Source organism: Rutilus rutilus (assembly GCF_951802725.1).
Source record: "Rutilus rutilus genome assembly, chromosome: 15".
In the NCBI taxonomy this organism is placed as follows: domain Eukaryota; kingdom Metazoa; phylum Chordata; class Actinopteri; order Cypriniformes; family Leuciscidae; genus Rutilus; species Rutilus rutilus.
In genome coordinates this window covers 19,073,414-19,199,749 of record NC_140220.1, presented here as the reverse complement: position 1 = coordinate 19,199,749, position 126,336 = coordinate 19,073,414, and the positions used below count along the sequence as shown (strand labels likewise).

The 126,336-nt window shown below is 37.6% G+C and overlaps 7 protein-coding genes and 1 long non-coding RNA gene across 11 annotated transcripts; 5 read left to right on the top strand and 3 right to left on the bottom strand.

Annotated features, from left to right (window-relative positions):
• Positions 1-3,892: 3,892 nt before the first annotated feature.
• On the top strand, positions 3,893-8,494 carry fam89a (family with sequence similarity 89 member A). Its single transcript, XM_084433104.1, has 2 exons — positions 3,893-4,285; positions 7,068-8,494. Exons 1-2 carry the CDS (start codon positions 4,034-4,036, stop codon positions 7,341-7,343), a joined length of 528 nt encoding a protein of 175 aa, XP_084289230.1. The 5' UTR covers positions 3,893-4,033; the 3' UTR covers positions 7,344-8,494.
• A 4,432-nt stretch (positions 8,495-12,926) lies between these two features.
• Positions 12,927-20,143, bottom strand: arv1 (ARV1 homolog, fatty acid homeostasis modulator). Of its 2 annotated transcripts, XM_084433103.1 has the most exons (7): positions 19,944-20,045; positions 19,715-19,739; positions 19,611-19,656; positions 19,326-19,445; positions 18,728-18,881; positions 15,937-16,158; positions 12,927-13,829 (listed from the first exon to the last, which is right to left on the bottom strand). In XM_084433103.1, exons 1-7 carry the CDS (start codon positions 19,945-19,947, stop codon positions 13,702-13,704), a joined length of 699 nt encoding a protein of 232 aa, XP_084289229.1. In that variant the 5' UTR covers positions 19,948-20,045; the 3' UTR covers positions 12,927-13,701. The 2 variants fall into 2 exon arrangements, with proteins under 2 accessions (XP_084289229.1, XP_084289228.1); XM_084433102.1 differs by lacking the exons at positions 19,611-19,656; positions 19,715-19,739 and having other exon boundaries at positions 19,944-20,143.
• A 92-nt stretch (positions 20,144-20,235) lies between these two features.
• Positions 20,236-48,873, top strand: ttc13 (tetratricopeptide repeat domain 13; the record flags this gene model as incomplete). Of its 2 annotated transcripts, none has more annotated exons than XM_084433065.1 (23): positions 20,236-20,404; positions 21,297-21,391; positions 23,913-23,988; positions 24,091-24,161; positions 24,636-24,701; positions 26,030-26,122; positions 26,222-26,338; positions 29,881-29,991; positions 30,184-30,266; positions 30,350-30,491; positions 32,489-32,663; positions 34,318-34,474; positions 34,623-34,753; positions 35,522-35,654; positions 35,766-35,858; positions 36,357-36,440; positions 37,305-37,389; positions 37,926-38,035; positions 39,055-39,190; positions 42,565-42,644; positions 46,460-46,538; positions 46,624-46,703; positions 47,841-48,873. In XM_084433065.1, 23 exons carry the CDS (start codon positions 20,236-20,238, stop codon positions 47,953-47,955), a joined length of 2,481 nt encoding a protein of 826 aa, XP_084289191.1. In that variant the 3' UTR covers positions 47,956-48,873. The 2 variants fall into 2 exon arrangements, with proteins under 2 accessions (XP_084289191.1, XP_084289192.1); XM_084433066.1 differs by having other exon boundaries at positions 37,929-38,035; positions 47,841-48,868.
• Positions 48,874-49,258: 385 nt separating this feature from the next.
• selenol (selenoprotein L) lies at positions 49,259-64,716 on the top strand. The gene is made up of 10 exons (XM_084433095.1): positions 49,259-49,412; positions 49,654-49,735; positions 49,839-49,892; positions 50,716-50,761; positions 55,341-55,468; positions 60,710-60,824; positions 61,050-61,172; positions 61,760-61,897; positions 62,730-62,882; positions 64,086-64,716. Exons 1-9 carry the CDS (start codon positions 49,268-49,270, stop codon positions 62,847-62,849), a joined length of 951 nt encoding a protein of 316 aa, XP_084289221.1. The 5' UTR covers positions 49,259-49,267; the 3' UTR covers positions 62,850-62,882; positions 64,086-64,716.
• Positions 64,717-66,994: 2,278 nt separating this feature from the next.
• Positions 66,995-73,412, bottom strand: clec11a (C-type lectin domain containing 11A). Its single transcript, XM_084433100.1, has 4 exons — positions 72,837-73,412; positions 71,997-72,108; positions 71,371-71,562; positions 66,995-68,854 (listed from the first exon to the last, which is right to left on the bottom strand). The coding sequence occupies exons 1-4, from the start codon at positions 72,945-72,947 to the stop codon at positions 68,457-68,459; spliced, it is 813 nt and encodes a 270-aa protein (XP_084289226.1). The 5' UTR covers positions 72,948-73,412; the 3' UTR covers positions 66,995-68,456.
• Positions 73,413-74,244: 832 nt separating this feature from the next.
• cUnh1orf198 (chromosome Un C1orf198 homolog) lies at positions 74,245-80,854 on the bottom strand. The gene is made up of 4 exons (XM_084433094.1): positions 80,515-80,854; positions 79,063-79,113; positions 78,418-78,975; positions 74,245-75,827 (listed from the first exon to the last, which is right to left on the bottom strand). The coding sequence occupies exons 1-4, from the start codon at positions 80,827-80,829 to the stop codon at positions 75,771-75,773; spliced, it is 981 nt and encodes a 326-aa protein (XP_084289220.1). The 5' UTR covers positions 80,830-80,854; the 3' UTR covers positions 74,245-75,770.
• A 619-nt stretch (positions 80,855-81,473) lies between these two features.
• On the top strand, positions 81,474-82,967 carry LOC311305413. Its single transcript, XR_014630009.1, has 3 exons — positions 81,474-81,584; positions 82,726-82,755; positions 82,861-82,967. It is a non-coding gene; the product is annotated as an uncharacterized lncRNA (long non-coding RNA).
• Positions 82,968-85,692: 2,725 nt separating this feature from the next.
• Positions 85,693-122,092, top strand: cnksr3 (cnksr family member 3). Of its 2 annotated transcripts, XM_084433083.1 has the most exons (13): positions 85,693-86,013; positions 99,009-99,172; positions 106,798-107,000; positions 107,487-107,574; positions 108,970-109,011; positions 110,662-110,781; positions 110,870-110,929; positions 111,122-111,190; positions 112,833-112,979; positions 115,751-115,878; positions 116,381-116,568; positions 118,914-119,000; positions 120,609-122,092. In XM_084433083.1, exons 1-13 carry the CDS (start codon positions 85,962-85,964, stop codon positions 120,899-120,901), a joined length of 1,641 nt encoding a protein of 546 aa, XP_084289209.1. In that variant the 5' UTR covers positions 85,693-85,961; the 3' UTR covers positions 120,902-122,092. The 2 variants fall into 2 exon arrangements, with proteins under 2 accessions (XP_084289209.1, XP_084289210.1); XM_084433084.1 differs by lacking the exons at positions 118,914-119,000; positions 120,609-122,092 and adding an exon at positions 118,327-118,508 and having other exon boundaries at positions 85,829-86,013; positions 116,381-116,694.
• The last annotated feature ends 4,244 nt before the right edge of the window (positions 122,093-126,336 follow it).

Genomic DNA, 126,336 nt, shown 5'->3' with positions numbered 1-126,336 from the left:
GTTGGCTGTCCGCTGTGGGATTTAGATGTGATTAGCTTTTCTGCCGGATCAGGCTTTGCAAGGTCGTTTTCATCTCGGTGTCATCAATAACAGCTCTGTTAGGTTGTCCCATGAGTGGGGGGCGGAGCTTGTGCTGCCTTCTGCATAATAATTTTGCATATGCTTTGTGCCTCAGAGGAATGCACACATTTAAAAAATGAACCCCACCCAGATGTGAATTTATTAAGGTATGCAGGATAACACCATGTGATTAGAGTCATGATGTATTGTTGTGTTTCAAATCCAGCGACACGCCTCGGTAAACAATGGCTGATGACGAGGTCACGCTGCTCATGTTACACCTAGAACACGCAGATGTTCATTTTGGCGTGGTTCACTTATAGGCCCAAGCACATCATTTTGATTTACCTGCTTGACGCAGTGATTTGTTTAGTGTTTGTCATGCTCCAGGCAGTGGCGTAACTAATAATCTGTGCATGTGGTTTTAACATGCACTACAGGTTCTGATAAAGGCAAAACTGTGATGGTGATGCATCATTCTCTGTTGGGACTGAAAACTTTGCACAATTTACTGTTGGCCAATTTAGGACCAGACGTTTTGTTTTAAAAATGGTTTTATATTGATTCATACTCTGTTTTAATAAAAAAATGTAGATGTTTATTAAAGGGATAGTTCCACCCAAAAATGAAAATTCTGTCATCATTTACTCACCCTCATGTTGTTCCAAACCTCTACGAGTTTCTTTCTTCTTTCCATTTTTGAAGAATGTTGGTAATCAAACAGTTGACGGTAGCCATCGACTTCTATAGTAGGAAAAAAATATACATAAGGGAAGTCAATGGCTTCTGTCAACTGTCTGGTTACTAACATTCTTCAAAATATCTTATTTTGTGTTCAACAGAAGAAAGAAACTTATACGAGTTTGGAACAACATGAGGGTGAATAAATGATGACAAAATTTTCATTTTTGGGTGGAACTATCCCTTCAGGTGGTTTCAAATGTTTGTGTGTTTTAAATGTTAATGTTTCATTATTAAAATGTTAAGTGGATTTTATATCGTGTTTAAAACCTCAAAATCGTGCCTGATTTATGTTTGACTGTTGCCTTTCACTTTGTTGTTGAAATAAATGTTCAATTAATTAATTTGGTATCCCTTTGTCTTCTTGAAACAGTCTAGGTGGTATTTATTTTCATTCATACCTAATTTTACATATGGACAATTCTGGTACCTTTTGACCTATAACATTTAAAAAAAGAATAGACTTGTTTGTAACTTAAGGAAGCGAGCCATTCACAAAGGTTTTTTTTTTTTATTCCACTGCTTGCATCTCGCGTTTTTCTACACAAAAAAAATTAAACGGGTAGCTGCAGGTCAAAGAAATGGGCGTGCCGAAAGGTGAATTGCTACAACAGAAACTAAGCCCTGACCCACACCCTAAAGCCCAAAGCATACTTAAGTCGTCTGCGTTTAGTGATGGTCCGCGCATTGTCCGTGACGTTAATTTCGTCATCAGGAGGGTCTTGTGCATAATTGAGCACTTGAAAACAAAGTCCACTAGACACTAAAAAATTTAAAAACATAAAAGATTGCATATATATATATAATTTGACAGTTCTAATTTTAACTTTAGTGTTGCAATTAAGAACAGCATGTTGTGTGTGAGACGCAAAAGACGCAAACACTGCGGTCAAAGACGTCCATCTAACAGATGTTTACATAGAAAAACAATGTGCAGTGGAATGCAAAGACACGGTCAAACACTCCCATTTAGTGCGCTTGTATAGAAAAACAATGGAAAAACGGCACAGTGAAATACCAAAACGTATTCTGTGTGAACGGCCCCTTACAAAATAAGCTCTGGTCAATCTCTGACATTTTAATAGTTGTTAATTACTTTATTATTTATTAAAATTACATGTCATTGTGTAAATAATTAACAGGATAGAAATAAGTGCAGAGCTGAATGGGTGGGGCTTGATCTTGTCCAGCTCCGCCTCTGTGGATCAAAGGGGTGGAGCTTACCTCAGGTTTGGGGATAGAGTTGGCAGCCTCTGGAAGTAATAGCTAAAGTTTTTTAAAGGGATAGTTCACCCAAAAATGAAAATTCTGTCATCATTTACTCACCCTCAAGTTGTTCCAAACCTGTATGAGTTTCTTTGTTCTGCTGAACACAAAGGAAGATATTTGGAAGAATGTTTGTAATCAACAGATCTCGGTCCCCATTGACTACCATAGTAGGAAAAAATATATACTATGGTAGTCAATGGGGACCGAGATCTGTTTGGTTACAAACATTCTTCCAATATCTTCCTTTGTGTTCAGCAGAACAAAGAAACTCATACAGGTTTGGAACAACTTGAGGGTGAGTAAACAATGATAGAATTTTCATTTTTGGGTGAACTATCCCTTTAAGGTTAACCACTAAATATAGGTGTTAATTTATTCTTTGTATTTTTGTCCAACAGGATGGACTGTTTTAGTTTGACACATCAGCTAATACCACAAGTAATCACATGTCTGTGCTGTTTTTCCTCATATTAGTGTCACTTCCTGGAGGATGATTGAATTACGTTAGGACATATGATAAGGGCAAAATGTATAATGTACATGTATAATGAATGAATCAAAGTGATAGCATTCACTGTAAGGCACTTCGTGTGGACAACATGTGTTGATGTGGAACAGAACAGAGAAATGATCGGTAAAGAAATGATACTTTGGAATTGTTTGGCTAATTGTTAATTTTTAGCTAATTGTTTTACTTTGTTGTTTTTTAACATGACAAAACGACCTTGTGGTCACTGGTCGGATCTTTATCCCAACTCACTGAGTCACACAGATAACAAGTTTCAGGTTGTAGATATTCAGTTCATTGGTAAAGAAGGCAGGGAAGTTTAGCAGCATCTGAGCTGTCTTTGTGTGTCTGTGTGCACATGCTGTCATTGTAATGGCCTCATGTCAATGCTTTGTGTCCAGCTGCAGCAGGGTGTGTGTGTTTGTGTGTGTCAGAGGGGCGGATCCGTGGCCGATCGCGGCCACCATCTGCCCGCCACTGACACCTTTGTTCCGTGTTGGGATCCCGGCCCTGACCTCACCCTCAGTCAATTCATCTGGCCATTTCCTGCCCATGTGTTCTTCAAGCCAAGGTCTGAGCTGCCATTAGAGGATTTCACCCTGTAATCACAATTACAATGCTAAATTAGAATATAACACGCATACATGCATGCAACACATTTATATTAGATCAACATGCACCAATGCTGCATTTTTCTAAATTTCATAGTCGTTTGTTAAGTATTCATTACTTCAATGAGCTCATTGTTTCTGCCTTAAATTATTACATTGTTTAAATTAATAAATTTTTAGCCAACTGATTTTGTATAAGTACATTTCTGAAATACATAACTTAGACAGTTACCTCTGATAATAGATCACTCTAAAGTGTAATGTGGACTGCATTTTCTGTAAAGCTGCTTTGAAACGATGTGTATTGTTAAAAGCGCTATACAAATGTGAATTGAATGTGAATATTTATAAAAGTATGTTTATTTTTAACACTTCTTAAAGTGAATATAATATATAAGTATCTCTTTTTTAGAACAGAATATATATATATATATGTATATGTATATATATATATATGTGTGTGTGTGTGTGTGTGTGTTATTATTATTATTATTATTTTAAAACACGTCAGTAACAAACCAAAACAATATACGTGATGAAAATGTAGGTTACCACACAATAGCTCCGGCTGCGCTTTGATCAGAAGAAAAGATTAAATCAGAACTTAATGCTCATGAATATTCAGTGACCTCCTCTCCGTCATTGGCCACGCCCAGTCTGCGCTGGGTCTCTTTAAAGCGAACGGAAGTGCGAGTTCCAGCCCGACAGATTATAGGTGTTGTTCGGAGCGGTGGCTGTTACATGGGTTTTTCGACGTCAAGGTGTAAAGGTCTTTAAGAAAACCATCATATGCCGTTACTGTACCCTCGACTGTAAGCAGAGCTTGTTATTGGTGAATGTTAGTATGAATGGTAAGGTTGGGAATGGAGCAGCGGGCGGTGTGCTGGCCTGTATTGAGGGTCTGCCGCCTCTGCCCAAGAGCCTGAGCGGACTCCTCAACTCCAGCGGCGGCTCGTGGAGGGACATGGAGAGGATGTATGTGAAGAAGACCATGATTCAGGACGACCTGAGTCGAGGAAGGAATAACACGGACAGTCTGCTGGCGAGTAAACCAGCTAACCTGGATGCCGCCCTGGCTTTGCTTAGGAAAGAGATGGTAAGTGTGTACGGAATAGTAAGCAACAGCTGTTCTCCTCTGACTGCAGGCGTTCATTTAACTTGTCAGTGCTTGTGAGCTTACGAGACTCGAGACAGCTTGTTTTGGACATCAAAGGAGAGAATCGAACATTTTATGGAACGCCATTGGTGTCAAAAGTTCGTTAACGAACTTGATGTTCATTTTGAAATATTTGAACGCGCCTGTGATTTTTCGTTTCGAATGTTCGGAACTAGTCTGTGACTGATGGCAAAAAAAAAAAAAAACCGTTTTCTTCTAATGTTTTGAATTTGACCGTGATCCTCAAAAAATGTTTGACTTCCAAGATTCGAACACTCCGTTATTTCACACCATGTTCGATTCGAATCATGGCTGGATCGTACATTCAGAACTTGCTTGTGATGCCCAAAATTGATCGATATAAATGTTTTTTAATAAATGCCCCCAAAAATGTTAGTGTGTATATATATATATATATATATATATCGTTAGCCTCATAGCATAATTGCCTAAGTCATATTTCAATGTTTTTGGTAAACAAGAAAAAACACATTTTTTAGAAATCACATTGTTATTTTTTATTGATATTATAACAGTACATTCAACCAGATGTGTGAACAAGTATGCAAAAAGAAAAAGATCCATCATCAATTTCCTAACCAATAAAAGTGACTTAGGCAGAATATGCCATGACTTAGGCATTTTTTCTCTTACATAAAAATTGCAAACATAACATAACAAAAGTTGTTTTACTCTCCTAAATATAACCAAGATGTGTAACTTGTGAACCCTAACCAAGTTGTTTCTTATTAATGTCTAACCTTAACCACTGTTTTCCTTTTCCACCCTTAATCGAAGTTCCACTTAGGTGCTGTGCAAACATAACATAACCAAAGTTTTTTTATTCTCCTAAATAAAACCAAAATGTGTAACTTGTCAACCCTAACCAAGTTGTTTCTTAATGTTTAACCTTAACCACTGTTTTCCTTTCCCACCAAGTTCCACTCAGGTGTTGTGCACACGCATTTTCACACTGTCTATTGATGAGGGAGGTTGTCATAGTACTGGTGGGCCACTCTTGGTAGTACTGGTTTCATTGTTTTTTTTCAAATGCACGTTATAAGTGACTCAAACTCACAGTGCTTTCAGACGGAGCAGCGTTTACAGAGCCGTACATCAATGACAAACTGCGCATAAAAAAATAATCGCAGCCTTTGCGATTTTAAAATTTAAGTGCGATTACATGGAAATTGCGATTAATCGTGCAGCCCTACAGTAAATCATGTTAAATTCATAGGTTCACTGCAAAAAAAATCTAAATCTTACCAAATACTTCTTATGTCCAGTCAAAATGTCTAATTTATATTAAAAAAACTATTTTACTTTTTTATTTTTACTTTTATTTGCACTTAAAAGAAAAAGAAAATGCTTGAAAAATTACTTCACTTGCCTAAAATTGCTTAAATGTCTTTTTATGGTGATGTTTCTTAACTGTAAAGATTTGTTCTGACCAGAAATGAGGTAATATTTTGCTAGTGTTGGCTAGCTACTTCATCATATCTTGTAGCAAAAAAAATTCAAGTTTAAATACACAGTTTAATAATCCCTTTATAATCCCTTTGATTGACTGTAATTACATTTAGTGTCTAGAAAATTGAAGAAATATGAACTCTTACCAGATGAAAACGAATCAAACAGAAGATCTAATACATCACTTCTGGACATCTGTCTTCCCATGTTTTCTGCCATTTTGTTTGTATCAAAACTGCCTAAGTCAAAGAGATGACTTAGGCAGATAGTGTTTTTGGATTCTAATAAGTGTTGTGATTGGCTAAGGATATAGGCAGAAAGACAGGATGATGCAGCATTGGTAGGACAGTAAAGTTAGGCAGATATCACAATTTGGCCAAAAAATGACTTAGGCAATTATGCTATGAGGCTAACGATATATATATATATATATATATATAATTAGTTGAACGGAACATTTGTGTTTGACACAGAAACATAGGCTGTGAATCGCAGGATGTTCAAAACATTCAAATCATTATATATACATACACATACACACATATTGAATGTTTTGAACATCCTGTGAATCCCAGCTATGTTTTTAAATGTTTCTGTGTTGAACACAAATGTTCGGTTCTTAACTTGCATATGCCCAAAAAGCTTTGCTTCAAATGTTTTGACCATCTCCCTGATATTTTTAATTTATTTGAATGTTTCGAACTCGATCCGTATGTTCCGATTGCGCCTGTGATGAACAAATAACTTTGGTTCGTATGTTTTTAACTTCCCTCTAATGCCCAAAATGTCAGATTCGAATGTTCGGAACTAGTCTGCATGCCCCAAAAATGTTTGCATGCCCCAAAAAAATACAGTAATGTTAAAAACGTTTGATTTGAATGTTTTGAACACTTTTGTGATATCCAACAATGTTCGATAATAACATATCAATATCAATATGTTCGATAATAACATGTTTATTAATGTACATTAATAACTTTCCTTGATGCCTAAAAATGTTCAGTTGGAATTAAAATGCGCCTTTGATGAACAAAAATGTTCGGTTCCCATGTTCTGAACTTCTCTGTGCTGACTAGAACCATTACAATGTCAGAACAAAGGTAACATAAGATTTGGAATGCAAGCTCAAAATATACATTATATGACTCTGCTAAATACCACAGGTAGATTTCAAAGTAAATGTTTGTTCTAGTATGCAATTTGTTGTCCCTTTGATCTCTGCAAGTACTCATTCCAGTGTGTGTTTGCGCAGGTGGGTTTGCGGCAGCAGGACATGTCCCTGCTCTGTCAGCTCTGGTCCCTTCACGAGTCCATCCAGGAGTACAAAGGCAGCTGCCAGGACCTCTCCGCTGTGTCCAGTGCCGATGGCCCGTACGGGATGGAGAACGGCTATTTCGATGAAGATGAGGAATATTACACTGAATCCGGTCTGACGCCAACCGAAACGCCAGATGGAAATGACACATCTCCTAAAAACGGGACATCCAAGGACAGCTGGATACATGACTCGTTCCATATCACAATATAAAACGCTTGACTTTTTTTCTTTTTTTTTTTGATGAAAACAAGCTGTGCCATAATTTAGTTTGCTGGCATTTAGTTTCACAGCAGACTCTTTCTATAGGAAATATAAATTAGGATTATTATTTATTGTATAATATACAACATAGTATTTGTTTTTGTTTTCTCCTGATTTAATTAACTTTGGAAATTTTATACGATAATTTTTATAAGGGGAGAAGCATATCATTTCATAATGATGTTTACAGTAAATCATGTTTGAGCTTCTGTTGGTGGTTTTATAGCTGTCGGTTTGGCGCTTCACCCCTCCGGATTTATAAAAGTCTTATTTCTCGCTGAGCAGTCGCTCGCTGGGTGCTTACAGGAAACAGGGGTTTGTTTTTATTTAAAATATGAATTCTGAATAATATACTGGAAGTGCTACCTATTCTTCGCTGAAATGTAATCCAGGATATAACCAGCACTAAGAGCTTGTGACAGCATCACCAAAACAAAACTCAAATCTTCCAGGTTACTATTGTATTGCGTTACAAACATATTAACTCATTATGAACATATTTATATACTGTATAAGTAAATCGATAACCAGCTCCATAACATTTCCATAGCGTTTCCTTCCCAATTTATGTAAACCTATGCTAGATCATGTATTGTAGCTGTTTTATTTATTTCCTTATGATTGCTGCTTGGATTCAGTCTTCCATTGCACTTTCAGTGCATATCATTGGAGAATTATCGTGTCTCCTTTTGCATAAATGTCATGTGACGTACATGAGGTCACCTGTATTCAAAATGTGTAATAAACTGTTTTAGCAAGTGCATATGGCCATCAATCCACCAAACGTTATGCATATTGTGAATGGTCTCACAGCATGCCATAATGTAAGCATTTTCTTGATGTGTGGGTGAATCGAATGCCTGGAATTCAAAAAGTGCATCATTATGGATCATCTAATTCTGACTGAAAATCTTCAGAGATGTTTCATCTACAAGAATATTAATATCAGCAGAGAGAGAATCTGTTCTACCTCTTGTGTGTTTGAGCTCTGAAATGTTTTGTTTTTTTTCTCGCACCAGCAGACACAATCAAGCCGCTTTATAATTCCCAGCATTTCTGATTAAACTTTAACACTCTTCCATTTTATAATCTGCTTATTTGGCTCAAGTCTGAGAGGGAGAAAAACAAAACAAGGATCTTGTTATGCAACCACAAGGCTTTAGGTGCTTTGACCAAAAGCAGCACTGAACTTCACACGTCGTGCCTTGACGCACCTCGGCTTTGAATCCAGGTGTTTTTTTTTGCCATTGCTGGCCCTTCTGTTATCGTATAATTTCATATCTGCATCCAGCATCTTCATTTCAGTCCCTCTCATTAACAGCGGAGCGTTCCACCCTAAAAACGTCTCCCCATTATCTTCTACCCCGCGGTGATTTATTACTGTGATCTTGCTCGGAAATTCCCGCTCGGTTTTTGTATTTGCATAGAAGTCGGTAAAAGTAATTGTTGGCCCCTTTGATCTCTGTGGTTGGCATTGAAATGATTTCTGCAGTTGTTTTGTATACAAAGATGCTACATTATTCTGTTAGATGGCTTTTGTGTGTTTGGCTTTGATGTTTTTGGTCAGTCCATGTTCTCGAATGTGTTTTTCAAAGTTGTCAGATGTGTTTGAATTAATAATTGATACAGGAATTATACATTTTGTATGTTTTATTGTGTGTGTTAGCTATATAAAATACATATAATGTATTGTCCTTCTGTTTTTGTTGCTACTTTTCTGTCACTTTAGAATTTTATATATATATATATATATATATATATATACCTCAATAAACGTTTCAGACTGCTTAATTCAGTTGTCTGGTTATCTTATTTAATTTGCATCTTAATGCAATTTTGTATACAAATATCGTAACTTCTGGGAGCCTGTTTAATAATGGATCAGGATGTTAAAAACTGTGGCTGATTTGCTCTAGTTTCATCCATCACACTGGAAATGGATAGTCAGATTCAGTGCATTGCATTGTTGGATAGAGTATTTTACTACTTTGAAAAAAGTAATACTTTGAGTCATTCATCTCGATTTATTTATCATATGGAGAAAATGTGCATATTGTGCTTATACTTTAGTATATTATGTTTACTGTGCAGCACAGTATGCAAATGTTCTGTATGCATATAATATCAGGTTGACCTACATATGCATAAATGAACATTAGCTTACTGTGTGGATTATCATCTCCTATAATGCAATGCACTCCATACAACCTTCTATATTCTTTTTTTTATTTGATTTACCTGCCAAATGTTAAGGCATTTATACACAGATCTGGATAAAAATGCAAAATTACCATTTTATTTCCAAGATTATAACTTGATTCCACTTTCTGAATTAAACATGCAGCATAATGAAGTCATACATGTAGAATATTACTGTTTGAAATACTGTGGAATAATGCAGGTTTCCCATGGTAACACTTTATACTAGGTGTCTTTAACTACTATATACTTAAAAAAAATGATTATTAGGTACAATGTACTTATTGTGTTGATGACTTTGGCTTCTATTGTGGTGTGATACGGGTAAGGTATAGGTAGGTTTAAGGAGTAAGGGAATTTATAATATAAATATTCCTCATTTAAATAATTCCTGGCCAAGATTTTATTTTAATTTATTTTTTATAAAGCTGGCTGAAAGAAGAAAGTTATACCTAGGCGTGAGGCTGAGTAAATTATGAGCTAATTTGAATTTTTGGGTGAAATAACCCTTTAAGGGGCATTATTTCCGACACATGCTATGTGCGGTTGACCAGTCACAACAGACCGGGGCCGGCTGACCAATCAGAGCTGCTTGTGCTTTTTGGAAGGCAGGTTTTAAAGCGTTCAGACAGAGGACAAAAGCAGGTGCTGCAACAATGTAAATTATAAGGAAATTGAGATTTTTGAACATTAAATGATGTAAACCTATTCTAGTAGACCCCAAAAACTAAATTATGAACCTGTAAATGAGCATAATAGGACCTCTTTAAAATGAAGATGCTATGCTACATAAACATATAGGCTATTTGTTGTAGCTATAGTAAGTTATTATAGTTATATTATATTGGCATATTACTAACATTACTAACTGAGTTATTGCCATGATCTGGCAGAAACAAACTGACAACGATATTAAAAGTCACAAAATCATGCCATATATTGAGGAGATGAATAAATTGTGTGTCTGAGTGATTATATTATGATATTCCACTGCTCACAGGTCTAACTGTACTTTCTTGAACTTGATATCTCAGTACATTTAATAGATATTGTGTCAAAACTTATACAATTACAGTTCTTTAGCAATAGGGAGGCTAGATGTTGGTCTTTATTGTTTCCATGTGAGGGTGTTTTATTGCTGTGCGCTAAATCTCTAAATGGAAATCCACACCTGAGTTTGGGCCTAAGCACCTGTTCAGGAGATTGAGTCGGATTACTGTAATCTTTATTGAATGCGTCCGCGTCACGTTGACCAGGGATTTTCCTGCTCAAAAAGCAACAAGGGAAAGATATGCAGCAGAGAATGTGGTAAAGAAGCCATACGTCTGTTATTAGCTTGAAAAAAATTATGTAGACCTTTTGGAACTATTGGAAATTTATCTAAAGAAATCAAGGATTTAAAGTGATAGTTCACTCAAAAATGAAAATTCTGTCATTAATTACTAACCCTCATGTCGTTCCAAACACATAAGACTTTCACATATCTTTGAAACACAAATGAAGACATTTTTTAATGAAACCTGAGAGATTGTTGTCCTTCCGTTGAAAGTCCATTCCACAAAAACTTTCAAGCATCATAAAGTTCATAAAGACATTGTAAAAGTAATCCATATGAATTAAGCAGTTTAATCAGTCTTCTAGATAATCGGTTTATATGATAAACAGATTTAATTTAGGCTTTTATTCATATGTAAATATTGATCTACGCACACACATAGAGCTCATTAAATATGGTAAACAGAAGCTCAATGTGCTTTCAAGAATGAACCTCATTGGTTTGTAATGACTGACTGTTAATTTTTGGGTGAACTATCCCTAATATTTTGACGTCCAACATGGGCTCAACCAATGGTGTGAGTTTGAGGCGGGGTCTATCCGCTTGGTTGACCAATGGAATATAAGGGGAGTGTTTGAAAAACAGTTTGAAAACAATGATTATTACTGTTGCAGTTTAGTGACATTAATGGTGCAGTATTACATACTTTATGTGAAATAAGTGTACACTTATAATCCATGTTGTTTGGTTTGGTTTTTGTTGTCAAATATTTCTGACATTTGAATTCTATAAGTTCAATAACTGTCTGACAAGCATGTACAAACTCATAACTATGTGGTAACCATAGTGAAGATGGAAAATTTGCTCTCGATGACCTCATTTAGTTTCACAATAAATTCCTTTATACAAAACATCTTAAACATGACATCATTTGAACATCTTAAACAAAACATCATTTCAATTCTAAAGGCCCGCTCACAATGTGAGCCTCTCGCATTGTTCAATAACTGTCTGACAAGCATTTCCATACTCTTTGTCATTGTTCATAGCAAGTTTAAATTTTGTTTTAAGTGAATCATATCCTTGTGCACAGAAGGTTATCACATTACAGGAACCACAATCAACTGAGTTATTTAAATGATTTACAACTCGTATCAAAATCTCTGCTATTTTGTACCTCTTATTTTTTATTGCTAGAAAATACCGGCCCAGTACTGTTTAGTAGTTGTCCTCTTAATATACAGTATAATATAAATACATTACATTATAATAAATGTAAAATTTCTTGAAAACTATTCAAATAAATAAAATAATTTAATAATTTAATAGTGAGGCTGACTCTTTTACATCATTTCATGTGTATTCTAGCATGACTGGAACGCTGTATTGACCAATCATCATCCAGTAAAGGAACTATGCATTAAAAAATGCAGCCATATTTTAAGTTTTCTTGTACTCACTACTGAAAATGATGTTGAATTTTTAAATGTACCCAGATAGCATCTGAAAAACACAACACAAGTATTCAAAGAATGACTGAAAGTAATTGACTTGAATTTAGAGTGGAGCCCAACCTTGCATTCTCTTCTTATTGGATAACTTCATTTCAGGATTAATTTAGCATGCCATCTGACTCCTAAACAATACTGACCCGTGAAGCGGACACACAGAGATCCTTCAGACCTGCACACTGTGACTGTACAGTAGTACAACAAGATACCAGAGTATGATCGTTCAGCAAAGATATAAAAAAAACCCTGTTCTGACTTGTGGACATTCAACACTGACCTGTGTTTAGTCATAACAATCTACAGGTGTAAAAATATGCAGTTTGATCTGTCTGTCTGTCTATCTATCTGTCTATATGTCTGTTTGCCTGTCTGTCTGTCTATCTATCAAATTCATTGTAATTATATTTTTAAATTCCACTGCATCATGTGTAATAAATATTATAATATATATTCAGTTTATATATTATTTTTTAACGTACCCTATAATACCCACAATCCCCCTCAGCACTGCCTCAGAAACACTAAACCGTTACAAAACATTAAGCACCGGTTTCAAAGAAGTGCAAGATTTATTCCCTGAGTTTGTTCAGATCAAGTTGCACAAGTTCATACTGAAAGTCCACACTTCACATTTATGTAACATAGATAAATTACACAAGTCCATACATAAACCTGGCAATATAAAACAGACATTCAGATCATTACAGTATTTAAACACATCATGTAAACAGCCATCTGCAGTATATCTGAGTCAACGTCTTCTGTCAGCACAGCTAATGGAGGAATTTGACAAATGACCTCAGGAATGTGAAGCTGTGCCTTCAAAAGTCTTCATAAACATACAGGATTTCGTGGAAACTGCAGGCCTGCTCTTTTTCTGCCTATATAGACTAGTTTCTGTGTATAAGGAGAACTCTCAAGTGAAAACAAGTCACCGGTCTTCAAAGGGGCTAGCTTAGTACATACCAGACATATATGCATGTACAAACTCATAACTATGTGGTAACCATAGTAAAGATGAAAAATTTGCTCTCGATGACCTCATTTAGTTTCACAATAAATTCCTTTATACAAAACATCTTGATCAAACAACATCTCTGAAGTAATGACAAGAATGTCTCTACATCCACATCTGAGATTTAACAAGGTAAACAGTTTCATGAATCAAAACTTCTGTCTCACTGACTCTTGAATCTTTCACGAAAAATGTTTGGGATCAATTCAGAGCACCCATTTATATTTAGACAGGACTTTTAGATACATCCGGTCAAATGTTTGAGACGTTTTCATCCTGATGGTGAAGTCCTCATGTTCTTCTAATCTAGAGCATCGACAGATAGTCCTGTGAACAGACTTGCAGTGTTTTTAAAGCCTGGGCGACCCACATCTCCAACAGCAAGCCTCCACACACCGCCAGGAGAGACAGACGCCGACTGCAGTTCAGAATCACTGGAACATGGAGAATGTATCTTAAAAAAAATCTAGATTAAAACGTGCCAGTAAATATGTATTGTTAGCAGTGTTGGGGGTAACTCATTGCAAGTAACTTGAGTTACGTAATCAGATTACTTTTTCAAGTAACTAGTAAAGTGACGCATTACTTTTTCAATTTACAACAAAATATCTAATTTACTTTTTCAAATAAGTAATGCTAGTTACTTTTTGACATTTATTGACTGACAGCTCTTGTCCTCATGTGGAGAGAAATAAAGTGAGGAGGTGTTGTGTGCGCTGTGTAAACAACATGATGGTTATTTAAGCTCTAGATTAAATGTGCACATGCATTTACTCATGTCACTTGCACAAAAACATTCAGGGCCCTATTTTAAGGATCTAAGCGCATGGTTTAAAGTGCACGGCGCAAGTTCACTTAAGGCGTGTCCGAATCCACTTTTGCTAGTTTAATGACAGGAAAAATGGTCGGCGCTCCCGGCGCATGGTCTAAGAGGGTTGTCCCTATTCTCTTGATGAGTAATGGATGTGTTTTGGGATTTACGTGCGTTAAACCAATCAGAGTCTCATCTCCCATTCCCTTTAAATGCCAGTTGCGCTCGCGCCATGGCAGATTCGCTATGTACATGACGGAATTTGATAGTGGAAAGACCGAACGCGTCTCCAGAGCGCAAACGGATCAGCTCGTGCGCGAGGTAAAAGTGCGCAAGCAGACCATCTACGGGACAAGCCGGATTCCACCATATCTTAATGTACACAATAATAATATTTGACATTGTAATCCTTTTATTTTAAATATTTGGCATGTTTGTGTGCTGCTGCGCGTCCCTGTGTGTTTAATAAGCAGAGTGTACGCGCATTGTGGACCCACCTATAGGCGCACATTACTAACGTGCTCATTAAATAACAAAAAAAATTGCGCCATTGACTTTAGACCAGGTTTCAGTTGGTCAATGGCGCAGTCTATTTCTGTTGCCTCAAAATAGCAACGCGCCAACAATGCGCCTGAACACACCTCGTTTTCAGACCAGCCCATGGGCGCACAAATGGGCGCAAATGCATCTGCTATTTAAACAACAGGACGTGGTGCAGGACGTGAAAATCATAACTACGTCGGACTGACACTAGCAAAAAACAATTGCGTCGCGCTTGGCGCTGCATTGCGCCGGGTGTAAGATAGGGCCCCCAGTATTCCTCAAAATAAATAAAAACAGAAAATGCAATCTCTGAATTTTACTATAATTAACTATATTAAATTACACAAATATACTTTATGTATTTAATCTCACTTTATTAACCAATGTCTTTGCTGCTGACCTTCAATGATCTAATTCAACCATTCTAATAAGAAAAAATGACTTTAGATTAAATAAGAGTGTTGAACTTCCTTCTCCTGTATCCTATTGTTCTTTAATCCAGAACAGCAGCACAGCTGAAAGGTTTGTTTGAGCGGCGCCCTCTACTGTACAGACGTAAATATGCATTTCCTTCAGCCTGAGGCTTATTTATTTCACTTTTGGTGTGAAAGGGCCTTTACATATGCCAAAAATAGATTTTTTTTTTGTTGTTATTAAAAAACAAACAAGCAAGCCCAGCCCAGGTGAGAAAACGTAACCAAAAGTAATGTAACGCATTGTTTTTCATAAAAAGTAACTAAGTAACTAATTAGTTACTTTTTTGGGGAGTAACGCACACATTACTTTTAAAAGTAACTTTCCCCAACACTGACTGTTAGTATTCATGTTGGTTTGATATGATACAAAAGCTTGTTTCAATTTAGAACCAATACACTGATACATTTGATATCCCTATAACAGTTTTGGTGAAACATCTGTTTAGACCACAGGAACTTCTGGGAGTGACCTGTACTTCCAGGACCTTATGCAAACAATCTAACCCTCCGTGTGAACGCATGTGTGTGGGAAACCGAGCCCGTGGGAGGGAGAGAAAGTATTTACTTTGGTTCTGTGAGTGTTATGCGCACATTTCGCTTTGCCTCTGGGTGTTTACGTGAATGAAAGAGAGTGTATGCTTATCTTGTGCTGCCAGTGAGTGCGTTTAACTTGTATGTGTTCCATGAATATAGGTGTTTGTTGATCTTTACCTCTTATGGCTTGTGAATTGGAGGTCAGAACGAACAGTCGTATGAGGCCGAAGCAGAGCGGGGAGAAATCGTGCTCCCAGATGACAGCCGGGATCAACAGCACTTTGCCGTAGCCGGACAGCAGAAGAGCCTTTAACAGTGGAGTGAATTCAAAAGAAGCACCAGAGAAGAGCTTCACCGTCCAGAGAATGACCAACACACCTGTGCAGAACACGGCCAATTCTAGAAACCAAACAAAGCACAGGCTGTTAGGGTGAATCGCTGCATTAGCACATTATTTTCATGATAATTAAGCACATTTTCCACTCAAACAATATTCTAATTACTGTAATGCAATCTTTTACATTACAGTAATAAGAATACGAATAGTAGGTAACACTTTACTTCTCCCTGTGGTGAAAATCAAGCTTTTAAATGTTGTTTATACATCTATGTGGTGTTTTTAATATGCTTTAAGACAAACCATGTGTAAATTCATAAGTCAATCTAAGGGTATAATAAGGGTTATCTCTGTAAAGCTGATTTGAAACAATCTACATTGTTAAAAGCGCTATATAAATGAAGATGACTTGACTTGACAACACAGTATTTTCTCCTTAAAACTGCAGTGAACCAAAGACAGTCTCAAAAACGCGGTTTGAAATCGCTGGTGTTTCTGACGTCACAAACTACCTTGTAACCAATCAGATCAACGTGTGATCGTCAACGAGTGGATTTCTGAGCTGGTGTGAGTGAGTGGAGGCGGGGCTAATTTGCATATTCATAGAATCGTGTATACTAAATGAGGCAAGGGTGTAGAGCAGTGTAATTCAAGCTATTTTAAGGCATGACGTTTTTTTTTTTAATGTATTATAATGAAATGCATTATAAAAGTATTTTTATGCATTAACTATGCCTTGTAATGCACCTTACAATGCATTGTATGTCCTTATGAATAATTGTAACCACAGTTATAATACATTACAATACTTATCTATTTCTTGTTACACCTTTAGAAAGTATAATGCATTAAAACACATGACACAACCAATTTCAGATGTAACAAGAAATCTGCAAATATTAAAATGCATTTTAACTTTGGCTCTGATTATGTATATAGATATAATGAATTATAATGTACATTATAAATAACTTTATAATGTATATTATTAGGGGCCAAGCCCCGAAAGGACCGTAGCCCCTTTAGGAATTGTTTATTTTATTAATATTTTTCTCAAATGGGAGTCTATGGCATCCCTATGAACTGTCAGTGGGAGAATTATGAAAATGGGCACACTTGTAGTGATGGTAATGAATAGTAATCTGAACAATTTTGAAGTCTCTAGGACCAACTCTATTGCGCCATTACCTGTTCAAAAATTCACATTTGAAACGGTTATAACTTTTGAACCCTTTGTTCTAGAAAAATAAAACTTGGTACACCGGATTCATCTTAACATCTAACATGCTGATGACACTTAACATCTTATTTTATTCTTTGATTCTAATCGATCTTTGATCCGTGCCGCACAACTGTTTTCTGGAGTAATGATACTGAAAATTCAGCTTTGCATCACAGGGATAAATTACATTTGAAAATATATTACAATAGCAAACAGTTATTTTAAATTGAAATAATATTTCACAATATTACTGTTTTTGATTTGCATTTTTGTTTAAATAAATGCAGCCTTGGTAAGCATTGACTATAAACCCTTAAATACTGTATTTCATAATACCTTTAAAATATGCATAACTTGTACACTACTTCGTGTTACCCTGTAAGAATTGATAAATTAGAAAATTCCAGACAGTCTGTTTTGAGGGTGACCAGGCCCTGAGAGGACAAAAGGACCTCTCTGGAGATTAGCATTTGAACTGGCTCTCATTCACCATCGAGACGAAAGTCTCACCTCCGAGTCATCTAATCTACATCTCTTTCCCTCTCCCCTCACCCCCTCTCTCTCATGCTTAGATGATCATCTGAATTCACCCAAGAAAATGTATAGTTTAATGTGAATGATTATCACAGAGTATTTTCATGTTTAGTATCATTTAAAATGTCACAGTGCGACTGGTACAGATATCTCATATCCAGATAGATAAAATAAAAGGTAATAAGGTTTTTAAAAGTTTATGGATAACTAGCAAACAAGGAGGGGTTGGTCTCTCAAGCAAATGGTCACACACCCCCAAGAGGTGCTACAGTGTACCTCTGAATGCAAATTTCTATTGTTAGCACATGCTTCCAGGTGAAAGGTTTGTCTATTTAAGGATGTGCAGCAGGGAGATCGGGGCCTTTTCTGTACTTCAGATCGGTTCGTTAGGCTGGGAGATATAGATCTCTCAGCCTAACGTATTTCTTAATGTTGGGTTTGCATCTTCTCTCTATTCCAGAGCATTTGATGTTTTGTATCGATTATCTTTGAATTGATTATGAAATTGGCATGATACATTTACCTGACATAATAAATTGTTACATTTGACTATTCTCACTGACTTTGATATTATTTTCATTGAAGAGTAAAACGGAATAGTCAAACACTCACTCACTTTTAGTGAGGCACAGATATTATTAAAACCTTTCATTTATGGAGTCAGATGAATTAACGAGTAAATACATATGATTAATATATTACAAATTTAACCAAACAAATACTTCGCATGAGGAAAGGACAGAGCACGTGAGACCTTCCCTGTGGTATTGGCGAACCGGCAATTGGGCCAATATAGCGGGCCTTACACCCAACAACTCAATTAGTGCTTCTCAATAATTCCATCCAATTAGTCAGAGCCAAACACAATGATTTACCCAGTGCAGCCAGTGCAAACATGCAATAAAACTCCCATTCTTTGGTGTAACGAATGATGTCAGCGGGGTCATTGCTGGGCTGGGACCCCTGCTGGAGGGACCAGCGCAGATATGCCTCACACAGCAGACAGAACACACACAGTTTCCAGTGGATCTAGAGAGAGAGTAACAGAGGCTGTGTTTACAATGGAATACTATGCTTACTATTTATGCAATATGCAGTCTGTATTCTGTGCACAGTGTGACGATTGGTAGAAAGCACAGGTACGTCTGTAAGATGTCTGCTAAAGATCTGTTCATCTCGAAAGCATCTCCTGTGTAAAAACATCTGAAACATCTCAAATAACGTCTTAGAAAGCAGTTTTACACTCATTCTAAATCTTAAACATCTTAAAGACATATTCTAAATGTCTATATGACATCTAACAGGAAACGTCCTAGAGACGTATTTCAGATGAGCAAACACTAAAAAAATACATCTTGCAGATGTAAATGCAGACATCAAATAGTTGTCTCAGAGATTTACTTGTGCTATCAGGGTAACTTTCTGTACACATATTTTTTTTCCAAAACAAAAGTAAAAATACATTTTACTCACATTGATCTCAGTGTTGAAGAGTATATGTCTAAAGGCCTGGATTTTGCATAGAGTGGCATCTATCAGAATAATAACTGGATCATATTCTATGTATTTGTCAACCGGCTTCTTGCATGAACTCTGCAAAGGGGAATACAAAATTTTATTTACAAAAAACATATCTACAGATATTAGTGACAATATTAGACAAAACATAAATTTCATAATTGTATTATGTCCTTTTAAAGGCATTCAATAGCCTATAATGTATTTCAAATGCAGAGATGTGAAAGATGATGTACTTACAGCATCAGATAATATTGCATTTTTAATTAATTTAAATTCTTTAAAGGTACTCTTCTTTAAGCATTGTCAGTAAACAGCAGTTTCACCATAATTATATTCGTTGTATTTTTTTTCTTCTTTTTTGCCAGGCTTTAACGTTGGACGTGCTCAACAACAGATGGGGGTTTCAGCCAAGAAAAATATAAATACAGCAATAAATATAAATGGAGTTAAATAGCGACAGATATCAGCGGGCTTCCCTATGCATTACAATAGGCCGCCCTAAACTGTGAGTATGCTAACCTCAACAGATCAGATAAAACCAGACTAAACTAGAAAATATGATGTACTCACACATCTGGTGAGCTTCAGTATGCCATGGCTGTAGTCTCGATACAGTTCGGTTGCATCTTCGTTACACTCGACACATTTGAACAGTCCCGATGCCATTCTCCGTATGACAGCACGAAAACACGCCTACTGCTTCCTGATCCTCCATTAGAGGCGGGGCTTATAGCGCCACTGACGGAAAATGTAGTTTTTTCACCACAATCGCCAAATGCCGGAAGTGGGGATTTAGTTCCTCGCAACTACATTACCCAGACTACACCGTTTCTCACCTGCTCATAACATTATTACTCGCAACATGGCACCTGCTGGCGGGGGTGTTGTGTTGGCGGCTCTGTCGCTGCTGTACTTATGCGGAGCTATTTTATCCAGCGAGTATTTCTCCACCTTGACTTTCTTCAACAGCGACCTTCACAAGCACGGCTGTAGCTCTCCAGCCGAGTGGGAGGAGTATGCGGCGGACTGCGGTGAGCTTCTGCCACGTCCTGATCTTTCTGAGGCATATCTCAATGTGATTCACTCTCTTCCGCTTACAGTGACACGAGCCTAACGGGATCATATACATGCAGAAACTCACATCATACATGTAGAAACTCACATCATACATGCAGAAACTCAGCAATAACTCTATAAATGCCTGTAGAAACTCAAATAATGCATCTCAAACTCTTGTGCCTCATGCATATCCTTCTTAATGCTATATAAACATGCTGCAGGAAAACTTTAATTGGGTGTCAATGAGTATGATCGCTTAGTTTCTGCAGATGCAGCCTGGCATTACCGTGGTGATTTGGAAATTATACTATGGTAATATGGTATTCTAACATGTAACTGACATGTAGGAATATGTCAATCCTGTGGTCTTTGAATATGTTAATCATTTAGTACCATGGTTTAAAATTGGGACACAAATAGCACAAGTCCACTATTTTCAGTAGTAACAATAACTGTAGGAAGTAACTGCTATTGTGTCAAACTATTGTTACCTTGGGACTTGGGATTGTTTCAGGTTTTGTTTCGATCCAAAGGAATCCTAAGTAATCCATCATGAAAGAACCTAATGTACTCATTTCAGTTTGCCTAGACTAACAGTAGGCCTGATCCTTATAGAATAAGACATTAGCCTATGTTATTTTGTGTCTGAAATCATAATACGCCTAAAATACTTTTGTTGGTGGATTGTTTAAGAATGCATAAGTTACTTCCTGCACTATTCTATGCTAATTTGTAGTATGAATAGTGCACGTAGTAGCCTATGTTCACACTGAAAAGTTGTGAGTACATTGTGCATAGTATATAGTGCGTCATTTGAGACATATCCAGTAACCTTTTTTTTATTTTTATGTTTTGGTCCCTCAGAGTCATCTATTCTACAGTTGGAGGATCCAGACTGTGAAGAGGGGAGCAACCCGCCCTGCGAGTCCATCTTTTCACTCAATGCAGAGAAAATCCTTGTGAGTTGTATTTGCTTTATATTGCACCGTGTTAAAGTATTAGAGCCCTGCATTTCAGCCCGAGCCCGACGGGCCCCGACTTTTTTACGCCCCTAGGGCCGGGCTTCGGGCCAATTTTCACGTCATAGTTCACATGCGGGCCGGGCCTCGGGCCTTTTTTGGGTTATCCTTCTTTTTATATTTTTAGACATTAATTAAAAAAATATGAGAAGTTGACGTCGACGATAGAAGAACAAACATAGAAAGACATAATAACCTCATAACTTTCATAATCTTATAATTACACTGACATATGATTGACATGACAGTCTCACGCACGCAAGCACGCGCACACACAGAAGGTTTCCCGTCAGCGCAACCAACGATTCACCTCACTTGCAAATAATGCAGAATATTAAGAGAAAAATCGCAGAGTGATAGAAGAGAGGACTGGGTTAAAATCTCCCACTGTGGATGCTATTCTTTTTCTCCACGATGCTCTGTAAGAGACTGTTCTAACTTTTCGTTTGATTGGACTTTATTTTCGTTTAACTGTTGGAAACTAGGCTACTGATGTTTTTCGTTTTTCGTTTGATTGGACTTTATTTTCGTTTAACTGTTGGAAACTACTGGAAAAAAAGAATGGCCATGTTCTGTGGTGCATTTTTGAGGTAAGATAACCTGCAAGTTTGTTTTTGATTTTTTTAATTTAATTTGCTCTATTGCTCGTTTCGTTTGCGAGCGCTGTTGCGAGCAGCCTGAGCCTGCCTCAGTATTTAAAAAAAAATTACTCACTGTGGTTTAATAAATAAACATTAAACTAACTGTCTGTGTGATATGCTTGAAGTGTTTTATATCTATGGATTTTATTGTTGCCAAGTAAAGTATTAGCGTTGATTTGAGAGGCTAAATTGATCAAACATGTTTTACTCGCTGTTGGCTTGGCTGCTTAGGTCGTAATTTTTAGCGCAATTTTCCACCGGACAAAATTGCGATTGTTAACTCATGATTTCTGTTCTGTCTGTGCGCACCAATCTTGCACTTCTATCTACTCCTCAACCAGACCACCTAGAGACTTCGGGTTTTCGGCATTATGTTAAGGAAGGTCTAATCTCGGGAACGCACAAAAAAAATCCAGGAAAAGATTTACTATCTCTTTGTGTTGTGATCCCATGACGTCAGAAAATTGCGCTAAAACACTCACTGAGTTTTTATTACTTTTTTTTTTTTTTTTAAATGCTCCAAACATTTGTCTAAATTAACTTAATAAAGAAATGAAACGAAAAGAAACATAACTAACAAAACGGACATATTTTAATGGCTGCAAATAGGGCAGGCTGCCGCTGATAAAAAAAAAAAAAAAAAAAAAACCCGGGCTCGGGTCGGACTCGGGCTTATAATTCTGATGAGCTGTCGGACACGGGTCGGGCTAGGGCCTGAGCGTCTCGGGCCAGGGCCGGGCTCGGGCCTAGATTTGAGGCCCGTGCAGGGCTCTATAAAGTATTAGTTCAGTAACTTCGGTCCAAAATGAAAATTCTGTCATTATTTATTTATTTACTTGTGTCGTTTCAAACTTTAGCTGCAGAACCGCTGCACGGTTCTGGATAAATTAAGGAATTTATAGGATTTTCATGATGCTCCCATGATTCTGAACAGACAACTAAACAAAATAACGTAATTAATTAGAGGTTCTTTTGACAAATGTTAATTGCTGGAGTCTATTTAAAATGGTTAATGATTCTGAATGAATTATTATTTTTTTTTAAATGGTTTGAATGAATGATTCATTGAATCACCCATAAATACTTTACTGTTTCATTACTGGATGAATCTGCGTTTTTTGAACAAATCTCTTGAGTGAATGATTCAATGACAAACACAATTTTTTAAACAGTCACTCTGTGATCGCTTCAGTGGACATCAGTGTTTATATCTGAACTATACACTTTCATCCCAGTTCTTCTATGATAATATGAATATTTGTAACACAGAAATTACGATACTGTGTGGTTGAAAAGACCATTTCATATCTAGATAGCCTAACTGCTTTCTCTGGATCAGCAGCAGCACAAACACAGATTTGTACATATATATAAAATATGACAACAACAACAAAAAAAACGATAAAATATGCGTTTATGTTTTTTTATTTTTATATATTTTCCAGTCCCCATTCAGTGTAAATGTGTGAAAAAGAGCCACTGGTATATTAATAAAATGTTTCCTTTTGTCTCGTTATGGAAAATAAGAAAGTCATATATGTTTGAAACTATGTGAGAGTGAGTAAATGATGACAGAACTCTCATTTTAAGTTGAACTATTCTTTCAACATCTGCTCTTTAAAAACGTAGACACGTGAATGAAGAGTGTCGAGCCAAAACCAAAACACTTCCTCTTCGGCTCAAACACATCCTCTGAGTCTGTAACTATAGATTATGGATCTCTGTATTGTTTTTAACCACTGGTGGGTTTGGATTGATTGCAAGAGGTTGACAGACTTCCTGACGTGTTTTTCTTTCTTTCTCTCTTTCTGTCACCACAGAATCAGGCAAAGTTGTTTGTCGAACAGCGTCGGTTTCCTTTCGCTGTGGAAAACCAAAATACCAATGAAGAACTTGGTGTGTGTCAAATATTGTTCTGATTTCGGACACTGTGTCATCTGCATATGTTTGTTTTTTTACGTGATGTGAACTTCTAACGCTCTTTTGTTTTTATTTCAGCTATAGGTTACGTTCTCATTGGAAATGGCCTCTATGATGAAGCTATCAAACACTTCTCCTTACTGCTGCAGGTCTGTTTTTTTTTTTTTTTTTTATTAAGTTGTACGAATTGCTTTTCTTGTTGAATATCCTGAATTCATACTCTAGAAGTGAAAGTTGTAAAGGACAATTAATGTTGAAATATCAATGTATCAGTAATGCATACAGTTGAATGCGAGTATACCAACAGAAACATTCTCCCCTGGTTTCACAGACGAGGTTTAAGTCTAGTCCCAGATTAAAATGCATGTTGAGCTGTTTTAACTGAAAGAAACTTGCACTGACATAAATATAGACCATTGTTTTGTTTTCTAAAGCCTGTCATAAAAGCTGCTTAAATGTCCTAATTGAACTAAGGCCCAATCCTGGATTAATCTAAGCCTTGTCTGTGAAACCAGGCCTCTAACTAAGGTTGAGTGGTAGTAGTTAATGGCGAATATTGTGTGCAGTGATAATGGACATATTGTAAGTATTTTTTACAAAAGGACTGTCCTCTGTAACCTCAGGGAGATCCTGAACTGGTCAGTGCCATCTATGGAAGGGGAATAGCATACGGCAAAAAGAGTCTGCAGGCAAGTCAGTTGTTTTAAACTACAGGTCAAAAGTTTGATCTTTTAATGTTTCTGAAAGAAGTCTCTTAAGGCTGCATGTATTTGATCAAAAATACAGTAAAATCAGTAATATTGTGAAATATTATTGCTATTTAGAATATCTGGTTTGTATTGTAATATACTTTCAAATGTAATTTATTCCTGTGATCAAAGCTGTATTTTCAGCATCATTACTCCAGTCTTCAGTGTCACATGATCCTTCAGAAATCATTTGTTGCACAATAAATATTTCTTATTTTCAATGTTCAAAACAGTTGTGCTACTAATACTTATTGTATTTTTTTTTTTTGGAAACCATAATGCACTATCATTCAAATGTTTGGGGTAAGACTTAACAACAACAACAAAATTATGAAAGACTTCTATTTGAGAGAAATGCTGTTCATTAAACATTGTATTTGTATGTCAAAATATGTCAAAGAATCATGAAAAACAAAATAATGATTTCCACAAAAACATTAAGCAGCGAAAACTGTTTTCAACATTGATAATAACCATTATTACTAATTTATGCACCAATAATTATTTACAATAATTAAGCAGCAAATCATCATATTAGAATGATTTCTGAATAATCATTTCTGAATAATCATGTGACACATCTGGAGTAATTAATGTATTCAAATAAAAAGTGCTATTTTATTGTAATATTATTTCATTATTTTTTTGTTTGTTTTTTAAACTGTTTTTGATCAAATAAATGCAGCCTTGGTGAACATAAGAGACTTCTTTTAAAAACATAAAAAACATTTTTTTTTTTTTTAATCCCAAACCTTTTGACCAGTTGTGTATGCATGTTGCCTTATCAAAAACTACTAAATATATCCGTGCTCCTATTGATGGCTGTACATATAAATTAAAAGAATAGTTCAGCCTACTTTACTCACCGTGGTGTTGTTCTATTGCTGTATGCCCTTCTTTCTTTTTCATACCACAAACGAAAAAAGATCTCCCCTTGTATTCATTCAGATCATGGCAGTGAATAACGACCAGCATCTAGCTTCTAAAAAAAGATGCCATGCGGCACGTTTCTGAGTGTTCTGGGCGTATACGATAGGGTTTGGTGAAAAACAAACTGAAATTAATGTATTGTTTCATGAAAATCCATTGCTCGATGTGCGCTGCCATTATATGGACGAGCGGGAGTTTTCTTTTCTTTTTCATTTCTCCTTTTGTGGTCCGAAAAAGAAAGACGGGCATACGGCAATAGAACAAAGCCAAAGGTGAGTAAATTAACTTTCCTTTTAAAGTGAACTGACATTTTAAGGTATCTCTCACTCTCTCTAAAGGACATAAAGAACGCAGACTTGGCTCTGTATGAGTTAAGCAGAGTGATCGCACTGGAGCCCAACAGACCAGAAGTGTACGAGCAGAGGGCCGAGGTAAGGAACCAGGGGTTGACATTCTTCATAATAAAATCGTTTTATTCAGATAGAAAACGACCATGGTTTTAGTGTTAATGATGAAGCATGTGATTTCAGATCCTGTCTCCTCTGGGCCGCATCAGTGAAGCTCTGTCAGACCTGACTAAAGCCATACAGCTGCAGCCTTCAGCCCGACTCTACAGGCACAGAGGAACACTGCTCTTCATATCAGAGGTACACATCTGTCATGATGCTCTTTGGTTTTGGCTTTAATGGATCTAAGGCTTACTGTAACATATAGATCACTTCATATAGTGTCAATCCCATGGATAGCGCTGTATCTACAGTGAGGAAAATAAGTATTTAAACACCCTGCTATTTTGCAAGTTCTCCCACTTGGAAATCATGGAGGGGTCTGAAATTGTCATCGTAGGTGCATGTCCACTGTGAGAGACATAATCTAAAAAAAATAATCCAGAAATCACAATGTATGATTTTTTAACTATTTATTTATATGATACAGCTGCAAATAAGTATTTGAACACCTGAGAAAATCAATGTTAATATTTGGTACAGTAGCCTTTGTTTGCAATTACAGAGGTCAAACGTTTCCTGTAGTTTTTCACCAGGTTTGCACACACTGCAGGAGGGATTTTGGCCCACTCCTCCACACAGATCTTCTCTAGATCAGTCAGGTTTCTGGGCTGTCGCTAAGAAACACGGAGTTTGAGCTCCCTCCAAAGATTCTCTATTGGGTTTAGGTCTGGAGACTGGCTAGGCCACGCCAGAACCTTGATATGCTTCTTACAGAGCCACTCCTTGGTTATCCTGGCTGTGTGCTTCGGGTCATTGTCATGTTGGAAGACCCAGCCTCGACCCATCTTCAATGCTCTAACTGAGGGAAGGAGGTTGTTCCCCAAAATCTCGCAATACATGGCCCCGGTCATCCTCTCCTTAATACAGTGCAGTCGCCCTGTCCCATGTGCAGAAAAACACCCCCAAAGCATGATGCTACCACCCCCATGCTTCACAGTAGGGATGGTGTTCTTGGGATGGTACTCATCATTCTTCTTCCTCCAAACACGTTTAGTGGAATTATGACCAAAAAGTTATATTTTGGTCTCATCTGACCACATGACTTTCTCCCATGACTCCTCTGGATCATCCAAATGGTCATTGGCAAACTTAAGACGGGTCTTGACATGTGCTGGTTTAAGCAGGGGAACCTTCCGTGCCATGCATGATTTCAAACCATGACGTCTTAGTGTATTACCAACAGTAACCTTGGAAACGGTGGTCCCAGCTCTTTTCAGGTCATTGACCAGCTCCTCCCGTGTAGTTCTGGGCTGATTTCTCACCTTTCTTAGGATCATTGAGACCCCACGAGGTGAGATCTTGCATGGAGCCCCAGTCCGAGGGAGATTGACAGTCATGTTTAGCTTCATCCATTTTCTAATGATTGCTCCAACAGTGGACCTTTTTTCACCAAGCTGCTTGGCAATTTCCCCGTAGCCCTTTCCAGCCTTGTGGAGGTGTACAATTTTGTCTCTAGTGTCTTTGGACAGCTCTTTGGTCTTGGCCATGTTAGTAGTTGAATTCTTACTGATTGTATGGGGTGGACAGGTGTCTTTATGCAGCTAACGACCTCAAACAGGTGCATCTAATTTAGGATAATAAATGGAGTGGAGGTGGACATTTTAAAGGCAGACTTAGGCTACGTTCACACTGCAGGGCTTAATGCTCAATTCCGATTTTTTGAAAAAATTCGATTTTTTTGTAAGGCCGTTCACATTTCCAATTAAATGCGACCTTTTGTGATCTCCTGTGTGAACGTGAAATGACCCAGAAGTGACCCGCATGCGCAGAAGAGTACTCAACGGTCAACGACATCACTTGTTGTTTGCGGAAGTACTGTAACTAAACTTTAACTAACTGTGATTCTCTCTCACACACACACACACACACACACACACATGAGCGCGCACAGCGACCGTTACACAAGAGCCAGACAGCAGCCGCTGACGCTGACCTATCTAATATCAGATTCAGCACAAATAAGTTAACATAACGTATATATAATGGCCGTGGGCTTTTTTTCTTTTTTTTTAATTAACGGGCTCGTCGAGGTCGACCCGTTCGGCAGATTTACCTCAGCTCGACGAATATGCAGTCCGTTTTCAAACCGACGACTACTTCAATGCAGAATTATGAAGTTTTTCGCGTACTGTATCAATGACGTGCGGGTCGGATATATGCGACCTGGCCGTTCAGACTGAAGTCGCATTTCAAAAGATCGGATATGTATCGGATTTGGGACCACATACCCAAGTGGCCTGGGTCGCATTTGAAAAGATCGGATCTGTGTCGTTCAGACTGTCATGAAAAGATCAGATACAGGTCGCATAGGGGCAAAAAAATCGGAATTGGGTCGTTTCAGCCTGCAGTGTGAACGTAGCCTAACAGGTCTTTGAGGGTCAGAATTCTTGCTGATAGACAGGTGTTCAAATACTTATTTGCAGCTGTATCATACAAATAAATAGTTAAAAAATCATATATTGTGATTTCTGGATTTTTTTTTTTAGATTATGTCTCTCACAGTGGACATGCACCTACGATGACAATTTCAGACCCCTCCATGATTTCCAAGTGGGAGAACTTGCAAAATACAGGGTGTTCAAATACTTATTTTCCTCACTGTATGTGGCGTGGGTACGGAGTCCAGGAACATCACTTGTTTGTCAGCTTCAGCGATTGAAGATATTTTTTTACTATAGGGGTGTTATTATAATAAGGAATCAAATGTATCTTTTGAGATAAGTTCACTGTATTATGAAAACATGAAACTTTTAGAACTTTCTCTCAACATGCTAGAATGACTTCTTAACTTATGTGATGTTGTGACATCACAGAAATGAATACACCACACTACTGACAATAGACAATGGACCTTTTTTGCACGTAACATTTTTCAAGATTCTTTAAAGAATAGAAAGTTAAAAAGAATGATTTTGTAACATTTTAAGAGTCTTTAATGTCAGTTTTGATCAGGTTAATGCATCCTTGTAGAATAAAAGTAGTTGTTGCTAAATACAAATAATTCATTTAAAAAAGTCTTACTGACCCCAAACTTTTTAATGGTAGTATAATTTGAGTAGCTCATTAATGAATAACAGGGTTCATACAAGGTGCTTAAAGACTTTTTGAAATTTAACCCTTGAAAACAGCCATATTTATGAAGAGGTACTTGAAAAGTGCTTGAATTATTGAAAGACAATATATATGAAATACATTTTTTCTATGAAACCATACTTTCATGCAAAATGAACGCTGCAGCCCATCTGATTAAGATATAAAGATATTTTGCATGACTACGAATGCTACGATATTGCTCATAAATATCCAAGTATATGATACAGCTTTCATTCATCAGCTCAATCATATAGTCATCGGGAAAAAATCAGTTTGAATAAAGGAAAGTGATATCTTTGTCATAGCATGGTTAACCATTAAATGGTTAATGTTGCCACAGTCATTGCATACTTTGCATGTGCTCCAATTTGTTTTATTGGTATATGTTTATTTATCTGTTTACCTTGTTTAGAATTTGAAAGATAATAAAGATATTGTTTTGAGTGATATCTATGATTGAAGTCCTTGAAAACCAAAAAAGTAGAGCCTGAAAAGTCCTTGAAAGTCCTGGAATTTCATTTTACAGTGTCTGTACGAACCCTGGAATAAGATTTACAGGTGTCTTCCTTTCTCTCATTGTTTTTCAGGATTATATGGCAGCCATGGATGATTTCCAGCAGTCTCTAGAGCTGAAGAAGAACCAGCCTATCGCTATGCTCTATAAAGGGCTGACCTTCTTCCACAGGGGCCTCCTTAAAGTAAAAAAAACCTTATTTCACAAAAAAAAGAAATTGCACTACACAATGCCCTGAATCATAAAACTTAGATGTGAGATCTAGACTAAAGTTTAAAGAGATTTGCCATTTTATACTGTGCAGTAGACTATATTTACAGTAATTGATGACATTTACAGTCTATGCTACTACTGAAATGTTGTTTTCTGCATGCAGGAGGCTATAGAGGTGTTTAAAGAAGCTCTCAAATTGAAGCCGGACTTCATAGATGCATACAAAAGCTTAGGCCAGGCTTACAGGTGTGGTTCTACTGACACATGATGGTTTTAACAGTCAGACTTTGCAAATGTTCAGCTGGAGCCAATTACGTGTGTTTGTTTAGGGAATTGGGTGATTTTGAGAATGCTATGGAGAGCTTCCAGAAAGCTCTGTTACTGGATCAGAACCACATCCAGTCGCTCCAGCTCAGAGGAATGATGCTGTACCACCACGGCAGCCTGCAAGAGGCCATCGGCAACTTTAAGGTAAATCAATCGTGTGTGTCCCAAATGTGCTGTATGTAAGGGATAACCCACGGCTAGTTGTGCATTAAACCCCCTTTAGTCAATCATTTTATTCCTTAAAACTCATCTTTGATCACCAAAATTACATATTTAAAAGTTTTTTAATTGAAAAAAATGTAACTATTTATGCCTTAAAATAGCTTGAGTGTAACTCTACACCCTTGCCTCATTTAGTATACGCGGTTCTATGAATATGCAAATTAGCCCCGCCTCCACTCACTCACACCAGCTCAGAGATCCACTCGTTGACGATCACAGGTTGACCTGATTGGTTACAAGGTAGTTTGTGACGTCAGGGGGACTTAAAGAACTGCCCGACACGATGGATTTAAATAGTTTAATGCACAGCTAGCCGTGGATTATCCCGGTTATACCATGGTCATTTGCCAGCATTGACATATAAAAGCTGTTATTGATGTTTGCAGCACAATATTTGACAGAATTTTGACGGAAGGGTTAAATTGATGGTTAGCGTCTCTCTCTCTACTAACATTGAAGCTGTGAGTTTAATTACTTCAAAAACAGCGATTTTACCCACTCGTTGCTGATATTTTATTAATAAGTTTCTGTGCTCATGAATCTTCTGTGTGTGCGAAGCGTGATCTATCTCTGTGTGCACGCTTCAATGAAAGCAGTGCATTAATACAGAACGGTGATTAAACTGACTATCTGTGCATTAAACCGTTTTATTGCACACCTTCAAGCCAATCAGAGTCGAGTATTCAGACAGACCATGGTGGAATTACCTTTACATTGGCAATATTAGTCTTTAAAAACAACATGAACTATAAATTGATTTGAAGTAGACTATTTAATTTGGTAGAATTTGTATGCCTCTGAAACACTCTTTTCTTCACTGCTGATGTAACCATGGCCACATATCCCATGATGGATGAAAGTACATTATTTCCCAGTAAATATTTACTTTTAGTTGGAAATGTTATATTACAGTAGAATTAATATACAGAAGAATATAATTTCATATAATCTTACAAGCTTCACATTTCAAATCAAAACTCAAAGCTTCACATTTCTTAGTTGTTATAATCTAAGGGACGAGTCAAAAATGATCTTCTGTGGTAAAAGACAACACGTCATAGATGCTGTCTGTACAGTTTAAAGGGATAGTTCTGCCAAAAATGAAAATTCTGCCATCCTTTACTCACTCTCATGTCATTTACTCACCCACAAGGCTATCATTCATCTTTAAAACACAAATGAAGATATTTTTAGTTATATCTGAGAGATAGTTTTCACTCCATTGAAAGTCCATTCCACTAAAACTTGCGCAATTCAAAAAGTTCTTAAAGAGATCTTAAAAGTAATCCATATGAATCAAGAGGTTGTAATCCAAGAGACATGACCATATTATAAGCAGATTTAATTTAGGCTTTAATTCACACACAAACATTGATCAACGCGCATACATAGAGCTCATCAAATGTTAAATTGAAGCTCAAACGTTGTTTGTTTGACGCATAAGAACCAGTTCGTTTTGTTCTCGCAGAAAGTTAAAAATATCTTATTTTTTGTTCTGAAGATGAACGGGTTAGTAAATGATGATGAGCTGTCAGTTGTTTTACAGACTCTCGTTGTTTATTTAAATGGACATTCACTTACGTCACTTGCGTCTATTTATTGAAGATCAGCTAGACTATCTTTAGTCAGGATGACCTGTGTAGAGTTGTGCAATTCCAAAGTCCCTCATTGCAACATCAATAACATTGATTTTAAAATTGTCATTATGTCACTTATACGTGGTTGTTTATTTCAACACAGTATTTCTCATTCTTATATTTCTTGTATTGTTTTATTAATTTCTTGTTTTGAATCACAAAACAAACATGTTTTTCAATTATTCCGGTGAGATGTTGACCGTTCACGGGTGGATGTGTGTCGTCACGAGTCTTGTGGTTGTTTGTTAGTTTCAGAAGTGTCTTTATCATGTTGTCTTTCAGAGATGTCTGCAACTGGAGCCCTATAATGAGGTATGTCAGTACATGAAGGGTCTCAGTCATGTGGCCATGGGTCAGTTCTACGAGGGCATTAAAGCTCAGACTAAAGTCATGCTCAACGATCCTCTCTTGGGACAGAAAGCCAGTTCTGAGTATCTCAAAGTCAAATATCTCAGAGGTGAGAAATTAGAGCTCTTAAATAACTTTCATTAACATATCATTAATAAACACTACACAGTGCTTAACAGATCAGTTAGTTCTCAGGAGCTTCAGTATCTGTGTTAGCCAGCAAGATAATGTTACCTTGGTGACATAAATCTGCAGAATTTGCAACCACAATTTTTCATACAGTCTTTTCATCTCAGAAAAGTTCATGTTTATCATCCTTGAACGTTAATGAACTGGCCTGAAACGATCTGGAAATCACACTGACTCCTGTCAATATTTATTGTTGAGTCCTCTAGTAGGGGAGTAAATATTTAAAGGGATAGTTCACCCAAAAATGAAAAACTTGTCATCACTCTCATGTCGTTCCAAACCCGTAAGACTTTTGTTCATCTTCAGAACACAAATGAAGATATTTTTAACCCTTTGCATACGATCACATCACGTGCATCACGTGATCAACTGCTAAATTCAAATGTGCTTTCATGTTTTGGCTAGCGCTGAGCCAGAGATTGTCAGCGCTTGTCACATATCACAACTATTCAGTGTTTTCAACCACATGTTTATTTTAGGTTTCAGAAATTTAAAGCTGCAGTCCGTAATTATTTTTTTTTGTGTGTTGTGCAAAATTTATATAAGAGAGTAAATCATGAATTAATTTTCCAAACCGTGTTTTTGTCTTATTCTGAATCACTACTCAGACATAAACAGAGAGAAGTAGCTTGCAGGACGCATACAGCTCTGTTTATTAAGAGCGGCAAAAGTTACGGACTGCAGCTTTAAATACACATAAGTACTAGCAAAAAATAAATACATTTAAAGTTTGTTAAATGCACACTGATGTCTATGGAAACAGCAATAATAATATTTTCAATTATAATTTGACAACGTTTTTTATTCAAATCAGATACACATTGTATAAGTAACTATATAGTTTACTCTATTCTTCTCCCAGTTCTCCAGTCACTTACTTTCCTGTATTTTGGGAGAAATTAAGTTCTTGCTGAAGCTCAAACGTGCTGCGTAACACGAGAATGAACCTCATTGGTTCTTGAAGCTCAAACGTGCTGCGTAACACGAGAATGAACCTCATTGGTTCTTGAAGCTCAAACGTGCTGCGTAACACGAGAATGAACCTCATTGGTTCTTGAAGCTCAAACGTGCTGCGTAACACGAGAATGAACCTCATTGGTTCTTGAAGCTCAAACGTGCTGCGTAACACGAGAATGAACCTCATTGGTTCTTGAAGCTCAAACGTGCTGCGTAACACGAGAATGAACCTCATTGGTTCTCATACGTCAAGCGAACATGCTTGAGCTTCCGTTTACCACATCTGATGTCGGTGTCAATAAATGTTAATATGTGAATAAAAGCCTAAATTCAGTCTGTTCATCATAAAGCGGTTGTGTCTCTTCAGAACTAATCCGCTCAATTAATTCATATGGAACTTTTCGAAGCGTTAAAGGCAACATTTGCGTAGCTGTCAATGGAGGGACAGAAATCTTTCATCTATTCATTTGTGTTCTAAAGAGGAACAAAAGTCTTACGGGTTTGGAATGACATGAGGGTGAGTAATTGATGACAGAATTTAAATTTGGTAAAAATTTTGTCCAGATTCAATATAATTTTGGAGTTGAAATATGCCTCGTTTCTCTGTCATGTGATAGAATACTCCCGTTATTTACACTCTCATCTGGATGTACCTGTTGCGGAGTATAATGTTGATCAGGATTTGCCTGGAAACTTTAAGAACCACTGGGCCAAAAATCTTCCCTTCCTCATCGAAGACTATGAAGAACAGCCTGGACTTCAGCCTCATATTAAGTGAGTTTAGAAACAAAAAACGTCTTTTGTGTTTTTGGGAATCAGGCACATTTGAATCTAATTTATATGCATGATTAACTGGATATCAGTATATTTTTGCACATTGTAACTTTCTCTTATTCTCTTGTTGTCTCTCTTTGTCTTGTAGAGATGTTTTACCTCAGAACTTTGACAGTTACTCTGCTGAAGTTCAGAAGCTCATCTGTACAGCCGATCACCTCGGCGCACTAATGCAGTACGACACAATAGGGTTCCTGCCAAACCTCAGAATACACAGAGGTCAGCGCTCTTCAACATCACTAAATAATAAACTTATAAAGACATTTTCAAGAAAAGTTTAAATGACTAAATAATAAGAAATGTCATCAAATACCTTGTGGTGCAACCATAAAAAAATATATATATATATATATATATATTGTTGCACCTTGAATGCAAATTATTTTCTTTTTTTTTTTTCTTTTTTTTTTTAGTTAGTTAGTTTTAATTTACTTTTACATATTCTTTTAAATATGAAAAAAAATATAAATTTTTTATATAATTTTCAGGGTTTTCAAATATCATGAAATATTAATTTATAAATCTCATTAAATCTTAGTCCAAAACATAATTTTTTATAACCTGAACTAATCTGCGCTTGTCATAAAATAGTCAAATTATCTAATTTAAAAACAATTATTAACTTTCTGTGCACTGGTTGGACTACACATTTTTTTGTTGATCACACTTACATGATTTTGGCAGAGAAATGTTTTTAAATAATAAAAAATAAGCAGTGAAGCATTTTTATTTAATTTTTCTTTGAAATAATAATAAAATATTATGTCAGACTACTTAACATTTTTTCATTCGTACATTAAATTAATTTAATTTCTCTATTATAATATCAAGACAGTTATAGCACCTTCTTTTTTTTCTTTCTTTTCTTTACTTTATGCCTCCAAAAAATATCAAAATGAGTTCAGAAATGAAAAACATGCCTGTCATAGAAGAGATGGATACAGGTCATTGTAATTCTGAAGATTATTTTGAATGTGTTTGGTGTAGCGATGGGCTTGGCCACCATAGAGGTGATGCAGGCCATGCAGCGCACCTGGAGTAACTCAAAGGTTCGAGTCAACGGAAAGACCAGACAGCTGCAGTGGAGAGACATGTTTGACATCGCAGTGAAATGGAGAAGGTCAGATTCCAGCCAACGTGCCTGAGCTCTTCTCACGGCTCTGGTGAGGGTGTAACCAAGAGTTAGACTTGATGATTGTGTGTGTGTGTGTGTGTGTGTGTGTGTGAGCAGGATTGCAGATCCAGACCAGCCTGTTCTGTGGTTGGATCAGATGCCAGCCAGGAGTCTTAGCAGAGGATTTAACAACCACATTAACCTCATCAGGTGTTGTATCTGCCCTCAACGTGTCACTTCCTCTGCAAAGCTGCCAGTCTTAATTGCTTAACAACTTTGTTTGGCTTTTAAGGGCCGTTCACACCAAGGCCAATCGAGTTTTAATAATCGTTGTAATTCTTCATGCCACAAGTATAACGATAACGACACACAGGAACAATATCTTTGGAATCACTTTCAGAAAGATAAAAACATTGGCAGCCAATCAGAATTCACCCAATTTTAAAGAGCACAAGCATTTGTATTATGTTCAGAGATCATGGGTTTGATCATTTTTGTCTTAATTCTGGCTTTGTCATAATTTCGACTCGTCAAATCAAGTTCAGTCATAATTTTGAATTAAGTCATAATTTATATTTAGTATGTCATAATTCTGATTTCCAGAGAATGATTTTTTTTTTCTTATGTGTCGGAAATGGGCTCCCATAGACCTAAAACGATTGCTCTGATTGTTTTATATTGTTTTTTTTTTCTTGTTTTTTTTCACAGAGGGCAGATCATAAATATCAGATATCTGGAGTATTTTAATAGTATTCTCATCTTCGTAAAGGACAGAATACTGGTTTATCACGGGTGAGTTATGTTTGGGTTTTTGTTTTTTGACAAAAGTTTTTAAAATATTCATTCAGTCATTCATTCATTCATTCATTCATTCATACAACTTGCATATTCATTAATGTATTAATTAATTCAAACATCTCATTCATTTACATACACTACCGTTTATTATTATTATTATTATAATTTCAAAATAATTTTATTCAGCAAGGACACATGAAATTGATCAAAATTGACGGTAAAGACATTTATAATGTTACAAAAGATTTATTTCAAATATATGATCATTAAAAAATCTAATGTATCATGATTTCCACAAAATTAAGCAGTTAATGTGTTTTCAACAATGATAATAATTAGAAAGTTTCTTGACCATCAAATCATCATATCAGAATGATTTCTGAAGGATCATGTGACACTGAAGACTGGAGTAATGATGCTGAAAATTCAGCTTTGATCACAGGAATAAATTACATTTTAACATGTATTCAAATAGAAAACATTTTTATTTTTGATTAAATAAATACTGCCCTGATGAGCATAATGCATTTCTTTCAAAAACATTAAAAAAAAACTTACTGTTTCCAAACATTGCTAGTGTAAATCACTCAGTCATTTACATACTCTGCTCATTTCGTCACACACTTCACTTATTCAGTTATACGCTTAGTTTATTCTTTCTTTCATTCATTCACATCCTTCATTTATTTGCACTCCTTGTTCGTTTAAACATATTCATTCATTCATTCACTCACACACACACCAGTCAAACAGGTAAATAATTTATTAACCTTGTGAAATTATTCATTTATCTTTTATTCTTTGTCCCTTTATTCATGCACCATATTAATGTTGATAAATGTGTCCTCTCTCCATCAGGGCGTTTAACCCGCGGGGGCTTCAGGAAGTAAAGCAGGCTCTGGAAAATGTAAATAAAGTTGAGGATCTGCTGCCCATCATGAAGGTAGTAACATTATAAATATGCTGCTTATCTGTACCTAATAATCATCTTAATCATTAAATGGATAATTTGTGTGCTAAATGAATACAATCTTGCTGGTTAGACAAGGTTTCAAGACAAGCATCTTTCTCACCCTAATAGATTACCAGTAATTAATGTCTGAGATATGTTTATTTTTTCAGGGGTATATAAAACCCTTTTTCTTATATTGCCATTATAAAGGAACATTTTTAGTTGATTTTACTTTCCTTTCACCATTCATATTTTTCATATGATAATATAAAATAAGACGTGTAACAGCCTTAACACATGACAATTATGAGTATGTTTGTTCTAGGATTAGGCCAAATGTGTGAGTAATGATATGAACAGTTGATAAGCACATGGGGAATGATTGCCTGTTCATAATTACGACTGGCATTTCACACTTGTTTGTGTTTTAGAATTGCCACATTTATTTATAGATCTATGCAAGCTTTCATGAACTGCAAGAAGATAGTTCCTCTAATATGTTTCTGTGTGTGTTTGCATATCTGAAGCAGTTCAACAGTAAAACCAGAGACGGCTTCACAGTCAATTCGAAAGTGCCCAGTATGAAGGATCCTGGGAAAGAGTACGACGGTTTCACCATCACGATCACTGGAGATCGGTGAGAACTGTTCTAAAATATTATGCCTTCAAAGTTCTTGTTCTTTAGTGTATTTTGGCTAAGGCAGCAAATTGAGACCAAAAATGACCAAATGTCTAAAATTAAAGTGGCCTAGACTAGAGTTATGATCCCCAATCTCAACACAGACCTTCAGGCTGTTCTGATTTTGTGTGCCGTATCTTTTCTAACTGATCCTACTTACGAACAGAACTAAATTCCCAAAGACTTCCTTTGAGGGGGTAAAAACTTTCACATATCTCAAATAGAGTTTTTAAGCTTATTTTATCACAAGTCTATGAAAGCCTAGGAAAACATGTTAAATGTTATAAACATGCTAGCAACATGCTAAATCATATTAGCAATGTGGTAAAACATGCTAACAACGTGTTAAAACGGGTTAGAAATGTTAACTCATGCTAGCAATGTGCTAACACATGCTAGCAACATGTAAAACATGCTAACAACATGTTAAAACAGGTTAGAAATGTTAAATCATGCTAGCAATGTGCTAGAAACAGGCTAGCAATATGTTAAAAACATTCTGAACGCTTTTTAAAATCATGGTAAACTTTTAGACAAGGGTTTATCAAGCCAACATCAAAGTTTATCTTCACACCCTGCTGAAGAAACAGCTAAAACTAGCCAGAGCTGGTTGGCTGGTCTTAGCTGGACTAAGATGGATCTAGATGATTTAAGATGGTCTCTCAGACATCTAAAGAAGTGTACAAAACCCCTCTAAATCCAGCCAGCTAAACCAGCTATGGCCAGGCTAGAAGACCAGCCAAACAGCTTAGGCTGACTTTTTTTCTTTTTTTCTCAGATGGGTACTTTAGTTTATGTAGATTAAAGATTAATAACTATATAGATAATCAACTTCAGTAATAAAATAGTCCGTTTTATCATTCTAGTTCTCACATGGTTCATAACGCAACAATTTGTAAAGGCTGGAAGAAGTGTTTTTACATGCTTGTTTCAGGCCTTATTGTGTCTATGCTTATGATTTTGTTTGTGTGTGTTAGAGTGGGAAACATGCTATTTTCAGTAGAGACTCAGACCACAGATGAGAGGACGCAGCAGTATCAGTCAGAAATTGAAGCGCTTTATAAAGATCTCACTGCCAAAGGAAAAACCCTGATGCTCTCCACTGAACTAGGGGTAAGAACATCTGTTTGTGTGTCTGCCAGTCTCTGTTCTTCTCACCGCTGAACATCGATTTCACAAGGTCCTCTGTCTCCTGCTAAACCTGTCGTGTGACTGCTGGCTTGTGCGTGCTCACTCAGAGGAATTACACCTGTCTGACCTGCTACACAGAGAATCATGGGAGTCCTGTGACCTGTGTGCCTTGTGTCTCTCGCCCACACACACACACTAATTGACCCACTTACATTTCTCTCTGTCTGGATCCCTAGATCATATCACACATTCATTTTTCTGTTTTTTTTTATAAGGAACATAAGAGCATATACATGCAGTTTAGATCATCTTGATTCATTATTAAACAGACTGCCAAAAGTTAAGTTTTTTTTTTTTTTTTTTATACAAAAGTGCATTAAAATGCAAATTAAACTACACTCACCTAAAGGATTATTAGGAACACCATACTAATACTGTGTTTGACCCCCTTTCGCCTTCAGAACTGCCTTAATTCTACGTGGCATTGATTCAACAAGGTGCTGAAAGCTTTCTTTAGAAATGTTGGCCCATATTGATAGGATAGCATCTTGCAGTTGATGGAGATTTGTGGGATGCACATCCAGGGCACGAAGCTCCGGTTCCACCACATCCCAAAGATGCTCTATTGGGTTGAGATCTGGTGACTGTGGGGGCCATTTTAGTACAGTGAACTCATTGTCATGTTCAAGAAACCAATTTGAAATGATTCGAGCTTTGTGACATGGTGCATTATCCTGCTGGAAGTAGCCATCAGAGGATGGGTACATGGTGGTCATAAAGGGATGGACATGGTCAGAAACAATGCTTAGGTAGGCCGTGGCATTTAAACGATGCCCAATTGGCACTAAGGGGCCTAAAGTGTGCCAAGAAAACATCCCCCACACCATTACACCACCACCACCAGTCTGCACAGTGGTAACAAGGCATGATGGATCCATGTTCTCATTCTGTTTACGCCAAATTCTGACTCTACCATCTGAATGTCTCAACAGAAATCGAGACTCATCAGACCAGGCAACATTTTTCCAGTCTTCACCTGTCCAATTTTGGTGAGCTCGTGCAAATTGTAGCCTCTTTTTCCTATTTGTAGTGGAGATGAGTGGTACCCGGTGGGGTCTTCTGCTGTTGTAGCCCATCCGCCTCAAGGTTGTGCGTGTTGTGGCTTCACAAATGCTTTGCTGCATACCTCGGTTGTAACGAGTGGTTATTTCAGTCAAAGTTGCTCTTCTATCAGCTTGAATCAGTCGGCCCATTCTCCTCTGACCAACAAGGCATTTTCGCCCACAGGACTGCCGCATACTGGATGTTTTTCCCTTTTCACACCATTCTTTGTAAACCCTAGAAATGGTTGTTCGTGAAAATCCCAGTAACTGAGCAGATTGTGAAATACTCAGACCGGCCCGTCTGGCACCAACAACCATTCCACGCTCAAAATTGCTTAAATCACCTTTCTTTCCCATTCTGACATTCAGTTTGGAGTTCAGGAGATTGTCTTGACCAGGACCACACCCCTAAATGCATTGAAGCAACTGCCATGTGATTGGTTGATTAGATAATTGCATTAATGAGAAACTGAACAGGTGTTCCTAATAATCCTTTAGGTGAGTGTATGATAACTGAGCAACTGAATTAAGCAATTCAGCAAAGTGATGCAATGCATTCTTTCCCACTTACTATAAGACAAGACTTTCTCCCTTTCTCTCTCTCTTACTTTTCAATTCACATTTATTTGTATAGCGTTTTTTTTTTTTTTTTCACAATAAATATTGTTTCAAAGCAGCTTTACAGAAAAGTGCATATTTCTACATTACAATTTAGAGTAATCTGTTATTAGAGGTGACTGTGTATTATCCAGTTGTAATCGATAGTGAACTTGATAGGTAACCAGTGTAGAGATGATAAAATTGGTGTTATATGATCATATTTTCTTGACCTGGTAGGAAATCGAGCAGCTGCATTTTGGACTAACTGTGTTTACAATAATCTAGTCTATAGTTTATGAATGCATGAACTAGCTTTTCTGCTTCAGAAACAGATAGCATGTTCCGGAGCTTAGCAATGTTTCTGAGGTGGAAGAAGGCTGTTTTTGTAACATGAAATGACAAGTTGCTGTCAAATATAAAACCCTGATATTTTACTGTAGAGGATGAAGTTGCAGTACATCCTTCTAGATGCAAATTGTTTTCTAAGAGATTCTGTGTACAGGTTTTTGGTCCATTAATACCTCAGTCTTGTCCAAATTTAATAGAAGAAAATTACTGGTCATCCAATATTTTATCTTTAACATACTTGTGTCAACTTGGATCATTTTGAGATTTCATCTGGTCATAATGAAATATATAACTGAGTAATTATAATCGGCATATCAGTGGAAAATCATTCCATGTCGTCTTATGTTATTACCAAGTGAGAGCATTTATATTGAAAATAGCAGAGGGCCTAACACAGATCCTTGCGGCACTCCATAATTTACTGTTAACTTGGATAATTCCCTATTTAATATAAACAAAATGGTAAAGGTAAGATAGGTACGATCTAAACCACCTTAATGCCTGAATACCAGTTTAATTTTGTAGTTGATTTAAGAGTTTGTTATGATCTATAGTGTCGAATGCTGCACTAATATCAAATAAAACTAGTATTGAGATGCAGCCTTGGTCAGAAGCTAACCCTAGCTTCTGACCAAGGCTGCATCTCAATACTAGTGTAGTGTGTAGTTTTAACGAGTGCAGTTTCTGAGCTTTAATGGGGCCTGAATCCAGATTGACATTTTTCATAGATTATATTTTTTGCCGGAAGGAGCACAATTGAGCGGGCATGACATTTTGTAGTATTTTAGACATAAATGGAAGATTTAAAATGGGTCTGTAATTTGCCAATTCATTTGGATTTAGTTGTGGTTTCTTTCAGTAATTTAGTGGATCTAATAAACAAGTTGTTGGTTTAGATGCAAAGATAAGTTTATCTATCTGTAAGTGATGCCTGTTTATTTGTTCATCTAGCCACTGTATTAAATAAAAACCTTGGATTGTTTTGATATTTTCTATGAGTTTTTGGATATGCTCGGCCCTGGCAGCTTTTAGAGCCTTTTTATAGATGGAGATGCTTTCTTTCTACTGATTAGAGTTTGTTTCCATTTGCACTCTAGGTTACGAGTTTTTGTACAAACAAATTGTACAACAACAAAGGCTGTGATTTTGAGATTTGACTTACTAGTCAGATGGTGTGTAGCGTTTATTTCTTGTACTTAATAGAACACACTTCAAAAGAGAACACATTCAGAATATAAACACATTTGCAACCGTAATGTTTACTGTTATTATAGTAGTACTTATTGCCTTTCTTTCTCTCTCTAGGACGCAGATGCCGTGTGTAATTTAATTATTTCTCTGGTGTATTACTTCTGTAACCTCATGCCACTGTCCAGAGGCTCCAGGTAAGAAAACACTTTAATTTCCCTGTTGAGAGAATATTTATGCGTGAGAATTAGGCATTTCAATTTTAGTCTACGAGGGGAATTAAAAAAACTGTAGAAATCAGTTGGCAGTTTATTCATTTAAAATGAACATCAACATATTTAATTAATGTTTAGGTAAAAATAATGACAATCTTTGATTCTGCCATGACAAGGCATGAAAGTTTAAAGCAGTTTAAATACTTTCAGGGTTTTGTCGAAGCAGAATCAAAGTTTATTATTTAAAATTAGTTTAAAAGTTATTCCTTGGAGTTTGAAGATAAATATAGGTAAAAAGCAAGTCACGAAAAATGATATCAAACCATGAAATAAATAGTTTGGTTCTTGGGATTTAGGTTGAATTAATTAATAATACATAATCAATACAAGTTTTAAATGGCATTTAAAAAAAAAGATAAATGCTTTTATTAATTTAGCATGGTTGTTCATTGAATCCATGCCATCGGCTGTTGACATTGACAATTATACTTTTTTTACTGGATTGAAAAGGAATAAGAAAAGCAATCGCCAAATACATGTTTAAAAACACCATTTAAAAAATGTATTTAAATATATTTTTTAAAGGAGAAGTTCACTTTCAAAAAAACTTTTGCTGATAATTTACTCACCCCCATGTCATCCAAGATGTCCATGTCTTTCTTTCTTCAGTCGCAAAGAAATTAAGGTTTTTGATGAAAACATTCCAGGATTTCCCCCCATGTAATGGATTCTATTGGGACCCAAACGGTAGAAGGTCCAAATGACAGTTTAAGTGCAGCTTCAAAGGGCTTTAAACGATACCAGATGATGAATAAGGGTCTTATCTAGCGAAACGATCGGTCATTTCCAAAATAAATAAAAAAGTTTAAGTTTTATAAGCACAAATGTTCGCCTTGCTCTGTTCTGTGATGCGCGTTCGTGACGTCACGTAATACGCAATTACGTTGAAAAGGTCACGCTTGAAAAATTTCTGTCCTGAAGAAAATGTTCTTTTTGGCTTTTTAATATTAAAACACCCAGGATACGCACACGAAATGGGCATTTTAAACGATAAACTGACACAAATACATTTGAAAATGTGTATATGGTCCTCCTCCTGAACATTTGTAAACACGTCAAGCGTGACCTTTTCAACGTAATTGCGTATTACGTGACGTCACGAACGCGCATCACAGAACAGAGCAAGGCGAGCGTTTGTGCTTATAAAACTTAAACTTTTTTATTTATTTTGGAAATGACCGATCGTTTCGCTAGATAAGACCCTTATTCATCGTCTGGTATCGTTTAAAGCCCTTTGAAGCTGCACTTAAACTGTCATTTGGACCTTCTACCGTTTGGGTCCCAATAGAATCCATTACATGGGGGGAAATCCTGGAATGTTTTCATCAAAAACCTTAATTTCTTTGCGACTGAAGAAAGAAAGACATGGACATCTTGGATGACATGGGGGTGAGTAAATTATCAGCAAAAGTTTTTTTGAAAGTGAACTTCTCCTTTAAAGTGTTTACTGTAAATTTGTCGGTTTTACTTTGTAGATAGATTTTTATTATATTTACTTTAATAAATTGATCATTAATTGCGTATGTTTTTACTCCTACTAAGATTGGACAAGTTTCTTCATCAAATGCAAAACACAGATTAAGCCACATTAAACTAGTGATGTAAGTGAATTTGCATCACATAATTTATACCGTATTGTAACGAATTATCGAAAAGAAGGGCGAGGACTTCTGTTCTGTTCATTGTTTGTTAATTGAATCAATTGAAAGCAGATCTAAATGTGAGCTTGCAGTTGATTGTAAGAACAGAGCTGGGTTAAAAGGGGCTATATGTAAGAAGTTTCATGTATTGATCTCTTTTGTCATTGCCAATGTGTGAACAGCTTGTAACAAAAACAAGACCTTCCGGTTTTTGCCGGGAAAATGAAAAGGATGTGACGTTTAGCTTCTCTTATGTTCAATGACACATGAAATTAATTAGAGATGCACCGATTACATTTCCGATTTTTCATTAAGTTTGAACTGCCGATACCGATTTTAGCCGATTCCGATTTCATTTTTTCTAACCACTTTACAGCACACACAAATATTTATTTTATATCTTTCCTGTTATAGGACATTTTACAATTTGCATAGTAGGCCTACATCTTTTTTTGAACAGATAAACGCTATAAAATAGAACTATATAAATGACTCCAGGTGTGGGTAATTCACACACATCAAAAGTGCAGTGTTATGGAAGAACCATTTCCTTTTCACATTCAATATCCAATCTTTTTTTTTTTATATATGTATTTAGCAAACTAAACGTATGTATGAAAACAGGGAATGGCAAAAAAATAATATATAAATAAAAAATAAAATAAATATAGCCTTGCAGTATAAAGATATTTCTCAAAGCACACACACACAGGCCTATTGCAATCACTTGTACAAACTGAATAATAAAACAAGTTTAAATGGGTACATTTTCTATAAATATTAGTCTTCTTTTCTGACATAGCCTACTCCAGTTCTTGTTAAACACGCAAATTCTGTGCATTTTGGGCACTTTTTGTGAAACCGTATTTAGGCTATTTTGTCCATCAAAAGTGTGCTTTCCCTTTAATTGAGCGTGAGCAGTGCAGCAAATAGACTCGGCGCCGAAACACGCTCGCGACGCTCCTGCTTGACGCTCACGCGCTGCTCCTGCTCCGTTGTGAATGCACTCATTGATGAACATGCACGCCGAAAAAAAATACGCGCTTGCGGTCTGAACGGACGTAATTCACAAGGTTTCCTACATGTGTGTTCCGTGTGCACGTGTGATGCTGATGTTGCACGATGTTAATCATGGCGCCCGAGTGCATTTGACCGGCATAAAATCGGCATTTGTCAGACTGACCGGCCGGTCGCCGGTCACGGCCGATCACGTGAAAATCGGCCAATTCCGGTCACCAGCTGATCAATCGGTGCATCTCTAAAATGAATGCTTATACAATGTTCAGGATAATGCCGGAAGAGCCATTCTGTACTGTAATGTCAATGTGTCATGCAAAGAAAAGGGATTAATTCAAACTATAGTCTCACAGAGCCAGGTCTATATAGTCTATAGTCTCAAATATATTTTATAATCAAACTATCATAACTGTGTCATTTTAAATACCTCATCTGTTGACATGATGCCGGTGAATCGCAGAGCTGGTGCAAACATATCCACATCGCTATAATCAGATGCTTTCTTAACTGCTGTTTTCTCACCGCTGTAATTTTTGTTGTTTATTCTGTTATTGAGAGAAAAGCATGCAGCACATTTTTACATATTCATCTAAACGTCGCTCTCAGCAGTGTGGATGACGTACACCTTCTTTTTACTTTTTTACAAAGAATGAAAAAGAACTTCGCTGCAAGTATATTGGGGCCTTGAATCACGTTCAGTCTCTTGTGTGTTATGTGTGCACGAGTGCGAGCACGAGCAATAAGTTACAGGCTGCAGTTCATATAATGGCCACCGGTGTCGCTAATAACAAGGGTTTCTAAAATCTGCATATAGCCCCTTTAAGTGAACTAAATGATTGTAGAAGTTTGGCATAGACAAGTCTGTCGTTTCATCAGAAATTACATTTTGGTCATTCAAGGTCAAATAAAAAATGGATGAATAATTCACATTAAGATAATTTAAGATGCTTCTAGAAAATGGATATATTGTACATTTCATGCTGACTTGAACAAGATTTCAGTGACGGCAGAATATATTTAGTACTATATTTAATTTGTGTTTGTTATACCTTGTGTTTAAAATCGCTGTTGTTCCTCCAGTGTTGTGGCGTATTCTGTCGTCATGGGATCTCTGATGGCCAGTGGGAAAGAGGTGCTGGGCCGAATCCCGTCTGGAAAGGTGAAGACATAGAGTAATGTCTGCACTTCCACTTACTATACAAGTATCTGTTGTAAAGCATAACTTTTTCTGGTTTATCACCCAGCTGTTTGACTTTGAGGCCATGACTACAGCCAATCCTGATCGCTTCAGTAAGACCGTCAAGAGTTGGATGAATTTAAAGAGGTAAGACAGGAAGCTACAACTTCTATTAAAGGCTGGGTCGGCAGGTTTAAAAAAAAAAAAAAAAATGTCCACATTTGTTTAAACTGTCTTTATATACCAATACATAATTAAAATGTAAGTACTCTAAAAAGAGAGTATAAAAATCGAGTGTCTGTAGTCCTCTCAGGGCTGCAATAAACACAGCTACTTATTTCCATTCGGAACGAATGAAATGATTGGCTGGGCGACTGTCACTCTCCCTCTCTACCATGGCTACCACCCCTGCTGCTACAGGAGCTGCCCACATGCGCGCACCCGTTTGACTCGAGGAGGGGAAGAGGCACAATTATGGCAGAGAAAGAGCAGTCAAAATTCCCAGTACCTGCATATACAGTCAGCGAAGGCAAACAAGGCAAAAAAAAGGAACTAGTAAGGTAGAAAGGTAGGCTACTTGTCTCCGGAGTGTAACGTTAGTCCTCATCAGAGCCAACAGTGCTTTCATCGTGGAAGCTCTTACATGCAAAACACCGTTTATGTTATGAATCTTACACGAAATTCACCTTCATCACAGTCTAACTGATGGTAATGGGAAACCGTGTATCAATGCAACCTGTTTTTAGCTTTGCCTTATGTTACTAGCTCGTTACCGAATCAAACTCAATATTTTTTGAGTATCGATATGCTAGCTTGATAGTGAGTACTAACAGCCATGTTAGTTGTTTATATTCATAATGATAAAGTTAGGTATTTTATTACATGTGATTCTGACATGATGTCACTACATGCGCACTGCGCTCCTCTCCGCTCGGCGCTGGCAAACGCGTCCTCCTCCAACTGAGCGGTCGGCATCATCCGTTCATGTGTTTTGGGGGCGTGGCTTTGGAAGGAGCCCAGAAGGGAGGGGGTGGGAGTGAATGGAATAAGTAGCTGTGTTTATTGCAGCCCTGAGAGGACTACAGACACTCGATTTTTATACTCTCTTTTTCAGAGTACTTTATTTTAATGGTATAATACTTTAGTATTTTAATTATGTATTGGTATATAAAGACAGTTTAAACAAATTTGGGGAAAAGTTTTTTAGAAAAATCCTGCCTACCCTGCCTTTAAATGCTCATATTCATACTGGTAACACATTTGTCTTTCTTTCTCTGTTACTAGTTTGCCGAGTTGGTACCAGAACCTTCCGTCGGTTTCAGAGACGTTTCAGTTAACGAGGACCATGATTGAAGTTTTAAACACAGACTCGTCTTCGCACTGTCCCAAGAAATCCTAAACTTGAAATACCATCCAGTTATACAAAACACAAACAAGGGACGTCTCTACTCAGGGCATCTTTGCTCACAGTTCTCACTTTTACGTGATTTTACATATCAAATTTAAGTGGAAATTCTCTTTGGTTTTAGCTTTTATATTTCCACAAACATGGAGAAGAGAGTTGACTCTCTGATTTCACAAATGAAATATATTAACGGTTTATGATGTCATTAAAGTTCAATGACTGCAAGCATAAGCTGAGTTGGGAAAGAACAGCAGGAAATGTAGCAGAATATAGTTTAAAAATCTTTATTAAATTATTATTCATCGGTTATTTTTAATTGATTTTTCATTTGAGACCCATCAAATTGGTGACTTGTTGCAGAGATGTCCTTTGAACAGTTTATCAAGCAATATTCTTCAGCTCTGAGTTCCTTTCTGAATACTTGAAAACAGTGGGGAAAGAGGTTTGCAAATGTTTTTTGTTGTTTTAAAGAGATTTTGCCATGTTTACTGTCCACACTGGCTTCTTTATAAATATTTGTGTTGACTCTACTTAATGGCTCAACTGAACAATGTGCGATGAGATTCTGGAGATGTACATGTGATCTTAAACACTGGAAACAGTTGCACCTCAATCTGCAGTTGACTAAAGGCAAAAAAAAAAAGTCTTATTTTCCTTAATCTTATAAATCTTTAATTTTATTTTAGCATCTTCTGAGCATCTCATTTTAAGTAGCTTTTTGGGTTTCTTATTCATGCCATGGTTGGTGCTTTATGGAAAATACTTGTTTCCTTTATTTTCCTGTGAAAATGTAAGAACAGGGGCTTTTTTCCATGAGGGGAAATGCACAAAAAAAAAAAACTTGACAATGGAAAATCTATGACTTCATTTGATGGAACGGCCACCGTCAATAAAAATCAGTTGAATGAAACCAGTTTTGTTGTGTTTATTGGAAAAAATTGCATTATTTTTATTATTACTTGTACAATATTTGTACTGACCAGGTAGGCAAGAAAGCGGTTTGTAGTCTGCAGTGCATCCACTAAGTGGTAGGCTCATAGGGTAGGCTGCATGTTCTAGGGTCCGAGCGTCCCGGAAGCTGGTCTGATACACTTATTTATTTAAACTTGTCACTGTGTATTTTTTTTTTATTTACTCTCTGTTTAAGTTCCTCAGTGACATAATTCAGAAGTAAATTATTGTCCAAACATACCGCAGATGAAATAAAACTACGACAATGACAACTGGTAACTGTTTCTTTTCTCAGCGCTGACGAGGTTCAACCAATCACCGTTAAGGTTCCGGGATCGCCCAATCACCTGATCTGATGAATGACAGATGTAACAATGTAACTCGCTTTAAGCTCAGCATGGCTACCGAAGTTGACCAAAACACACTTATAAGGGCTCTGAAAGAACTGAAAAGATTTGGTAGAACATCGTTGGATAATGTGGAAAATGATGTGGCTAAAGGTATCCTAAACAATATGAGATTTTGTACGTCTTATGGTGCTCAAATAGGTAGCATGTAGGCTATACTACACGCATACATGTATGTGTGCAGTGTGCGTGTGTATACATTGGGGTTCAAAAGTGCGAGTCTATGAAAAAGGTTTCTGCTTCGCATTGTTTTATAATGGGCTTGTATAATTATAATTTACTCTTGAATTTTCCGAATACATGCAGGATTCACATATTTATTACTGTTGTTTAGGTGGTTCTTCACAAGAAATTGTAAATAAGAAAATTCGTCCTTTATTTGGTCTGATGTCAGCAGGGGCCAAGTTCTTTAACTGGTGTGTATACTTGTCTTTAAACATTGCCATGGTGCATGTTTGAAGTATTTTGTTGTACTACAAAATGATAAACTCCATCTCATGATATGACGTTTTCTTTCAGTCTGGGTGTGAAAAACCAAAAGGAAGCAGAACGTTTATGGGAACAGTTTTTTCAGTGAGTATGGAAATAAATATTCTCTCTGGAATACTTGATTTTGTGATTGGTCAGTCGTGGCATTCACTGATCAAATGTTTTGCATAATAACCGCTAAACTGTTTAATTTACTGATGTCCTAGGCAACCCTCACATTTATTAATGTAATAAACAGAATAATACATAGTGACTATGTAGACTAAAAAGTAACTATTATATTTGTAGACGATATTGGACAGATTAATTCATTGATTATAATTAATGTTATTTATTAATTTATCGTTTATAAATATTAATCATATGCATAATAAATGATGATCTTATCTGTCATACACAATTTATGACATTTAAAGAAAGTTTTAAAAAGTGCTAAATTATTTAAATAAAATTGGGACAAATAATTACATAATAATGTAGTCATAATTTAAGTAGCAAATGACGGCACTCCAACATATACTGAAGAGTTATGGAGAAATAAATAAAATAATCAAATGTATAATAATAATAATATGTTCTGTTGCAAGTTCATATACTTGATCTAATTTTTTCTCATGGTTTATTGTTGAGCTGTCAAGTTGTCATGTAGAAATAATCAGTTTCAAGACCTTGACACATTTTTATTTTATTTAATATTTTATTTTATTATTATCATTATTTATTTTTTATAGGATGTACTGAATATTCTTCAGCTTGAATTTGAAGTTAACCATGGTGTGGGACCCCTCGTAGTCATAAAAAATCCACTACTAATCTGTGCCCTTTACATTATACATTACATATTGGGTATCAATTGCATAAAAGTATAAGGATAATAGTATTATCATTTTATTCCTAATTTAAACAGAATCACAGAGGTTCGAGATAATGTTGAAGGCTTACTGCAACTGGAAGTAAGTAATATAATTTTATTATGATTTCTATGTAGCCACGAAAGGGACAGGGTGATGGTATAAAAATGAGATGGGAGGAAATGCTATATTTCAATGCCTTTGCATTTCCTTGCAAAACTGTTGCGAGAGAAACACTGTAATGTGTATGGTCTGTTTTATTTTCATGGTGTTTTGTTTTCCATGTTTGCCTTTCTTATCTGCCCATTTTCCCTTGGTTACTGATTATGTTCACCTGTCAATCATTATGTCTCCCCATGTATTTAAGCCCTGATTTTTCCTAGTTCTGTGTCCGGTATTGTCTATGTTTATTTCTGAGTTTACGTGTTGCTAGTTCTCCTGAGTTTTCTTGTTCTGGATTATTGGGTTAAAGACCTAATATTTAGTTTTTTTGTCATATTCAAATGAGTCGTGCACTTCAGTACAGCAATATATGACAAGCACAACGTTTCTTGGGGCAACGCAATACTTTTGCTAGAGAACACAAAGTTTTGGGGGGAACGCAGACCTTTTTTTGAGAGAACGCAACGTTTGTCAGGGGCAAGCAACACATGTGCGAGAAAATGCAAAGTTTCACTGGGGAATGCAATACTTTTACGAGAGAATGTAAAGTTTTTGGATGGAATGCAATACCATTATGAGGGAATGCAAAGGTTTTGAAAATACATATACTTTTGTGAGAAAACACAAAGTTTTTGGAGGGAACTCAATACTTTTGCAGGAAAACGCAAAGTTTATTGGGGGGACGCAGTACTTTTGCGAGAGAATGCTATTTGTTTTGTGGGAATGCACAAGAACCAGAACCAGATTCTGACTGTCTAAAGAAGACGTGCAGGTGTGGCAGCCTGATGCGGTGTATCGTTCCCCTCTCAGGGAACCAGGTTGCATGCATAACCTTAGACGTTCCCTTTCGAGTGAAATCAATGCCGCATCATAGCTTGACGCTATAAGAACTTTAATGCCAACATCGCCACGGCACTGGATAGTGCCTGCTCCACATGGCTGTGTTTCTGCACCGATAATTGTGAACGCGGGCTAAGACTGGATTAACCCTGGAGTGAATCCGTCTCCAGACTGTAGAACCTGATGAATGTGTGCAGAGAAGACCAGCCTGCCATAGCTAGGGCTGGGTATCGTTCAAAAAATTTCGATACCGATACCGATACCTTGATTTCGATACCGGTTCCTGAACGATACTTTTTTCGATACCAATTTTATGAAATCCATTTTAACAAGATTACATAACACATTACCTCAGAAAAACTTTGGTTTTATTTTTTCAGTTTGACTCATGCTCCTTAGTCAGTGCACAAAGGAACAAAAAAAGCACAAAGGAACAAAATATTCCTTATACATATACATAAGGTACAAAATATTTTTTTTATAAAGAGCTCATGCTCACCAAAGCTGAATTTATTTCATCAAAAATACAGTAAAACTTGTAATATTGTGGAATAGTATTACAATTTAAAATCTTATTTGAATATATTTCAAAATGTAATTTATTCCTGTGTTGTCAAAGCTGAAATATGAAAACAGTTTTTGGAAGGTCATTTTTTATCACTTTAATGCATGCTTACTGAAAAAAAATTCTGACCAACACGTTTTTGAACGGCAGTGTACATTCAGTAGGTCATTATTGCAATATAAACACAGTCAGAGTGATCAACAAGGTATCTCTTCATCAGGGTTCGAATTACAAAGTGGCTTTCGGGGGAGCCCTATTTTCCGATCCTCCCTGACTGATTTTAACGCTTTTGGTGCATGTTCGGGCATTTAAAACAATAGTTTTACAGTAAACAGTACAGAACGTACTTGGTTACTTACGTAACCTCGGTTCCCTTACCTCGGAGATAAGGGAACGAGTACTGCGTTGCCTTGCCGTGCTATTTCTCTCACGTCAGGTGTTTTCGCTTCAGTCGATTAGATCTGTCATATGGCGAGTTTTCTCTGTATTTATACTCTTCTATTTGGCGCGCAGAGTCTGGCAGGTCGCCAAGCGCTCCTATTGGATCGCGTGCTTCTGCTTTCTCGCCATTGGTTTGTGCAGTTGCCTCAGCACAGCCCATCAGCGCGCTTGCGCGAGCCCTGATGCTCTCGCCTGTGCTGCTGCAATACGTTTTAAACTAAAGGCTTCAATATTCTCGAGAAAAGGAGTTTTCCCTTGTACAGAATGTACAAAAAAATGTACAGAAAATCAAAATCTATATGCGACACAAAAAAATGGACAGTGTTTTAGAGCTCCCCCAAAATGTCTCAAAGTAGGCTTTCAGGGGAGCCCAGGTCCTTTTCAGGGGAACCGAGCTCCCCTTAGCTTCCCCGTAATTCGAACCCTGCTCTTCATTTACCAGTCGAAGACGCAGCAACTTTCTGCTCTTATGTTTACTCCGTGCACTGTCAAGGGCTTCATCATATCTGTCGCGGTACCGTCTTTGCAGCCATTATTTTACCACAAATACTGCATCGCGCGCTGTTGGCATCGAGCCTGGAGAAATGTAGCCACACTTTTGATCGACTTTTCAAATTGTGAGTGTGTGTGCTTGCGTGTCATTGAGTATGTGCGCGAGTTTGTGTGTGTGTGCTCGCGTCCATAGGCTCGCGTCTCATGAGAATGTGCGTGGACAGTTTGTGTGCGCGCGCGCGTCTCAAAGATGTGCGGAGACTTCCGCGCGTCTCGTGTGTGTAGAGTTTGCGTGTATGTGCGTGAGCGAATTTAGGCGTGTCGTTGTGCATTTCATATGTATTTGTTTGAGCACTGACGTTGACGAGTTAACCCCTTAGGTATCGAAATCTGGTACCGAAAAACAAGTCATTTTTCGATACTCGATAGTATCGAGGCAATTCGGTCGGTACCTAAAAAGTATCGAACTCGGTACCCAGCCCTAGCCATAGCCCAAACATCTTGCAATGGTGCACCCCTAGCAAGAGCTCTGGAAGACGTGACACTCCTAGTGGAGTGGGCCCTAACCCCTAGAGGCGAAGCCATTCCCAGTGGCTCATAGTAGAGGGAGATCACGTCAGTGATCCAGTGTGAGATGTGCTGCTTGGTGACTGCATTCCCTCTATTGTGGCCACCAAAGCAGACCAGGCGCTGAGAGGACTTACGCCACAGGCCTGAACGGTGGACGGATATCCTCAAACCACGGACCAGACATAACAAGCGCAGACTTTCTTGCTCTTCTGTCTCTTAAGGTGGAGGGAAGAAAGCCTACAAAACAACTGGCTGACCAGTCACAGAGGCAGAATCTCTCGATGAAAGTATGCATTCTTCAGACTAGTCCTCGAACTGGATTTGCGACATGATTAACTTCAGGGTGAGCATGATTAACTACAAGTCTTGAACCTGTATGTCCAAAGAGTACATGGGGTACATGTTCTATGGCCCACTGAATCCTGGCTCTACAAGACTTGGTGGGTTAGGCAGGTTTTCTCCACAACGATGCGGATGAGGGGGAGAGATACCCCCCGAAGCATCTCTTCCACCCTTGGCACTGCCCCGTGGTTATCTGTGCCTACCTGTGGTTGCGCATACCAGCCACCTCAGAGTACAGTATGTTGAGGTGGCCTACATATACACTTGTGCAGAGTATGGATTCTTCCAAGATCTAGACACCTTGGTGTAAAGGTTAGGGAAGAACAGGAGGTGGCAGCAGGGAGGTTGTATGCCCTGTCTTTTTTCGTCAGTCTCTTTTCAAATACAGGGTCTCGTTCTGGTGCGAAGAAATTGCAGAGCGAGCTTCAAGATCCAAAGCGGGTCCTCAGAGTCGGTGAAGTCAAGTCTACCTGCAAACCCCATGACCGAAGTTGCCGAGTTGCCATGGGGTGCTGGATCTTGGCTCTCATCAAATAGAGCCAAGCGGGATCGGAGCTTGCAGAGATTAAACTTGTCGCAGTGAGCACAGTCAGCCCCTCAAGGACTTGCCTCACATGCTCTTCACCCATACAGATACACACGTTGTGTGAGTCGTTGCCTGTAATGTATCACAGACACGCCGTCACACATCTCCTGAACTTATTTCCTGACATGGTGGAATCTAAATCCTATCTTTGTCAAACACATACACAAAGCAGCAAACACGCACTCACACATACAGCCATTCCCCGTGGCTCATAGGATGCGGATGTTCACACGAGTTCACATGTTCACACGAGAACTAGAAGTGTGGAGATGGGGTGGTGGAGGGATGCTAATAAACTGTCAACGAACAGAGGTAAGACTGCTGTATATACAGACAAAGAAGCTGGCAACACACTGACATGGCGTCTGTTTATGGTTTTAGTGACGTACTAGGCTACGTTACGTCATCATGCTCAGCTAATCGCAGATCGCCGTGTGTAAACACGTGCTTCAGACACGGAGCGTTCCCATAGCCGTTGTTGAGTTCCACTCAAAGGGGAACGCAAAAGTTTTGCAAGTCAACGCAAAAGCATTGAAATATAATATTTTCTCCTATCTCCTATTTTTTCCATCACCTTGTCCCCTTTTAGGGCTCCGTAGATTGCTTGTTTTCAAATGATACATTGTTTTTACCTTAGTATAAGGGTGTGTGAGTGTGTGAATGTATGTTTGTTTGATTGACAGGTGGAGTGGGATGGTTTTTTGAAACGTCTGGATGTTCAGATGCAAATGAGCGACACAATTCTTTCCCAGTGTCCTGCAGCCCAGACGCTCAGCTCAGATACACGGTTTATACACGTCCAAACTAAAGAGTGAGATAAACACATGATATGATCACTGTTCATATGAAACAAAATGAAGGCCTTCAGTTGCAAGAGTTTATTACTCTACATCACAACTGTAATTACATCAGTGTATAACTCATGGTTATATATTCAAAGTCTATAAGATGTTTCTGAATGTGGGAGCTAGTTGTTTCACGAGTTCACACTTACATATAATTAGATGGAGTAAAGCTTTATGCGTATTTGGCATGCTGTCCGGGGGGAGGGCTCTGATCTCGGAATTTGGCCCGAACCCAGAGTACTTCCCTCGTGTATAGAAGTGATTAGAACTAGAAGTGTGGAGAAGGGGTGGTGGAGGGATGCTGATAAACTGTCAACGAACAGAGGTAAGACTGCTGTATATATATATATATATATATATATATATATATATATATATATATTAGGGGTGTCGCAATATACCGGTATTGACGATAATCGTGATATTCAAAGCATGAAATATCGACATCGTGTTAATTTAGAGCAATACAATATACCGGTATTGGCGATATAGGCGTTTTCTAGACGCAGCGCTCGTCCGCGCCCGCGCAGCTAGAGTGAAACACTCTGTCCACACCCGAAAAAAGTAAGCTGAGCTCGCCAGTATTAACAACAGAGTTCTTCGGCTTCAAAGAAAACAGCACCTTAGAGGTGGTCGCACACCGGACGAGAAGCGCAGCGCCACGTCTTTAAAATTCGAACACATTCTGTATGAGTGTACACACACCGGACGAGAAGCACAGCACGGTTCTATTCGGCGTCTGTCCGCGGCGCCCAGCAACGGCTCAGGACCTTGTTCAAAATCCTGCCGCGACACAGAGCGCAGAAAAAAGTGTTCAGATCACAGACTCAGCAACTATTGTATTTAATTGTACAGTATAATCATAACATAGTACAGACATTATCTCAATTCCATAATGTCCTTAAACATAATGATATTGCTGGCCATAAACTGAGAAAGTGCGTGTCCGGTGTGCAATACCTCGAGTTGTCATAGACGCGACGCGGCTATTATTTTACTAGTCATCATGGAATGGGAAACGTGACATTAACTGTTAACAGGGGGTTTCTGTGTTCATATATTTAATAAAGGGTGATTATTAAAATTAAGAACCCCGTTTTCTTTACTCATCTTATTTTTGTATTTGTATTTGCACTTGATTTTTTTATTCAAATCTGCTATCTGCATGACTTTATTGGCGCCAGTGCAACAACAGGTTTAAGAGCTTTTCAGTTCTTCAGGAAACCTTCAGACAGTGTTTGGCTTCAGTTTGAAACCAGATAAACTTCACATGCTTGTCTTCCTTCACATAAATTTGCCATAGATTCTATAGATATCGCGATATATCGATATCGTGAATTCTTTTAGCCACAATAACCGTGGTGTGAAAAATCTAACATCGTGACAGCCCTAATATATATATATATATATATATATATATATATATATATATACCTCTTATCGTTGATTGACTGAATGCTCTCCACTCGTGATAGTGTTAATTATCTGAACGTGCTCCTCTCAAACTTTAATCAAAACTTTGAACAAGACCCCAAGATACTTGAACTCCTCCACTTGAGGCAGGAGCTCTCCACCAACCTGAAGCGGGCAAACCACCCTTTTCCGACTGAGAACCATGGCCTCGGACTTGGAGGCGCTGATTTTCATCCCATCCGCTTCAAACTCAGCTGCAAACCGTCCCAGTGCATGCTGGAGGTCCTGGTCTGATGAGGCCAACACGACAACATCATCCGCAAAGAGCAGAGATGAAATCGTGTGGTCCCCAAACCCGACCCCCTCCGGCCCCTGGCTGCGCCTTGAAATTCTGTCCATAAAAATTATGAACAGAACCGGCGACAAAGGGCAGCCCTGCCGGAGTCCAACACGCACCGGGAACAAGTCTGACTTACTGCTGGCAATACGAACCAAGCTCCTGCTCCGGTTGTACAGGGACCGGATAGCCCTTAACAAAGGGCCCCGGACCCCATACTCCCGGAGCACCCTCCACAGGCCGCCGCGAGGGACACAGTCGAATGCCTTCTCCAAATCCACAAAGCACATGTAGATTGGTTGGGCAAACTCCCATGAACCCTCCAGCACCCTGTAGAGGGTATAGAGCTGGTCCAGTCTTCCACGACCGGGACGAAAACCACACTGTTCCTCCTGAATCCGAGGTTCTACTATCGGCCTGGAATCTCCTATCCAGTACCCTGGCATAGACTTTCCCAGGGAGGCTGAGAAGTGTGATCCCCCTATAGTTGGAGCACACCCTCCGATCCCCCTTCTTGAAAAGAGGGACCACCACCCCGGTCTGCCAGTCCAAAGGCACTGTCCCCAACCGCCACGCGATGTTGCAGAGGCGTGTCAGCCAAGACAGCCCCACAACATCCAGAGACTTGAGGTACTCAGGGCGGATCTCATCCACCCCCGGTGCGTTGCCACCGAGGAGTTTCTTGACTACCTCGGTGACTTCAGCTTGGGTGATGGACGAGTCCGCCTCCGAGCCCTCAGCCTCTGCTTCCTCAATGGAAGATGTGATGGCGGGATTGAGGAGATCCTCGAAGTATTCCTTCCACCGTCCGGTGATATCCCCAGTCGAGGTCAACAGCTGCCCACCTCCACTGTAAACAGCGTTGGTAGGGCACTGCTTCCCCCTCCTGAGGCGCCGGACGGTTTGCCAGAATCTCTTCGAGGCCGACCGATAGTCCTTCTCCATGGCCTCACCGAACTCCTCCCAGGCCCGAGTTTTTGCCTCCACAACCACCCGGGCTGCAGTCCGCTTGGCCCGTCGGTACCCATCAGCTGCCTCAGGAGTCCCACAAGCCAGCCAGGCCCGATAGGACTCCTTCTTCAGCTTGACGGCATCCCTTACTTCCGGTGTCCACCACCGGGTTCGGGGATTGCCGCCTCGACAGGCACCGGAGACCTTACGGCCACAGCTCCGAGTGGCCGCGTTGACAATGGAGGTGGAGAACATGGTCCACTCGGACTCAATATCTCCAGACTCCCTCGGGATCTGGTCGAAGCTCTGCCGGAGGTGGGAGTTGAAGATCTCTCTGACAGGAGATTCGGCCAAACGTTCCCAACAGACCCTCACAGTACGTTTGGGTCTGCCGAGTCTGTCCAGCATCCTCCCCCGCCATCGGATCCAACTCACCACCAGGTGGTGATCAGTTGACAGCTCCGCCCCTCTCTTCGCCCGAGTGTCCAAGACATACGGCCGGAGGTCGGATGAAACGACCACAAAGTCGATCATCGACCTCCGGCCTAGGGTGTCCTGGTGCCATGTGCACTGATGGACACCCTTATGCTTGAACATGGTGTTCGTTATGGACAAGCTGTAACTAGCACAGAAGTCCAATAACAGAACACCACTCGGGTTCAGATCAGGGGGGCCGTTCCTCCCAATCACGCCCCTCCAGGTGTCACTGTCGCTGCCCACGTGGGCGTTGAAGTCCCCCAGTAAAACGATGGAGTCCCCAGTCGGAGCACTTTCCAGCACCCCTCCCAGAGACTCCAAGAAGGCCGGGTACTCTGCACTGCCGTTCGGCCCGTAAGCACAAACGACAGTGAGAGACCTATCCCCGACCCGAAGGCGTAGGGAAGCGACCCTCTCGTTCACCGGGGTGAACTCCAACACATGGCGGCTGAGCTGGGGGGCTATAAGCAAACCCACACCAGCCCGCCGCCTCTCACCATGGGCAACTCCAGAGTGGTGAAGAGTCCATCCTCTCTCGAGGAGTGTGGTTCCAGAGCCCAAGCCGTGCGTAGAGGTGATCCCAACTATCTCTAGTCGGAATCTCTGAACCTCACGCACAACCTCAGGCTCCTTCCCCGCCAGAGAGGTGACATGCCATGTCCCTAGAGCTAGATTCCGCGTCCAGGGATCGGGTTGTCTAGGCCCCCGCCTTCGACTGCCGCCCGATCCACTTAGCACCGGCCCCTTACGGTCCCTCCTGCAGGTGGTGGGTCCACGGGTGGGTGGCCCCACGTCACTCCTTCGGGCTGAGCCCGGCCGGACCCCATGGGGGGAGGCCCGACCACCAGGCGCTCGCATACGAGCCCCAACCCCCGGCCTGGCTCCAGGGTGGGGCCCCGGCTGCGCCATACCGGGCGACGTCACGGTCCTCCTTTTTTTGGGCATCATAAGGGGTTTTGAACCGCTCTTAGTCTGACCCGTCGCCTAGGACCTGTTTGCCTTGGGAGACCCTACCAGGGGCATATAGCCCCAGACAACATAGCTCCTAGGTTCATTCGGGTACTCAAACCCCTCCACCACGGTAAGGTGGCAGTTCAAGGAGGGGAACGCTTAACCACTCCCCTCAAATCGTTAGTCTGTAATGAGCGAGAGATGGAGAGGAGGAGCGCTAGAGTAAAACCCTGCCCGAAAAATTCCTTTTCACTGGGAAATACGTCACAACACTGGAGAAAATTCGTTTGCAACTTTCGGTTCACGCGGACTTTAAATGCCATGCATTGAGAAAACTTTTACCTGGTTTATATTTAACCCAGCAATTTGTTGTTGTTGTTTTATAGATAATCCATATGCTATATCTATTATTCCACTTATTTCTCTATATAGGTAATGACCAATGTTTTGTAAAGATAGTATCGGTAGGTGAAAAGAGATAAAGTTGTGCATATTGTTTTGGTCAGTAGAATTTTTGAATGTTTTTTTTTAAAGTCTCTTATACTCGCCAAGGCTGCATTTATTTGATAAAAAAAAACAGTAATATTGTGAATTATTATTATTATTATTATTATTATTATTACAAATTTAAATAAAATGTTTGTATTTTAATATACTTTAAAATGTAATTTATTCCTGTGATCAAATCCTGTCTTCAGTGTCACTTGATCCTTCTAATCAGTCTAAAATGCTGATTTGCTGCTCAAGAAACATTTCTTATTATTATTGTGTTAAAACAGAACAGTTTTGTTGCTTCATATTTTTGTGGAATAATCTTCAGGAGTTGAATAGAAATAAGTTTAAAAGAACAACATTTAGAAGCCTTCCTGGAACATTGTAAATGTCTTTACTGTCACTTTTCATCATGGCTTAATAAAAGTATTCATTTCTTCCAAAAACAAATCGTACTGATCACAAACATTTCAATTTCAATTCAACGCCCTGTGGTTGGGGCTATTTGAGTTTAAATTCCAGCTCATTGATTGATATGACATGTGTGAACTGTAATGTACATTGTGGTTGTCCTGTACTCTTGCAGGAATGTGTCTCTGAGTCAGTACTTGGGTAAGAGAGAGAATCTCCTCCTTGTGCTGCTCCGGCATTTCGGATGACAGCCGTGACGAGACCACCTGACTGAGCTGAAGGACAGCAAGGTAAGACAGCCTGTCATTAATGAAGATGAAAACTGCACAGCTGCAGACCTCTGCCATTTCTGCTTATGGAGACATGCTTGGAGAATATATTTTGAAAGCTTGTTGACCCAGCTGTGGACTTGGAAAAGCAAAATATTGCGCTGCTATTTTGTAGAGAATATTCCAAAGTCAGCATTGCCGTTTTCTTTGAATCATCAACACTGTTTCTGGTTCTTTCTCATACAGAAGCGTCTGGAAGCTCAGTCATTGCGGGTGCTGGTGGTCTCGTATGGTTCTCTTGAAGGAGCAACGTTCTGGCTTTGTCAGACAGGCTATGAGTTTGACATGCTGTTGGATGCAGAGAGAGTGGTGAGAACTTTTGACTGTGCAAAAGCATTATTAGTCCTTTCTTAGCCTAATTATAAGCTCTTATATACAGTAGTGGCCAAAATTGATGTTGATATTGTTTTTAATGACCCTACATTCAGTTTGATTAAACCATCAACAAACAAAAACCTTTGTTTAGAAAAATAATCAGTTATTAATATTTTGTTGGTTCTCTGTTGTTTTTGCATGTGTTCATAATTTCTTTGTATGACAGTCTGGCCAAAAATGATGTCCGCACAATTTGGCATGTTTCATTGTGTTATCACAAACAAAACAATTGACTCCAATCACAACTACGCAAAATGCTTACAAAAGTGTAATTATATTTGAATAAAGGGTGAAGATGTCAATTTTACAAGGCCTGACATCACTTTTGGTCACTACTGTATAATTGCTTTAAAAAAAGGATTCTCTTATTTATTATGCTTTTTTTCAGCATAAATGTTTGCAGAAAATTACAAATTTAAAACTTCAAACAAATTTACACATTTCTAGGTGTTTTCTGTCCAGATTTGGCTGAATTATGTTGTAATTGACTTTGGTTATTTTCTGTTTATGATTGGTTACAGGTGTATCAAGCTTTCGGTCTGGGTTCATCCATCACCAAGGTGATGAAGTTTAAGATAATGCTCCACTATTCTGAATTTCTGGCCATGAACCGACAGTCACCTGATGTGCCACCTCAGTTCATCGATGATCTATTTCAGGTGACACTCTGATTTACTGAAAAATATTGACTTGGTTGGATTTCGTCCCATGAGTTTGTTATTACATTGATCAAACATATATCAAATCTGCAATAAAATCTAACAACAATTTAACTTCTTAAGCTCAAATCATGCTACAAAACTGTATTTTGCAGGCAGGTCTAGTTATACAATAGACTTGAGCCATATTAATGTAATTTTCCACAAATAGGACGTACTTTGATGTACCATTTTGGCCCAAAGATGTTTACCTTCTCGCCTGTGTCCAAAAAATGTAACAGTATGTCACATAATCTGTTGAATAGATATTAAATTAATTGTTTATTAAACTGTACTGTATGATTTTTTTTCCTGGAACATTCCTTAAAACTGTGACACAAGAAATAAAATAATTTTGGACACTTTCTACAGCATGGTCAAGACAAGTAGCCTAACTAAGTAAATAATTCTAGTGTAGAAACATATAATTTGTCCCATTAAGATTTATTTAATGTTTATTGCAAGAAAATACAATCACGTAAATAAGGGCTTAAACTGCATTTAACACCAAATTTTGGTAGAAAATAAAACAATAACAGAAAATAAAAAAGCTGATATAGTATTTCGTTTGACATCCTGATGTTAACCATCAGGATTTTCACTGATTTACTGAAAGAGAAGAAGAAAATTGTTTATTAGGCTATTTGTGGAATGTGCCAAATCCATAAAAACAAATTCCAAATATTGCATAATACTCAGTTAGAGAATAAACATTTGTCTCCCTGTAGTCTAGGACTCTTGAAAATGGATTAAAAGCCCTCTCTCTCTTTCTTTCCCTCGCTGTCTCTCTCAGATGGGAGGTGATTTTGTGCTGGACCAGGGTGGTAAAGTGATATTTTCCTACCGGTGTAAAAGCCCAGTGGACAGACCATCAGCTACACAGATTCTGGCTGCCGTCTCTGCTCATTCTTAGCATTCTTACGTCCTGGAGAAAAGGGGCTTTCAGGTTTGGTCTTTCTGCTATGTTGAACTGCTTCACTTGCTTCCTGGCCATCCTCATTAGAAGTTCTACTTCCTGAAAAGTTATACTCATTCATGTCCATGCCAGACTTTTAGATTTCCATTTAGAAAGAATAAAGTTTGTAATATTAGCCATTCCAGGCCCTTGGTTTGGCATGGAGTTGCAACTATACTTTGTTCTTTTCCAAAGCAAAGTCTGCCCTAAATCATTCCACTTGTCTGTAAAATGTTACAATGGGAAGCTGATGTTTTACTATGAGACTCACACTAAAGGGAAAATGAAACAAATCATTTCAGAGTATAACTCCATAATATATAGTAGTAAATGTGCAGAAACTTCCCACTAACAAAAATATGTTCTAAGAACATTCTACTAATGTTCCCATTAAGTTATGAAAACATTATTTCTGAAGGTTCAAAACATATTTTTAAATGTGTTAAAAATGCATTTTTTTCTTGGTTATACGAATGTTAAGGGAAACATTCCATTTCATCATTCTTCAAACATTATGGCAATGTTACTTTTGAATGCCCTCTGAATGTCCTGGAATAAAAATAAACGTCCAACTAAAAAGTTTCATGACAAAGTTCCATGAACGATGTATAAATAATGTTTTTGTGCTATCGTTTGGAGAACACTATAGAGTGCTGCAGGGATAACGTCAGAACCCTGAAGACCAATTCGCCAAATGTATGAGTAAAATAAAGCATGTGGTGAACATAACTTGACGATACTTTGACGTTTTGTTCTACAATGTACACTGCACACACTCACACCCCGAACTGTCTCATCACATATAGTAACTTATTAATTACTTCTTTAATTAGTTACTTCTTATAGTTACTTAAATGTACGTTTTCAAAAAAGAACATAATTTGCGCTTTCACTATGGGTGTGTGTAAATTACATTGTAGAACAAAACGTCAAAGTATAGTCAAGTTATGGTCACCACATGGCTTTATTTTACACAAATCGAAAAGAAAAAAAACATTATAAAATCCCACAGGAACCAGCTGTGAATTAGTCTTCCGGGTTCTGACGCCATCCCAGCATAACTCTATTAAAGACCAGATAACTCTGGAAGTTATCCTGGAAGAATGTTTGTTCATAACGTTGAGAGAACCTTGCCAGAATGTTCTCCGTTAGTTGGGCTGTCACTGACTTTACGCCTTCAATGTGTTGCTATAGGTTGGCTCCACAGATAGACAGCTCCACCAGAGGTTGTATGGATGAAGATCTGACTCAAACTCATACACTTATGAAGAGTCATCTCTGATGGATATTTACACCCTCTGGTCATCGCAGCTGCTCGTCTGTTGAGTTAGCAGCACTTATATCACACATTAACCAGTGTCTTGATTAAATGAAGTATGTTAACTTAATTTTTTTTTTTTACAATTATACAAGCATATGAAATTATATAATCTTAAGTTGTTTAACTACTATTTACTGTGAAGGGTAAAATGTTTACAAAAAGAGAACTAAAATATGTAACTGGTGGAATTTCTTTGATAATTGAAGTCCACCAGAATGAGAATGGACTTTTATCCACCTTTCAGCATAGATCAAGAGTCTTATTTCACTCAAAACATGTTTCAGTAATTGTCAAGTGAATCAAGCTTTTAAAACAAATACTTGACGGTTGAAACAACAAACCATAATTCCAAAGAATTTTTTAGAACAACAAAAAGAAAACACATTTCTGTTACGGGTTTGAACTGAAGTCAAAAACAGCACTAATGTAATGTCAGAACCAGGGCAAATGTGGACCACCATTGGAATAATGCAAACATTAAACATCAAAAAGATTTAAAAATTCAGTATGTTTCACTGTTTTCATTTTTCCATGTTTTTCAAACCGTACAGACAAAGGATTCTGATGTTTTGTGGCATTTTAGTTTATTAGCTTTAAAGCCATCAATAGGCTATTGTACTTTTAAAGTCCCCCTGCAGTCAATAATTTTATCTCTTAAAACTCATTGATAAATAAAATAGCATATTTAAATGTTTTTTCCTGTGAAAATAATTTCTTTATGCCTTAAAGCAGCGGTCCCCAACCTTTTTTGTGCCACGGACCGGTTTAATATCAGACAATATTTTCACGGACCGGCCTTTAAGGTGTGGCGGATAAATACAACAAAGTAAAATGATATGACCGGCATAAAAACTGGGGTATTTTTAAAATATAATAATAAACGTGAATCCAATGTGTAGGCCTACTCGCAACTTTATTAGCAGCGTCCTCGTAACATCGCACCTAAAGACAACTGAGAAATCCTGAGCACAAACAAAATGCAAAGAAAAAAATCTCCATGTTTTGGTGCTGATGCGTTCATGTAACATGTAAGGGTGGCGCTGCCAATAAAGCACCTAAAAGCTGTCACAAAGAACCGGCAAAATTAATGATTATGAATATGTAAAATATAGCAGGAGACATTTTAATTGTTTACTAATAAACAAGTGTTTTCTGTGTCAGTGTCGGCTGCAAACATGAAGTTGACTCGCGATCTTCGCAGTAGTGAACGCGCCAGAAAGAAATGCACATTTCATACGAATTACATAAAAACAGTCTTTTTTTGAATTGTTCTGTTTAAAAGTAGACATTTCAAGCTTTCTATATATGTCTCAGGTCTGTGAGGCAAGTAGGCTACCTTATAGCCTACGCTGAGTTTCGGTTCATTTATGAGACGAGCTCCAGTTCACGCGCCGGTGCCTCCATGTCGTGATTATCTATTTTCGAATATATTTACTTCTTATTTATTAAATCCAGGCAATTGACCCTTCGCTAAGCCCCGCCCTCCTTAGTTACTGTTGCTACGCCTGTCAAGCTTTTGCGCCTGGCACGTCTATTACAGTATGTATGCACCGGTTTCAGACATTCCCAAGGAGATAATTAGTCATTTTTGGCGAACAGGTGAAAATCTGAGAGAGCAAAACAAAAGGGACTGCAGTATGCATTCGAGGGATATATCCACGACATAATATGCAAACGATTAGAGAATAATTTCATCAAAATTGAAGCTAAAGCCTAGATCGTTAGGTCCCAGCGCAAGCAGCAGCGCCTCATACGCTGACCATTCAAATGGGAAACACACAAATTGAGGAACAGCTATGTGCATGCACAGCAGGGTGAGTGAAATTTGAAAATCTAATATTTATAAATCAAACAGCTTATCCATAAGTATTGTGGAATAAACACAAGACATTAGCCTGACCACTTTGCAATGATAACATTCTCCCGCTTATATTTTTAGTGCGCCAGGCTACAGCTCACACGTCGTGGGTCACATAAGTGACTAACGTTACTGTTATGAACTGATTAAGTTTGCATACCAACCTTTTCCTTGGAGATCTCCGGCAAGCCCCCTGATGTTCCCTCCTTTTACTAACTACCTTTTACTTATACTAGAACTAACACCGGGAGAGTCGCGATCGGATTGGGGCCTACTAGTTTAGCCGTCGATTAACAAAATGCTGAAATATATTTTTAAGTAACGTTAAGTTATGTCAGTGAGCCTCCGTCTTGCCTTTAATCACACTGCTTGATCCACGAGCTGGACAATAACTTTATTCTAGAGCTGCTATAAAGCCAAAACACTTTACTTTTAATTTCCTATTATCAATGTAAAGCTGCTTTGGAACAATCTACATTGTTAAAAACGCTATATAAATAAAGATGACGCCCGGCATTTCTCCCCTTGGGTTTTAGGTTTCGGGAAGGGAACAAAATCCACCACCCCGTCCAAACTTTTAGGATACCGGGTATCAGATTTGCACAATCCATACGCATAACGCATGGGCATGTTTCCCTCGCTCGAAAGCTTGCCAGACCTCCCGCGCCTAGTTACGGTTGCTAAGCCACGATTGGCCAGTGGCGGTTTTCGGGCGTGGCTTAGCGAAGGGTCAATTGGTTGATGAAACATTGATTAAAATTAAGATACAATTAATACAAAACGAAATTAAATTTAAAGACAGGCTTTGTGCTTTCTGTTTGAGGTCTCTGTGAAAGTTTTAAAGCAGTCTTTTAGTGCCACTTTCAGAGCGCTCACGTCCGTAACGGAGAACTGTCCCGTCTGTAACATTGTTTTGTTTTTTTTGTGAAATACATTTCTAAATAAATGCGACTTATAGTCCAGTGCGACTTAGGCTATATATGTTTTTTCTTCTTCATGACGCATTTTTAGGCCTATAGTCCGGAAAATACGTTAAGTTATTTATTCTTTCTGTGCGGCCCGGTACCGGTCCGCGGCTCGGGGGTTGGGGACCCCTGCCTTAAAGTAGTTTGAATATAACTCTTGCTTCATTTAAAATATGTGGAAATATGAATATGCAAATTAGCCCGTCTCCACTCACTCAAGCTCCGAGATCCACTCAGTCAACTTTACTGTAGTAAACGCTGCGCAATGACAGGTGGAAATATTGGTTTAATTCAGCCATATATGTTTCAACCAGAAACCGATTCAGGAGAAGAAGAGGACAAGTAAATTACACAGGGTTGTCTACTAGTTAATGTGTTTTATGTATCACTTTCTACAACATCGAACACATAACAGTAATTGATATGATTAGCTTTTGCTTGACTACATTATCAAACAGCTAATAATGTGTTGCTAATGTTACACAAACCATGTTCCCATTCGCCATCTCAGAGTCAGACAGCTGCCTTCTAAAAAACAGCATCTTCAGAAACTCTTTGAACATAGAAAGTCAGTGGAGAAAAGCCCCGCCCCACATGTTGACGGGATTGGTTACATGTTTGTGATGGCAGGAAACAGGGGCGTGTCAAACCGCGTTTTTGGTTCACTGCAGTTTTTAAGGGGAAAATACTCAGCAATTAGTACTGAATTTGCACATGGTTTGTCTTAAAGCATACACATGTGGTGAAAACACCACATCTACATATAAAGTTGATTTTAAAAGTTTGGAAACTTTTAACAGATTTACGCATTTTAAAAATGCTTTCTTTACATCGAACAAGATCCCACTGGAGAATCCTTTCCTCTTGATCAAAGCCTGTTCAAAAACAAGTGCATTATCATGGTATCTTGTTCAAGCTAATCAAAAGAGCTTTTCTTAGTGCTGTGTTGAGCTAGTAAGCAGGTATTTAGCTTGTTAACGAAGGCTAACTGAACACACAAAGAAAAAGGAAATGTTTAATTTGACCATTTTTTAGCTTCTGTGGTATATGATATTTAATATTTAATTTAAAAGGCATTAACATTTTCATGATTATGACTAAATACAGGATAAAATTATTTTCTATCATTTCTAGCGAGACAGTGAATAAAGCACTTATAAAAGTTGTCTCAACCAATGGAACCACTTTGGGCTTCAATGGGAATAAGAGGCTAAGGCCTAATATGTCCTGTTTCGACATCCTGTTAACATCAATAGGAAATCCATTTATCAAAACATTTCATGGGATCTGTAAATTCACTGGCCTTAATTCTACATGTGCATAATTCTCCAGTTTTTATGAGTTTTAGTGAATAGCAGCTCTTGATATATTAAACAAAAATCAATAAGAAGAGAGCTGGACTGTATAGGAATTGATCAAGGTCAAACGTCAAACTCGCACAGATAATACATGCGTCTGTCACAGTAGGTGTCCCACCAGTCTCCATCATCTGAGGACATGGCTACACAGTTCTCTCGTTTCCCACCATCTGGCTGGCTTGACAGGAAGTGCTTCCTCCATTGGAAGTAAGTGACACGGGTTGTGTCCTCAAATAGGTAGAGGCCTTCGGAGCGCTGGTCGTTAATTCCAAGCCACACAGGCCAGTTTCCATGGAAAACTGATTTCACATATTCAGCCAAAGCTTCCTGCTCCTTGCGATCTCGTGGCATAGCCATGCGTCCTCCCCGCTCCTGGCACTTCTGGGATGCGTCTGCGTAGGTCTCATACACACGATATGCCAAAACGCATTTGTAACCCATTTTACGGCCTTTCTGACAGCCTGGAGCAACATAAATTGATTGAATCAGTAATTTTCTTTTTTTTTAATAAAGTACAGCACACAGACGTTAAGTTTATGAGCGTCAAGTGGAGTAATGCCATCAAGATTTGCTTATATGTATATATATATATATATATACAGTGCAATGCATAAGTGAATACACCCATGCTAAAGTTGACTAAAAAGAGGAATAAAAAATCATATTTTGGAAATTGAACTTAATGCCTTAATTTAAAAAATTAGGAAAAATCCAACCTTTAAGGACACCAATTTTCTTTGTGAATGAATAATGTATCGTAAATAAATAAATGTTCTTCCTTAAAATACATGGTGCATAAGTGAGTACACCCCTATGTTAAATTCCCATAGAGGCAGGCAGATTTTTATTTTTAAGTATTTTTATTTATTTTTTGTTTAGGATACTATGCATCCTGATAAAGTTCCCTTGGCCTTTGGAATTAAAATAGCCCCACATCATCACATAGCCTTCACCATACCTAGAGATTGGCATGGGGTACTTTCCATAAGATCATCTCTCAATGCAAATCAAACTAGCTATTAGGCTAACTGAAATAAAATCATGCCAATCTCTAGGTATGGTGAAGGCTATGTGATGATGTGGGGCTATTTTAATTCCAAAGGCCAAGGGAACTTTATCAGGATGCATAGTATCCTACAATTTAAAAAAAAAAAATACTTAAAAATAAAAATCTGCCTGCCTCTATGGGAATTTAACATAGGGGTGTACTCACTTATGCACCATGTATTTTAAGGAAGAACATTTATTTATTTACGATACATTATTCATTCACAAAGAAAATTGGTGTCCTTAAAGGTTGGATTTTTCCTAATTTTTTTAATTAAGGCATTAAGTTCAATTTCCAAAATATGATTTTTTATTCCTCTTTTTAGTCAACTTTAGCATGGGTGTATTCACTTATGCATTGCACTGTATATATACTTATACTTTAGGCCCCAATCAAGAGATCAGAACCAGTATTGGCAACGTGTGGTTTTCCTCTATAACATTCAGATCTGGGTTCGGGGCTGGCATTAGGAGTTTTGTGTTGGAAAGTTGTTGAAATAGGGACTTGAGCAGGGGTGTCCAAACTTGGTTCTGGAGGGCCACTGTCCTGCAGAGTTTAGCTCTCCAACTTGCCTCAACACACCTGCCTGGAGGTTTCTAGAATACCTAGTGAGACCTTGACTAGCAGGTTCAGGTGTGAAGCTGAACTCTGCTGGACTGTGGCCCTCCAGGAGGATCAGGATTAGACACCCCTGGACTACAGTTTAAGTAGGGGTTAAGATTTGACAGTTAAGCATAGGCTTGGGATTAGTGTTTAGGGTAGGAAATTAGGAATTGGGGTTAGGTCTGAAAACTGGATGACAGTATCGTGGGTAAAGTACAGAAATTATAATAGGAGACAAGGGTCAAGGTTTGAATTAGGAGTTGGAGTCAAAGTTTTAAGATTGGAAGTTCAGGGCTGGAGTTAGAGATAGGAGGCTAGGCTGCAGGGTTAGGGATGGTTCACACAGAACACGTTTTTGCTTTGAAAAACGCAAGACGCAAGCAGTGGAATGGGGAAAACCGCAAGGTCTTGTGACGCTTATTTTAACTTGAGCACCACGTTTTTAGAACGGAGTGTCATACACGAAACACTGCAAAAGACGCAAGACGCGAACGCAACGGTCAAACACATCCATCTAGCGCGTTTACATAGAAAAATAATGGAAAAGTTGCGCAGTGGAATGGAAAAACTCATTCTGTGTGAACGGCCCCTTAAGATTGGGTTAGGGCAGGGATGTCCAATCCTGCTCCAGGAGGGCTACCTTCCAGCAGAGTTTAGCTCTAGCCCAGGCAACTGTGTTAGAGCATAAAGCGGGGTGCACACTGCGCGATTTATAATAGTCCTTTACGATTGTTTCTTGTCAAAGTTGTATGAACATGATCCCCGATGTAATCCATGTCACACTGTAAGATCTCAGTTGTCATTAATGTCAGACTGTACAACAGTCAAGATGCGTTAAAAACGAACGCACACAAGAAAACTTGTCCGGAGTTTTACATCATCAATCAATTACGCATTCGGTGACTGAGCTGCGTTACACATGAGTCACCCTGCAGGACTGCGAGTCAAATCTTCTGACACTACCAGAATTTCGTCTGAGGGAAAATTTGATCGCAATGGTTAATCGGCGGACATGCTAAACTAATGATCAAAGACTTCAGATTTTAGTCTAGGATCAGAGGAATCTTTTAGGATTTGCACAATTTGTCTCAGACAACCAAATCGTGGCAAAAATCGCACTGTATGAACCCGGCTTAACTCTGCAAGAAAGTGGTCCTCCTGGAGCAGGATTGGACACTCCTGGGTTAGGTGAAGTGGTTAGAGATTATGGGTCAGAGTGAGAGATAGAAAAGTCATATTTCAGATTGGAAGTGGTTTTGTTAAAGAGGGCAGGAATAGGGTAAGATGAAAGGATAAAGTTCAGAATGTATAATTGAACCCACTGACCCTCTAGTCGTCCAATCTCTTTGCGGTTGTCCTTGCAGTAGGACGAGACCTGTTGAATGGCATCCTCAGTGTCACCTAGTCTATTGTCAAGACGTGAAACTCTTTCCAGCAGTTGTGTCACTTTAATATCCAATGTGTAATGTCCCACATTAAGCCTGTGGATGGCCTGATCCATCGCTGCCAGTCTAGACACTGCAGAAATGTATAAATAGACACGTTTGAATCAAGTCTTTCATTAGTCAGCTATGCAGCTGCATACCAGAGAATGAATAGGAATATTAAGAAACTTTTGGAGGAGGAAGGGGTTGATGGGAAGGTAGCTGATGATATAGTATGTCTGGATCCTTGGAGGGCCTTCAATAGCAGTTTTTTTCTTTTTTTTTAAGATATAATCTTACTAAGTTCATCAAATGACTACAATGAAATAACATGCTCACGTATCATTATATAATTCACATGCCCAGACTATGTAATACGACCACACTAACAAGCCTTTATTTGTGCAAGTCAAGACACGGGGTGCAAGTAATTTGCATATATATCCATTCCGTTGCATTAGTTTTGGCTTGATTTTCTGGTACTTCAGATGCAAGTGTGTAAGTGAAATGAGTGATTGGGTAACGCACATATGTAGTTGTAAGTGCTCTCCATGTCGGAGACGGCAGTGGTGGGTTCAGGTTCGATGATATCAGGAGTGTCCCCGCGCCCTCTAACCGTCTCCTCATTGAACTCTCTTGCCTGTTGAATTAAACGACAACAGAACCTCCATCAAAACCAGACTTAAAGAATATTCTGTACACAACTTTTACCAATATTTTTGCCCCGATTAATGGTCTGGAAGAGTCAAAACTTTTTGAGCTGATTTTAGAACACATTGTTTTTATTTGTCATGCGTCTCCTAGCAACAAGGCAGATGTTCCTGCGTGAGTTTCTGTTTGGAACAACTTGAAACTGTGGTAGTGTGTGATCCTCAGTTTTTCCTCTGTAACATCCTTACAAAGTCGGAAAGTTTCAAATCTGTTTAGATGTTAAAAGTTGTGTAGTGTATTCCAGCCTTTACCTGATACTGAATGCATTATCATGGGAAGGTACTTGAAATAATGTGATTGCAGATCGAGGATGATAGCAACCAGAAATTAATACTCATGACATTTGCCCCCAGCGTTGCATGCAATATGAATACAGAAGCAGGTATTGAATTAGCCTCATTCTAAAGCAACACAATAACCCTTAGTATAAAACCATAGTGTTGCAGTACCATGGTACAGTGATGGTATCATACGGTAATAGCATGGTACTTTGATGTATTCCAAGGTATTTACATTATACTCCAAGGCACTGGAAGGAATAGTATTGTATTAGCATCATGGTAGACATTTTCTCAGTGAAACTTAATACAAATTATTAATCAAGCTGCCACCATTAAACATGGTTGATTTCCCAGAAAGTAAAGGTAAACTCTTAACCTGAGTCAGATCAGCTGTTGTGACGGGCGATCTGGTGCTGCTGTCGGCAGAGTCGCAGGAGGACAGAGCGCTGAAGCCCACTACAGCCGCCAGAATCACGGTTGGAATCATCTCCACTTCAAATCACTTCACTTCATAAATCCCTTTCTTCTTTTCAGCCAGCTCTCTTGTCTTTTTGTATATATACAGACCCAGATGTCCAGCTCGTCTGATGTTCATTCAACAGCAACCTTCTCTCTGTTCACATTGCTTTCAACCTTCTCTTGCTTTCTCTCGCTCTCTAGTTCACCTCTTTACAGCTCTGTTTTGTTTTAGCCTCCTCCCTCTCTGCAGCTGTCGGACACTTTTCCTCCTCCTTTCACCTTATCTGAAAGTTTCCTTTTCTTTCTTTCTGTTTTCTTTCTTTCAGCTGCTTCATCCTGAGCGTATTATACCCAAACACATTCCTCCCACTTCTATTCTTTGTGCTAACATGGCAGTTTTACTGACTCAGCTGTCTCCCTCTTACATAAACATTTAACTAAACGTTTATTTTCTTCCCTAAGACTAAACTTCCTTACAAACACATTCGTCAGTGCTTTGTCCCTTGGGAACATGTTGTTCTGTTGAAGTCAACGGTGGCCGAATGACAGGAAAATGTCTCACGTCTCATAACCAGCTGAGTTCTGTCTCCACTCATGGAAGGAATTTGGGCTTCTCGTCCTCAAACAAGACACTTTCTTTCTCTCTTCCTCTTGAGGAGACTTTGGAAGGGAATAAGGATGTAAGAATGGAGTTTTGCCCAAAATAACCCAGTTCATTACGTAACTCTAACTAAACAAATCTCTCCCAGATGACTGTCTAGACATTTATACGGTACAAGGAACAGATCCAGAAACAGATAAACAGCTTAGATGTCTACCTTTAACAAATAACAATTAGAAAGAACTCTTTGAAACTATGGATATCTGTTGTTGTTAGACTGATCTAATCCACCTATAAACTAACTCAAAACTCTGTCAAGATTATTCGGATATACAAGTAGCCTGTCAGTAACCGAAACTATAATGAGCTAAACGTTACCCTTAAAAAAAATGTTGAAAGACTCTTGGAAAACCACAGGGCCACTTTACAGTCAGAAACTAATGAGGCCTTTTTCAGAATATGTGAAGCAATAACGTCAATCCCCCAAAATAAAAATTACTACCCAGGGAATAAAATTCTAATACGAGTATATTACGCACATCCAACAGTCATATTTTATTAAAATAAATAACACAGCGGACAGTGTGACCTCTTTAAATATTTGACAAACGGCAGAAAACTGTCATGGGATTTATGAGTAGAACTCCATCTATGCAGCAGTTGTTTTACATTAGCGCTGCACTGCCCCCTACCAACCAAGTGAAGAACGAGACAAGCAACATGAGAGTGTCATAATTTTATTGTAGTTATTTTGCATTACAGATATATGAATGCATAAACACTGGCTCCAGGCCACGTATTTCGTATTCAAGAGAAAACATCTCGCAACAAAGCTCCAAAAATTATATCTACCCTTGAAAACCTAGTTAGTTAAGCCCTGAATCATACGACAGGCAAGTATGTGCTTGATTTCACAAGTTGTTGCATTCGGAAAAACCAAGCGGTTTGAAATCATCAAACGCAAGTTATTATTAAACTGTCTACGTGTTTTTAGCTAGCTACCTGAATAATAGCACATTCAGTTTTAATGGTGCAGAAGGTGTACACTATCGCCCCCTTGAGTACTGGAGTTTGTTACCTCCACAGTATTGCAATGCATGTTAAATGTTGACTACGTTTGCGTACTTGTGTGGTGTATGTTTCGGGCCTAACAAAGAAAGGAGATTTTAACTATTGCTTTAAAGTTTTTAAGTCATCTCTGGTGTACTGGGCTACAGGAAAGAGACAAAGAAAGCATACAATGAAAGCAGCACGCATATAAAAAGTCTACAAAACAAGCAAGGCGCAAGTCATCTCAAAACCATGCTAGCGCTACGGTGTCTCGTTTAGGTCCTTATTAATCAATGTACAGTGAAGCATCTTAACACTAGTATCAAGGTCTAGATAAATATAGATACAAATTTATGGCAGTGACGGTGATGTGGCATTCACACTAGTGGTTTTAGAGTAGATCTGAATTTACGACCATAAGTAACATATCTTCTCTTCCGAACTTCTTAAACTCCGCACAAAGGAATTAAACTCGAGTCTAAAGAGGGGTTTTTGGGGTTCGGTGTATTGTAAAACACAGTATAATTCATGGTTGATGTGAATGCAATATAGAAATTGGCTGGTACTGATTAACTATTTTGTGCCAGTTTGGTAGTAACACCAAACAAAATCAAAACATTGTTCTGCAACTTTAAAGGGATAGTTCACCCAAAAATTCTGTCATTAATTACTCATCCTCATGTCGTTTCAAACCTGTTAGACCTTCGTTCATCTTCAGAACACAAATTAAGATATTTCTGATGAAATCCGAGAGCTTTCTGAATGGATTTCTGAACGGCTTTGGAACGACATGAGGGCGAGTAATTAATAACAGAAATTTCATTTTTGGCTGAACTATCCCTTTAAGATTTCAAACTTTGTTTCCTGGCTGCAATTATAAACAGCTTTTGGTGGTTCTAATGTTGATGGGGAAAATGTGTGCAAAACGTACCACAGTTCAGAACAACATAACAATGGGAAACCAAACCAACATAAACAAGGGTAGAAGATTCAAAATCCTACCCAATGTATCATAGCTCATGCATTCAGTAACTTCTAACCGGTGAGATGAGGTCAGATAAAGATCTGAATACAGTTGTAGAGATATTGATGCACTATAAATGAACTACTAAAGCATATGTATTTAAAAGGAAAGTGTTCTGTAGTGTAAGTGTTCATGGTGCTTGTAGGTCCTGTAATCTAGAATGGGTTCTTCAGGCATTACCAGTTATCCAAGAAATCAAATCCAGTCTTCAGGATATTGTTGCTTGTGTTGAACTGAAAAAAAAAAAAAAAGGAAAAAACAATTTATGGTTTATCAATGACTAATTGATTTACAAGTGTCAATATATATATATATATTTTTAAATATACATTTCAAAATGCATGTGCCAAGTTCTTAGACATGTACTTGTGTGTTCATGTTGGTTTCATATGGTTTTGAAAAACATTTACACCAATTACTCAGTTTAATTACTCAGAAAAGGGTGTAACCAAGTAAAAGTTAAACACTTTTCTCAAACCATAAATACATACTTTTAAATATATTTTTTCCAAGGTGCTTTTTAAGTATTGTTTTACAAATATTACATAATTCATAAGTATCATTAGGTTTTTGGCAGTTACACCACATATTTTACAACCTGAACCTACTAACTTTGTCATAAAAAGGTTATTCTAAGAGACTTATTGAGCTTGACACACAAGCTGTGTACCAATTCAGAGGCTGCATCCTTCGAAAGCTGCACTTGAAGGGCCGAATGTGTCACAGCGAAGCGACGAAGGTCATTGCAATTCGAAGGCTCCTTCAAATACAACCTACAAATCGGCCCCTTCTTTTCCTGGGCTGCGAAGGATAGAACAAGTGGATCCTTTGGAAATAGTCAATCCCAAGATTCATTGCATGCCGGTGATGACTGGATTTTCTCTTTAGAGAAAATACTGGATTACCCTTTTAATTGCAAGTATTTGGTTTCAACTTTCTTGAATATCTAACGACACAAAAGTAAAAAAAAAATAATAATAATAATAAAAAAATACTTTAAAGCAGTTCAAATGTTTACTTATTTTAACAATGCTCGGTTCAACCTTAGCGGACTTCAAAGATGTGGCTTTTTAAGTCCGTGTCCGGGGATCATGCCTATGTTCCCACAGCCCTATGTTCCCACAAATGGCCTACCCCTGACCCCACCCCTAAACCTACCCGTAACTGGGGTTTAGACAAATCGTAAAAAAAAAAAAATTTGAAATGTGGGAACATAGGGCCATGGGAACATAGGGCTGACCCCCGTGTCCGCAGCCTCTGAATTGGGATGTAATTTAAATCGATTAATTGCATCTAACATAAAAGTTTGTTTATATGTGTGTGTGTATGTATTAGGGGTGGAACATGTATTCGTATTGAACCGAAACGGTACGGGCGTCACACGGTTCGGTGCATAAATTTACACGGAGAATACACGGTATAAAAATAAATAAAACTCGCGTACAAATTAATGTAATGTAATGCGGAACTATTGTTAGATACGCAGGTTCTTTAGGGACACCTAATCTGTGGCCCCGTTTTAGCTCTGAAGCAGCTGCGATGTAAAGATTGCAATGCTGGTATATGTTGTGTGTGTGTGAGAGAGAGAGAGAGAGAGGCACGGGCGCAATCGAAAAGTCGCAAAGTGTTTACTTATATTTGTGTGTGTGTGTGTGTGGCGCAGGCGCGATCGAACAGTGGAAACATAAAAACACACTCCATCATTTTGTTTAGGCCTATACAGGACATCATTCAAACTGCAAAGTGTTTAAGTTACTGTTAATTAAAATTAAGGAAAACAAATATATTAATCTGAAATGTAGCAAATTAATTTTCAATTCATTCAGGTACAATTACCAAACATATATCAAGGTCTTTTTGTCTTAATTAATAAACTAATTATATAACACTATCGTCAGTGCACTACAAATAAACTGGTTCTATACCTTTACTTTATTAATAAAACTTATTTAAAAAATACAAGGCTTATGACATTTATTTTCCTTTGGTGGTACAGCCTGAGACATGCACAAGCCTTCTGCATTTTTGTTTTGCTTTTCCCTCCATTGTATCGAACCGTGATGTCTGAACCGAGGTATGAACCGAACCGTGACTTCTGTGTACCGTTCCACCCCTAATATATATATATATATATATATATATATATATATATATATATATACACATACACACACACACACATATATAAACAAACTTTTATGTTAGATGCAATTAATCGCAATTACTCGCTTTGACAGCATAAGAGGTGTAAGTTGTTAAAATATTTAACATTTTCATAAGAAATAATTATAAGAGATTCTACCAAACTAATTAAGGATTTCTTTTTGAGAACGTCATTCATTTTTAAAAGGTAGAGTCCAAGTTTTCCCAAATTTCATTGCATTTTTTTCACAAATTCCATGTTTTAGATTTAATTTGTTCTGGATTCCATTTCTAATGGTTGAATTAAATTTTTAATAATCAAATAGGATGACTAATCAATTTAATTCATACAATTTTAATAATTTATATATTGTTTTTGTTCCCCTGAAAATCTGTCTCATCTTTTTTAAATGTTTCTGGATTCTTTGTTTTATGATTTAACACAAACGTATTGTTAAAAACAGTAATCAGTAACAGTAATCAAATGAATTCATAAAGCTTTAACAATTTAAAGGTGACCATTCAGTCGTAGATTGGAGCCCTGTAACTACAGTAAGTCAACCTTTCATCAAAGTTATACAAGAATTTTTAACAATACCCGTTCTTGTCTTAGGACAACTTTGATTAACTTTTTTGCTCCACTTCAAATGTTGACTACTGTATATGAGATGAGGGTCTAACCTGTGCGAATGTAGGACTGGCGGCGGGCGAGGCTTGATCTTTGACTGTGCTGTTGGACTGAGAGGAAGACCTGGTGACCAGACCAGGACTGAACACATCATCCGTAGTGCTGCTTACAGAAGGAAGGGTGCTCTGGGCCCTCTCCCACCCTTCCTGCGACGAGGACCCGGGGGCCGGAGGTGTTGGGGTCACGCTGATCGCCACAGGGGTCACGCTGATGGGGACGGGCGGAGGAGGAGCGTGAGGTTTGGGGGCTCTCTGTTTAACCGGCCGCGGGGCGGGTGCTTCCTCCGACTCCCTCGGCCCAGACTCGGGCCTCAGGTACGAGGGCAAAGGCTTCTCGCCTTTCTCCAGAGACTTGATCTGGCTGGGCGTCAGAGACTGAAACTCAGCCTTCTCGCCTTCTAACCTGGAGCGCTCAGCGCTGATCTTCCAGAAGGAGGACTCGTCGTTGCTGGGCAGTTTGGCACTCTGAGAGGTCTTGGGTTTGGATTCGTTCACGGAGGAGGGAATGGCTGGTTCTGTTGCGCCGGAGATCACGCTGAATTCCATCTGACTCTGTTAGGAAGGGAAGGGCTGAATCACATTTGTTTGCACTTTGCTAGCAAATTGAGAATGTATTTTTAGCAGAGGTGGCCTACTTGCCTTGGTCTCCCAAGAGAAGGGAGCCGAGTGCTCATCTTGCCAAGTTAAGTCCTTGAAACAGGGGAGACAGAGATTTTAACATGCCGTAAGATGCAACATCACTTGTTTAATGTCATTTTTGCTTCTGTTCTGAATAGAGATAAAAAAAAAATTTTATTAAGAATTTTATTGTACACAATAAAAAAAATGCAAGTCTAACCCAAAATCTAATACATAATTGACAGATTTGTTATATTTGATAGAGTAGAAAGTTTAATCTACATAAATAGTGAATTTACTTTAATGTTACATATAATTGGTACAGACAGTAAACATTTTAATATATAGAATTTTAAGAGATGTTCAGTGAACATTTATAGAAATGTGACATTTATTTAGTTGACACGTCTAAGATTAGTTTAGAAGCCAGTTTAACTGCATCACTCAACCTAATACATAATTTATTGATGTGGCACAGATTTGTTTAATAAATCGTTGATAGAAACTTAATAAAAAGTTTAATTTATATAAGTTTAATACAATTTTGAATTTATCAATATTTGTTAGACATATTTAGTAACCAGAAATAAAGAAATTGGACATTTAGGCTATATATTTGTATATATTTGTCTTAGATTTGTTTAGTAGCCGGTTTAACTGTACTATATATAAAAATAAAAATAAATCGTAAAGAGTATTACAGATATCTGGGCTCGAGTTTCTTAAGAGACATTTTATTATAGATTTTATGGCAAAGATTTGTTTAGTAATTAAATTATTTGAAATCTCATAAATTTTTGTGAATTAATCGGTTTAGTAATTCAATTATTGAAAATCTCGCAAATTTCAGTGAATTAGCCTAATCCGTTTACTTAGCAGATATGTGTCAAATATCTATACATTAAGCTTAATGTATAGCTATTTGACACTTATCTGCTAATTACACAGATTAATTCACTGAAATATGCGAGATTTTAAACAAAGTTATTGAAAGTTGACAGAGATTTGTTTAATACACTTAACCCTGAAAATCCTGAGGGTTTTGTCTAGTAAACTTTAATTTATAATACACAAGTTTAGTAAACAACTTACCTTAAATGGAACTTTTGATTTAAGTTGACAATGAATATATATTTTGCTTACAATTTTTTAGAAGATGGTTTAAAATATTTGTTTACTAGTAAACAATCTAATTTAGACTTAACTTATATAGATTTTTAGCTCAGAGATAAGGTCTTGTGAGCAGGCATATTTTTGTAAAGATAAAGAAAATCAATTATTGTCATGAATAATACAAGATAAGCAAGTAAAAACATTAATTAACAGCGGACAGTCTGTTTTAAGGTTTGTTTTTAGTATAATATAATTAATTGTTAGGGATTGACCAGCCTTAAATGACTAACGTTAGAGCAAGTCAACACTGGACCGACAATAAGCGCTCTAACTTAACACGTCAATACAAAACACAAGCACCTCTTCTCCGAAGTGTACGGTCTTCTGCCCGGTCTGGATGAGGAGTTTCGGGTAGCAGATCACCTCGTCTCGGTCCACCCGGTGCATGGCGTACCGAGCCCGGATCCGCGGGTCCATCATCCCGTTGTCTATCGCCGTGTCCTGTTCGACCGGGCTCATCTGATCCCAATCCGAACCGAACCTCTCCTTTATCTTCTCCCTCTCCTGCATAATCTTACGGGCCATGGAGTTGATGGAGGAGAAGTACTCCATCTTTTTGGCCTCCGTGACGTGCGGAAGATCCGCCACAGCTCCTGCCATCGCCGCGGCCGCCATTTCCTCAACAGCCGGACTAACGACGCTGACGTACACAAAAGACTTTTAGTTTAGTTTATCCCAAATAACTCTTTTGTTAGATTAAAATGCATCTTTAAAATGTTACATTTGGGTTTAACGTAACTTTTTGGACATAGGCAAGCAACAACAAATAAACAAATTGACTTTTCCATTACCTTTCCAGTCGTTTATAATTTCTGAATAAGAGTTTTAATAGATATTCAATAGATATTAAACTCACCAGTAGTAACTTGATTCAACGTTGCTTAATTAAATATTCCAGTCTAGATATTTGCATAAAATAAAAAAAAAACCTGATATTACCGAACCCTGTAAACAAACAAGTATATTGTATTACATTTAAAAACGACATTTAGTGTAATGTTGTATTGTTTTACTATTTAATTAAAATAGCATATTTGTTGTCATTATTTATACATTTAATTATTTATATTTTAATTTACTTTATATTCTTCCATCTACTCTGTATATTCTTTCCATAGACTGTAAAAAAATAGATTCTTTCTAACTACATAAAAAATAAAAGGCTTTTATTATGTCGTGAAGAAGAACGTCTCGGAGTAATGGCTTCAGAAGCGGCGACCTCTAACGGCACAACTGATGAAAACCATCCAAAAGAAAAAGACGGGTGGAAAGAAGGATGGTTATTTAAGAAAACGCGCTACACCGGGCGCTGGGAATTGGTATGGTTTCAAATCAGAGATGGGCAGCTTATCTATGGTTGTAATGAAAAGGTAAGAGTTAATGATGCCTTTTTGCTCATCATCATCATTGAGTCTCGTAGTCCTGCCGGACTCTTAAGAAACTTATAACAGTAATCAGCTTATCAGCATTAAACTTCAGCACACCTGCCAGAGTGGTGTGGATGCGGTCTAGTTCAGATACTGTTTTAGCCGGTTAAATAATTAATATGTAAATGCCACGGATTGAGTTTCTTCTCGCCATGTTGTTGTTAAGTTACCATGGCAACGCCTGCTTATGGATACGCTCTTCGTTATGAGCCTGTAAAGGCCCGTTCCCGCCTTTAAGATACTGTGCGCGAGCTCTTTCAAGTGATAGTTCAGCCAAAAATGAAAATTACTGTTCTTTAATTTTCGGAACACAAATGAAGACCGTTTCATGAAATCTGAGAGCTTTCTGTCCCTTCATAGACAGCTAAGCAACTAACGTTACCACTTTGACGCTTCAAAAAGTTAATAAAGAGACTGTCTATTGGAGAGACAGAAAGCTCTTAGATTTCATTAAAAATATCTTAATTTGTGTTTCAAAGATGACCGAAAGTTGGAACGACATGACGCAGGTGAGTAAATGATCATGATGACAGAATTTTCATTTTTGGGTGAACTATCCCTTTAAAGCAGGATGGATTCTGATTGGCTGTCAATGTTTTTTATCATTCATCAGCTAAAAAAAAAAAAAAAAAAAAAATCATCGTGATATCGTTTCTTTGTGCCATTATTATTGTTATAGTTATCGTCATTGTTGTGAACGGGCCTTAAAGGAATAGTTCACCCCAAAATGTAAATTCTGTCATCATTTACTCACCGGCGTCATGTCGTTCCAAACCTGAATTTATTTCTTCTGCTGAACACAAAAGAAGATATTTTGAGGAATGTCATTCCAAACTGTTGTTGGGCCCCATTGACTTCCATAGTATTTTTTTGTTTTCCTACTATGGAAGTCAATGGTGTCCATCAACTGTCTGAGTATCAACATTCTTCAAAATATCTTCTTTGGTGTTCAGCAGAAGAAATAAATTCATACAGGTTTGGAACAACTTGAGGGTGAGTAAGTGATGACAACATTTTCATTTTTGGGTGAGCTATCCCTTTAACACTGGCACACATAGAATTTTTTTTTTTCTTTTCCGAGTAGGCTAAGTGATGACAACATCTTCATTTTTGGGTGAGCTATCCCTTTAACACTGGCACACACAGAAAAAAATGCTTTTCTTTTCCCATCAACCAACGGTACACATTTTTAAACTGCTCCTATGTAATTGTTGTCTAGTCAGCAGAAAAGGCCATTAATCTGGTTGGAGCAAAGGTGGAGATGCTGGAGGGTGATGATGGGACATTAGGCTGCACAATCACACCAAAGGACAGCAAACGCACCTTCACGCTGCGGGCCGAGGGAGCAGAAGAGCAGCAGGCGTGTGTGACCGCCATATGTGAGGCACAGCTGAGTTCAGAACAGCACAGCGCCAAAGCATGTGTTGTGCAATAGACCCATGTTTTCCCACCATAGAGATTTTATAGTTTTCTACATCATATTGTTTTTACTTTCTTCTTGAAATGACTAAGAAAGATGCTCCTCTGATGTGTAGTCCAGACACACACTCTTTATTTTTAAACAAGTGAAACGTGTTTTAGCCTATATGATAAGATATTTTTGAGACATTTGTTTTTCAATAGTTCTACTTTATTTTTTCATTTTGTTTTTGAAAATGATCAAAAGCCAAACTTTTAAATGTTTTATATGTTATAATAAAGCACATTGCTTGTTTTCAGTGATTTATTACCATAAATACATACAGCTGAAATGTTAAATGTTGATGTTATGAGTCAGGGTTGTTATAGTTAAATAAAATAAACATTAACTGAAATCAAATATATAAGAAACGTGATCGTACTTTATTTCAGTATTTCTCATTTTTTGTTTAGTTTGTTTAAGTACTAAAATAATAAACTAAAGGCCCGTTCACACCAAGCACGATAACTATAAAGATAACGATAAAGATATAATTCTAAAAATCGTTCTCCATATTAAAGAATAACAGAGTTCACACCACAACTATAACGATAAAGATATGAGGAACGATATCGTTGGGATCACTTTCAGAACGATTTTTTTCCAGCTGTCAAACGATAAAACACTGACAGGCAATCAGAATCCATTCTAATTTAAAGGTCTCGCGCATTTAAAATGGGGCGGCGCGCGCGTGCTTAGAATAAAAAGACCGTTATCGGTCGTTGGTGTGGACGCATATATAGTTATCTTTATCGTTATCTTATAGTTATCGTGCTTGGTGTGAACGGGCCTTAAAAGTATGAAAACCTGCTTTTATTGCATGCAGGTGCATAATAATGGAGGAAAAATGAGAACTGTAGCAGAAATTCGAATACTATGAACAAATACTACTACAATTTACTATAAAACAAAAAAAAATGCATTTACTTACAGATGACTATTGAATTCAAGGGTTCACAAAATCACAAGTCCCCCTGTGGTGAAAATAAAGTAGGCCTATTCAATGTTGTTTATGTCTAGGCTATATGGTGTTTTTAATATGCTTTAAGAAAAAAAAAACGTGCAAATTCAAAAGTCAACACCATTGCTGAGTATTTTCTCTTTAAAACTGCAATGAACCAAAGACAGTCTCAAAAACGCGTTTTGAAATCGCTGGTGTATCTGACGTCACAAACTACCTTGTAACCAATCAGATCAACGTGTGATCGTCAATGAGTGGATCTCTGAGCTGGTGTGAGTGGAGGTGGGGCTAATTTGCATAGAACCGTGTATACTAAGTGAGGCAAGGGTGTAGAGTTACATTCAAGCTATTTTAAGGCATGAAGAAGAAAAAAAATTTAAAGGAAAAAAAACATTAAATATGTGATTTTGGTGATCAAAGATACGTTTTAAGATATACAATTATTGACTACAGGGGGACTTGGTCAGAGGAAGGTTTTTCATATGTACTTTTAAATTCTGGCCAGTAGAGGGTGGTGCGATTCAAATAAAGGGCTTTCACAGGGAAACCTCAAACTCAAATACCCAAACCAGTTTCAGTCATTCCCATTCACAACTTTATTAGAAAAGTTATATGAACATAATTGAAATGTTTTACCGTTATTTAGCTCCCAGGATATTGCATGCACTGTCCAAAAAGATTCAGTAGCCTATTTTGTCCTGCATGTAAAGAAATACAACATGAATTTAATGTAATAACAAGAGTGAGAAATGCCAGGTGCTGTGGAGACATCTGATAATATAAATATATAATAAATAATATTTTAATCTAATATTAAGTATAATATTATAATATATAAAACATATATTTATTTATTAAAAGCAATACATTTTTTAATTTATTTAAAAAAAAAAATAATCTAAAAAAAAAAGTCTTTGTTAATTAAAAAAATATTAAATATTGTTGTATTTATCTATTGTGATTTTAGAATTTATTGTAAGCATTATATATATATATATATATATATATTTGATATTTTCAATATACATTAATATAATAGCCTATAATACACGACTGGATGCAGGACATTGTGCAAAAGTGACAGAAAATATTTTTACAATTGTTGAAAAAAATATTCCAAATACTTGCTGCTCTTTTGAACTCAGTATTCATCAAAGAATGCTGAAAAATGTATCATGATTTCCACAAAAATATTAGGCAGCAAAACTGTTTTTAACATTGATAATAATAAGAAGAAGAAAAAGAAGAATCGTTAAATCATCATATTATAATGATTTCTAAAGGATCATGTGACACTGAAGACTGGAGTAATGATGCTGAAAATTCAGCTTTGATGACAGGGATAAAGAAAAAGGCTATATTAAAATCGAAAACTTTATTTTTATTTTTTATGTAACAATATTTCACAATACTGTTTTCACTGTATTTTCGATAAAATAAATGCAGCCTTGGTGAGCAGAAGAGACTTCTTTCAAAAACAAAACATCTTACCGAACCGAACCTATGCCTTTTTTAATGTTTTGAGACATTACAGACTTCTAAATTGACCTCAGATGTTTAGGAATAAAGTTTCTGACATGAAACGGCGAGTCATGTGTTTGACCCTCACTGCCCCATTCAGACGATTTAGCAGCGATATAAATTTGACCTTTGAGTGTAACATGATCCGCCTCTCTCTCTCTCTCTCTCTCTCTCTCTCTCTCTCTCTCTCTCTCTCTCTCTCTCTCTCTCTCTCTCTCTCTAGTTTCGGTCTGTGTGTCGAGCTTCAGTGTTGTTCCTGTGATCCGATCATCAGTGTTCAGTAGTTAGAGATGAGAAAGGACGCTCAAGTGGGAAACTTTATTTCACTTTAGTGAGTTTGAGAACTTGGCCGAAACTTTCTGAACATCTGAATAGAAGAATGGAGCCGATAACCAAGTGGACAGCGACTCAGGTTGTGGACTGGATCAGAGGTACGAACTAAATTACTTGGTTCTCGAATTTAAACCACTTTAATAATACACACTTCATTTAATTAATTTACTTTATGTACGTAAAAAATGCTATGCTATAGTTTACTTTACAATATACTATTGTCTTATTAACAGTTTAAGAACATATATATATATATATATATATATATAGACACATTAAGTATTTGCATTTTATTTTAAAAATAACACTGTAAAAATTATTTTCATTATTTATCACAACTTTTTTATCTTAGTCGAATCAACTTAGATGATTAATGTTGTTCAGATAACAATATTTTGAGTTTCTATTTATTAAATCAATCTCCTTTGTTGTATTTACTCCAATTTTTAATTTCAATGAACTAAACATTTTAAGGCAACCAGGTAACTCACTTTTTTTAAGTTAAGCAAACAATATATATATATATATATATATATATATATATATATATATATATATATATATATACAGTATATATGTTTTTTTTGTTGTTTTTTTGACAGTGAATAGTAACTTCTGTAAGAAACTATGATTACCATGGTAAATGTTTGTAAGGGCAAAATCTACATCCCTAACCAAACACAGAAACTCAAATGTTTATTTTTTCCTCCCAAAGCATATAATCGAAACTAAACTTCTGCCAAACCTTTCATATCCGACAACAGAGACCATGCATAGAGTGTTGTTTACAGTTTTGTGATACAACAATTTTAAGTTATAGTGTTTAATAGTTCAGTCATTATATTATAATTACACCATCCTTACATAAACTATCCACTGCAAATATTACAATATCAGTTGGTGGTATTGTTTAACTGTGGTTAGTTTTGGTGATTAATTTATCAAAAAAAAAAAGTGATACATTGCAGGAATGGAAATTTTAACTCCCTGTACATTATTCCATTGAAGAGTCAATCATTTATTTGCATATAAGCAAATTACTTAGTGTAGGTTGGACTTCTTGTTGTTGGTCATTTGAATGTCAATGTTGTTAGCACTTATTTCAATGGTAAACGATGTAATACATCATTATGGGTCATTTTAAGAACTGTTTTAGGCATTATTTCCATTTCCATGTCATTCATTGATTGTTAGAGTTATAGCGGATATGACAGTGATGAAAATGCTGATGAGGTTAATGCAACATATGTCATGAATTGTCTCTGTTAGACCAAACATATTACATCCTTGTTTAATTCTGGAAGTCTTGCAATTATTTGTGTGTTGCAATTATTACGTTTCCATACATGCTCTCCATCCTGCTCCAAATGCCTGAAACAACATAAAAACCACAAAAAAACTTTCACTTAGCAGAGACCTTGAGTAAAGCGTCCACAATATGAAATACCTATAATTCTCTGCTAACCAGAAATGTCTGGTCATGAGATGTGAAAGACTTCTGAGATGGTTTTGGTCCAAGCCATTCTCACACATCTAAATAGAGAGAACTTTTCAGCAGATGCATCTAATTATAAACTGAACCACCTTAAAGGTCCTTAAACCTGCTGTTCAGACTCTGGTAAAAGTTGGCTAATGCTAATGAAGGACTAGCGTATCTCTCCTGACGCCAGTTGGAGACAATAAAAGCTGCCTCAGACAATGCTGAAGTCAACAGATGTGATATACTGGGGTCTCTAGCATGGCTTAAAGCAAGTGTACTGATCTAGGACCAGCTGCCATCATTAAACTAACTGGATGAAAACAGACATATCAGTCTGTATATTTCTGTTAATCAACACTGGCTGAAAATAGAGTGCATTAGCGCCCGTCCCCTTTATCAGCGACGCTGGTTCCGGAAGTTTTTTCCTTTAATTTTTCCCATAGAGATTATTAAAAAGTCTTTGTTAAAGCGTCATAAGCTACGAACGAAGCCACGAGGTGAATCACAACACTACAAACTTTGATTTGAAGCAAAAAAGTTTTTGAAAATCGGATCAAAACACATAGGTACAGGACTGTGCGTTCAGTTTAGTGATGGGAAAGAACTACAATCCCATGAAGCATTGCGAACAGCATAACTGAATTAAAAAACGATGGAGAAACATGAAACTACTCATTTAGAAATGTTGATTATATTATGTAAAATCAATATACTTTGTTTATTGTAAAATACACATATATATTTAAAAATATTTAAGTATTTGGCGACCGACTCGATTACATCATTCGCAGTGCTTCATGGGAGTGGGCGGAGCTAAAGTGTGTTGCTTTTTTCGACTCTCTGATTGGTGTAATTTTCTGTACAGCATCATGGGTAATGTAGATGTTCACCAGGAATTCCACTGTTCAACATGATTATTTTAAAACTAAGTTGAAATAATGCAGGCTAACGGCTTCAGCAGAAGCAAATACCATTGATTAACAACCTTGTAGCTCACAGTAGGTTTGTCTTTTAAAGGTTTGTAAGTTATCGTTCAAAATCAATTTCCCTATGGAGAAAATGGAGTTTTATGTTCTAAATGTAATTTATTTGTGTGTCCAAGCAGAATTTTCAGCATCATTACTTCAGTCTTCAGTGTCACATGATCCTTCAGAAATCATTCTGATATGATGATTTGCTGCTCAAATAACATTTATTATTCACAGTTGAAAACAGTTGTGCTGCTTAATATTTCTGTGGAAACTGTGATACATTTTTTCAGGATTCTTTGATGAATAGAAAGTGCAGAAGAATTAAAAAAATATATAAACACTATACTTAGAGTTATATAGTTAATATATTTGGTTTCCCAGCGAATCAGTAAACGTCACAGATCCAGGACTCAAGCATGCGGCCTTGTGTTTACATTTGAATCCTGGAGTTACTGATAAAAACTAGCAGCATTACTAACCGTTACTGACTGTTTACATGCCCTCATGAGGTCACGCTCACACCAACCACTCACACACACCGGTTCCCAGTCGACAGGTTTCTGCACCCTGGTATGTATGTTATTAGCCATAAAAACTGTTTGCTTTTGAAGCAATCTGCAGGAAATTAGTGGATAATTAGCCAAACGTGACTGCAGTTTCAATGACATTTGGACTTAGCAATACAAATATGTTTGAGTCCCCTCCTCGGTTAAATACAATAAGTGCTGCTTTCACATTCTGTATCACATATTGCATATGTGTAACCCATATGCAATTCACATGAATCAGGTGGAGAAATACATTGGGCTGAAAATATGCCACATTGCCTGAAGCTGTTGATGTAATGATCTGCTATCGGCGGGAATCGTGCAGGAACACGCCCGCATATTTCACCAGACGGACATACTTCACTCAATACAGAGGACGAGTTTTTCCTTTCAGTGATTAAATCTCCTCTGTACATCCTGGCCACACCTTCCTGACATCATCACGTTAACACAGACTCATCGTTGTGTTGTCGGTTCATTTGGGACTCGTCCATGAATTGTTGTCACACATGTGTGAGTTGCGTGACTGCGGTTGGACTGTTTGTGTATCAGGCGGAGACGGCAGTTTCGTCTTTGTAAGCAACACTGACTCTGACTCATACACACACAGACACAAACACACTTTAGCTCCGCCCCATTCCAGTAAAGAGGAGACAGGTGACAGTCCTGGCAGACAAACCCCAAGGCTGTCTGTCCGTCTGTCTGTCTATCTTTCTGTCTCTATATATTGGTCTGTCTATCTGTCTGTCTATCTGTCTGTCTGTCTGTCTGTCTGTCTATCTCTCTGTCTATCTGTCTGTTTATCTATCTATCTATCTGTCTGTCTATCTGTCTGTCTGTCTGTCTGTCTATCTATCTGTCTGTCTATCTGTCTGTCTGTCTGTCTGTCTGTCTCTATCTATTTGTCTGTCTATCTATCTGTCTGTCTGTCTCTATCTATTTGTCTGTCTATCTATCTGTCTGTCTGTCTCTATCTATTTGTCTGTCTGTCTGTCTGTCTATCTGTCTGTCTGTCTGTCTGTCTGTCTGTCTATCTGTATGTCTGTCTGTCTGTCTGTCTCTATCTATTTGTCTGTCTGTCTATCTATCTGTCTCTCTGTCTGTCTGTCTGTCTGTCTGTCTATCTATCTATCTGTCTGTCTATCTATCTGTCTGTCTATCTGTCTGTCTATCTATCTGTCTGTCTGTCTGTCTCTATCTATTTGTCTGTCTGTCTATCTGTCTGTCTGTCTCTATCTATGTCTCTATCTATTTGTCTGTCTGTCTGTCTGTCTGTCTGTCTGTCTGTCTGTTTGTCTATCTATCTGTCTATCTATCTATCTGTCTGTCTGTCTGTCTGTCTGTCTGTCTGTCTGTCTGTCTGTCTGTCTGTCTGTCTGTCTGTCTGTCTGTCTATCTGTCTGTCTGTCTGTCTATTTGTCTGTCTGTCTGTCTGTCTGTCTGTCTGTCTGTCTGTTTGTCTATCTGTCTATCTATCTGTCTGTCTGTCTGTCTGTCTGTCTGTCTGTCTGTCTGTCTGTCTGTCTATCTGTCTGTCTGTCTGTCTATTTGTCTGTCTGTCTGTCTGTCTCTATCTATTGGTCTGTCTGTCTGTCTGTCTGTCTATTGGTATATATGTCTGTCTATTTGTCTGTCTCTATCTATTGGTCTGGCTGTCTGTCTGTCTCTATCTTTCCATCTGTCCATCCCAGTTCATTCCAAGTTCATATAGCTTATTTCATTCCTGTGGCACATGTAACTGCTGAGAAATGCCTCGGCTTGACTTGCAGCTGCTTACAGCAGGTGATGACTTACTTAAGATGACTTATTAGCAAGCTGATGTACTCTCATAACCTGACTCTGCTTTTACACTTCTTTATGGATTAGCACCACTTATCTATGAGTTTTAAAGGGGCCATATCCTACACTTCATATTTCCCCCGAAATATCCTATAATCATAATTTTAGATTGTGTTACTGCACCTTTACAGTTTTTCTCTGTCGCTTTGGTACATTTCTCGAATCATCCTCGACATTTGCAAAACAGTAAGTGCATTTCTCAAAACAATTCGTACAAATAGCAAAACACCATGGATTACCTGCAAAAGCCAGTCTCTTGCTCAAAATCATTAGTTCATCTCTCAAAAGTAAATATCTGTGTCAATGAACGTCAATGCCATCAGAATGACAAGTCCTTGTGTCATTGTGTACGGATAAGACAGTCAAAATGCTTAGTCATGTTGTCAATAAAACACTGCACTCTGTTACTATTACCTGATGTAAACTATGGCTTGTTTGGATGACAGTTACTGTATTGAAATGTACAAAGCTGCGCTTCTTCTGTATGCCATATATCCATTTCAAAAGTACAAATTTACACACTACTGTACGTGAGTTATTGATTGAAAGAGACTGGAGAGGATTCACAGTTACAACTTTACTAGTGGTCTGACAAAAAAACAAAACATTACAATATTATTGTGATATAGAAAAGAAAAAGAAATAGGGGCACAAAGGCGAAAATACAACATTAGAAAGGCAAACATAGGAAAGACCCCTTAGGCAGAACTTTGCTTTTGCATGCAGCACTGTATATATGCTTGACAATTGAAGGTTCATGAGATGCAACTTTGAGCTATTTCAGAGAACTGGTTTCTCATTGGTTGATCTACATTCTCTTCATTGGTGAAAGTCAAGATTCGCCTGCATTCGCATTCATCAATTCATGGCACATTTACAAAAAGTCTAATATAAATGTGTAGAAAATATGCTTGACAGTCTATGACAACTAGATCAACCATTTTGCATTTAATGACTTATATGATTAACTAATGACTAGATGTTTTGAGGGGGAAGACTATTGCACAGAGAACTATTTAATACATTTTGAGCAAAATGGCATTAGCAACTGATAATGTAGGAAACCGCAGACAATTGTACATAATCAATTGCATGAATGCACCAAAGCGACTGAGAAAAACTGTAAGACTTATGTATGATTTCTGATATATGTCGCATGTGAAATAAATCCTTTTTTTTATTATTTGACAACTGCAAAAAGAGAGTGTCCCTATTCAACAGTATTATTCAGGCACCATCAGGATAATTGAGTCTCAATGAGCTCAAACTCTCTCGAACAGGAAGCTGTTATGTCACTGCTGGAATTACCCCAGAATACACAAGCAGAGCTTCAGGCCGACAGCCGACTATATGTGGATGCTTTGTTGAGTTCTGGAGGGTCTGGATGGAGGAAATTTTCTTTTCCCTCCCTTTCTCTCTCCCCCACCCCCCAATACTGCCTTTGTTACTAGTCCCTCATCTCCTGCCGATGAAGAAGACTGATGTCACGTCACCATTAAAAGGGACACCAAAATGTACCAAATGTTTCTTTCATCCACTCTTGCTTTCCATGCGCACACTTGTTTTTAGTGGGTGAGGAGGGGCGGAGCTAACATTCCCTCTATTGACCCCCCAGGCTGAGGAATGTGTGCCAAACTTCACTTATTCACAGCTCAGACAACCGAGCACGTGTCCACAGTGATGAGCTGACCGTAGTGAAGGCTGGCTAAACAGTGGATACGCTAGTAAATGACAAGGCCAGCCAAGCTGAATAGGCTGTTTTGATAGTGAAAAGCTTTGTGCTATTTATTGCTAAAAAGCAAGATTGACTTTTGTCAAAAAAAACTAAAACTTGAAGTTTAACAATAATGGCTCTACATCTTTTCAACTTAACTATGTGAAGGCAGTTTTCACTTTGCAAGACAGTGAGGCATGCAATAATTCGGTTCTGCCTAAGGCCACATGCCTGGTCAAACAAACATGTATAATTTATACAGAAATTATATAACTATATCTGACCATTTGCTTAGGTTATAGGCTAAGCTATGAGGCTAAACATCTAGCTGTGTGGTAAGTTAGTGCACTGAGCGATTAGCCTATCAATTGTAACTGAGAGAAAAACAAAGAACGAGAGTTGTTTGCAACCCTTGTGAAAAAGAAGTGCACTTAGTTGTACAACTTTGAGAAAACCTTGCTCGAACGTTAGCTGGGTTGTGAGAGATTACTGCTTGTCGCAATCATGATTTTTCTGAAATCGTCTGTGAGGAGAGGTTTGCGCTTTGCTTTCAGCAAAAAAAAAAAAAAAAAGTAAAACGTGAATAATAACACTCTGGTTTAATGTCACATACATTTGAAGGTAAATCTATCTACCCACTGAGAAGTGAGGTTTTGTAAACAACATATACAACAAGGCCATGCACTTCCATTGTGTTGGTATTAGCATTACTTAGCTGGAATTAGCATACTTACATGTGTGTTTCTGGACTAGAGGGAAAAGTACATCTGGAGTATTGTCATACTGTTTCTTTGTTGTGCTTCCTAATGCAGATACAGCTTGGATTTTCAACAGAGAGGCATTTGAATGGTTATTCAATGGAAGGTTAAAGTGCAAGTGGCTACTTAGTGGTACAAAAAAAAAAATGATGTGGTTGCGATACAAATGAATTAATTCTCTTTTGAAATTAAGATATTTGTGGATCTACTTGACCAGGCACTAGGGAGGACAGTCTGTGAAGTCCTCAGTGTGATGCATGATTTGTTTTTGGTGAAAATATTTTGTTTGCATACTTCCCTTCTTACACTTCTTCTAAAGGGCAAAAAATGGACTGACGTATGATTCCTGCAGGCCTCGATATGGAGTGGAAGAGTAACGTTCGGGACCGTTTCGGAATCTTGGAAGAGTTTCAGTTGCACACGGAGAACAATAAACATTCTTCAGGTTTCCAAAGGCTCAGTAGGATAGCTTTGAAAATACACACTGCTACTGCCTTTTGTACACAAGCTGACTTTCTCAGCGCCCGTCTCTCATGGGAAGCAGGCCAGCTCTGTTAATGAGAGACTCCACCGGGACAGGGGACGGGGAGGGAAACACAGGCCATGGAGGAAAGAGAGACACTCTACTCTCTCATTTGTAACTGAAACGCAGGTGCTTCGGCTCTCTGATACGGAGCTTTTGAACTTGTTAGTCATTTGAATGTAAGAGGGGTCAGTGGATATGATTAGAGAGCTTTGCAGTGTCTCTTTCCCAGAGTCCCTTTTTTTTTTTTTTTTTTTTTTTTTTTTTTTTGGATAGCGTATTTAGGTATTTACTTTTTTTTTTTTTTTTTTTTTTTTTTTTGATATAACAAAAAGGGGAATACAGAGACATTTGAATCCATAAAAAAAAAATCAAAATTCTGCATCCTATATCACATGTAAATCATGTTTCCCAGAGTCCCTTTAGGTCAAGTAATTTCACTCGGCGGCCATCTTTGAAACGCCTCTCGGGCTGCTATTTCATTAAGGTGCAGATCTAATCTCTTTGAATGGGGAAACATTACATTCTCCAAAACTGATCACCAAGCTTATGATTACATGTCATATGTGACCCTGGATCACAAAACCAGTCACATGTCGCACGGGTATATTTGTGGCAATAGCCAACAATACATTGTGTGGGTCAAAATGATCGATTTTTCTTTTATGCCAAAAATCATTAGGATATTAAAGGTTGTATCAGCAATTTCTGGCCCAAAAAAGGCCCAAACATAAATGATCACATTCATCTAATCTTTCCTAATGATCCGCTAGCTGCTCGCCCCATAAGCAGGCCGTCAAAAAAACGCGTCTCTGTAGGCAGCCTAGGCTCTGAGATCTGCACACAAAAACAGATGTGTAGCCGTGCACGAGTGCAAAACCTCACAACACCCACCGCCTGTCGGTGATTGGTTGGAACACTATTTATTTTGGTTTTGAGTGGTTGGTGAAACCAATTGTTTTTGTGTGCAGATCTCAGAGCCTAGGCTGCCTACAGAGACGCGTTTTTTTGACGGCCTGCTTATGGGGCGGGCAGCTAGCGGATCGTTAGGAAAGATTAGATGAATGTGATCATTTATTTTTGGGCCTGAAATCGCTGATACAACCTTTAAGTAAAGATCATGTTCTATGAAGATATTTTGTAAATCTCCTACCATAAATATATAAAACATTTATTTCTGTGAGAGAATGCAGCACAATCACGAACATAAATGGACAACTTTAAAGGCGATTTTCTCAATGTTTCGATTTTTTTGCACCCTCAGATTCCAGATGATCAAATAGTTGTGTCTCGGCCAGAAATTGTCCTATTAAAACAAACCATACATCAATGGAAAGCTTATTTATTCAGCTTCCAGATGAAGTATAAATCTCAATTTCAGAAAAATTACCCATGTGACTGGTTTTGTGGTCAAGGGTAACATATTTGATAACTGTCTTATAAATTTAGTTTCTAATGCTAAATAGCATTAAAAAAAGCGTATTTTTCAGCAGCTAGTGCTCATGCGCAATCCTAAGCGCAGGTTCAGGTTAGTTTTGATATGAACAAAATCTCAACTTTCAAATTTGGTCCTTTTTTAAAGTGGTTGTATAATGCCCTTTTCACAAGTTGCAAAATATGTCTTTAATGTCCCCAGAGTGTGTATGTGAAGTTTTAACTCAAAATACCTCATTTTTATATAGTATGTTAAAGTTGCCACCGTTTTGTGTTGGATCCTTTAAATGCAAATGAGCTGCTGCTCCCGGCACAGAGGGCGGAGCTTCAACAGCTTGTGTCATTTTACCTCACACAGACATGCACTGAAAATTTCTAAAACTTTTAGCCTTTTATGTTCAAACCGGAGTCAGATGATGTCAAAGGAGTCAATGATGGAGAGACTCAAGAAGAAGTGACAACATGTAGAAGCAACAGGACATTTCTGAATGGTTAGATGATGAATGCATGTAGCTGATGTATAGTTATCTTCTAGTCATTGATTAGCATATTCTGTCTTGATAATCTATAAATCTTGTTCAGGGGGGCGGGGTTTATGTAAATTGTAGGGTTTGTGATGTCACTAACCTGGGAGGAATGTCATGTAGTCCCTACCAGCCGTTTGTTGTAGTCCTTAAAAAGCAATTTCTTTAAAAGCAAATATCTCGCTTTGCTTTGAACCTTGAGCATTGTATCTTTGCAGATGTTGTTTATGCTCAAACAGCAACATTACACACTAACTAAAGTTAGAAAAGTGAAATCATAATCAACCATCCCATTTAAAGAAATGTACCGTTTTGTGGCTCTTTAATGTGTCGTAACAGATTGCTGTAGCGCCTCAGTTAAAGCTGCTCGTGAACCGATCATCTCTTCCTTCTAGTTAATTTATAGCATCAAATAAACATGAATGAACATCAGAAGGAATGTTGTTTCAACTGCGGAAAGACGTCTGTACACACCGTTTTTCAAGTTCAAATCCACCGATGTTAATCTACTAACTCTCCTGACTGCTTAGTTGGACAAAATGGCGGATTTGGAGGATGGCGGATTGGTCAGATCGCCTGTCAATCAAACTCGCTGCGAAGGGTAAATTGGCTCTTTTATTTAGAAGGTGGGACTTATTCCACCATATTTTGCATTGCATTTTCTCCCATTCATAGTAATATGAGTGTACTATCTTTGTGTATATACAGTCTTTGCTGTTTCCCACCATGTAGCCCGCGTAAAAGAGCTCATGCATTAATAGTAAAAAAAAGTCCAACTTTCAAGTTTCCGAACTGCTACAGCATGAGATACTGTGAACATTATTATCTCAGCTAAATATACCCACCAGGGTAAGTGTTTATATCTGAGGCATTTTTCTAAACAAGATTAGAAGTTGTTGTCACAGGGATCCTTCTTGAGGACTTTTATTTTGGTCAGCTTTCAACAGATATCTTTTGATGGTAGCTTCCACTTATTAGTTAACATCCTAAAAAGTCATTATTTTATCAAACTCATCCTTATTTAGATTGATATGACATGCTGTGGCTGAAGAGAAGACTGTCAGTGAATAACGGTTTGAAATCCTCACACTAAGCTATTGTGGCTTCAGAAGACTTGGAATCATGAGAACATACATCGAATGGGTTATATTTATAATGCTTAGATGGTGTTTTCTGGTCCTTTTGGGTCGTAATGATCTTTTTTGGGTGAACTAATGTTTGATTTGAAGGCACGCAGAGCATGTGATCATGTAAACAGTTCTCCATCCAAAGACATTTGCTTTCATCTTCTGTTTTCTTCAAATTTCTCTTATGAACCGTGAGACTGTCAAAGCCCTAAGATTGGAGGAGCTGGAACTTCTTTCCAAATTATTCTGATTCTGATTTGGAAATGTATCTCTGTCAGAAACTTAACCTGCCTTTTCACTTCACCATTTCACCAGTTTACAGACATCCACACAGCACAGCAACTCTTCATCACCAAATGGTCATGTCAATCACACTGAACGGCACATGCCTGCATCCCTTTAGCCTTGCCAGATTATTTTACCGAAATACCCTGAGAATTAGAGATAACAAAAGCTGAAGTTAGTTTGCTCTCACTACATTGGTTGACCATTATTGCTGACTCTTTCTCGTATGCGACAGCTTTTCTCTGCTGGTTCCATTGACACTGTGTCTCTCTTTTTGAGCTCAGAAAATGCAGCTGTTGTCTCTCAGTGGGGGTATTCAGGAGTCCCTAACTCTGCCCTTTGACCCCTCTTTGCCTCCTTTTCTCACTTTCTCTTTGATTTTAAAAGGGGCTTCTACCCCCCACAAAGAGCCACTTTTTATACTGCGGTCCCGCAAACAGAGGACAGAAGGCTGTTTTGAGCTCACCTCCCCTTCAGACAAGAGTTTCAGCTAAAACTGAGAGGATGAAAGCTTTAACTGTGTCTTTTCCAAACTTGGTAGTAATAAGTTGTAGTTAAGACTAGTTAATTGTGAGAATTGGACCCTAATCTAAAGTGTGACTAAAATAATATGTAGAAAATATGCATAAAATGCATAAAGCCTAAGTTGTAATGAAGCCTAAACTGCAAAAAAGAAAAAGGTGTAGGATTTATTTTGAAATGGTTTTCATTCAGAAATTGCTATAAAACAAACGACTACAATGAAACGGCAAGTAACGCACTGAATTAAGCATGAAATTTTGAAGTTGAAAGTCTGAAATAGTATTTCAATTATTTCAATATGAAACATAATCTTTATTTTCAATTTGCAGTGTATTTTAAGGATAATTTTGCTTTGTGACTAGAGCAGTCAATCAAACTTCAAACAAATTAATACATGATATGGCGATTAATTCGATTACTGTTTAATTAAATATGATGGTGGAATTTCAAGCATTAATTGCTCATTTGGTAAGAAAATTCCTTTTTATGGAATTTACGCACAGCTCAGTGGGCACGATTTGCTTTAGGATTTTTTTTGTAATTCTAACAATTTTGAGCAATGATTCTAATGACTGTAATACAATATACTATATTTAATTGAAATCAGCATATAACATACACAATGATGAACACTTTACAATATAAATCTTATTTTTTGCATTACAGTTATAAGTGTGAATTTTATAATATTTTTATAGTTATATAAAATTGTGTATATGTTTTATATATGTATTATTTAATTATTATTATTATTATCTTATTTATTCATTATTAATATAAAATGTAATTTCTTATTACTGTCGTTTTGACTTTTAGGTGAAATATGGCCCAGACTCTGTGATATTTGTTTGTGATATTCAGCCATTTATGCCAACCCTTATATTTATTATTTTCCCTCTCATTTCAGCTGTACATGAGATCATATGAAAGGGTTAAATTGACATAATTTTCTCTGGGAAATCACAGGCTAAGTTGCCAAGAGACGAGTTTTTCAGCAACATGCTGTGCCATCTGTCAGACACAACTCATGTGCCGATTGTGTGTTTGTGGAAGTAACGCCAGCATGGCTGCATTTTCTCACACACATGGAGTTCACTCACATAAACCACAGGACAGTGTGATCTTGCTTTATTCCTTTACTCCTATATCACAATGATCTGATCTCAGATCAGCTAACTGGCACTTGTACATGAGAAACACTGAGAAGCGGGACTCTTCAGACTAGTGCAAATGTCTTATATTGACTCAACGTCTCAATGTTTGCACAGACACTTGTGGTGTCAAAACACATGCGGATCCACGCTCACTCCCTGAAAGAGTTTCTTTGTGTTCTGTCTCCCTCATTCTCACTTTCTGTCTGTCTGTCAGGGCTGGACGACAGTCTCCAGCAGTATGTTTCTAACTTCGAGAGAGAGAAGATCGATGGAGAGCAGCTTCTGAAGATTTCGCATCAGGATCTGGAGGAGCTGGCGGTGACCCGTGTAGGACATCAGGAACTGATTCTGGAGGCTGTGGATCTCCTCTGTGCATTGGTCAGTACTTTATCTGCCCAACAGCTCACTCCCGTCCAATCAGATGCTGTTTTCCTGCCACACATCCAATTAGATTTCTCAGAGAGATGGTATATGATATATATATATATATATATATATATATATATATATATATATATATATACAGTATATATATATATATATATATATATATATATATATATATATATACATATATACTCAGCATTTTCACTGGCCACAATTTTGACATGAGGGGCTTTTTATAGATCTTAGAACTATTGGCGGAAGTTCCCGTTTTTGGCGTGTTCGCACCGCAGGAACTAGAAACTTTTGGAGGAACTAATTGAGCTCCTACTTCAGAGTAGAGTCTAACTCAGCACTATAGGAACTATCAGTTATGTCAGTGTACGCTGATTGGCCGAACGCACGCGAAAAACCAGCACCCGCCATTTTTAAAAAGGCAGTGTAAACACTCAGATTATAGCATATACAGTATATGTATATTTATTCTACGAACTAACTCTGTGAACATGCAAAACAGTGATAGTTGGACCTCTCAACCTTGAGGAGAAAATCCAACACAACTTTGGACCAAGCAAAACATGATTATGAATTTCTGCTCTGTTAGCAACATTGGACATAAACCACACGGCATACGCTAATACCTTTGCAATGGAAGTGAATCAATCAAAACTAACTTGAGCTGGACAATAACTTTATTCTAGAGCTGCTGTAAAGCCTAAACAATCTGTTACAGTAATTTCCTATTTTCACTGTAAAGCTGCTTTGAAACAATCCATATTGTTAAAATGGCTATATAAATGAAAGTGACTTGACTTCATATTTTTTCATATAACTGTTATACAAATAAAGTAGACAGTATATCTAATAACGTATTTGACAGGACTGTTAAACAGATCATAAACTGATGGAGAATGTGAGTGCTGCGTGCTCAGGCTCTGGCGTTCTCAGCGCCGTCAAAATAAAAGTCCCCCTCGCGGTCAAAATAAAAGTCACAATAACAAGCGCGGCTTACATCACAGTGGTGCAAATGCAACCAGGAAAATGGCCCTAGGACCTAATGGCCCTAGGTAGATCTGAGTTCCTAGATCTACCCGGTGTGAAAGCCCCTACATACCATAGGGAAAAACTGCCATATAAATATTTTTAATATAATTTGGCAGCAGGTATATTAGGCTGCTGTCACTTTAAGAGCTGAAGCACGGATCCATTATACTGTTATACATGCATTTGCTTTCTCAACTGTTTCCATTCATATAAATCAAAACTGACTATGTTTACGTAAATACTTGCCAAGACAGGCATTTTGACATTATTTTGTGTGTATTTAACTGTTTAAGCGCAAAAAGCAGCGAAAAAGAAGTTTAGTACTGAGAGAAACGAGAAAACGAATTATTATAATGTGTGCATGATTTAGTCCTGGGAACGAATTGTTAATTTGTGGCCTCTATACTTTTTTTCCCGGCTTCAGTATATTTCTGCTTCCGCATAAAAATATAAAAAAGCTAATTGTGACTTTTTATCTAACAATTCTGACTTTTCTCTCACAATTGTGAATTTGTGAGTTTATATCTTGTGATTCTGACTTTTTCCCTCAGAATTGTGTTTACAATTCGAAATTCTATATATTATATTTTTTTCACGCATTTTTAGATAACTGATCTGCCGGCATACACATGCAGAATTCTGAGTTTAAAAAAAGTCTGAATTGCGAGATGTAAACTGAGAATTGTGAGAAAGAATTTTCAGAGTTACATCTCGCAATTCTGAGAAAGAATCATTGGTCAGATTTTCTTTTGTGTGTGTGAATAATTAAAAGGATCGTCACATGTTTGTGAGTTGGACTAAAGTGGTTGAGCTATGGTTGTAGCCATTGATGCAGGAGTAGTATAGTGTGCTATTCCAAGCATTGCCAAAGTGACCATTGCCAAGCACATTATTTTCTCTAAAGAGCCTAATTACAGTAACTCACATGCCTCTAAAATGACCGTATTTTACTGTTAATCAGGCCACATAAATCTGTTGACAATAAACAACTGTTTGAACACAAGTAGCTTAACATTCTGACACAAATGGCCTCATCTAACATTCAAGAGAACTTTCTCGCCAGCGTGAGCTGTGTTATAGGTGGAGACTGCCATGAACAGGAAAGCAGAGATTTCCCAGGCATTCCGATCAGCTGTTCGCTCTCGCTTCCTTCCCTAAATGTCCTCTTGACTTCCCCCACTCTCTTTTTTTCCCCTTTCAGACAGTTTTAATGACCAGAAAGTGCACCTTAAAAACACATGGTGGACTAGATGAACATTCTGCCTATATTAAACTGAGGGTGTGTGTGGATCGTTGTAAGTTGTAGGCAGTGCTGATTCTTATCGCATAACCCGTGCTATAGCTGTCGCTCTGTCCCAACATTGTGCTGGATATGAATAGGGAGGGTCAGTTGGAACAAATAGTGTCCACTGTGTCCATTCAGAGACCACTCTTTCAGGACAGGAGACTGACACAGGACTTTATAATAGGAGACTGCACCATGAAGAGACACTGATTAGACACTTTCTATTCTATCTAAATTTTTCTGTGCAATTTGTTTGTACGTTCAAATGGTACTTTTTAAATAACGAAGCTTATATGTAACACTATCAAATGTGTCTTAAAGGGAAAGTTCACCCACAAATTATTTACACCCCCCCCCCCCATGAAGTGATGCACAATTAAATAAAATGTAGCCTATACACATCCAATTTTGACTAAAAGTCTTTAACATTGACAATAATCAATATAGTACCAAACAACTCAGTTTGACTATGATCTCTTTTAGTGCTCCACAGAGGAAAGAAATGCAGGTCATACAGGTTTTTAATTTAATTGTCCACTTTCTACTGACCATAAGTAACTTTACAACTACAGGTCAACTTATTCTACTAACCCGAACCCTAGTGTCTAACACTTACCTAACAATACACTAACAAGAGTTAGTTGACATGTAGTTGGAAAGTTACTTATAGTTAGTGAAATATCTAAAGTGGACCATTGATAAAGTGTTACCTAATAATTTAATAACACTTTTAAAACTAATCTAGAACTAACTAATAATCTTAGAGTGGTGCATATTGGTCATGGCATAGTTTTTTTTGTTATTAACTATTTGCATCTATGTCTGATTTTATTTAAACAATCATATATTCAGAATGCTTTTATTCAAATGGCTTAGAATCAGCATAAATCTGTTCGTTGTGAAAATTCAATTTATTCCGGTTAAAAGTATAAACAGCTAGCTGTGAAACCAGCAGTATTTATAAAGTTAAAATGCATGAGATTGAAATAATTCAGTTTTATTGATGATAAATATATAAACACCGTGATTGTGTATTTAAAACACATTCCGTTTATTAGTACTATTGCAGAACTCTTATCTGTTTCATACCCATTTCATTCATGTATGACTTATAAATATGCATCACATTAAGTTGAATCCAAATATATGAAAATTGTATATGCAATTTAAATATTTTGGGGGGTTTAGTTTTAGTGCTTTATTTTGTATTTGTTTTGACGAAGTAGTATAGAACTTTAATATAATAATATCATAATCAAAATGATTACATAAAAAGGAATCAGGAAAACACAACCACCATAAACATAAACGCAAGACAAAACAATGTTGCTAACAAAAGTTGTTTTGTTAACCTTGCTTTTTGTCCCAAAATTGTCCAAATGTTGTCCCAACTTACCAAATTGAGTTATCTGAACTGAGGAAATTGAGGGCTTAAATACACAAGATATCAAAAGATACACAAAAGATAATCAACGGAACAGGGAACAGGTGTGAACTAATCAGGAAACCATGACAACTAATTAATGAATGGGAACTAGAAACTAAACAGACCAAGACATGGCCTCATCAATATTGTCAGACAAGACAATATTGATGGATCATTATTTTATGGTGTTTTTTGGAGTTTATGTTTGGAACCACATGAGGGTGAGCAAATGACAGTGGGTGAACTAATCATGAACTAGGCGAGCTATACATCTCTCCATAATTGCACAAAAGGTGTGTTTCTTTGTAAGAATATGCCTGCAGCAAAAAATAAAAGGAAGGTTTGTGGTTTGATGTTGTATGTTGGAGCTCTACCTGTTAGACCGGGTTGCTGTTTACAAGAAAAGTTTTACCGTTTTCCGTTTATATGTCACCTGTTCTAAGCAGTGGTGAGCGGAGAACCACAGAGGAGCTGTAGCATGAAGGCTGTAACAGACATTGCGGTTTTGACTATGTGAGAGGTCAGCTATAGCACTCCTGGGTAGAGTGTTCTGGAAGATATCTCCTGGAGAGCAGGAAACAGATGTGACCCACCCACCTGTCAGAGAGCCCCCCCCGCCCAGCTCACGCACACACAAACTCATACAGACAAACACACAGTAAGCTAGTGCAGGAAAATATGTCACGCCATTGTTCCAGTAGTTTCCGCCGAGCGGATTGACTCAGCCTCATCTTAGCGCTCTGTATCTGTTTGGTCTCTGGTTATTTTTAAAAACAGCTTTCATAAGCGTTAAGGACGTGCTAAACTCCCCAACTCTCTCTGGCTCGGGTCCACTGCAGGAAAGTACCATTGTTCTTAGGATACGGTATTATGTTTATTAGGCATTGTATCCTTTGAAGAACCATGTAAATACCATGATGATATAAATATGTTTAATCGGCATCACAGTCATGTTTCCTTTAGGCTAGTAGGCTGCGCATGTGCATGACCACATACTTCTGATGTGGCTCCTGCACAGACAGGGAAGTTTCCGAATAGAAGCAAAAAAAACAAAAAATATATGCAATCCATGGACACCATTTCATCTGGAATCTATTGCATGTCTATTAATAGAAGAGTATGAACAATCCATTCCAAACCAAAGAGAAAAATTATGTTTACAAGCATACAAAAACTAGTTTTTCTCGACAAAACAACTAACAGCTCACCAATAACAAATAACTAGCATCCTGTCACGGTTAACCTGAATATTTGTATTTTTGTCCTTTTATATATCACAATTTCAACTATATGTAACAATTGCAACTTTATACTGTTACAGCTGCGACTATGTCACAATTACAACTTTTTATATATCACAATTTCAATTATATGTTGCAGTTTCGACTTTGTCACAATTGTGAATTTTAACATATTAAAATTTCAACTATATGTAACAATTGCGCCTTTATGCCAACTGCAAATTTCAAAATTGCAACATTTTATATATCAAAATTTCAACTATATGTAACAATTGCAACTTTATACTGTTACAGCTGCGACTTTGTCACAATTACAACTTTTTATATATCACAATTTCAATTATATGTTGCAATTTCGACTTTGTCACAAGTGCGAATTTTAATATATCAAAATTTCAACTATATATAACAATTGCAACTTTGTCATAACTGCAACTGTCAAAATTGCGACTTTTTATATATCACAATTTTACCTGTATATGTAAGAGTTGTGACTATCACAACTGCAACTTTGTAACAATTACTTTATATCTCACAATTGCAACTTTTTATATTTCACTAGTGCGACTTAATGTCTTATATTTTCAAATTTACACATCACAATTGTGATTCACTATATTTCTCGAATGTATTTAGTTCACAATTGCGAATTTATCTCACAATGTAACTTAACATCGAACAAAGGTGACTTTATTTCTTACAATGTGACTATATTTCTCATGATTGCAAATGCAGCAGATGGCTGAGACAATCTGACGTGGGCCAGAATCACGCCCGACATCTGTCTTGATGATAACACACCTCATGAGCTTTGAAAGAATAGTTCAAGAACTCGTTCAACATTAAACACACCCAGGAGACTGTGATCCAGGGGAGAATCTGCTTTTACAGTTAATTTCTAGCACAGTTATTTCTCCTCATCTTTGAGGGGGGCAGAATGAAATGAATATTTGGAGGATGGATTACCCTTTATTATTGCTTTAAGAATTCAGACATTATGAACTCATCATAGCTAAAGCTTCATCATTATACAAAAACAACAGGGGGAGATTCCAGAAGTGCACCTATATCATTCCTGAACTCAGTGCTGGTTAATATGTCTCTCAAACAGCTGTGTTCTGTGTTGTTGTCACTGAGCAGGCCAAAGTCTCTGCACTTTTTGGCAGACTTCAAGTCCATGCGAACAGTCAGTCGGTCAGTGTCTGGCTGGGTCTAGAGACGGCTTTCAGGAATTCTTTTGAAGTCGAGCAGTGACCATGTTCATGAGTCGGCTCTGACCAGTGCAGTGGAATGTGATGGGATTTTTTAGCTGGAAAGGTTGTGAGAATGACCCATGTGCTGTAGACATTGTCACATGGCATTACAAATACCAGATACTTCATTTCATATCGCTAAAGTCAAAGATAAACAAATGGAAACTGCTTTAGCACTTGATAAGCTTGGCATTTATTAGTGGTACTATTAGCATGACTATTATTATAGCTATATTATAGCTTATAGTGTGGAATTTGAACAAATCACTAAGTTATAAACTTCAGCTTGACAATAAAATGGTTAAAAAAATAAATACTGTAAACTTACACTGAAGGAAAGTCCCTTGTGCACTTAATTGTATTGAATGTTCATTTGTAGTATAAACAAAAAACACTGCACTTGCAAATAATATAATATTAATGAAATAAAAGGCCACTTACACATACCTTTAGAGGACACGCGTTCACGAGTTACACTTTATTTAATGGTGTCTTTGTTACAGTGTAATTATATGATTAAGTACTAAGCAATAATAATTAACAACATGTACCTACTATAGGGTAAGGATGAGTTTGGTTTGTGTTTAGTTGCTTGTTATTATGCATAATTTACTGTTATAACTATAGTAAGTGCATGCAGCGAGGACACGGTAAAATAAAGTCTTGACTTTCACTTTAAAACTTTCACTTTAAAGTACATTTTAAATCATTGTTTTAATATTATTTTGTCATGCTTTAAAGAAGTACACATATTTTTTTTTGTGTGTACTAACTAATTTTAACTATGGCGTTATTCAATATTATTTTGAAGTTAATTTGTACACTAAACTGCAACTTCATCATTACTAGTGTGTTATTGACATACAAGTTTCAATAAGATGACATTAAAGTATATTTCAGTTACCATAAATGCTTGTCAGTTCATTTGGCGGTATCATTATGAAAGACATACTTAAAGGAATAGTTCATTTAAAAATGAAAATTCTGTCATCATTTACTCATCCTCAAGTTCTTTCAAACCTGTATGAGTTTCTTTCTTATGCTGAACACAAAAGAAGATATTTTGAAGAATGTCGGTAACCAGACAGTTGATGGATGAGTAAATGATGACAGAATTTTATTTTTAAGTCCCTTTAAGTCCTACTTAAGTGGGTCAAAAAAGTACTCTTAAGTTTAACTAATTGCATTTAATATAAATTTTAAGTATAACACATTTTCATTTAGTTGCAATTAAAACCTGAATAGCAACATGCTAAAAACACCCAGTATCCTAGCATTGTGTCAGTAACCTTTGAACGGAAAAGCACCACTTTCTTTAGAAACTGTAAAAATCTAGCTTGATGTAAAAAGTCACATTTTTTTCTTTGCAGAACTGTGGTGTGGAGACTGATAACTTGAAGACTCTGGCAGGTCAGATGCGAGCAGCATCCAATAACTTGCACAACTGTGCGTCAGAACGGAGGAAAAATCCTTCTTATGATGGAGTAAGCCCAAACAAACCACCTAACGTGTTCCTCACCGCTGTGGTGGAGCTGATAGCGGCTGCCAAGGGCATGCTGGCCTGGCTTGACAGGTATGTGAGATTTACACAGACGCACGCACACACACACACACACACACACAATTTCTTTCTCTACAGACTCTGTTAGCTTTCGGAACAAATGTTTTGAAAATAACGTTACATAAAAAATTCTACTCACGTTAGGAAAAGTGAAAATTTTCAGTGGGAAAGTGGGAATTTGCTAGCTTGACACAATATTTTCTTATTAGCTATGAATTGTAGTACAAGGATCATTGACAGCGTTTTTAAACGCCGTAACTGCAAATTAACTTCAGGGTCATTTTTACTGGCAGCTGTCTCACCAACTATTGCTTTGGTTTTGTGCTCCAGTCAAAACACCTTAAATCTTTCCTCATGACGTCAGACAGACTGCTGGCATTCAGACACACACGTACATATATACTGCACTGCATGTTTGGGCTTGAAACGACACATACCAGAATTCACCAACATTTGATCACGTCGGATGAGTTACACTTCTGTTGTCTTTGCGTGCAGGACCCCCCTCACAGGAATCAGTGATTTCACCTCAACCAAGAACAAGATCATTCAGCTCTGTCTGGAACTGACCACAACTGTCCAGAAGGTTTGTTACTGTGTTAATGATCCGTTCATCTCCTAGTCGAAGCTCTTACCATTAGACACATTCAACAAGTTTGCATTAAACCAGTCAAAAGTACAAACACATTATTAATGTTACAAATTATCATTACTTTTGTTTGAAATAGAAACGTGTTTTTTTTTTTTTATTCAGTCTTTATCGAATGCAGAATTTCTTTTCTTTTTTGGTAAATATTGTGTAAAATATTATTCAATTTAATGCACATTTTACCGAGGTCATTATTGTTAACTAAACTAAAACTGCAACCATAAAAAAAACAAAAACATTTTCTTTACTTCTGAATTTAAGGTTAACTGAAATAAAATATAAATAACCTTAAACTTATTTTATTTCAGACAGTCAACATTTTTCATTTTCGTTTAAGCATTTCTCATTGTTGAAGCAGTAAAACAAATTAAACTAAATTAACCAAAACTAATAAATTAAAATGAATAAATACTATATAGACGTAATACAATTTTCTTTTAAATGACAACACACAACAAAACTTCTAAAACTTTAAACTTTCTTTAAAACGTTCTTAAAACGGAAAATATGTATAAAAACTAATTCAAAATATTAACAAAAATATAACAGTATGTCAATGAAACTAAAAATAAATTGCAACTTGCACAAAAAAATATATATATGCAGAAATTATTTTCAACCTTCATTCTGTGTCAGTGATTATAATGGGTTTTATTTGCTTTTGACGTGACGCTCATATCCATTGTAGTCAAACATCAGCTGTTAAGTGACTGAACGCCAGTGGGTGGGGCCTATGGTGCGACAGTGTATTACTATTCGTTAATGTCTTGCTCTGGAGGCAGGAATATGCAAATCTATTTGCCAGTGTGACGTCACAGGTCACCCAGTAACAAAACAAGCTGTTTTTGGAGCTTGATTAAATAAATGCTTTGTTTATAATCAGGACGTTTTAAGCTGTTAAACTTGCAGGATGTTTAATGATACAAAGAGTGTATTAAGGTATGTCTTTATGAGCTCTTTACACACGGACGTCTCCTGAAGCACAGAGAAACATATGGTTTTACTGAGGCTGTCTCAGTGGGGATGGGCGGCTCATAACTGTGATCGATGTCTCGGCTCTGTTTTTGCTCTTCATAGTCTCATAGCTCTCAAACACCACAATCCAAACTCTGCAGCAATTATCCCGTCAAACGTGTCTTTAAACCATAATTAAACACAGGCGATAGGCCCTTCTCCATCTATTTGTCAGCACAATCCAGATTTCGAATCCTTATATTACATTTCTTAAATACTTTCTTTGGTATTTTGATTTCATGTTTACCATTCCATATTTTCCTGTGGGAACTCAACATAATGCGGTGTCTCATACGAATCCTCCCTTTTTAATTGCAGGACTGCACTGTGTTTGAAATGGAGGAGAAGATATTAGAAGTGGTAAGTAGAAAGTCTTGCCGTCCGTCGTTTTACACACAGTATATTTATGAATTCCCATGAAGCAGCAACATTATTCAGGCAGGCAAACTTCTCTCAGGTCAGAGATTCAGCTGTTATCTGTGATGCATTTGGGTTCATTGTAAGTGTGGAGATGTTTTCCTCAGAAAGCACTGGAGCATCCTGTGTATAACAGTATCTCACAGTCTTCATCAAAGGAATGTTCTGGATGCAATACAATAATTTGGACTGTTTGTAAAAACTAGCATAGATTGCTTGTGCACTTGAAGTCTATGGGGCAAGGCATTACACTTTAAAAAAAAAATGTATACACATACAAAATACATTCTCCTACTTTAGCTTGATATGCAAGTGTGTTCAAGTGAAATATAATCAATGAGAAATTATATTAGCAATACTTCCTTGTATTCTTTTGGGATTTGATTGGATGGGATTTGATAAGTTATGATGTTTGGTTAATATCATTTATCCAGTTCCTCAAGGCCATGGTAATGTCAACAGAATAGAAAAACAGTTTCAATAATCATGCACAATAAAGCCATGTCACTCCAAAATATGTTGCCTTTCATTGACTGACTTTCATTGTCACTCACCCAACATTTAATTTCCCAACTGCCATGAACTAACCAACATAATAAAGCCATATTCAGATAAAACTTTTAGCACCACTTTGAAAGCGTTGCGAAATATGTAGTCTCAGCCTCAGATGTCACGGACCGCTGGCTGAACGTCTGATGTGTAAGGCACACAAATTTATTAGATGCACGCCGGTCTGTTATCCAAGGGACATCGACTTAATGATTGGTTGCTTTACATGTCGGTCAGATGTTCTGTTGGGCGGTCCCCTTGGCTAATGAAAGCTGCGATGGGTCCAGGGCTGTGTTCGAAATCGCCCCCTATACCCTCATTCACTATTCCCTACATTACTCCACTAATATAGTCCACTTGAAGGAGTGAATGAAAACGAGTGAGTGAATTCGGACACTGAGTTCGCTGGGAGGGATGACGCTTTTGCATAGTTTGTGCCTGCAGTTTAATAATCATTTGAAGCTTAGCAAACTGGCAGCTCCAGTAGTAATGAAACAATTTATCTTGAACTCTAGCATGTATAAGCCTTATTAAACAATTTAATAATCAATCAAAAAGCAATTTATACCTGTAGGATATTACGCTGTACCCACATTGGACCAGTGGTTTGGAAAATGGATGGATGGATGATATTCAGCTGCAGACGCCATCTTCTGGTCAGACGCGGGAATTCATTAGACATGACCCTCAAAGTGCATTATGGGTATTATGTAGCCGATTAGCTTGCATAGGTTGTACGCTCGTTATTGCAGTGCATCATGGGATTGAATGAGTGCACTCAATAACGTCCGCTATGATTTCGGACACCACTTCAAATGGCTGTTCCCACAAAATGTGTCCTATTTAAGGGTATAGGGGGTGATTTCGGACACAGCCCAGATCTTCTGCTATCAATCTGAAGGTCTGGGAACACAAAACTACGAAATATGCATGAAGCAACTTAATATAATTTTGCAAAAATGTCGCCATAGTTCTGGATACGTTATCATAACCAAATGGTGGATTCTAAGTACCACAACATTCTGTTCTATCTGTTTACTTAAGGCACGGGTTTTGACTGGCATTTGTGACTCCACCATGAGAATGACCTCTGACCCCTTGAAGACTCACATGACCTGTTTGGAGGAAGTCCCCATCCCCAATATCAAACCAGGCGAGGGACTGGTGAGTGTCAACAGTCTTTGCACACGACCCGCTGGTATGTTTGTGCTCGTTGTGTAACAACTGCATGTTATTTGCTTATTCTTTGAAGGGGATGTATATCAAATCCACTTACGATGGACTTCACGTCATCACCGGAACCACAGAAAATGTAAGCTGAGCTTCTTTAACTCACTATAGAACAATAGATCGCTGTGACTTGTTTTGCTGTTAATGCATCAATGTCCAGCATCATTCACGCCACTTCATAGTCTGTGTATAATAGATTGCCAAGATCCATAAAACAAGAAACAGAGCATTACTTCAATTGATTAATAATGCCAGTCTCTGTTTCACTCCTCAGTCTCCAGCGGACAGAACTCAGCGGATTCATGCAGGCGATGAGGTGATACAAGTCAACAGACAAACAGTGGTGAGCCCATCCGTCTGTCACATGATAGTGAGGAGGATAATGGGTAATAATCTGCTCTAAAAGAGTGAGAGGAAGCAAGCTTTTGTGTTGGACTGAATAAACCTGATCCATGGGAGAGAGAGATATGTCAGTGCTGAAAAGCCTTTTGGATAACCATATTGTTATGGACTTCTTTATCATTGTTTTGGATCAGTGCTGTTTTTTATTCACCTCATATTTACAGTGAAAGCACTGGTGCCGAACCATTTGTGTTTGTACAACATAAAGCCATTCAAACTGCATTTGTCCAGCTACAGTAGGATCAACTTTCCCCCATGTATGGTCATTTATGTCCAGGTTGAATTTCAAGTCCAACCTTGTGAAAAAGAAGTGCACTTAATTGTATTTAATGTGCCCTTGTAGTGTACTTCAAATCTTAAAAGTATAGTTTTAAAAACTGTACTTGCAGGTGATATAATATTAATGAAATAAAATGTCACTTAAGTCAACTTAGAGTACACTTTCATGACTAACACAACTAAGTACACACTTTAAACATTCACTTAATCTGTTGTCGTGTTTTAAAGAACCGCTTATTTTGATTAACATACTAAAGCATGTGTTAAGTAGTTGATTGAGTACACACTATTTTAACTGTAGTGTGTTATTTGATATTACATTATTAAAGTTAATATATTTTTTAAATGTATTAAATTGCAACTTCATCATTATAAATGTGTAATTGTAAAAACACATACTAAAGCATGTGTTAAGTAGTTGATTGAGTACACACTATTTTAACTGTAGTGTGTTATTTGATATTACATTATTAAAGTTAATATATTTTTTAAATGTATTAAATTGCAACTTCATCATTATAAATGTGTAATTGTAAATACACTTAAATACATGACATAAAAGTTTCAGTTGAAATTACATTAAAGTATATTTTAGTTTACCATAAATGCTTGTTGGTACATTGGCAAGATACTCTTATATAAACATATTTAATGACAATAAAAGTAGTTATAAAATATAAATATGTTCTATTTATATATAAATATGTACTTAATCCCACTTAATAGTACCTAATAGTCTAAAAGCTCTTAAGTTCAACTAATTGGATTTACTATTAATGTAAACTATAATACAATTTCATTTAATTGTAAATAACATAAAATGAATCAAAATCATTACATTTATTTCACACATAAGTATTGTAATGATTATCCACTGAAAACATGGAACAAGAGCAGACGTGTATATTAGAAGTATATTCACAAGGGTATTTCCGCATCACAGCAAAAAATAAATAAATAAATACATAATTGTGAGATAAAGTTCAAAATAAGAAATGAAGTCAAATTTTGAGACGTCACAATTAGGAAAAAATCTTCACATTTACAATTTAAATAATATATAATTTATTTACACTGCATTACACTAATGAGAATGCATTACGGTAATGAGAAATTTGCGCGATTTTTATGAACGTCGTTCCCCAATGCAAATAAATCTTATTGTCCTAAATTGGTACTGGAAATAGGATTCATTTTCATTAAGTGAATTATAATTTCTTATTTCACAGGTTTGATTTTGGGGTGAAATATGGTTTTTGACAGGTTTTGTGACAGTAAACTGATGTACTCCTGTAACTTCTCAGGTGGGCTGGCATTTGAAGAGTCTGGTGGAAAAGCTCAGGGAAGATCCTCAGAATGTGACACTGATGGTGAAGAAAAGACCGTCCGGCACCTGTGGCTTCACACCCGCACCACTGAAGAACATGCGCTGGAGACCCCCTGTCGTCCAGGTACTGCCCTCGCTCTCCTATAGATAGCTGTCTCTTAGATTTGGGCTGGATTACAATTAGCATGCTGTTGACATCAGGATTGTTGAAAAGTAGCCTTTTTGCATGGTTCTGGACTAATATTGTCCACTCTGAGTGGATCCATCATGTCAGCTTTAACCCAGTGACATCAGTTTGATGCTGGATGGCCTGTTTTGTATGCTTTAGTCAGATGCAAATTACACACTTTATTAAAGCTAGGGTGTGCATTTTCAGTGAGGCTAGCAATAGCAAGCTAGCTTTGAAAGCAAGCACACTGATTTTTACTATATTTTTGATCAAATAAATACAATTGAGCATACGAGACAAAAATATAAAAAAAATGTTACCTGACCCCAAACTTTTGAACACTAGTGTATACTGTTACAGTATGCAAATAGTCATAGCTTGTGAGGTATTTTACAGTGTGTTTCTCTGTTTCACATTTGCACAAACTCCATGAACTTTCATTGTTTCAACATGAGTGGATGGGTTTGCATGGGTGTTGCAGGACTAAAACAATGAAACACTTCTTCCCCTCCACATACACATTAACTTGCCTCTGAAAATGCATGTAGATTTCACAGATCTTTCACAGCTGACTTGTGTTGATTATCAGTTCAGATTGCTGGAGCAGCAGCAGGGTTACACATCAGGATGTGTGTTTCCACTTGATTAAACTCCCGGTCCAAATGTCACGCAGCCATTGATTTTAGAAATACTGTTGCTAATATTAGTCCATATGGACTCTCCCAAACCCCTCGCCATTCTTTTTAAAGGTCAGACCGTAGACTACAGCTCAAGACAAGCGATTTCCATTTGATGAAAAAACATTAATGTAAAAATCCATGAGAAATAGTTTATGTATTAATGTTTTTTTTTTTTTTGTGTAAAATGGAGATTGCGATTATCCCACAATTCTGAAGAAAAAACATTAGACAACCAAACAAAATAACTTGTAAACTAGAGGTTCAGACAGATGGTTCATTGCTTTAGTCTATTTAAAAAATATATAAATTTGAAAGAAATTATGTAAAAAAATGATTTGTGTTGTGGTAAACAAGGTCTTAATGTCTCATTCATAAAAGACTTGTTTCATTATTCGATGAATCTGTGTTTGTTAATAAATCTTTAAAATGAATGATTCAATGACAAAAACTTTTTTTAAACGTGTCGCCACCACCTGGCGTAACAATAAGAATTAGGCTACAATACATACAAGTGTCAAAATACTTTAAAAAGATGATTTACTGTTTATACCAAAACTATAAACTTTACACTTTTATCCCCTGTTATTTAAATATTTGTAACACATAAATAATGATAATGTGTGGTTGAAAAGACTGTTTGTAAAGCTGCTTTATACTGTACATTTACATGGCAGCTGCTCTCTACAGATCAGCGGCAGCGCAAACTCAGATTCGAATGTTGCAGTGTGATGACTGTACTTTCAAAGGGTAACCAAAATCCCTAAAGTCTTTGGTTTAAACAATTTCACATTGTAAGCGTCAGCGGAGCGTGAGCAGCACATGTTTTGTTGTCACTGCCCATATCAATGAATGACAGCATTCACGTCGGAAGTATGACGGCCAACCATCTCATTCATTAACATGGGCAGTGACAAATTACGAGTTGTTCAATGACGCTTGCGATGTGAAACAGATGTAATAGACAAAGCGGAATCGTTGTCATTTAGGAATAAGATCGCGTGGGTGTTTGAATCAAGATCGTGATCTTTTTAATGATTAATCGTGCAACTCTACCTGAAATCAGGGATTTTTGCCTGAAAAAACAGTTAAGTAACAACTTAGCAACCACCTACAAACTCATAGTTTACAAACCCATCCATAATGTCCTATACCATTGTGGTGATGAGTTTTGCACAAACAAATGTTACCGGTCCTACTCTATCTGCTCCGAGCGGGATTCGAACTGACCTTTTCAGCATGGGAGGCTAACAATGATGCTAAAGACTGCAGTCACTAGCGTGCCTCTTGAGATCAGGGGAGTGAGGTTTACTCACACAGCTCTTACAAGCTTGCCTCCGTTACACTCACCCCCCTAAACTTTACTCCCATACGGGTCACGGCACCAAATGTAACCCCTCTGGTTTTCGAATTGGCGTCTCCGGCATGGGATGTAGGTGTGCTAACAAGGATGCTAAAAACCTAGCGTCAGTTGCTAGTGCACCATTCAGGCCAGAAGAGTAGAGTTTACACGCACAGCTCTTACTATCTTGCCTCCGTTACACAAGCACCACTCACATTTCAGAAAGTGTAAAAATCTAGTTTACAAAATGTACCTTTTAATTAATGAAAGGCCTGCTTGCCAACAAATGTTCTTTTCAATATCTGTTTATGCAGTTCATATAATCCATACAGGAACTTATTAAGTGTAAAGACTATTACCGGTTATTTTAACAAAAGTTGAACAGTACTTTTGGAATGATGTGGACTTAAGTTAATTCTTGCCCTGGCAAAGTCTATGATTAAAGGCTTAAAGAAAGTCTACATTCAACAAAAATTGGCATGTCTTAACAAACAAAGCAAGGCCTTGAGATGAAAAAAATGATTGTAGTGATTTGGTGTTGAGATCAAAGATTGATGGATTGAAATGGAGTGAAATTGATCCAACTGTTAATCTCATTTAAAAAGATTATGCAAGATGCAATTTAGCAAGGGTTTCTTCGCAGTTATCATATGCAAACATATCTTAAACATGGCAGAATGAGGGATTAATAACATTGTTTGTTTTAGAGCCCATCGTATGTGCCTGCCGCCCAGTCATCCAGAAATCCTGTGCAAATCTCCATCAAGCGGCCGGAGAAACCTGCCATTTTAGATCTCTATATTCCTCCTCCTCCTTCCATGCCATACAGCCCACGGTCAGTATCTGTTTCTCTGATAACGTTTCGCCATCATATTAAATTAATTACTCTGTGGCTCTGTTTCAAAACATAGTGAATTGTCTTACTGTACTTCCTGCATAGGCAGATGCCTTCTTAGGCATAATACGCATTACAAATTATGTAATCATTGATTCATCATTTTGTAGAAGTAGAGTTAAAAAATCTTGCTGAATTTTTTGTAGAAAAGGTACATCGCCATCTTACTCAAACCAAACGGTCTTAAACGCAGTCATAATTACAACTTCACAACTCTTACATACGAACTTCCCAAGAGAACTTGAATGCACCATAAGCTCGAATAAGCACAGAAATGCATAGTGAACATGCACCAATATTGGGTTGAACGGCCATTTTTATTTGTAATTATGAACTTTTTACCTATAGGCCTACTATACTTCATCCACCATCTTAGAGAATTTTAAAATGCTGTCTTGTATTGTTAACACTATAATGCTTCTTTATCTCTGTATGTCTGTAGAGATGCAGAGACGAGTGAATGTGCAGGTGTGAAGATGAGACCAAAAGGTTCAGAGTCGCCAAACTCGTCTCTGGATTTAGCTGGTAGACGGCGTTCAAATGTCAGCGACTACACCAGCAAACCTAACGTAAATCCAGCTGAGGTCGTCATCCCACAAGCAAGACTGAGACAGCGGACTCCATCTAGAGGTCAGTACCTGTTTAACAAACAGTACTTTATTTTTGCAACATTTCCAAAGTATTGTTTTTCTCACTCACAAGCCATCATAGGTGAATATGACTTTCTTCTTTCAGCCAAACACTAACGGATTTATAGTATATTAAAAAATATCCTGGCTCTTCCAAGCTTTATAATGGGGGTGAGTAGAGTTTTTGAATCCCAAAATAGTACATCCATCCATCCATCCATCATAAAAGTAATCCATACGGCTCCAGGGGGTTAATAAAGGCTTTAGTTAAGGGTCAGAGGTCACTCATCCGCCAGAACTAGACTCGCGTACGGCCGTTACCGGAAGCCAGTGATTATAGTTTATAAAGGTATTCACCTTATTTTCGAACGCGGAAGTAAACATGGGTCCAGTATCCGGTTTTTGTGCGGCACTTCCGTTTCCTCGCTTCCCTGGGCTAACTAACGATATCAATCGCAAAGGATTATGCAGAATTGACAGAAAAATGTTACACATAACGTAACAGATGAATACAACAAAGATCTAAAGCCCCGCCTCACCCAGTTCGGGTACCGGACCTGGTTGAAAACACTCATGCATCTAGCTGGCAGAGTGCCAACTTCGCCGGCGCCTTCAGCACCGCCCTAAACACGGCCGAGCCAGCGCTGGATATCTATGGAGGTATTTTTGTCATGTCAAATGTATTAATAATGCCATCAGAATGCAACCAAAGCACAGGACAGCAATAAGTAGATGGCTATAAATAATTGTAAATCATACAAAATAAACGCCATGATGACTAGATTTTATATAGGGGTTACTATGATTTTGTTTCTCCTTATGGTGCGTTCACACCGAACGAGAGAGTGAACGCAGCATTAGAGTTTTTTATTGAGACTTCATAGCCCAGCCACTTTTCTGTTATAGGGTGGTCTTCTGTAGGTCTTGTGTTCACGAAATGAAAAGAACAAACATACGGTCGTTTCGGCGCGGTTTCTTCAAATGTAAAGCTTTTAACCACAGGCGAAGGGTGCGGTAAAGTAGGTTTTATGTTGGACATTCGTTAGACATTCGCCAAGCAAATTAAGGGACTGTCTCAAAACTGCACACACACACACACACACACACACACACAAATAAGCATTCCAAGGTGCGAAACCACGCAAAGCATACTAATAAAATGTAAAGATGTGAATTAAGTGGACAACCTATTTTGCGTCAATACTGCCGACGTTGTCTTTGCTGCTATATATTTATGTTTAACATAGGCCTTCCACAACTCTCTCCCCATATGTCGAATATATCACCAATGAGGCTTATCATATGTCACCAAGCAGCAGCAGCGCCGCGTCAGACACGTTTCTGGTGTGCAGAGATATAGAAAACGCCACGCAACAGAAACGCCAAGTAAATCTTTCTTTTGTACCAGTTATTATGACAACCTCTAACTGCACAAACAACCCCGTCTTCCTTGAAGCCATAACGATGAGTTAGTTGTTATGAATACTTGTTTGATTAACCGCTACGGTGAGCTCGCCAGTGACCGGAAGTGCCTGACCGGAAGTCTCGCACAAAATACCGTCAACTGGCTGCGTCCGTATTTCCGTTAAAAATAAGGTGAATAAATATGGATATTTTTCTTACAAGAACCCATCGCTTTGCTTCTGAAGGCCTTTATTAACCCCTTGGAGCTGTATGGAGCACTTTTATGATGGATGGATGCGCTTTTTTGGGTTTTAAAAACTCTACTTACTCCCATTATAAAGTTTGGAAGAGCCAGGATATTTTTTTTATATCACTCCGATTGTGTTTGGCTAAAAGAAGAGAGTCATATATACCTAGGATGGCTTGAGGGTGAGTAAATTATGGGATCATTTTCATTTTGGGGGAAAATAATTTTTTCAGTTTTTTTTTTTTCTTATCCAAACTTAAATTAGTTTATTAGCACGTAGTCTGAACAGCAAAAAAAAAAAGAAAAAAAAAAAGGATGAACCCAATGCAAACCAAATTAATATTTCAGATGACAAGTTTAGTCCAGTTCATTATATGAGCCGGTTCACAAAATCACAGGTTATTAAAATCAGTCTGACAGTTTAGTCCAATTCATGGATAAATGACTCTTATGAGCCAGTTTTGTTAATAAATGGTTCAAAAGACTCACAAAATTAGAATCAGTCTGACGAATCAATCACTGAATGAACTTACTGAATCAACAAGACTCACTTAACGTACCGTTATCATTACTTTCATTCCGTCTGAATTACACACGTTGTTAGTGAAAATTAAATGACTAAATAAATGTCTTAGCCAGTATTCCTCAAGCAAGGACTCAATTAGACTGATTCTGTCTTTTTGCACATGCTTTAGGAAAGCCACGTCCCATGTCCATGCCGGTAGACACGTGCCTGGGCGCGTCGGACTCTCCCTCCAGACCCTGGGCTCTTGGAAGAAAAGGTAAGGGCAACACCTGCCTGTGTGTAAACTACAGCTGAAACATGTTAATCTCCAGCTGTCAGCGTAAACATTTCACAAGCCCAATTACATGGGCAGGAGCAGACATAGGTCAGATAACACTGTAATATTTGCATTTTTGTCTCAGTAAATAGCTCATATACCCATCGTTCATTTGGGTCAGACATCAGTAAACATTTGGAATGTTTTTGCAGATTAGAAATTCAAGCAGAGTTGTTTTCCTGTTTTACTGAAGAATCTGAACTAAAGTCATAGTGATCATGCAGCATCATGAATTTTCTTTTACACTGTTGCAAAGTTTACTACTGTTACACTTAAAGTATACTTAAAAGTATACTTTTATACATTAAAAGTGGACCAAATTAGTCCTAAGTAGTATTGAAACAGTAGACTTACAAGTACATACTACTAGTACATTGATAATAATATACTTACTTACTACATAAAGTAAACTTAAAAAATATACTTGAACTGTACATAAGTATACTTCATAAAATTAACTTGAAGCATACTTGCTTTTTCATGCAGGAACAGACAAAAAGTATAAAAGTAACAACACATTACTCTCAGCTTTCAATAAAAAGAGTTGTCCAGTAGGTAATATAACCTGTAATGTTAAGAGATCTTTTGTGTGGCATACATAGCTCTAGGGGTCAGGAAATATTCTAAGTAGTCAGAATATAGTAATATCCTTAAAGTGTTTTGTTGTATGGTGTATGTTATTATATAAGAAATGATGTTGAATGCATTACTGTGAAACACTTGCACAAAGTAATTATGTGAAAAGTAAAAAAATAAAAACCACACACATGCAAGGCCTGGAAGAGAGTGAGCCTCAGCCAGGAGAGACAAAGTAAAGCAAAAGTAATGTTACTAGTTACTTTTTTAGGGAGTAATACAATATTGTAACTTTTAAAAGTTCCCCAAAGCTGAAGGTTTTCCTCTATAGGGGCTTTCGCACCGGAGGAACCTTTTCATAGTTCCTAGAACTACTGGCTGAAGTTCCTCTTTTTGGCATGTTCGCACCGCGGGAACTGGGAACTATTTTAGTTCTAGGAACTCCTTTTGGAGGAACTAATTCAGCTCCTACTTCAGAGTCGGTCTAAACCAGCACTATAGAAACTATCCGTGACGTTAGTTATGCTGATTGGCCGAACGCACGGTATGTTTTTCATCCTCAAACCAAACTTGGGTCTTGAGTTTAAATCCTGTCGGGCTTCTGCACTTCCGATAATGTTTATCTAGTGTTACAGTAGCCCGGTTTTAAGACTCAAAGAGTCTTAAAGTCTTCCGATAATGTTAGCTCAGTAGGCAGAGAGTTGACCGTGTTTTGTGGCTGTTTGAACGCATTTGATCACATGAGCGTTTACGAAAGAACTGCGTTTTCAACTACTTCTGGAAGTGGTCGAAAGTGGACAATTAAGCTCAAAATGTTTTAGACACCGTTCACATCTGTATTCGTAGGTTCACACCTGTATCCTGTAGCGTCGTCCACTTGTGATCCGATCGACCAAAACGCATTTTAATACCAGCGGTAAACAGGGCCTAAAAGTGTTTAATCCTTAAATGATGTGTCTCGTCTGTCCTCAGGTGAGGAGGTTTTGCACAGGTATCTGAGTAACGAACAGATCCCCACCATCTCAGAAGAGTCGCCCTGTTACCCACTGCCCTACCGGCCCACAGGCGAACGCCAGCTCGTCCGAGGGGTCGACCACATCCGCGGCAGCCAGTGTTTCATCAATGCAAACCTACACGACAGCGCCACCATACCCTACCAGGAAGCCATGGCACGCAAGCCTGCGCCGAAATCTCCCAAGAGACCCCCGTCTGAACCCTCTCTGCTCAGCAGCTGGATCGCACGACTCAAGCTGCTCACGCACTGAAGGCTGCTGGGTGTCTGCCATCCGTGTGCAGTATTATCTCTTAAAATCTGGAACGTTCCATAGCATCTGAGACCAGGATCTGTTGAAATTCAGCTCGGCCAGTATTAAAGACCTCCTCAGTGGAACACCTGTTTCTTTTCATCAAGACACTACTGAAAACTCTATTTCTCTGATTAATCAGGTCTTTAAAAGGATTTTCACTTGGAACTGTGTTGTAAGTTATTAAATTTGTGCATATATTGTATATTATAGATACTGGTCCAACTTATTTTCCACTTGTTAAATAGCTTTCTATTTTAAACATATGCATCTCTGAAATATAGAGAAGATAAGTTTAATAAGTGTCCCTTATTTAATAAACATTGCACATTGACATGTTTATAAGGCACTTCAATTCTTATTCATGTTTGGGAAATTTTCAGAATTTAAAATTGACTTCCTTTCAGTTCACAAGTGTGAATTTGAATCGATTTGGCCACGACTCACAGGAAGTTGGAATGACAGGAAGTTGAGTTTACTAAAAATGCAAAGTAATCATTTCAATGGTCCAAGACATTTTGACTAATTATGCCTGATAAGTAGAATCTATACGTTATGCTCAACTGATTAGACATATTTCTCAAAACTAAGTTCAACACTTCACACTCTCAACAGTCAACAGACTCTAACAGTCAATTTTTGTCATTGTGTCATACAGTACCACTATATGGAAGTTGGTAAGGTCGGTATTTTTTTTGAAGGAAATTAATACTTTTATTCAGCAAGTATGCAATAAATCGGTCAAAAGTGACAGTAAATACCTTTACATTGTTACAAAAGATTTCTATTTAAAATAAATAAATATGACTCTGTTTTCACAAAAATACTAAGCAACAATTGTATTGTTATTAATTGTGATAATATGTTACCAAATCAGCATATCTGAAGGATCATGTGACTGAAGATTGGAGTAATGATGCTGAAAATTCAGCTTTGACATCACAGGACATTTTAAAATAGTTATTTAAACAGTTAAACAGTAATTTAATATTGTAAAATGTTTTTTGTTGTTGTTGTCTTCGTCATAGAATTTTGACTGTTGCAAACTGCATTTTTACATTTTATACCACCCGACCCACCATAAACAACCCGACCCAGCCCCAAAAGAGCAATCCCCAATTAGAACAACAGGATATCTGAAGAGGGGAGGACAACAATTAAATAAAAATAAATTACATACATGCATATATACACCTACATAAAAGCAAAGACACATGCATAATTGAGATGATGATAATATTAATAAAAATACATTACATATAAATACATATATACATATACCCCCACTCAATCCACGTCTAAGGTTTGTAAATCATTAAAGAATGTAATAAATTGTTATTATTAAATATGCTAAAAATAAACCGACCACAAACTTTTGAATGGTACTGTGATGTGTTATATATATATTTTTAATATATATATTTATTAAATACTACACCAATAGCAGTTTATTCTGTTCATTCCATTTGGAATTTGACTTCCTTAAATTCATATTTAACTTAGCCTACATAGGCTGTTTCTGCATCCTGTTTGCTACCTCAATTCAAATTCAGGAATTGGCATTCTGAACTCAACTCTGAATGGCAGAGAACCCTGGTGAGAAGATATTTCATAGCGTGAAGTGTCTGCTACATGAGCACAATATAGAGTCTGAAAGCCTTTTTACTTTACTTACATTTCAGTGTGAAAATAACTGACTTTCTTAGATAATATAAATGTTCTTCTGTGTTGAACGTTGTTCATGCTTAAATCATTTCAACAGTTACAGATGCAAACACTGTTAAAAAAAAGAACACTTCTCTTTGAGTCTTAAAACCAGGCTACTGTAACACTAGAGCAAGTCTTAGTTTTGAGAAAGATAGGATACTACTTGATACTTGTTTATGTTGTCAAGCACTGTTAATAAAGAATGCTATAAATGGAAATATCCTCTCATTCCGTGGATTCTTGTCTGGGGCAAATGTGGTCAGCTTTTCTATTACGTTTTTCCTCCAGGGGGCGCTCGGCGGCTCGGAAAGACAACTTGAGTTTTTTTGTGTATCAAAAAAAGTAATCTATAATTGTTTAAATCTTATCATTCAAAAAAATGTTTTAAAAATAAAAACATTTAAATCTATTAATTCCAACTATTTCTACATAAATAATCTATAATATTGTTTATTTGTTTAAAAAGGTAATCTTATCACAAGTCGTTAATATTTGAGAATGATTATATTTTTCAAATATCTTACCTGTCTTTTTATCAGTCAGCAAATACAGATATAATATAACAGAGTATCAAACAATATACAACAAAGAACAGCAAAAATATAAAATAACCAAATAAAAGAATAAAAGAATAAATAATAAAAACGGCCTGCAAATATAAATATATTTAAAGAAACTAATGGGGAATCTTGAAAAAAGCACAACAAGACAGTGTTGGTATTTTTTCGATACAGAGAGCGTTTCAAAATATTGTTGCAACTTGCGAAACGCCTTGAAATGTGGCTAATGATTGGAGGATTTGCACTTGTGAATATAGCCAGGAGTAATACATTTATAAGATCAAATTCTTTTTAAAATGATTTTATCTGTTTTCATAAAATCAAACAATACATCGTTCCAAATTAAAGGAAACTGAGAGTACACAAAATCAATCACATATCCTGAAAAACTTTCCCAAAACACTTTTTAAATTTTATTAGGTAAAAATTAGCTGAATCTGTGATTAATTTGAAAAATACCTACCTGTTCACACTAAGGTATTCATGTGGCAATAGCCAACCATTTTCCCAGTTTACAATATTAGCAAGGTTACTCCAATAGGAAATTACATATGGTTTGGTGACAACCTCTCTGTGAAAGAGCACAAATCGATTTATTACTTGAATGTGGAACAAGACAAGCTTTAACCATTGCTGAGATTATTAATTTAATTAGATTAATTAGATTATACACGACTTAGAATTGTCACAATAACACAGATAGAAACAGTCACTCCACAAGAGACAAATCAACAAATGGGAATACAGATTTTCCCCACTCACCCAGTTAACTCCCCAAGTTAAACAGCTTACAAATACTTAAGTTAACAACTCAATATCAAAATAAACCGATAAAAAAGAAAAAAATGAAAATAATCACATATTACCACACAAGGAACAAAAATAACCCAAAAAATTAAAACTCACATTAACCATTCACAAAACAACTGATTGATTTAACACAAGAATAAAGAAAAAACTCCAATACCCTTAAACAATAACAAACAACACAGGATGTAATGTAATACAATAGCAACAAAACAAAAACTCATATTAATGCATCCACAATTTACCGACTATTGATCAAAATCAGCTTATATCTACAGAATATAAACACTCAAACTATGATAATTTAGGAACACATACCTTACTAGTGCTCTCTCCGGGAACTAAATCAGTCAGGCAGACAACACGCATTCTGGGAAGCTGAGGGCTCGTCCAGTCTATCTGGAGGACAATGTGCACGCCGGAGGGGCAGAAACACATCCGTACTGGCCGTGCCTGAATCAGTCACACCCAAACCTTTGACTATACACAAACAAAGATGCCCCTACAATACGAGTGGATACTTGGACAAAAACACAATCACAGTCATGTTGCGCCATATGGTGCTCAGCAGCGGCTCTCAGTTTCTCCCGTGCCCCTTCAAACAAACAGCAATCGAGTTTGATGCTCTATAACACATTCCTGTACATTTCCTGCAGCCGTCTCCTCCACTCTACCTAACAGAAAGTCAACTGGTAAACGAGACTTCTTCACCTTATACATACTACAAAGCTGCTGTATGTTACGGCCCTGGTCAGAATGTATACGACCAGGAACCCCAAACTTACCACTAGTAGAACCACTTCACCACTAACACTTGAGCCACTGTTTCTGCCCTCTGATCCCTTGTAGGAACCGCCAGAGTGTACTTTGTGAAGACATCTGTCATCACTAGCACATTCTCCAAACCTGAGCAGGACGGTTCCAACACAATGAAATTGATGGCCAAGATCTTGTTTGGCCTGGAGGCTAGCGAATGCCTCATAATACTGGAAGCAACATCCTTACATCCTTGGCAGATTGGCAACTTTCACACCACTTACACCAACGGGCCACCTCTCCTGACATACCGGGCCAATAACAATGTCGACGAGCTAACTCCGTTGTGCGTTCAATGCCCTGGTGTCTATGCTCCTCATGCAGTCACCTCAAAATCTCCTCCTTTAACACAGAGGGCAGAAGTACTTGACAAATGTCCTCCCTCCCATCAGGGTGGAAGATTCAATGGTACAGAGCCCCTTCATGCTCCAGCAGATGGTCCCACTGGCGGAGCAAATTCAAGCTGCTCTTAGATAGCAATCAGCATTCATCCAAGCTGGGAAAGCATTTACGCCACCAAAAAAAAACAAGACCCTCCCAATATCTGGATCAGACTCTTGTAATGCCCTCAAATCAGCTACAGAATGGCTCGGGAAAACCTTAAAGCGCTGCTTGGGTAGCCTGACACACCGGCTCCACTCCTGCTGCCTGTTTTACAAATGCAGGGACCAAAGTGGCCGGTAACAGCTGCTCCGCCCCATCACTATCAGCTGGAGGCTGTCTCGAAAGGGCATCGGCGTTACTATTACTCTTTCCTGGCCTATACCGAACTTCGAAGTCGAAAACAGCAAGCTGGGCAGCCTAGCGCTGTTCTGTGGCCCCCAGCTTTGCTGACACAAAGTGACTCAGGGGATTGTTGTCCGTAAAAACTACGCATTTATGCCCCAACAGATACTCTTTGAATTTTTCTGTCATTGCCTACTTGAGCGGCAAAAATTCTAATTTCATAGAACTGTAATTTACCATATTGCGCTCAGTGGGGTGCAAACTATGACTGGTATAAGCAATGGATTGGATCTTTCCCTCCTGCTCTTGAGAAAGAACCGCCCCCAGTCCCCGGTGACTGGCATCCAATTCCAGAATTAACGGTAATGAAAAGTCGACATATGCGTGAATAGGTGCAGTGGTGAGCTTCTCCTTTAAGGTGTCAAAACTCCTTTGACAATGCTCTGTCCAAGCACTGGCAAAACGTTGCCCGGATGATTTCTTATGCCTGCCCCCAATGAACTCTTCCACCAGCTTATGTAAAGGGGCCGCCAACTTGGCAAACCCCTCCACAAAGCGGTGATAATAGCTGGTAAACCCCAAAAACGAATGGAGATCTGTAACATTGCCTGGGCAAGACCACTTTGCCACAGCCTCTACTTTACTTGGATCTGTGGCCACCCCCTGGGAAGCAGAGATGTTCACAGGTCTTTCATCTGGAGTCCAAGTCAAGTCTCAAGTCTTTATCACTGGAGTCTGAGTCAAGTCTGGAGTCTTTTGTTACGAGTCTCGAGTCATTTC

Bases quoted from the DNA above. Each gene is read 5' to 3' on its own strand.
- fam89a (XM_084433104.1), top strand. From the start codon at position 4,034: ATGAATGGTAAGGTTGGGAATGGAGCAGCGGGCGGTGTGCTGGCCTGT. The intron at 4,286-7,067 runs GTAAGTGTGTAC...GTGTTTGCGCAG, and splicing joins CTTTGCTTAGGAAAGAGATG to GTGGGTTTGCGGCAGCAGGA.
- arv1 (XM_084433102.1), bottom strand. From the start codon at position 20,039: ATGGCATCGGGACTGTTCAAATGTGTCGAGTGTAACGAAGATGCAACC. The intron at 19,446-19,943 runs GTGAGTACATCA...TCCCCTTTGCAG, and splicing joins TACTGAAGCTCACCAGATGT to AGTTCATGCAAGAAGCCGGT. The intron at 18,882-19,325 runs GTGAGTAAAATG...CTCTCTCTCTAG, and splicing joins TCTTCAACACTGAGATCAAT to ATCCACTGGAAACTGTGTGT.
- clec11a (XM_084433100.1), bottom strand. From the start codon at position 72,947: ATGATTCCAACCGTGATTCTGGCGGCTGTAGTGGGCTTCAGCGCTCTG. The intron at 72,109-72,836 runs GTTAAGAGTTTA...TTAATTCAACAG, and splicing joins CAACAGCTGATCTGACTCAG to GCAAGAGAGTTCAATGAGGA. The intron at 71,563-71,996 runs GTGCGTTACCCA...ACATTTCTGCAG, and splicing joins GAGCACTTACAACTACATAT to TGTCTAGACTGGCAGCGATG.
- cUnh1orf198 (XM_084433094.1), bottom strand. From the start codon at position 80,829: ATGGCGGCCGCGGCGATGGCAGGAGCTGTGGCGGATCTTCCGCACGTC. The intron at 79,114-80,514 runs GTGCTTGTGTTT...CCCTGTTTCAAG, and splicing joins CCGTACACTTCGGAGAAGAG to GACTTAACTTGGCAAGATGA. The intron at 75,828-78,417 runs GTTAGACCCTCA...TTTTTTTTTCAG, and splicing joins CCAGTCCTACATTCGCACAG to TTCAACACAAGCAACAATAT.
- cnksr3 (XM_084433083.1), top strand. From the start codon at position 85,962: ATGGAGCCGATAACCAAGTGGACAGCGACTCAGGTTGTGGACTGGATC. The intron at 86,014-99,008 runs GTACGAACTAAA...TCTGTCTGTCAG, and splicing joins GGTTGTGGACTGGATCAGAG to GGCTGGACGACAGTCTCCAG. The intron at 107,001-107,486 runs GTATGTGAGATT...CTTTGCGTGCAG, and splicing joins ATGCTGGCCTGGCTTGACAG to GACCCCCCTCACAGGAATCA.